Source organism: Lycium barbarum, chromosome 11 (genome assembly GCF_019175385.1).
Source record: "Lycium barbarum isolate Lr01 chromosome 11, ASM1917538v2, whole genome shotgun sequence".
Classification (NCBI taxonomy): Eukaryota; Viridiplantae; Streptophyta; class Magnoliopsida; order Solanales; family Solanaceae; genus Lycium; species Lycium barbarum.
Window position 1 is genome coordinate 112,546,212 of NC_083347.1, and position 144,179 is coordinate 112,690,390.

The 144,179-nt window shown below is 37.5% G+C and overlaps 2 protein-coding genes and 1 pseudogene across 4 annotated transcripts; all 3 read right to left on the minus strand.

Annotated features, from left to right (window-relative positions):
• Window positions 1–13,302: 13,302 nt before the first annotated feature.
• Window positions 13,303–14,024, minus strand: LOC132617715 (auxin-responsive protein SAUR50-like). The gene has a single exon (XM_060332789.1). The coding sequence runs from the start codon at window positions 13,865–13,867 to the stop codon at window positions 13,565–13,567; it is 303 nt and encodes a 100-aa protein (XP_060188772.1). The 5' UTR covers window positions 13,868–14,024; the 3' UTR covers window positions 13,303–13,564.
• Window positions 14,025–36,340: 22,316 nt separating this feature from the next.
• On the minus strand, window positions 36,341–111,812 carry LOC132616819 (uncharacterized). 3 transcript variants are annotated; one of them, XM_060331507.1, is made up of 4 exons: window positions 111,803–111,812; window positions 43,008–43,067; window positions 40,582–41,405; window positions 36,341–36,705 (listed from the first exon to the last, which is right to left on the minus strand). In XM_060331507.1, the coding sequence occupies exons 3-4, from the start codon at window positions 41,400–41,402 to the stop codon at window positions 36,528–36,530; spliced, it is 999 nt and encodes a 332-aa protein (XP_060187490.1). In that variant the 5' UTR covers window positions 41,403–41,405; window positions 43,008–43,067; window positions 111,803–111,812; the 3' UTR covers window positions 36,341–36,527. The 3 variants fall into 3 exon arrangements, with proteins under 3 accessions (XP_060187490.1, XP_060187489.1, XP_060187491.1); XM_060331506.1 differs by lacking the exon at window positions 111,803–111,812 and having other exon boundaries at window positions 43,008–43,163; XM_060331508.1 differs by lacking the exon at window positions 111,803–111,812 and having other exon boundaries at window positions 42,963–43,086.
• A 3,859-nt stretch (window positions 111,813–115,671) lies between these two features.
• On the minus strand, window positions 115,672–117,956 carry LOC132619249 (nectarin-1-like; annotated as a pseudogene).
• Between the last annotated feature and the right edge of the window lie 26,223 nt (window positions 117,957–144,179).

The window sequence follows — 144,179 nt, forward strand, 5'->3', positions numbered from 1 at the left end:
TGAACATAATCGTCGCATTGAAATTTAAGTCTACTACGTCAAACTAAAGTTTAGCATAATTGGTAAATTTTCCAAGTAATAACGAAAATCCAAATTTGATTTCCATGATTTTCATCTACTTTGTTCTATTTAATGTCAATTTGTTCTTGAGTTCTTGTGGTACAGTTTAAAAGTTGTTCAAAAAACATGTACTACGTATAAGAAAAAAAAGAAATTAGCTACGAATTTCATGGCTAATTTGTCGCTAAATAGCCAGTAGCTAAAAGGATTTATTTACAACCTACAACCTTTTTCTTCAAGAGAAATTTATATTGTTTGACAAAAGTTGCCCATCACTAATCTATATATAATATAAAGCTAGGCATAGACAAGGTGATGTGTCACCTCTCTATGGCCTAGAAAGTCATTTATCTTTTTTCTCCTTTTTTTGACATTTTCTCTAATTTAAAAATGAACAACTCTAATTATCTCTTAATTATTGTGCTAAATAAAACTGTTTATTTCTTTAAAACTTCTGGTGGCTTTTCACTATCCAGAACGTGAGCTATATTAATTGTCTTACATTGCATGTCATAAAGAAAAAGTAAATAAAGGCATAATGCCCTGCCCTCACCATAAAAAGTAAGAGCAAATGGAAGATCAGTACGCTGTCTCTCAAGTTCCCATTTAAAATTACGTGGAAGACTCTTTGTTATTATAAGCCTAAATTTGGGGAAAAGGTCATACCCACCAGTAGAAGATACTAAAATATCATTGAACAATATGAAATTGATGACAACTTTAACAACGAAAAAATGGTGGTATGGCTACGAAGGTGGCAGAAGTGATGGCAATGAAGGGAGAAGACGTGGAGATGAGTAACGCTAAATTCTCCAGCACAAACATTTGGGTATGTGCTTAGTATTATTTAAAGTAAATCATAATAAAATTTTATACATGATAAACAAATTGAAGTCTCGTAAAGTTTTTCCTATCAAAAATCTCATAGTATACTCTTTTCTTTCTTTCGGTTGAATTTGGAGTCGTGATGCCTTTATTTTTTTCGTGTGTTTTATATGCAAGAAGTTGGTGAAAAGTTGTACCGAGTAATTGGAAAGATTGATTTTTTTAAGAGATTGGTGTATTAGAAGGTGATGTTTTATACTTAGTGTGTTTTTTTGGAGGAAAATTAATTTTGTTAATGTTTAGAGCAATGATTGTAGTTGCTCTGTATGTGCCAAGTTAAGGGGAGAAAGAAGAAAGGAAGTTGAAAAATGATTAGGAAGAAAAACAAGGCAAGAAAAAGAACAACAAAAATAATAGATGAACTAGATTAAAAAATCAAATTTTGCTAGCTACACATAACAATCAGGATGAACAAAGAAATATACTTATTTTCAAATTCAATGAGGTCCAATATGTCCAATATCCTACGTGTTGGAAAACTGCATTGAAAATGAAGTTGTAGTAGCGTTTATTTTTTTTAGTTTTCACATTCCTCTTTTTTTCTTGTAACATGTTATAATTAGGAAAAAGGTATTGAAGTACTAATTTTCTATCTTTAAAGGGGAGAAATTAAATATTTACCTGCTTTTACCCACATAAAAATCAAAAAGTTAATTGTGTCAGAAACAAAATGTACCATTTATAAAAAATAAGGATGGAGTTTTAAAATTTATGTAAAAAAAAATAGAAAATATATTTCCTTCTTCAAAACCAAAAAAAAAAAAAAATATTGATAATAAATTCATAACTAAAGATCTCAAAATGATATTGTTTAAAGAATATTTGAATACGTAAAATTATACAGTTGTGAAGAGAACAGAAAGGTCAAAAAATATGTGCAAATTAAACTTTATGTCTTAATATACAAATTTTTATTTAAAAATCATTTCAAAAATTTAGTAAAGTACTTTATAATCGCGCGAAGCGCGAACAAATTTACTAGTATATATAAAAGCAGGACAAAGGCCCGCTGACGTGGCGTAACAAAATGCAGGGATTGTATTTATCCTTTTTTTACAATTTTTTGACATTTTCCAATGTAAAAAAGAATAACTTAAAAAAAAAAAAACACGGACACAAAAGTGCCGCTTTGACAACCCAAACCTTTTCAAACTCTTTCAATACCAAACCTTCCCTCATTGTTACGGTATTCTTTCCATCCCTTTTCAGTTTCCCTACTCTATTTACTCCTCTCGCTTCGTATTCTCCCTCCACTGCTGTAACGACCCGCCTGGTCGTTATTGGACCTTCTGTAGTCCGTGTATGAAAAACCAAGTTTATCGTCATAAGATTAGTCCACGGGGGAGTTTTAAGTGTAATATTTTATCGTAATTAAATTAGATCAAAGTTAAAGAGTTGTGGGCCCGGGGAGGACGTCTTCGTCTTAGCGGGTGAACGACCGCCATAGCGAGCTCGCTGTAGCGGACGAGTAATTTGCTGCAACGGTATATGCGGATCAGTACCTGCGTTTAATGACTGTATTTCGGGATTTAACCCCTTTTGTCCAAAAAACCCCTCTTCTAAGTCGTCATTAGGGTATTCCCAGAGTAAAACACTTGATGACTACAGAAAAGTAGCCCTCCAAACATTTTTCGCGTTATCTTCCTTAAAGATTTCTCTATCACGACTTCCGGCTCAAAGATGAGATGGTAGATATTCCATGAACGTTCGGGATAGCTGCTCGTCAATGAGGTAGGGTATGGTTTACTTGAGTAAGACTTTGATTTGTAAATCGTATATATGCTATAAAATTGATGGGAGAAAGCATGATTAGGTATTCGGACACGGAGTTCAGTGGGATATTGTTTAGGTTAAGATGAATGCTGATTTATGTGGGCATCGTTCCATTAAGTGAATAAATGAACCAATATGCGTAGTTGATATGCCAAAAAGGGAGGCAAAGTAGTGAATATGGTTTGTTATTGATCTAGTTAGCGTGGTGGGGTACGTGCAATTACTGAGTTGGCCATAATAGAGTGTTGTTGTACCATGGGTGGGGGCGACCTGTTGCTAAACTGTAGGTGTCCTCATTGGGCATTCATGTTGTCATTATTCTATGGACTAAGCATGCGGGAATCGTCAGTATTTACTTCTTTATTGATTCAGAGTGATTCCTTATTCATGTCATTGATGAGTCGAGTCTGAGTCTTGGTCTTGGTATGGCCGTTGTGTGATGACTTGTATTCTTATTGTATGTATCTTCGTGGAGTATTCATATTGTTAGAAGATTGATTTCTTAAGTCTTGTTATGACTCGTGACTTGTATTCTTGAGATTGATACATTTATTGTTCATGATCATTATTGATTGTCGGAACGAAAATACATTGATGAGAAGGAACATATAAATATGAAAAAGAACATTTGACAGGGGGTGAGGATGTGGCCTAGTTATGGGCTCGTGATCCGATGTCAGTTCCGGAGTGAGTGGTACATGGACACCATGGGTCCCCTGCAGGTCATGGCTATTTGGGCAAACATTAACATTTAGCATGTGTGTACGAATATGATACTAACATTGATTGCATTGTACTTGTGTGTTCATATTTTGTGACGGTGGCAAAGCTGATTCTGGTGGATGACATATAGTCATGGTTCATTCTGGTAAGTTACAATTGATTTCCTCATGATTGTGGAGATGAGACGTTTACAGGTAACCTCATAATCTGTTGATAAATAGAGGATGGTAGGTTGAGTTGACCCCATTAGCGTGGCTAAGTGTTTGGGAGTATGTTGATTTGCTATCATTGACTGCATTGCTTTACTTGTTCTTTCTTGATACTTGATAAGTGGTTTGAGTCTGGTGTCTATTGCGGGTTGTGTGTTGATTGAGTCTAATCGTTAAATTACGAGGATGTTAAAGTAAGGGGGAAAGAGGTAAGAATTAGTGGTCCCACTGAGTGTTGGTTGATAGGGAGGTTGAGGTTTGTCCTTTATAATTTGCTGGGGTTTAATTGGTCCAGGAGTCTGGCTTGAATTTAAATGTTATTGTCTGTTGGTCCTTACTTCCTAGTGTTGCATTGACATGGTAAAGGGATACGAGCATGTTTATGATTGTACCCATATGTTTATTATGTTTGATTTTATATCGTGTTATGTAAACTGATCATAGTCAGCCTATGATGCTTACTAGTACGTGTGGTGTACTGATACTACTCTTGCTACATCCTTTGGGGTGTAGATGTGTTTCAGATTTTTGATTGAAGGTTTCATTAGTTGAAGTGGCGGATATCTTTCTAAGACTTCTGTACATCTCATTCCGAAGGCGGAAGCTGTGTCTTTTAATTGTGTTATCTCTCTGTAATTTAGAAGCTCTTGTACATGTCTAGACTAGATCCTTCGGAAGGTTGAATTGTTTTAAATAAATAAAGAATGTCTTTGTAATATTCATTTTATTTACTATCGTTGGTTACATTGGCTTTCAAAACAACATTACAAAGGGGTTTGGTTGGTAAGAGTTCTCCTATCAGGTAGCAAGAAGGTAGGTGCCCGCACGATCCGTAATTTGGGTCGTGACAACTGCACTAAAATTTGATTACGGATACACATCACCACCACCCCCAAAATTCAACTCCCTGTAAATTCTCATTGGCCCCATATAAATTTCTTTCTATTCTCCATTTCTCTTCTCCTACCGCTCTGTATTCCCCAATCTTCGTCACCCTTAGGGTTTGCTAATGACTTTGAAAGACGTTCAGGGCTTTACAAACTGGAATAGCTTACGTAGAATCATCTTCATAATAAGGGTATGGAAATCCTCATTTTCCAACCACTTAATTTTTCTTTTGTTCCAGTGCATCCTCGACCACTCAACTATTCCCTTGGAAGTCTTTTCAAACTACTTTCTTCTAAATAAATTTAGATCTTTCACTCCCTTATCTTGAATATAGCGTTATTATTTGATAAAAATGAATAAATCTCAATAGGAATTTATCATTTTTTAGAATTCTTTTTATATATAGCGGGATAAAATTTTTACACCTTCGATTGTTGGAAAGATTAGTCACTTAACATTTTTTGGAATTCTCTTTTTGTTCTGCAGGATAGAATTTTTTGACCTTTCATTGTTGGAAAACCAGTTTCTGAAATTACCTTTAAATTTTGCGGGATAGCATTTTTAAACCTTCCATTGTTGGAACATGAATTTGTGCACATTTAAGGGATGATGGTAGGTATTATCAGCATCTTTGGGATTTCGTTGCAAGTTTTCACTCTGAAAATCAGGTCTTATCTTCTATGGTCCAACTGTTATATTAGTAGCTCTAATTAATTTATATGCATATGACGCAATGTTCTGCAAATATTTTTCTATTTTTTATATCTTTTATCCTTCTTACTGTCTTTTTCTCTTTACCTATTCTCTGTTTATATGATGTTATTGTTCAAAAATTTCTATTTGTTTTCTTGGAAAAAGGTTGAAATGAAAGTGTATATTTTCTGTGATGGGTGGGAAAGAAGAGTCAACAATGTTGTTAAGAACGTGAAATGCTCGTACAACGGTTATTGGAGAAATTAGTACAACAAGCCATGGATACACTTCTTGATAATGGTACCTGGGACAACCAATGAGGGCCAGTCGTAATAAATTTTACAAGTCATTTTCTGATGTAACTAAAGGAGGTGAATGGAATCCGATACATAAATTAGCTAGTTTGCTAACTTTTGGTGTCTTTTTTTTTTCCTGTCATTTAAGGCACAATGACAACCGCTACAAGTAAACTTGTGTTAGCAAATTATATGGGCCATATGATGCTAAGCAGATTAATTTAGAATCAGCTCTTTCTGATTCTCTATTATGTATAAAGAGATCAGCTACTTGCTATTTTACATTGCAAGCAGCATTTGAGTGGTTATAGGGCTTGTAATTTTTTATATATTTTTCTCCTCTTAAGGAGCTACTCTCTTCGGCTATGCTCCACTGGATTTTTTTACACTCCCCTATTTGGTGACTTAGCAAGTCAACTATTTATTTTGATACTCTTAGCTTAAAATTTCTTCTTTGCACCATAATTTATTCTCATGAATACATATGTTTTTAATGTGATACTGTTTTAGTTATGTTCGTGAAGTCATACGTTTGATCGTGTATAAAAAGGTCCAAATCAAGAGGATTTGGTTGAACAATGACACAACCCGCCCTTGCAAGAAAATATTAGATGCAAGAGAAAAGAGAAGTTTCAATTTTAAAGGTGTGTGAGATTTCTTTGGTCTACCAAATCATCTGTCGAGTGGATATAAAGATGAGGTAAAGAACATTTGTCTATCATGTCTCTTAAGTCTTATCATTTTTCAAACATGAGAGTTAATTGAAATTTTGCTGAATCTTATGGCCTTTAATAAAAAATATTACTCTGTTACATTATGTTTTCATTATATATTTTACCCGTTTTAAGTACTTTAACTGTTCAACTGCACTTTTGTATGCTGAATTTGTTGATGAGATCGTGAAAAACAATAAATTGAAAGAATACATCACGGTTGTTTAGTGAATTCAATCTATTTGTCTTTTTCTTTTGTGACCTGACATTGTATTCTTTTCCCTTTTTTGCATTTCTTCGTTAACTAGAGTACTAATACCAAGATTCCAACAATGATTCGAAGGGTCAATTTTTTTGGAAGAACATTGTGCTCGCACTTTCCCAAGACAGAGTTCATATTTTTTTTCCTCAGAGTTTTGGCATTTTTACTCAATTGTTTCATTTAAAACTGCTACATTAAAGGAAAAAAAATTAAGCGCCACTATTATAACGGCTGAGACTGAAACATTAATATTCATGAAATAATGTCCCCACAGTTAAAAGGCCTGGACTTCTGTGGTGTATGCTTCCAATGTCAGAGTAGACTTTACTTCATGGAAGTTTTCATCTATACTCCACAACCACTTTGCCCTAATATCACCGTGTTATTCCCACTATAACATTCGCTGGCACAGTAATCTCCTCCGTCATTCGCCACCGCTTGCCACCATTTTTCTTACGGCACATGCTCCCCATATTATTCAACATTTGTAGTACGTCAATTTGTGCGACTGTGAATTACATTGATGTTAACACTGATTTAAGCAATGTGCAACTGATGATGGTCTTTCAATTGCTAACATTATTTCCCATATATAAGTTTTTCATTGTAGGTTTTCTTCTACAATATGTATTGCTCAAATGTGCCTCAATACGTAAATGTTGGGGAGTGGTTTCAGTTTTCCCTATCCAAGTAAGGCTTCTTTGTCTTCCAGCCAATTTCAACTCCTATATATATATATATATATATATATATATATATATATATATATATATATATATATATTATTTTTTTTTTTTTAAATTTTCACCAATCTTGAACAAATTGATTGTCAAGTCAATCGAGACACTTTACTTAAAATTTTCATTGTCATTGTTATCATCACCAGTAAATTTGCATACTCCAATTTGTGCAGACAACACTTACAGTATTCTTCACCATGAAATTTTACCATAGCCCGTGCTACCCATAATTACTGTATCCGATAAATCATACGTGTATAGACTGAATATTCTGGTGTTCCATCTGGGTGTTGAAACTCGGATCGAATGGGCGCAAATGTGCATGACAACTAACCGGTAAGGACATGGAAAAGTGGCTATTGTTCCAACAGCATAATTGATGAAGTTATATTCAATTCAACTGAGTAAAGGGACTATCTTCAAGGCTCAAGCCATTAAGCGTAATCACAATCGCGAACAAGTAATAGCAATAAATACTTCGGCTAATATCGCAAATAAAAAACTATCTGGAGATAGCAAATGTTGTGTGGTAAAATGCAGACCTTTTCTTCAATGAAGCTTATTTTCAATTTTTTTCGTGTAGATATGTTATAATATTGTTAAAAAAAACCTTTAATCTCTTCATCATGAAATTTGGTTTGTTTGTAGTAGGTCCAGTGAAACTTTTATAGAGAGATCAAGCACATCAATGGAATATCAGTTTATGCAAAGGGACACCGTTCGAAGTTCCCCATTGAGAACTCTCAGAAGATTGACAAAATTGAAACCTGTTTAAGGATGCGTTCAAGGGGTATAATGATTTTCGAAGTGCTAAAACATCGGTATTTATAGTTGTCACGCATACAGAAGGAAGACTTTACATGATGATATTTGCAGATTGTACTTATGAAAGGAAGCCAGCGATTAGGATTGGCAATGATACCCTGATTGTATCAGTTTTGAACTACATGAAAAAGGATTGTTCTGTCACAAATATTCAGTGCAAAGCTCAAAAGAAGCTTCTATTTGAGGCCGTTTTCACGTTAACTGACAGTTCTACTGCTTCAGGATACAACAAAGACTTAATGTGGGGCGGTACGCTTTTCTACAAGTGTCACGACCCATTTTAGCCTAGGTCATGCGGGTACCTACCTTCCCCACCTCGGTAGGCGAACCCTTAGCTCAACATTCACAATAATAGAAAATAGCGGAAGAAAGTAAAATAACGTAAGTATCATGATATAATATAATGTTAACAAGTGCGGAAGTAAATGAAATCCACCCCAGTATCTGGTCTGATCATACAAGAGCATCAAAATCCGAATACTAAGTCTGAATAATAATACATAAGTAGTCTCAAATCATGTCTCTGAGTGGAAAGCAAGACATAAGTAACAGAAGAGTCTTCGAGGTCAGCAGACGCCATGCTCACCCTGGAAAACTCAAGTGGAAGCTGAAGAGTCGATCAGCCACGAGTCAGAGAAGTAGATCCGACCTGATACTCTGCATTCATAAAAGAATGCAGCAATTGCAGGTCAGTACAAACGACAGTACTGGTAGGCATCATCGGCCGACTAAGCATAGTTAACACAATTTAGAAAATAAAGCAGATAAGCAAATAAAACAATCAAGCATGAGACAATATAATTGCACTCGAAATCCATCATCACCTATGTAAGTATCTAAACCCCAATATGACAAGTCCGAGTATCCCCGATCCAATCTGATCACCACAATAGAATCGACACAATCCAATCATCACAACAGAAACATCACAATACCAACAATCACCACACTCGATCAAGTAATAATGCAATGCAGTGCAATAATGGTATGAATGCGATGCGGTGCTATGCAAATGAGGTGTACACATGTCCTCCGGACGGAAATATTGACGTCTCGGTAGCACAACCCAGCATGACTTGAGAAGTCTAAGTGCCACCCGTCCCGGATCTTTCCCCAACCGACAGACGGGACCGTGGCTAATTGCTCATAAGGGGAGTCTCACCGGCACCACCCTGGGGGACCCGCGGAGCCCATGCACTAACAACGATTCCGGGATAACATCAAAATCGGCCATGCAACAACGATGCCCGAATATAACCATCGGACATCGACTTCCTCACAGTCACTCAAAGAGTCTGTCAAATATCAGTTTCACAAATCAACGATTCCGAAATTGAACCTCGGACATCGGCCTTCTCACAATCACTCAAGTAAGAGAGTTTATTCAAATATCAGTTTCATATAAATAATGATTCCGAAATGGATCTTCGGACATCGGCCTTTTCATAATCACTCAAGTAAAGGAGTTTATCAAATACCAGTTTTGCTCAATCAACGATACCGGATCATCACTGGGTATAGGCCATGCATGAATATGAGAGAATGCGTGCAATACATATGTCAATCAACAACAATCACGTTTAGTATCACAAATACCACAACGAGGTATGCCACAACGTATCATCTCACAACACCACAATGGGTATGCCAAAATATATCAAGTCAAGTACCAACGGTGCGTACGCCAACACATATAAATAACCCAAGTACCAACAGTGAGTACTCCAACATATATTGAGCACAATTACTAACAACGGTATGTCCATTCTATTCCAATCAGGACGACAAGCAGGACTCGATATCTATCAACTACACATGGCATCAAGTTGACACAATTAATCAATCAAACACACATAACCGGGTGGCTAGTCCCAACACACATCAGGGCCCAACCTAAGGCAATATCCATCCCAACTTCATACCCGAAGGTTCATATGCTGTCTCCGACCTCATAATCCAAATATGTGATTCACTATACGAAGTCTCATCAAAAGTAAACCATAACCTACCTGGACTGCCGAACCGCAACACCAACAAGTCACTCTATTGCCTTGCCCTTCCTCTGAAGCTCAGAACCAAAGTAGTCTAAGCATAATTGAATTCCATATTAGAAATCATGAAGAATGATACTAACATTGCTATGATATCAATTAGGTCCATTTTAACCCTAGAAATTGGGGAAACGGGCCCACAAGGGCAAAACGGGAAATTCGCGGGCAAAATACCAAATTAAGTACTAGGGAATCATAGCCCAACCATTAATTGTTGATTTAACTCAAGAATTGGTCTAAATCTGATTTCAAGTAAAAACCCCCAAATTGGGTATAAACCCTAAGTCTCCAAATCCGAAATTCAATGTTAAAAGTGGAAGATATGAGGTTACTAAGCTTAGATTCATCAAGTTTTGACATTAACATCATGAGTTTATCATATATAATCCTAAGGGGAAGTCTCCCAAAACCCTCCTTCAAATTCCATTTCTAAGGGAAGGGAAAAATCTAAGATGATTGTGATTCAAGAGGAGTAAAAGATTAGACAAAGTTTTACCTCCAAGAATTTCTTCAATTAGTCTCCAAGAACAGCTTTCTCAAGCTCCAATATCGAGATATGAAATAACGAGGGTCTAAGACTCATTTAATGAATTTAACTGCCCGTCACCCGCTACAGCGGTACCGTGACCGCCCCAGCGGCCACCTGACCGCATCAGCGGTTAAGCCTAATTGGCTTGTATCGCTTCGGTGGCAGGTCTACCGCCCCAGCGGTGCTGGTGCCGCCAAAACGGGCACCAGACACCAGAAATTTGGCCCAAGTTTTCCTTTCGATCCGATTTTTCGACTAACTCCCGAGGCCATTTGCTTACATACCAGATACCTAGTCCCACTTAAAACACGCTACGAACGCGCCTGTGGCTTCGGAATTCCCAACGGAGGTATCGTTGACCCAATCAACCACCGATGCCTTAATTCCCATTTCCCATCCTAAGTCCCGAAACGCATCTGAATGCATTGGGAACCGAACCAAATACCCATACAGGTTCTAAACAACCATCCGGACCCCTCGGAATCAACGGAATTCCAGAAAAAGTCCGTTTGCCCAAAAGTCAACTTCGGGTCAACCATTTTTCACTTTAAGCCTATATTTTCACCAAAGTTGCCCGAATTCGGTCTAGGCACCCCGAGAAGCATATCAGCGGTCCCCTCGGGTCAAAAGCGAGCTAATCAATGCTCGGAAACGAGCGAAAACGCCGAAAGAATTATAACGATCAAACGGGTCGTTACAACAAGCTAGTACCCTATTGCGACAGTTAATTGTGGACAATTTCATGGCAATAGAAAAACTCATTATATCGGGGATAGCTAAGAAAAACTCAGGGCCGATGTTTTTGCTGGATTGATGTATTTAGCTTTCTTTAGTATTGTAACTGTTCAAGTATAACTTCTTTGTTGAACCATTGATGATTTTTTAAAAAGATTTTGGAGGAATACATCATGATTGTTTAGTGTATGCAACTTATTTTGTCTTCTTTTTCTTTGCAAATATTGCCTCTGTATTTTGCTTCTCTTCTCCTTTTTTGTGTCGCGTCTAATGCGAGGATTTCAATGACCTTGGAAGGGTGAAGATTATTGGAAACATTGTGTTTGGCAATTTCCAATCAATAATATCATTTGCTTAAAGTTTTAGTCAATTTTATTTGTGTTGTTTATTAGGGATTCAACTTATTTAAACTATTTATTGATATTAACAGTGATGATTTTAGGGAACCTTTACACCCTGAAGCTCTTGAGAACTTGCACAGTGACGTGATGAGATTGAATATTCTATACCTTTCTGTGTAAACAAAAAGTGAAAACAGATGATTGATTATTCGGAAAAGGGTCAAAATTACCCCTGAATTTTGAAAAATAATTTATTTATACCCTTCGTTATACTTTAGGGCCAATTATACCCTTACAGTTATACTATGGGGTCAATTATACCCTTATGGCTAACGGCTGCCACGTGGCATCATCCCAACCCTTCAAAATTATTTTACCCTCAAATAATTTTTTACCCACTAAAATAACTCAACAATTTTTTTTCCAGCAAAAATTATACGAAATTATTTTTATTTTTTTCTGGAAAAAGTATCCGTATTATTTTTGATGGAAAAAAAAATCGGGTCGGGTTAAGTTATTTTAGTGGGTAAAAAAATTATTTGAGGGTAAAATAATTTTGAAGGGTTAGGATGACGCCACGTGGCAGCCGTTAGCCATAAGGGTATAATTGACCCCATAGTATAACTGTAAGGGTATAATTGACCCTAAAATATAACGAAGGGTATAAATAAACTATTTTTCAAAGTTCAGGAGTAATTTTGACCCTTTTCCGTTGATTATTTTAGGAAAAAAATCATTAATTAGAGGTTCTTGAGATAGGTGACAATGTCAAATATTTAACGGAAAAGGGCCAAAATTACCCCTGAACTTTGAAAAATAGTTCATCCATACCCTTCGTTATACTTTAGGGCCAATTATACCCTTACAGTTATACTATGGGGTCAATTATACCCTTATGTCTAACGGCTGCCACGTGGCATCATCTCAGCCCTTCAAAATTATTTTATCCTCAAATAATTTTTTACCCACTAAAATAACTCAAAACGACCCGAATTTTTTTTTTCCAGGAAAAATAATACGGAATTATTTTTATATTTTTTCTGGAAAAATAATTTCGTATTATTTTTCCTGGAAAAAAAATCGGGTCGTTTTGAGTTATTTTAGTGGGTAAAAAATTATTTGAGGATAAAATAATTTTGAAGGGCTGAGATGATGCCACGTGGCAGCCGTTAGACATAAGGGTATAATTGACCCCATAGTATAACTGTAAGGGTATAATTGGCCCTAAAGTATAACGAAGGGTATGGATGAACTATTTTTCAAAGTTCAGGGGTAATTTTGGCCCTTTTCCGAATATTTAATTCATGTTGGAATATTCTGAATATTTTAAATTTACACAAGAACCTATCTTTCCATTATTTTCAATATTAAGATATCAGAAAAGGATTATTAGTAAGTTTTGCAATTATTCATGATCGCGCGAAGTGCGGCAACTTTTATATATATATATATATATATATATATATATATATATATATATATATATATATATATATATATATAAAGGAAAACAAGGTGCAGACGCATAGAAAAAAAACTATGGATATTCTCTTTTTGCTCATTAATAGTAACACCAACATATTGAAACGGGTGCATATTTAACACCACTGATCAAAATATTCAGTAACATGTGATTGTACAAACTCAACCCCACAAAAGTGTTAGAAGGGATTTCTTTATAATAAGTTAAAAAAATTGAACTATATTCACTTGATGGCCATCATCATCTTCAATAGTGTCTCGCTGATTTAAAGGGCAGCCCGATGCATCAAGCTCCAGTGTGATCCAAAGAATAATCGGATCTTTTTTACTCAATTTTGCCTTGCATTTATCTTATCAATCTAGAACAAGGAGATTAAAGAGCAGAAATCCTCTTCATCACAAGGGATAGTAAGTCCCATATCATGGTTGAATCCAAATTCTTCCTCAGCCCTTTGAAGTAAACTTTGAAATTCAGGATGTGTCAACCAAGAAATTGGAATTATGTATCTACTCCTATTTTCACCAACATATACCACAAAGTGGCCTTTCGGTACATCATGAGGAAGGCCATTCTCATTCTTTCCAAAACTTGAACACCTTTTCAAGATTTGTTTTAGGGCTGCACTTTGAGTAATGTGTTTGCTTGATTTCTTTAGAGCCATTTTTGGTTCTTGATGTGTGGAGAAGGGAAAATTAAAGGATCACTTGAAGTTTGAAATTTGAGTTGTGGGGAATTAGAATTGGGGAACGGAGAGTATTTATGGGGAGAATGGAAAAACAAAGGCACATGGAGTGTGTGTGAAAAGAGGAACTAAATAGGTAGTGAATGTTGTTTTGGGATTAGTCTTGTAACAAGGGCTTGAGTCTCTTTTGTTCTTTCTTCCATTGGTCCTATGCCCTAATGTCATCCCACCTAAAAACACTAGAATAGGACCACTCACCTCCCTAGTTACCACATATAATGCAGCCATCATCATCATCATCATCATCATCATCATTATTATTATTATTATTATTATTATTATTATTATTATTAAAAGGCAGTTCGGTGCACTTAAGCTCTCTCGCATGCGAGGTTCAGTTTAGAGTCAAATTACATTGAGTCTTGCATGCAAATTTTTTAAACATTTTTGAAGAAAGTTATTTCCACGATTTCAACTCATGATCTTACACGAAGGGTAATTGTTATAGTTGCACCAAGACTTCCGTCAACAAAGGTTTCTAATATGAGTTTAGTTAAGTTATGTACTTAATTAGTGTAAAGAATACTTTAATTATTAAGTCATTCAAAAGATATCTACATGCAAACTTTCTTAAAATGTGTGATTTATAATTTTAAAAACAAAACAGATTACCTGCTACAACAGATAAAGGTGATCTGATGGTATAAAAAATTCTTGCACTAACGAGGTATATATAACTTAAACTCTTACGAGATAGATAGAAATGGGGGATATGAAGAAGTATTTTGCAGGCAAGTATATTTTGTACCTTCATAAGTAATTATGGTTTAGTTAATTTCTTAGAAACACCTTGAAACGAAAAAAAAAGTATATAAAGGGAAAATGTACAATTAACACCAACAAAAAAATCTAACCGAAGAATTAGAAGAAAATACAACAGAAAATTATTTAAATAATTTTAAATAATGGCCACTTTGAGATGACTAAAGACAACTTGAAGTAGGTCCGGTAGAATGAGGAACATAACTATTGAAAAGTACCACTTTTGGTGATTCAAGTTCGTTAGATTTTATGATGTTGATTACCTTTTGAAATGGAACCTTCTTCGGTTTACTAATTTTACCACTTTTGTTTTTATACTCCTAATAAGGATACTAAAACCTTACCTTAATTTTAAAACCACTTGGTGTTCAAATTCCACTGGCCGACTAATTAATGATACATTGGATAGTAGTATATATAAAAGGGAACTTGTGATATAACAAGTTATAGTTATTAATTCAATTGAAATTGCCATTAGTTTATTTCTCTATTTTAGACACTAGGCAGTAGCTAATTAGCTATTCCATTTTTGAAGTAGCTAATTAGGTAATTTCTTTTAGGCACTAGGCAGTAGCTATAATTAGCGATTCCATTTTTAGTAGCTAATTACTTAATTTTTAGACGGCACTAGTCAGTAACTAATATTTCTTGCCCTGCAGAGAACTTTTTGCTATCTACTTTTTAATTTTTAAATTCAAACACTTGCTTATGCATATTGGCGTGCAAGGTTTATTTTGTTCTTTTTAATTTAAAAATTACGCTTCACTCCAATGAAGCAAGTTCGTTTAAAGCAGTACTGTACATTGCATGAAGCGTGACTTAAATAATTTCAAAATAGAGTATAACTTCCTAGGAAAAGCAGAACTGAGGAAGATATTTTTGTTGAAAATAAAAAGAATTATTAAGAGGTTTGTGCTCTTTAATTTAACATCTTAAGTTAAACACTTTAATTTGATATCAGAATCGGTATTCATGAGTTCGAATCTCACTGCCACCATTACCAAAGGAAAAAATTGTAGGAATTGTCGTTCATATGGGTTGGTCTTTAAGTTTTGCCCTTTAACAATCAAATTTATGCCTAGTGAAAATAAGTTCTTTAAGACCACAACATAACTTGTGGGGAATATGATGATGCGAAAATATAAAATTATATCCCGCGAAAAATTATTTGTTATGAGGGGCAAAAATTAAATACAACACAAAATAATGGCACAAGTGCCAATGACATTTACCAAAGAGAGTTTATATGCGGGCAATTCACACAAATTGCCCCTATCTTGGGGTGGTTCGGAGTGGACAAATCTTTCGTGCCGCCCCCCCCCCCCCCCCCCCCCCCCAAAACCCCCCCTATTCTCTCTCTATAAAAAAGCCCGCGGGAAGCACGAAGAGCTAAGCCACTAATGTCGTGGCGAAGGGCACTCCTGCAAGAAAGGGGATGCGCTAAGGCAACGGCTTTTGCGCAGCTCCTACGTACGTTTTTCTTGACTTGACCTAGGAAAACAATCCTAAGGGAAGCTTCTCGCTAGTGCTTTGCCCCCACCACTGAACATTGCATTGCTATGGTCAATAAACAGCCAACAAGTGGTTTCGAATGTGATACGATTTGAATTGGGATAAACATCGAATCAACAACAAAACGCTAAAAATTAAGATAGATAGAAATCAAGGGATGAGAATTGAAGAAAGGGGATGAGAAAAGAGGGATAGAAGCTAGACCCTCTTGATGATGAATCTATGGACAAACCTAGATATATCAAACCTAGACCCTTCCAATTGGATTCAATCAAGGAACCTAAGCTATTTGAATTCCAATCAAGAGTCACAGACTTGAAAACCCCAAATAAGCAACTCTCATATGAAAATCAATGGAAAATGGTTCATAGCCAACAAAGGAATCCATCTATGATGAACTATAACTATCACTAACCCTATAGCTACCAAATTAAACAAACTCTCATATCCAAATAGTATTCTCAATACATCATCATTCATAAACTAAGTAATGAAATAAACTAAGTGGAGTATTTGTACTACTAGGCTAAAGAAGACTAGACTAACTATTACAAAAATACCCTTAATGAAGTAAGGGCCATGATTGATAGTTTTCTTTAGGGATAATGACTTGAATTGCGAAAATAACCTCTTGTATAGCTAGCCACCATCGTGTCCCACCATCTTATCTTCGCTCCACACGACCAAGCAATTATCCTTACGTCATATGCTCGATTTGGCTCATGTGTGCTCCTCGGGATCGTATTAGAATGACCTTGAGGAGGCCCCTGCGTAGCACCTTTCTCGCTCGAAGGATCTATGCTTTAATTTTTTCCCCTCAAATCGCTGGTCTTTAATTTTTACCCTTCAACACTTAAAGTAACAAAAAAAAAGTGGCCGAAAATACTTGTGACATCAAAAAGATTTTTTTTTTTTTTTAAAAGTAATTCGGATCTATGACTAATTATTTTGCCTTGTCAGACAAAGTTATATGGAAACTATGCCTCGTTCGGCATAAGTTCTGGAAACTATGTTAGACAAGGTAGGACTTATATCGGACTAGGCAAAGTTTCAATAAACATTAACCGAGATAATTAGTTACTACACAACTTATGCTGGATAACTTCATTTCTATAGAACTATGTCGGACACGGCATAGTTTCTATGTAACTTTGCCCGACACGGCATAGTTTTTATAAAACATTGCCTTGCGAAATTTTTTCCCACTCTGCTGGGGATCGAACCCATTTGTAGACCAGCGAATAAGGGTACTTTGACCCACAAATTTTCATTAAATGAGAAGCAAGGGAAAAAATTAAAGACTAGCGATTTGAGGGCAAAAATTAAAGACCAATCCGTATGAAGGGAAATCCGCACAAAAATTGTTTATACGTGTCTTCTCATGCAAAAAATAAGGCTCGTATATGAAGGGTTTTGTTGAAAACAAAATTAAGTAAATAAAAATGTATTCCTCTAACCGCTTAAACTTTTAAATAAAATGATCATACACTTTAAGAATCTTTTGGCAAGTTACACAGTTGGCCAGTCGGCAAAAAATAATTACATTTGCTAGTCAAATGTCCAAAATATATACACTATTATGTATAAAAAATGTGTACTTTATGTATATTATACACCAAAATATACATTTGTTGGCTATTATTTTGATGGGCGGCTATTTATGTCAATTTCTCTAAAAATTAGGTATCTTTAGAAAAATACCTCCATAGCTACAGTTGTGTTTTCATACTCCATATAACTAGGAAATAGGCTTGTAGTGATAGAGTTGTTCACTCACTCTCTTAGTTTGTTGGCCTGTTCACAATGCCAGTACTAATAGATTACTTGTTTCTTTAAAGAAGGAAAAAACTACTCCCTCCGTTCTAATTTATGTGATGTAGTTTGGCTGAGTATGAAATTTAAGAAATATAAGAAATTTATTTAAATCTTGTTGGCTAAAACAAGTTAAAGATATTTGTGTGATTGTAAATCATCTCGTGAAGCGTAAAAGGTAAAGTTTAAAGTTAAATTGTTGCTAAATAAAGAAATAAGTCATTCTTTTTAGACCAACTAAAAAGAAAAGTGTGTCATATAAATTGAGACAGAAGGAGTATGAACGTATGTATCTTCTCTTTTTACTGTAGGATGTAGGGAAGAGGATAGGCCGGTTGCATTACAATTTCAAAAGAACAAAAAGTCTAAAAATATTCAATTTTGTGTTGATTCTTAATTAGTTGAGCATTAAATCTCTATTTGCGTTTAATTAAGCATAGCAGCATATGTTTCACTATTTTACCAAACCATGGGACGCAGTCATACTTGAATATATATAAAAAAAGAAACATATAAATTGACAAAACTGGAAAATAAAATAAGTCCATTAAAAAGTATTGCAATGTTTATGAGTCATGACTATTGCAAATTTGCAACCCCTTGTATTGAAGCTGCAGAATTTAACAAAGAAGCTGCAGAATTTAACAAAGAAAATTAAGGAATTAGGTTTTGGTTTCACTGGAGGTAGTGGCGGAGCTAGAGGTGCGGAAGGAGTTCATCAGAACTCCCTTCATCAAAAAATAATATTATATGTATAAAGTCAAAAAATTGTCATATGGCTTTTAAAAAAATAAGCCTACTAAAAAATCGGTAGACTTATTATTGAAAGGCACATAATATTTCTTTTAATTAAAAAATAAGCTAAATGATTTTTTACAAAAAAATCGTCAGTGAAGAGGGTATATTCGCACCATTTATGTCATAGCAGGGGTACATATGAACAACCTTTTTAAAGAAAGATACATCTGTCTAAATCGCAAAACTGAAAGGTATATTTACATCTTTACTCTATATAATAAATGATAAACCCTTGATGACAAAATTAAAATTTTGTCTCCACTACTAACTGAAGGTCATATTAGACAACCTGACACGTTGCATAGTCACAAAGTCACCACAGTACAGCAAAGGATATGAATTATCAATCGTCATCACCAACGTAACATAAACGAATATAAAGTCTTAAAGACAGAAACGCTTCATTAAACTCAATCCCATACAGCACCACAAGTCAAAGGTTCTCCATTTTCAACTATTTGAAGAGTTAGATTTTGTAACTTAATTTGTAAAACCGGTAAGTGATATCTTTTCTTCTATTCTCTATGTACCTCTTTATGATAAAAATTTATTACATCACATTAATAGATGCATGATACGTGTTTTCTAATAGATTTTTATCATTTAATCATGATTAATTAATGTAAATTCATGTCCTATTAAACATTTAATTACGATATATATGCTGACATACATGGTACGGTATAAACGTCTAATGAAGGTAAGTAATTACCCTCCTTTATTCCCTTTTATCTGTCTAGTTTACATTTGCAGTACTCACCTTAAGAAAGCATGATTTAAGTACTTAGTTATTAGGTTATTCTTATTAATAGTACTTGGAAAGTCTAAGTTACTAGTTGAGTCTAATTTACTCCAACTAGTTTGAAAAAATAAACTTAATGATAAGGGAGAAATAGGCGAAAACTAATTAAATCTATCTTAGTGTTGCTATTGGAAACTGCTATTGGGTCAGTCGGTCAGGTCCATCAATAGAGGTGCTAATTAGCTTATACGGTCTTTTAATTTGTCCGGGGCAATTTGCAGGATTGCCCTTCGCCGGAGGTGGTCTTTAATTTTTACCCCTCAAAATGGTGGTCTTTAAAATTTGCCCTTCAGGCAGAATTTCTGCCCATGTAAATTGTGCCTGAAGGCTCAAATTCTGCCTTTACATGGGCAGATTTGTAAAAATTCTACCTTGCATAGCGAAATTTTGACTTGAGATTTTTTTTTTTAACTGAGCTAGGGTTCGAACTCATAACCTCATAGTGTTAGGCGAAGGGCAATACTTAAAGACCACCATTTTGAAGGGCAAAAATTTAAAGACCACTCCAAAGGAAGGGCAATCAGCGCAAAAAAAAAAAAAAAAGATTCCTCCTCCTAAATATTGCTTTTGACGTATAAGTACTCACTATGAGTATTGGAAAAGAAACTTTTCCTACTATAATACGACTAGGGCTCGCAAAGGAAATATTCTTTGCATCTTCGTATAGGATATACAGCTGTAAAAATTAAGGACTTATTAAGTTTTGGGATAGTTCCTACGACCAGTAATTCAGGTTATGATTAGTTATGACTTTTAACTTTTAGCATATAAGTTATTTTTAAAATATCAATCCAAACACCCTCTAAAAGTCTCCACTTCATTGCAAAAAGGAACAAGTAAAAGAGAAAATTATTTTTAGTATACTAAATAATTAAAGGGAACTGGGGGAGTATACTTTTTCAAACTATTTCTACATGAGTTTTGCATAGTATAACTTGTTCAAATTTGGATAAACAAAAGTGTCACATAAATTTGAGTAGAGGGAACAATACTTTTTCATATTTAGAAATATTTTAATTTTAATTTTGTGCTTTTAAATTATTCTTAAATGAAATTATTTATAGCTATACCAAAATGGGGGATCTTAGCTAGTAGCTCAGTTGGTTGGCTATCTGAAATTTCACCTTGTTGGTGAGAGTTTGATTTCTAATCTTGTAATCCCCTCCCCATGGGGAATCTTAATTAGTAGCTCAGTTGGCTACATGCATTTTTAACTTGTTGGTGAGGTTTCGAATTTCCACCTTGTAATCCCCTCTGATCCCCATTTTCCCTTCACCTATCCCTTATGTAATTGAAAAAATAGCTATATAAATAACTATGACTTGTTTTAAATCACAAATTTTAAATTTTTTATTTCTTAAATCCAATATAAATCAAAATGCATCACAAAATAGGACAAATAAATAATTGATTGCCTAGTGAAATTGGAACATTAATGTCAGTACTTATTTGTACAATTTTGTGTAGCATTATGCACATGGTTCTCATCAAACTTTTTGAAGAAGACACCTGTCGATACGAAGGCCATACAACTATTTGAGTTCAATTTAATTTGGATTGGTTCCATCTTTTTGGCACTAAAAGCAGAAAAAACAACATAGAATAGAATACTTGACAATTGAGTTCTAGTTAACTAATATTTTCTCTCGTTCAATTTATGTGATATATATTTTTCTTAGTTTGGTTCAAATAAATATTATTTTTTTATAAGTAAAAATAATTTAATTTTAAATTTTTTATTTTATTTTAGAATTTTAATGAGATTATTTATACTCAAACATTTAAAATTTGTTTTAGACTATAAAATTTGAAAGTCTTTTTTAAAATTAAAAATAAAATAATATATATATATATATACCCAATTAAATAATATCACATTCTGTCTCAATTTATATAATACAGTTCTGATTCCAAGAGTTAAACTTCTTTAATTTGCTGTAAATTTGAACATACAATCTTTAAGTTTTTTAAAAATAATTTGCATAATATAAAAAACTACTACTATAAGTTACAATAATCAACGATTTAAAATATTTAAATGGAAGATTGAGTAAATCGCTATCAAAGATTTTTTTATTTGACTCTGAATCGAGACTGAGAGAGTGATAAATTAGACCGGAAGGAGCACTAACTAATACGTTTGATTCTTATCGAGCTCTTCTTCCTCCCCTCCTTGAGCCTCTTCATCTCCCAAAGTAAAAATAGAAAGAAAAAACACAAATTTTCTTACAAAGAGTTCGAAAACTTTATAATTTTTAATTAAATGTCATGGTTGTTATCTTATCCACGTGGCTGTTCTAACTGTTGTATAAGATTTATCCTGGCTTTTAGTGTCTGCTAGCTGATAATACAACTGCTTTAAACCATCATCGATCATAGATACCATTATTAAATGCGATACCAAAAGATAATCAGATTCAGAATTTAAATTTTTAGATTTTTATAATTGAATCCATCACATTTTTTGAATATATTTATGCTCCTTTGTTAAGAATTATTGGATTCAAGTGAATATAATAATTATACTCTCCATCCGCCACGAACAAAAGATTGTACAAGGTTAGATACCAATACCAGAATGATTTAAATACGTCGTCTTCTATCTTAAATACGTTCGGGATGTTGTTTGTGCCTGTTATATTCCCTCTGTCAATTTATTTGAAGATATTTGATTAGGTACAGAGTTTAACAATTAAAGAAAGACTTTTGAAATCAGTGATCTAAAACAAGCCACATATATATGTGTTGCTATAAATTGTCTCATTAAAATGGAAAGTTTAAAGCTAAATTGTTAGTACTAAATATAAAAATGTATAGTTTTTTTTTATTTGGGACGGACTAAACTGAAATAATATCACATAAATTGGGAGAGGGAGTAATAGTTAATCAATCAATCAGCAATAATCTGTCAGCTTGTCTTCTCATTTTCCTTCGTGAACAAAAGATCATTTTGAAAACCTTATACATATGTTCTTTTGTTTCAATAATGTGAAATTGAAATGTCTCAGCATAGGAAACCTTGCATGTGACCCTGATTAACCTTATTAATTCCCAACAACATAAGCACAAAAGCTGACAAAAGTACAAGTTTCTTAATTAGCCAAAAAAGACATGCATTTTGAAATTAAAAACAATTAAGCACCACAAGAATTCAGTCTTGTGCTTTCATGACAGGTTATGAGAACGACTTTCCCATGTTCCATGGCCCATAAAATTGCCGCCTCCTTTGTTAATTAATTAATTTATCCGCGCAATGATATTTTATTTTAAAAAAATAATTATTCGAGATAGAAAAAGATCAAACTTTGATGTAGTCAAAACAAAACAAAATAAAATAAATATATAATATAAAACATAATTTGACAAATGAATATATAAAGAAAAATACATTAAAAAGATAAATAGAAAAGTATATATCTAAATAAAAGCGTCCCGCTTTTGCTAATTTTATTTTATTATTATACAACATAATTCTTCGTTTACCTTATTTTAGAAATTTCAAAAGTCTTTAAATATACTACTACTAATAAACGTTATTTATAATAATTATAATAATTAAAATTATTCATTTTTATTAATTATTAATAAATTTAAATTGCATGAACTTAGATCAATATATTTTGCATTACCTTATTTTAAGTAGTCCAAAGTCTCTATATATACCTACTTGATTTTTCACCTTTCGCTGTAATAGTTACTCAAAATATATCTACTTAACTTTTCCTTTTCCACTGTAATAGTTTTTCTAAATATTTTTCTCTTCCACTGCAATAGTTATTTCTTATAGGTATATTATTTACTGTTAATAATGAGTATAAATATTCCTATTATTTGTGATTAATATTCTTTTTGTATTTACCTTATTTTAAAAAAACCCAGGAGTCTAGATATAACTATTGAACTTTTCCTCTTCCACTATAGCTAGTAGTTTTTTTATCCGTTGGCATAAAACGTTTTATCATTCTTCTATAATTGTTCATTTGTTACTTATTTTATGTTTTTTAAAGCACAATAGATTTTTTTTTTTTCTGCAAGTAAGGAGAACGAAAATTCTATACCACCAAAAATTGATTTGTAGAACAACAATTTTGTATCACCATTTTCTTTTCCACAAAAGTTGCATGTAGAGAAGCAATTTTAAGTCTTAGTATTCAACTAAAACAACTTTTAAATCTTAAATTATACGCAGTTCATCTATTATAAATAATTTTTGATATCTCTAAATTGTTTATCTTTTCTCTTTCACTGTGATAGTTATTTATGGTAGGAATATTATTTACTATTAATAATTATAAATAGTCCTATTTATTTGTGAACAATATATTATTTTTTTTACCATATTTTAAAAAACCCAAGAGTAAATATAACTATTGAACTTTTCCTCGTCCACTATAGCTAGTAGTTTTTAATCATTTTTTATTTTTTTTTATTTTTCGTCTATAGTTGTTTTTTTGTGACTTATTTTATGTTTTTTGAAGCACAATACATAATAATTTTTTTTTTTTTAACTTTTCTGCCAGTAAGGAGAACAGCAATCCTATACCACCAAAAATTGTTTTGCAGAACAACAATCATCTATCACCATTTTCTTTTCCACAAAAGCCACATGTAGAGAAGCAATTTTAAATCTTAGTATTCAACTGAAGTAACTTTTAAATCTTAAATTATTCGTAGTTCATCTACTGCAAATATTTCTCATATCTCTAAATGGTTAAATGGTGTTTGTCTAAATAGGCAAAATTTTTACTACAAAATCTCTACAAGAATTCTTGACGGTATCGAGTTGGAACAACCTGTTCTTCCTGAATATCCCGATTTAAGGCTAAAGAATTTCCTGCCGCTACCATATAGTATTCATCTCCTCCTGGTGATAAATAAAGCATCCGTACCCCGGTTGACCTCTCAGAAATTTCATAAAAAGGGCTTTCTAGAGATCCCCACTGACTCGAAGAGCTTTACTTGGAGAAATAGAAGGAACATGTATCACACATGTAAAATCTGAGAAAGTCCCACATGAATATTCTACCATAACGGGCATTCAAGAATCGGTACATGAAATATTAATGAATTTGAAAGATATTTTACTACCTCAATAAATGCCCTAGAGCATTCAATAAATCTTCTCTTCCTCTATCTACCCCAGCCTCGGTTCGGTCGGTCATGGGGCTTCCCTCTGCCAAGAATTGAGAGAAGATATTTCGCTTTTACTCAGTACACAGTCATATTAGTCAAAATAGAACTAGACAGTCAAGGTGCGCTTAAAAAGGCCCGCCTATTTCATATATATGAGACCTTTGTGGATTTTCGAGTGCCACACCGCGAAGTACCTCCCCTCACTCAAGACGCATCTTTCTCAATCGACATGCTCCATCGACATGATTGAGAAGTTTCTTGACCGACATGATAAGAATGGCGAGGTCTTCTCTATACACCGGAGCCTTTACTTTATACTTTAATTTAATATTTAATCAACTAATTAATGTTATTGGGAACTTGTATAGTTCACACGCTTTGGCTCTACCCATGAATTATCCAGTAATAGGTCTTTCACAATCAGATCTACTTATACAGTAACGGGCTGGTCTGCTTTGTTAAATATTCATTATGTATACGTAATTAATAATCCCAGAGGGAATTCGGATCTTGAGTGAACCTCAAAGCCATGCCAGCCTGGAGTTAATTCTTTCTATGGACAGCTCTACGTGGTGGAAGATCTTCCTGATCTGTCTCTAAACTAATCACATCTCTACTAACCATGAATTGGAGTAGGGCGGTTCCGAGACAGGCAAATACCCTCTCCTTTTTTTTTCTATAATGTAAACCAAAAAGTCTATATAAGTAAAATACTGGTAAATTAATAATATAAAAAGAAAAAAGAAAGGAGCAATAACACCTTCTTGATAGAACAAGAAAATGATTATTGCTCCTTTCTTTTCAAAACACATTTCATCGACATAGTCAGAAGGAATATTGTAAACGTAGAAATGAAAGACGAATGCGTTGGAGGTTGGTTGAAGATGATGTTACGCGGCGTTCAGAACCAGTCTTGAAGTGAATGAATTAGAAAGCAAAAATGACTCATTTTAGAAGTTCACCGTAGCTTGCCTTATAAAAACCTTCGGACTGCTATTGATAAGAAAGATTTGACACTGGACTTTAAAGGAATCAAAAAAAGGAAAGACTGGTAGAGCTCATCTTTTCTAAAGCGACATTCTCCCGTATATTATACGTAAGGGGGTGGGGGTAAGGTAAAGGGTTTCTGATACATCTGGAAAAATAGAAACCAAGACTAGGAATTTTTAACAAACAGGATCAAGAATCTATAATGTCCTGAAGTTCTTTGTAACGTTGTAAAGTTTGCTTAACTCTCTGGTAGGAATTCCTCAGGGCGTATTACGATTTTTCACCGAGGTAGTCGGTCCTAAAGGGAGAACCTTGTTGCTTACTTGCTATATCCCCGCGTCCTTGCATGGCTCGGCTCGTTCTTCGAGCCCTTCTGAATCAGATAGATTCATATCTGAAAGAGGTTGACAATAAGTTCTTTCAAAATTGACTATTTACCCCTCTGTTAGAGGTGTTCCAGAAATGTCTGCGATCGAGGCTCCTCCATTTGCTGGGATGGGAAGTATAGATAGAAAGGTAGAAAAAGAGGCGTCGGCTCTGTGATGGTGATTTTCTAATCTCGCAGAACAGAATGTGATACGATAAGATAGAATGCAATAGAAACAAAGACAGGGAACGGGTTACCTACTCTTAACGGGCAAAACGAGCCCCTTTATTCTGAATTAAAGAATTTAGTCACAAGCTTACTCCTATTTTTTTTTTTTATAAAGTTTTTGTAAAAACGAAGAATTAAATTCGATTTTATCTCCTATTTACTACGGTGACGAAGAATCAAATTATCACGAGAGGTAATGAGAAGAATTCTAGAATGGATTGCTACCTATGCCTAGATCACGGATAAATGGAAATTTTATTCTTTTTCTCTTGATTCTTTTCCGATCGAGATGTATAGATCCTGTTCATGGATTAATGAAAATGTGCAAAATTTGATATCCGAGAAATTAGAATGGTGCATGCATGAACCTCTAGCTTCAAGTTGAATCATCTCAAATAATAAAAATAGTTTGTAGTTTAAATGTTAAATACGTACTTTATTGGAACCCCGTTTGACTTAAGTGAATCAACTGAAGTCTGAAATCTCCGACAATCCTTTGCCATCCATCAAATGTGCTTCTGCAACATTTATTTCAAACTTTTCATGATATGAATTGAAAAAAAAAAACACTAAATTAAATCAACTATCCCGCGTGAGATTTGACATAGTTCAAGTTGAATTTCATGTAAGAAAAAGTGTCTTACTTAAGAATAAGTGATTTGTAACCAAATAAGATTCTAATTGATATGAACTTATACAAGTCTATATAGTGAAAATCCATAAGATATCCTAAATTTTCATAGCTGACATATCCTCTCCATATCATATGTCACCTGCTTCTCTCAAGAAAAATTGCAACAACACCAATTTTTTCTTTTTTTTGTCTAAATGCCTGACAAGGATTTGAAGTAAATTAGTTTGGACAGATTTATATGTAAACATTATATAGCTGCCTAAATGCCTTTTAAGTTCTCCATTATCATACATAATAATTTGCTTGATAATTAAGGTGAATTAGATTGTGATAAAAGTGGAAGAAATGTTACATGCTCACAATAAACGTTCCTTCATTATTGATTTCTTAAAGATGAACTAAATGGGGGAACGTCGCATATTATTTGTCTTTGGAAGAAAAAAACTTAAGCACATTTAACATAATTAATAGAGTTAAATGAGTGACTTTTGAGTTTTTTTACATAGAATATAAATGAGAAAAATAGGAAAAAGGAGAAAAAATATAAATAGGTTTCTTGGCCATACAGAGATGCCGGCCACATCACCTTGTCTATGTCTAGCTTTATAATATATATAGATAGATTCCTCTATATACCAAAGCATTAAATTCTCCAACAGCTATGTCATGATATATAAAAGCTATATATATATATATATATATATATATATATATATATATATATATATATATATATAAATATCGACACTGAAAAAAATTACTCTATTAGTGAATTATAATATGTGATAGCAAACAACGACGAAGTCAGGATGTCATACTATAAAGAAAGTATGTAAATACGCGAAAAAGTCAAAAGGATCCAATATATAAAAAGAAGGCAGTCTAGCATATGAGAATCCCGCATTGAAGCAGGATCCGGAGAAGGGTCGCATGAAGAATTTACATTCAATATATAGTATATACACATAAAAGAAAATTACCTACTACGTTGTGTAATTTTCCAGCAAAGGAGTGTCCCCTTGAGTAGTGTGGCTCTGCCACTGATAGCACATTAATCAGTTACCAAGTTCATCTTATTACCAATTAACGTTAATCAAGAAATTAACCTGAAAAAACCTGATTGTATATATATTGTTTACGTTGTCAATACATAAAACTTAATTATAAACTCATACACTTAGATATATAACATAAAGAACATAAATTAATTAATTAAGGCTATCTTAAAAGTGTAAAGGTCAATAGGAGTGATTAATGGAGTGGGTGCTCTTCATGTTCTATGAATGAGAATGGATAACACAAGGTCCCAAGGACCCGCAGCATTAATATGGAACACAAAAATGGCATTTTCTTAGAGCGGATTTTTTTAATAAGCACGTGAACGTACAAAGATACTGAATTCAAAATTTAATTGGGTCAAGAGATGCGGCAATACCATTACATTCATTATAGTTTGGTGAAAATGTAGACGCAAAGTTAATATAGAAGTAAAGTATTCCCTCCATCCTACCCGTAATTTATGTGGTACCATTTGACTTGAGACTTCACATAGGTATTCTTAGGCTTGTTTGCATGGTTTGATATGGGTCCGAGGGAATCGGGTGCCTTTCGGTACCCTTGCACCAACTGAAAATAGTGTAGATTTTTGTTGGTGCAGCCTTCAGCTCGATCAGATAGGCTACACCGTGGTTGCAAAGTTCATGCCAAAGGCAGCACAATTGCATTCAAGGTGATGCGATCGCATAGAGGAAATCCCCCCGTTAACTGTGGTCAAACTTTCAACGCGATCGCGGTGGATTAATTCTGCCAGCGTCGCAATAGAGTTACAGTGTCGCAATCGCGCAAGGCGACATTGTGGCAGTATATATACCAGATTGTACAACAACCATTTTTGGTAATTTTTGTAGATTAGAATCCGAGCTAGGGCTCCGAAAAGGTGGAGATTTGAGTCCATAATTGAGTTAATGATTCCCCACGTTGATCTTAACATTATGCTTAATCTCTACACAATTTTGACCGCTACATCTCTAGATTCAAGGCTAAAATTGGAATTTTAGACTCCATAAAAGAGGAGGGGGGGGGGGGGGGGGGGGGGGGATGAGGATTTGAGCTGGCAATTTGACATTAAAGTAGGATTTTGATTATACACTAGTGAATTTAGCCGCGCATCGCGCGGTTGTAAAACCTCCTTAAATCTATAATACTATTAAATTTCAGTTATCTAAATATTAAAATAACCACAAAGTATAGTTTCCGAAACTTAAAAGTAAGTTATCATTGGTTTGTCTTTCATAAGATAAACTTTAAAAAAGTGTTAAATCAATATGTATTTTGAATGCGAAAAACAATGGCCACTAAATTACATGTTCATTCACATTTCAAGGGAATGAAAAGTGCAAAGACCAGAACCCCATGATTACTCATATGATTTCGTGATGTCAATCGTCGATCCCTTTATGATTTGCCTCAAAAGTACCAATCAGTTCTGTTGTTTTGCCTCTCATTAGTTTGTACATTATTCTATTTTCAATATAGTTTATAATGATGGTTAACTTTCACGGTTCTCAAACTATAAGTTGATATCGAGCAGAATATACATTCAGCTACACTGTAATAGAAGTCCAGATACTAAAAGTAAGAAAGATTTATTATGAGAAATACCACGTCAATACTTCCATCTTTTTAAGTTTCCATTGTACTGAAACAAACTCTTGTGGAACTGCAGGGTAAGGTTGCGAACAATAGACCCTTTTGTGGTCCGGCCCTTTCCCGATCTGGCGCATGGCGTAGGCTTACTGCACTGAGCAGATCCATATATATATATATATATATATATATATATAGTCAGATAAAAATAATAAGAAGATGAAAAAGTTAAATAGAGGGGTAATATAGTGTGAGATTCTGATTACTGTGGATGATCTTAATAGTCTAATTGTTGGTTACCTGGACTTTCACCTTATTGGTGAGGAGTTGATTCTCTTAAAATTCCCTCACTTATTTTCCCTTCGTCTCTCCCCTATATTTACATAAAATAAAAAAAGATTTTCATCTTTGTCAACAAAAAAAAAAAAAAAAAAAGATAAGATGTAAATTAGAACATAGAATCAAGGAATAACTACATATAGTTTTCGTTTGCTAAATAAAATATTAAAGAACCTAAATGAGTAGAGCAATCAAGTAAAGCTAATGCAAAACGGATTTTATTGGTTTCTCAGAACAAATCTAATCAATAAATTATGCATTGTAAAAGAAATTAAAATAAATTCATACAGTAGAATAAAATTATGAATTTAGAGACTGTTCAAAATTACCTTAGACGAAATGCATTCAACATTGAGGTAGATGCTACAAAGCGTACCAAGCTGCTTGATGGAAATGGCATAGCACGAAATCGCCAAAATTTCAAATATTGAGTAAAAAATTATGGGACGTAAGAGTGTAAACTTTTCAAAAAAAACATTGACAAACTTCTGCCCGTAAAGTAAAGGTTCCATTTGAATTTTCTGCGAAAATAACACTAAAATAAGGTCAAAGATATATTCACTAACACATGAATCTTATAAAACAAATTGTTACTGTGTGAAAAGTAAAACAGAAAAAGGGTACAATGGACCTCATCATGCTGGAGAATTTCCCAATGCATGTTGAAGCTATAATGGATGATCATAAATCACGATTCACATATGAATAGCTCGGTAATATGAGAGAAAGGTTGGTTCTTGTTCTTTTATCTCCTATCTTTAGCATATTAATACACATTAATAAAAAATTAATTAAAGGGAAGCAAGAAGAACCATAACATTTTTTTTATCTCCTACCCTTTGCACATTACTATACACACTAATAAAAAATTAATTAAACATAGTACCCTTTGCACATTACTATACAAACTAATAAAAAGTTAATTAAACATAGTGTTTAGGGAATTTAATAGAGAGTATAATCTTTGATTCGCTCTCGCGTCCATTACAAAGACTAAAGACAATAATTTCCATTTCCAAATTATGAATACCACATCAATACATATTAAATTCACAAACAATAAAGTGGGAAATTTAAGAAGAGTAATTAAAAGGAGTTAATAAAAAAGAAAAAGGCACTATTGAAATACTTGAAAGCTGATGGTGGCTTTTCAATTCCCCACTAATATATACATTATTTAATAATTAATACAATAACTTATACATAATGAATTAATATGGTTGTTATAAAATTTAATGAAACTTAATACTCAAAAATATAATGGAGAAAAGGGCCTCACAACTTCTTTCATATTATAGTTATCGTTTTCTTTATAGATGAATGTTTAGCTTTCTTTTACGGATAAATGAGCATTTAATTGCAATAACTACTCTTTTTATGCTTGTATTGAATTAGGGGTTTTCTCCAATGAATATATTAGATTTTTTAATAAAACAAAATGAGGTAAAAGCTCAAAAAAATTGACAAAAAAGATAAATAGCAATAATGATCATAGAGAGGTGTCACATCACCTTTTTTATGTCTAGTTTTATATTATATAGATAGATTTAATTGGATTTCTTAACTAATGGGTAACGCTATCATGTAATTTGTTTTGAATATTGACCCTTTAGTGACTTGAGAGTTCACTTTTTGGTCAATCAAGAGTTGACTTTGACATCTTGGACGTCCTCAAATTGTGAGATCAATTTCCCTGGACTTAAATAACCTCTTGAGAGAAATTACTACATGGTAATGAAAAAGAGCGTAGGTTTATCAGCTTTTGAGCGGTTCAACCACTTCTTTTCAAATAGAAAAAGGCTCCTTTTATTCTCCGAGGGAAAAATCTGTACATCTCAAAATAGGATACATAAAAAAAACTTGGTTCTTGAATTTAACTTTGTTTTCAAGAGATTCAAAACGCATCTAGGAGCAAGATTTTTATTTTTTGCACTGTCATTTCTACTCCACTACTCAACAGGTACACAATCATTGTTTTTATATTGAATTGTTGGAAAGGGGTCATATTTGCTCCTCTACTATTGAAAAAGGTTTAATATTGTCATCTCTTAGACTACCGGTCCATATGAGCCCTTAATCAGTGCCAGAATCAAGATTTTCACTAAAAGGGTTCAAAATATATATATTACTACTATATATAAGAGCAAACTTAGGAACTTTTGTAATCCTCACAAGAATTTCCAATTTTTTTTAACCTTTTTAATTAATTACTTTTGGGTCCTAATCTTATTTACTTAAGTCAATTTTTTTATTTTTTTGTTTTTAAAGTCTACTTTTCAAAAGCTATCGAACCTCCTACCTCATTTTTCATGTTCTTTGATTTTCTGTTTGGTGCTCGATATCCGCATTTGAGCTCAATTAATCCAGATAATTCGCACTGTATCGCGCCCATTCGGGGTGTGCGCTCCCTCCAAAGATTTTTTCCATATTCATGTTCGAACCCCTAATTCCTAATTAAGAGAGGAACAACTCCATCTGCTGCACAAGTTAAATTATGTATTTGTCTTAAAAGTTCATTAACTATGTATAGATTATTTATTTAGAACTAAATAACTTCAGAAAATTAGGATACATAACTTATAAATGTCAAATTCTGGCTCCGCATTTGATTTGAAGTAAATAATTTCATTAAAATGGAAGTTAACATATTAAAGGAGTGGAATGAAAGTTTTGCTTTCATATATTGAAAATATACTTATATGAAATTTAATTATTACTAACGTAATTACCCACTTGTGGGACTACAATGGGTATATGGTTGTTGTTGTACACTTGTACTAACACAAATTATATTTCTGTAATTAAAATATCTACTTTTATATCTTGAGTTTGGGCCCGGGTTTAGCACGGGCCTCACATAACTAGTATAATATTAATATATATATATATATATAACCATGTATAAACAGTGTAATTTTTCACCGAAGGAGATTCGGATGAACCCCCTTAACCCTACCTAGCTCTACCCCTGCCCTAAAGGGGTCGTTTGGTAGGAGGGATAGGATGGAATGGATTATTAATCCAATGGGATTGGAATTAATCCTATGTTTGGTTGGTGGGATAACTTTTTTTTATATCCCCTCCAATCCCATGTAGATGGGATAAAAGGTGAGATTAGGCAGGATTAGTAATCCCACATAAAAGGTGGGATTAGTAATCCCATCTTATCCCACTCAATCCCATCTACATGGGATAACTTATCCTCCTACCAAACGAAGTATTAATGTTATACTATCGGTTTATATATACTCTTAATGTTATAAAAGTGACTCAAATTTACCCTTCCTCTGTTAACCCCATCCATTTAAGCCGAAATGACATGTCAACACACTACACTAGCCCTTCTTCTTCCATCACTACCGAAAATCACCAAAACCTTCTCCAATAAGCATATGCTACACTCTCTATAATATAGGAACCTCTAAAATCCCTCCGAGATTGCAGGCAATTTTAGATAATGGACAGGAAACAACTAGAGCACAGCTAATGAGACGAAATATTTGAACAGACCAAATTAATTAGAAATGAGTAGATGGCCATTATTGCAAAACAATAATGTGAACTAAAAGGACAAGTCACAAACTGGAACATGGACATATATCATGCAATTAGCATGTCATAGCGTAAAGCCTCTTTACACCGAATACAACAATGTAACACATGGCAATTCAAATCTAAGCATGCGAATTTAGTAGCGTTTGCTCGAATTCTATGTATTTGTCGAAAGATTTACTCCCTTTGTCTCAATTTATGTAACAGTGTCTGACTAGACAAAAAGTTTAAGAATGAAAGAAAGGTTTATAAAATTTGTGGTTTCATATAAATCAGAGATTTTGAAGCTAAATTGTTAGTATTAAATATGGAAATATACAACAAAAAAAACTCCCTTTGTCCCAACTTATGTGTCATAGTTTGGATTTGAGAGTCAAACTTTTTTAATTTTAACCATAAATTCGGACTTTGAATTTTGAAGTTTAGTGAAATGAAATTTACATATTTGGAAACTACATAAAAAACTATAAGTCACAATAATTAACAATTTAAAATATTTTAAAGGCATGTGAAAAATCGCAGTAAAAAAAACCCTCATATGATTCTCGAAATCCCAAAGCCACCACATAAATTTGGAGGGTCGGACTAAGTATAAATAATTTAATTTCAAACCTAGCTTGTAAATCAAAAAAGTTATAGTGAAATCCTGAAATAAAATCCATAAAATCAAATCCTGAACATATTTGACTGTGCAGAACATACATTTTTGCCTTGTCCTGAAAATAGGGATCAAAGGGATGAAAAGGGCTCTAGTATATGCAGGTCATATATGGAGGAGATTAATTTTGACAGTGATGTGAACATAAAAAAGGAGATGAATGTACGTACTTTTTTCCAAATTAAGATGAGCTAGCTTTTGTTCATGTACAAGAAAACATCACATGTTCTTTTTATTCGATAGACATTTATGATGTATCTACGTACTCGAATCAACATTCCACGTTTAGTTAATGTCTGCTTTGATTCATCCATCAGGTTCACCAACCTCCTCAGCTAAGCTATATGAGCTTGCACCAATCAAAAAGACCATTCCCACATACATCATGCAACTAATGTTACAAGCCTAAAAAAGTAAAGCATCTCGCATTCACGCAACGTTAACTACATCTTGGAGTTACCAACCGAAATAGGGGTGTCCGAACGCAGCATGTCAGTTTCGATAACCGATTGAATTCAGGGTTTCTTTAAAACAATTGAACTTTTTTTTTTCTTTTTTCAAAAAACGGTCGACTCAGTTGGTTTTGTAGTCGGTATGTCGGTATGGTTTGGTAAATACATGTGTCTGATAGTGGCTTGAGAAGGGCCGCATTCGAAGGATGTGTAATATAGACTAGGGGCGGACCTAGAGTATGATTACGAATTCGGCCGAACTTAGTAACTTTGGTTCAAACCATGTATTTGTCTTAAGAAATTCATTGAACAAGGAAAAATTATTAATATGGAATACATTAACTTAAGACGAATAAAATCGTGAACCCATAAGCTTCAAATTCTGACTTCGTCTTTGACGTAAGCCCTAATGCGAGTATCAATGATTGATCCACGACTCGAACTTATGACATATCATTAAATCACACGAGAACAACTTTAACATTGCTGAAGACTCCCTTCAACTAATGCTACAAGCCTACAAGCGTGAAAATTGAATAGAGAAAGCTTAGAGAGGTTGTAGCTGACACGAAACCCAAACAAAAGAACAAGAGGCAATCACAGCAAGAAGGATGTGAACTGTGACAGCTAGCCTTAAGTTGGGTCAGCTTGGCATTTCGATTACTTCACCAGGTATATATTGCATTCCACCGGTATAAGTTAGAAGTCATCTAGGATTCGGTTATTTTATCAAGTATATAGTACATTCCACCAGTATAAGTTAGAAGTCAATCCAGGATTCGATTATTTTACCAGGTATATATTACATTCCACCATTAAGTTAGAAGTCGATCCAAGATTCAATTATTTTACCAGGTATATATTACATTCCACCAGTATAAGTTAGAAGACAATCTAGGATTTAAGCATAACGAGTTCAACTATTTAATCAATAATAAATTTAAATTAATATTTTATCAAAATTTTAGTGATTTTTATATACATCCTAATTAATTACACCAAAAACACAAAAGCCATAAACATGATTATGTCAATTTCTGTACAGCATCTATTTCAAAGCACTTTGCGAACAGTATTCCATATTTTTCTCCAAATTTGCACATCCTCCACATATACAAAAAATATATATATATTAAAAAGTATGCATATAATAAGACCACACTCACTTTGAACTCTAGATCCTAGATTTTCCTCTTACACAAAGACTCACTCGACAGAGGTTTTGGTTCAACAAGAACGACTTGGTGCTCAGGTGATCACACATGATATAAAATAATAGATCTGTATGGTATTCACTAATCAGCCACGTAAAAGATAGTCCTATCATCAACACAAGTTATTCCAGCAAGAGCTCTTACTATAACAGGACTAGGACAGAGACCCGTAATGACCAAGTAATTGAGTAACTTGTTTCCTTTCAATCATTAATCACCCAGTCTCATTATCTTTAAAAAGTATAGTAGGCAATCCGATAGATCCTTGGTAGCGTTGACAAACGAGGAGCCGGTTAAAAGAAAGCAAGTCCTTCAATTTTTCTTATATTATATAACAATATAAAACAAAAAGATTAACCGTGCCATCAAAGTCAAAGTTTCATACCCTCTTCCGTGACAGTTATGTCCTCTTCTGGGAACGAGAAGGATACTTACTCCTTAGATAGCAGCAGACTCTTATGAACTAAAAGCAAAGTTCTATAAAATGCAGAGGTAAAAGACAATGCACCAAAAATGGTGCAGCATAGTTTCCATTAAATTCAAGAACAAAGTTCATCCGGTTAGTTGATTTACTTCACCTAATGAGCAAATACAACACAACTATAGGTGCAAAGTTCCTCTTAAGGAAGAATTCATTGAACAGAAGATCTCATGGAATTTAACTCTTTTACGACAACTTTCTAAATACTAGAAGAAGCACTAAGGGCCATAACCTTGCATTGTTCATTCATGGCCAAGAGTTGTGCCTCTTTCTTGTCAAGGAGAGTTGTCAACTTCACATTCTCTTCCATAAGCTTTTGGACTTGAGCCTCTTTCTGCATTTTCTCACTCTCCAATTGGGTTGTCTTTGCAGCTAACCTGGTTCACATAAAACAAAACTGAGTACAAAAAATCGCAGATATGGGACTTTACCATACGTTATAATTACTATAGTGCACTCTTTCATGCGAACAACATATAAGACAAACCAGTGGTGAAGCCAGAAAGTTCGAGGGTGTTCAAGATTTAATATATATTTATAAGAAGTAATTTCTGACCTATATACACAGTATCATTCTCTATATACACAACATAGTTTTCTGGCAACGGGTGATCAGTGTATAATTTTCCAATGAAGAGTGTTCAACTGACCACCCTTCAGTCTATGTAGCTACGCCACAGAGACGAGCTCTTACAATTGTAAATTATTGCAAGGACCACAACCCCATAATATTCCGGAGAAGAGAATCCAAGTATTAGCCACTAGATGTGCTCAGACATCTTTTCTCGTGCATTCAATTAGTATAAGATACAATGATTTTAAGAGAAGCCCACGAAACACAGAACAGAAAGTAATTCCTCCTTCCCCCCCTCTCACCACGGGAGAAAGACAATCCTCGTGAGAAAAGAAACAACAAAACTCTCAAGAACTCTATGTCTCCTAGTAAACTTTGCAAGTTCTCAATTGTGGCCACTAAAGTAGTGATGGGTGTAGATTTATAAGATGGGTGCTTTAAATGGGAAAGAAAAAAGAAAATTATGTCATACAGATTTATAAACCAGAACATCATTTGGCAACTTATGAGAGTCGAGATTGGTGTTGGAATTATCAGAGCAATTACTTTACTGAAGGATTTCCACCAAATCTGTCTTGAAAGGTGGAGTCTGGCAAGAAGTTTGCAATGTTATTAATAGTTGTGCAAGGGACGAGACTCCTGGGCCGGGTGGGTTTTCTATAGCATTCTACCAAAAATGTTGGTTAATCATCAAGGAAGACATAATGGAGGCTTTATTTCACTTTTACCATACTGAGCAATTAGAGAAGAGCTTCTTCAATGCTTCTTTTATTGCTCTTATTCCTACAAAAGCAGGAGCAGAAGAGTTGAAGGACTTCGGACTAATTGAGCTTCTTCAATGCTTCTTTTATTTACTTTCTAGTGTTTGGTAAATAAGCAAAAAAAATATCATCCCAAGAGCATTTATATGTAATCTAGCAAAACACAATGGGGATGGGATGAGGTGGGAAGTGGGGGTTCGGGGGTGGAAAAGGGTGGGATGGTCAAGGGTTGGGGGTTGGGTGGGTGGGGAGGAGACAACGAAAACATTTTGCAGAATGCTTAGAGAAGGCATATGATCATGTTAATTGGGAGTTCCTACTTAATCTTTTAAAGACTTTGGGATTGGGTAATAAGTGAATGGATCCAAGTGTGTATTTCAACTGTGAGATTTTCTGTGATTATCAATGGAAACCCAGAAGGCTTTTTCTGGGCTTATAGAGGATTAAATCAATGGGATCCCCTATCCCCCTTCCTTTTTATCCTTGTTATGGAGTGTCTCAGTAACAGTAAGCAGAACAAAGAAGATGGATCCACAGTTACAGTGCAGATAATAGGTGCCAAACAGACACTTTTATTACCCACATTACGTATGTGGATAATACCTTCGTTCTATGTGAGACAGGGGCTCCATTCCTGAGGCTGATCCTGCTGAGTTTTGAAGGAGTGTCAGTTCTTCATATTAATCTTGCTAAGAGTCACTTGATCCCAATTACAGAATTTACAGGAGTTGGCATTGGGTGTAACACTGGAAGCTTGCCAACAGTATATCTGGGACTTTAGGTGCCAAATTCAAAGCTTCAATAATATGGCAGAACATTCTATAAAACTGTGATAAAGACTTGCTAATTGGAAAAGACAATACTTATCTTTCTGAGGCAGGTTGATGCTCATTAATAGTGTTTTGGACTCACTTCCTACACATACAGGGTATGTTCGGTATGAAGGAAAATGTTTTCTCGGAAAATGTTTTCCAGGAAAATAAGTTGGTTTCTTACTAATTTTCTCGTGTTCGGTAAGTAAGCAAAAAATTTATCCTAAAAGCATTTGTATATAGACAAATACTACGGATGGTAGGGATGGGGGCTATGGGGTGGGTGTGCAGATGAGGTGTGTTGGAGGGTGGGAGGACACAGTCAATGTGGATTGTGGAATGCCACTTGTGGAACTTGTTTTCCCTACTTTTACGAGGAAAGTCATATTCCTCATTTGTAAAGAAATTGTTTTCCAAAAATTTTGACCAACCGAACATGGAAAAGTTAGAAACCATTTCTGAATAATATTTTCCTCCATAACAAACACACCCACAATGTCTCTTTTTCCAATGCCTGTCAAGGTGGAAAAGAAACTAGATCCTATAAGAAGTGAGTTTGTCTGAAGGAGAAAAAAGCATTCCACCTTGTTAATTGGAGGATCGTCAAGTTGAACAAGAAGCAAGGGGAAATGAGAGTGACAAATCTTAAACACCAGAATAAGAGCTTACTGTTCAAATAGTTATGGAGATTCCATCAAAATGAAGGAGCGTTTATGGAAAGTGCTGGTTACTAAAAAGTAAGGAAGAAAGCATAACTGGAGTACAAAACTAACCAACTCAGCACATGGGGTCAGTGTTTACAAACATATAAGAAGTTTGTGGGATGACTTTGGTAGAAACATAAACATTCATTCTAGCATATGGTTGGGTGATTTGGAAGGAAAGGAATCAACTATGTTTTGAAAGCAAATATGAAAATATAGACACATTGATATATAAATGTATTCATTGTCAAGAAAAATATAAATGTAAATATTTATTGGCTTTTTGGTGTAGTGTAGACTAGAAGATGTTAATACAGCAGATAAGATGTTAGACTTTCTCAGCTTCATACAGTGATGTAAAGGAACTGATAGTGTGTATTTTGACACAAACTTTGAGATTCACTGCTTCTGTTTATAAAATCTTACCATTCTCAAAAAAAAAAAAAAAAAAAATTACTTTCATTAGTTGGATCAAGAAGAGCTTTTACAAACCTTTGCATTGCACTTTAAAAAAGGGATGATTCCTCATTCTTAATCCAAGTACTCCATTTCATTTTATAATGTTTTTTTACATATAGACATGAAACCAAGCCTCATACAACCTAGTGCCCGGTACATGGTATGAATCATATGACTGCCATTCAAGGACACAGGAAATTAATTATAACCCACTCCACCAGATAACACTCTGGTGTCGTGGAGAAACATGACTGGAAAAAATGGTTAGACATAAATTCAAAGTCTTGAAGTGTATTGGTAAATTGTTCAGAAAACATATGTTCCAGCAAAAGTGTCTAATGTTGGGTGCATATTTAGATTCTAACCCTATTGATTCAGAAACGTGTGCTATATGATATTGAAAGGTATGAACTCTTGTTAAGCTGCATCGCAAGTATTAAGATACATGACATAACAATATACACTGATCGCAAGTAGGACTGACAAACGGGCTGGTCAGATCGGATATGGGCGAACAAAAACAGATAAATATCCAACCTGCCCATATTTAACACAAATAAAAAATGGGTAAACCGATGGATAATATGGGTTTGGTTTCAAGAAGAATCAGGTGAGAACACAAGCTAAAAGCCAAAATAAGTTTAGACTCCTAGAAAGCAAGAACTGATGAAAAATAACAAGCAGACAAATGGGTATTTTAGATATCCATTTTTAAGTGGATGATATGGATTTTTTTTCTTTTTCATGGATAATATCCATATTTGATCCATTTTTTTAATGGTAAGTTATCCAACCCATATCTAATGAATCGGATTGGATGGTTAGTTGTTTTCTTTAACCATTTTGCCAGCCCTAAACGCGAGTACCCAGAGAACATAAATAAACAGATCTACCATCATTTTATGAAACAGAAAATCTTCTCGAGCGAAAGGGTTATACTAACCGTTCAAAAAGCCTTTCAATTGTTTGGAATTGCTTTTCCGATGACAGAAGAGTTTCTCTGACACTGATGAGACTACTAACATAGGTTTTCAGAGATTCAAAATCCCTCTTAACACAACAAAGCTCCTGCTCATTTTCTGCAGCTCGCTGCCTCTGTCTAGAAGTTTCTTCGACCAAATCTTCAACTCTCTGTCGCATCTCATTCAAAATACAATTTGTACCCAAAGCAAACCTTTCCATCTCTTCTAACTTAACAGACATGTTTTCAATCTGAACTGCCTTTCTTTGAATCTCTTCCTGACCGATTGTTACCTTCTCCTTCTCTAAAGCAGTTTCAGATTCCGCCATTATAATCCTCTTGACAAGATTTTCCATAACATCTGTAACCATTTGTACACTTCTGAGTAATTCACTCGTATAAGATCCATCTCGTTCATCATCGGGGACATCATCAAAAGACGAGAGATCTATGTCCCTTGACCAACTGGAAAATGGTACACCATTTTTATCAATAAGTCCGACTCCATATAGTTCTTTTATACCGCACGAGGTAAATGCCAAATCAGGAACGGCCATGACTTTTGCTTTAGCTTTCAAATACGTCATTAATGTTGCAGCGGTTCTGACTCTACGCGAAAGAACATCTAATTCTCTCTTTGTATCTTCTTCTGACCCAGTAATAGAAGCTTTTACATCTAATAGTTTTGCTTGCAAGGCATCTACTTGGGACTCGCTTTTCTCCATCTCTTGCTTCCAATTAACATGGGTTTGGCTAAGTTGGTACTTCAAATCTGAAAGATCAATATCTTCCTCCACTGCCATTACCTGTTGAAAAAAATTCGAATTAGGAACTTAGGGTTCATTTGGTTGCTGGTTAGGGAGGAGTTATCCATGTATTAAAACTAGCATAACTTTATACGTTGTTTGGTTACAACAATGGGGGAAAATAGTCTCCATATAGAATCTAGCACAAGTTAGACAATGTTTGGTTGGTTTTCCCTCCTTACCACATAAAACATAACATTGCTAATATAATCTTTGGTTCATGTTTTTCTTTTCCGCATAACTAATAAATGCGTAAGTTATGAGGGAATCTATGTATTGTCTCATGCAGGGTGGAAGATGGAATAACTAAACCCTACATGACTAATCCCTGCATACTTTATCTCTGTATTACTTGTACTGGCACAACTCAACCAGCAACCAAATGACCCCTTAGTTTATTAAGATCTAACAATACTAGGAAGTAGCAACAAGTACAGCACAGTTGAACTAAGTAATCTTACTAAAGACTAAGGTGTTGATTGGCTATGTTGGAAAGAAAAAGAATTAAAATCAAATAAATAAGCCAGTAATTTTGACTAAAATATGTATAATCTTTCTCATCCACTCCCTTCCTCTCTTTTTTATTCCTTCTAACCAATCAACTCGTAACTTCAACCACTATGACATAGTTATTCAGATAATGCATCATCAATACATGAACAAGTTCTTTACTGGCAACGCACTTCAAATTTAGTCAGAAACTTACGTAAGACAATGTGTAAATTTGCTGTAAGATGAAAAAAAAAAATGTACATATTCTCCCTAGAGAAAACAGAATACTTGCACAACTTTTATCAGTGTTTCTTTGACATCAAATTTCAGAATTCATATAAGATACATATTTATACTGCAATTCCAGATCAACTCTTACCAAAAGACACTACGAAATCATACGGATTCATTGCCAAATTGCCAGTAGCATACCCAAAAGAAGGAACTAAAAATATCTTCTATTTTTTTTAGATAAATCAAAAGAATTCATTTATACTACACCAAAAATGGAATGAACCTCAGAAAGTACAAAATGTTTCTTTTAGCAGTGAGTTCAGACAATACTAAAGACAGCATTTTTCATTTCAATTTGGCTTCTTTAATGAATCCACTAGAACCCAACATAGAATCTTTATAGTTTATCCCACCACAAAAATATGTAAAGCCACCAAGAGAAGTTAAAACAAAAAAACTAAAAAAAACTTCTACCTAATATAACAAATACAAATTTAACATAAAAATCATACCAAGATCATGAACAAAGAACAAACATTGATACTAAACCTTTCCTACTATTACCCAAGTAAGCTATATAAGTCTTCTATATTCTTTCCCCTTTATCTAGACCCATTTCATTCTCTAATACTCAATAATCTTTTTTTTTTTTTTAAGAAAGATTATAATTTTCTAATACCCATTTCATTATTTCCACTCTAATACTCAATAATTAATCTTTAAAAAAACATAGAACCAAAAAAGACACGAGATCAAGATGATTTAGCCATAGAATTAAATTGGTAACAAAGAAAACAATTTAGCAGGTAGATCAGAGCAAAAAGTACATACATTTCTGTTTAGGAAAAATTCCAAAAGTATATAAAAAGAGGGCACCTTGTAAATTAAAAATTGAAGCTTTTGATGAAGAAGAGAAAATTGGCAGGTGATGACGATGTTCCAACACACACGCGTTGTTTGGAAGAGAATTTGGTAAAGACAGATTCTATGTTTTTTGTTTGTCTGTCTTTTTCGTTTTAAGTTTACGGGGAATTATATTTATTTCCCCTAAACTTTCATAAATTACAGATTGGATAATCACGTACTTCCATTTGGGCTTGTGCCATCTTTATTGAGGTTTTCTATAATTACTCGAGGAGAATAATTGCCATGAGAATTTTTCATTTTTTTTTTTGGGAAAATTATTTGAAAATTAATGTTTGGTCATAAAAATTTCAAATACAACTTAACTAAAACTGTCGTAAATATTAATATATAAGTTAATTGTGAATGTCCATAACTCGTAGGTTTACTTCCACCATTAAATATAGTAACACCACACATCCACTAACTCCTTATTCATCTCCCACTACCCCATAATCTTCCCCACCTTCTCAAGGGTAAATGTCATGTTTATGACACAGAGTCTCTAACTAATTAAGTTCAATTTTCGTTTGTGATAGGAAGATATGTTAATGGTGCTTGCATGCTGATAATTCTCTTAAAAGTTAAATACGATGCCTAGCAGGTCGGGACATGCCTTTCGGGAAGGCTTAATACGTATGGTAATTGGTAACACAAATACATAAACATTCAATTTTTATATTAACATGATTGTACGGTGAGAACCTGATTCTCTCCGATTCAGCGAAGGTCTGTTTTGTTGTAAGTCCGTGAAGTCGAACCGAAGGTCCGTTTTGTTGTAAGTCCGTGAAGTCGAACCGAAAGTTCGTTTTGTTGTAAGTCTGTGAAGTCGAACCGATGGTAAGACCGAGCTAATGAGTCCGTAAGATAGAACCCGAAGAATGTTCGATGGGATAAACCCAAATCAGCGGAAAGTTATCTTCACCTGATTTATCGCCGGAGATCGCGCCACCAACGGATGTGTCCGACTATATCGCAGCTGTTTATATCCACGTGAGGGTTCGTGCCTCCTAATCCGAGTAGGACTCTAGTACTATTTAAACGCATGTATCAACCCCATTAGAGGGCATCACAATCTCTACAATACATTCTAGTGGCTAATAGAACTTCTTCTTTGTTAAAGCCTTTGTCCCAATATTTCAATCATTTCGTTCCGTTCCAAGTCTGTTACACACCGACAAAATTTGCGTTACCAAGACTATAGACGGCTTAGTATGAGCTCAAGGGAGAGCAAAGTTATACAAGGAGTAGGGATGAAGATTATATGATCTGAGTATAAAAATATAAGAATATATATATATATATATATATATATATATATATATATATCACATTTGGAGACCGTATAGAATAAATCAGTTAACACGTTACTTGATGAATAGTCCTCGTAACCGTAAGTTAAGGTGGGGCCCAAATGTCGGGGTTTTATAAAGGACATATGAAAAGTGATATGAGTAGTACATGGGAAATTGAGCAAGTCTTAAGAAGGACCCTTAAGCCAAATGTGTGCATAAGCCCTCCAAAAGGATGATTTAAAGATATGTTTCCAGATGATCTGACTTGGAGGGGCCAAAGCGCTATTATAAGTTTGGAATTTGGAAACACACCACAAATTAAAGTTGTATATAATTGAAAGAGCTTTCCAACCATAGGTCGTGGGCCCTCACACAATATCGGGATCAAAAGTTATGACCATTTTAATATAAAGACTCCAAGCTGCCAAATGGCTTCCGCGAGTCCCACTTGAGATGGTCGGTGGAACCGACTTATTAGGGGTATAAATACCCCCATTAACTCTATTTTTTCAGCATTCTTACATTCTCAATAGTCCTAAAAACTTCCTAACACAACCCCCAAACATTTATAGCCCATTAAATCAAGAATTTAACAAGATTACACCAAACTAGTCCATGAAAGGTGATTGTTCTTGCTTCTTCTTGATGTTTTGGTAAGTTTGGTCTTGAAGAAAGTTGGTGTGACTGAATTTATTCAAGTATAAGGTATGTTCTTCATCCTATCTCTTATGTTGAGTTGATTTGAAGGTTTAGCAAGTCTTAAAAGTGAAAATAGTTATGGAGGAAAGGTTATAAAGTGTCGTGTTGTAGTTGTTGTGTTTATAGACTGTTTTGAGCATGTTGTGGCCGTGTGGCTGGGCTGATTTACATGTATAGAGATTGTATCTAATATTGTTGGTGTGTTGATGAGATTATGCTCCTTGATTGGGAAGAAAGGAAATGTATATTGTTTTTGTATGTTGAAAAACATTGTGTGGGATGTTTTATGGAATATATTGGTATTGATAATATCGTTGTTGATGTTGGTATTGTTATTGTTATTGTTGGTTGCTGTATTGTGATTTTGGACTAGACATATAAACAGGGGAGATGCTGCCCGAATTTTGGCAGATTCTAAAGAAGTTTAGTTTAAGGACTTGAGATAAGCATATGACGATAAGTCTAACGGTAGTATAATTTCTCGAGTGTAAATTTGCAAGTTCGGGAGAATAAGCATTAATTCGTAGGAGATCAATCAGGTATGTTAAGGCTCGTCCCTTTCTTTCAAAGGCATGATTCTTATGTTATGATCTCGTACATGTTTCCATAACCACCTTGTTTCCAATAGCTAGAAGTTTATGACTCTTAAAGCTTCTTATGATGTTAAAGATGAGAATGTTTTTGTAAGGATTACGATGATGATGATTTTATGTTTAAAAGTTTCAAGTTATGATTTCAATGATGATATGAAGATGTTGAGTTACTTCATGATTTTCTCGATTCTATTCATTATTGTTGATCTCACCTTATGAATTGTTCCTTCGAGGTGAGATATAGCGATAATGTCTGTTCCATAATATGAATCGGAGGTTACCGACCTTATTTCACTCCGATAAAGTTGTAGCTTTCATATTAGCTTTCTTGCATACTATTTACAGTATGTATATGAACATGGTATATATGGATCGAGCCGTACGTTCCTCGGCACTAACTTATATGGATCGGGCCATCCGTTCCTCGGCACTAACTTATATGGATCGGGTCGTACGTTCCTCGGCACTAACTTATATGGATCGGGCCGTACGTTCCTCGGCACTAACTTATATGGATCGGGCCGTATGTTCCTCGGCACTAACATATGATGATTATGGATCGGGTTGTACGTTCCACAGCACTAACATTTATGGATCGGGTTGCACGTTCCGCAACACTAATTCTTATGTTATATGTGTATATATGTATATAGGTGCTTGTGTGCATATGATTTTAAGATGTACAGGTTATCCCTCCTATTCCATATTATCTTTCACATCTTTATATGTTGTTATTCATGGCTTACATACTCAGTACATTATTCGTACTGACCCCCTTTCTTCGGGGGCTGCATTTCATGCCACACAGGTGTATACAGATGAGTAGAAGACATTGGCGATAGGATGTTCCCAGGCTATCAGCTGGATTGGTGAGCTCCATCTCAGTTCGGAGTGTTGCCGAGTCAGAGTACTTATGTTATGGTATCTCGTGTATGTTAGAGACTTTTCCAGACAGTGTCCTGTGGATAGTGCATTAAGATGTCGATAGTTCTGTAAAGCGACCATATAGGTCGATGTGTTTTTATGCTTTATTTTTAAAGATTTTATTGTGACTAAAGGTTTTTTTAATTAACGATAAGGGAGAAGTCCCTGATTTGACGAAAGAGTTTTATTGAAAAGTTTTTTTTTTACTTGACGGAAGCTTCATTTCGTAGATTAAAGGTTCACAAAAAGTTGTGACTCCTAGATGGAATAGTAGTATGGCACTCAGCCAAGTAGGGCCTTTGGTGTCAGTCGCGGCCCTCCGATTTGGGTCGTGACAAAGTCTTAATTATCCGCACAACAAACCGAGGAAGGAATTCCCCGATCGGACCTAAGGAGCATAGTCCGAAGAAAGATCTTCTTCCACCGATTTTATCATACCGAACTCAGGCTCTATTCCATTTGCCTTTTCTCTTTGTTAATTCTTTACTCGGATTCATTTACTTTTTGCATTCGTTATTAAGTTTAAGTCACGTATCCTTTAAACCGCGTACAAATTCAATTGTTGCTCTTTTAGGGGTAAACAATGATCGTGTTAGGTTTGTTTCAAATTCTTATTATTGATAAGCTCTCTTGGATTTAGAGAAAAGATCACTATGATTTAGTGAAGTTTCTGTCCCTGTTGGTGCCTCCTTACCCCTTTTCCCCAATTGTCAAAACCATTCGGTGTCTCCAATACAAAACGAAATTTGCGACGACCTCGCATCTAGGAGAAAATTCGAGGTTATCAAAATACAACTTCAATGTCGACCCCTCGACCCTGGTAGCAGCAATTGGAAAGATAAAAGATGTGACACAGCCAAAGCCTCTCCGAGCCGATCCCTCCCAGCGGGACCCGAAGTTAGCATGTGACTACCACGGTACCCACGGGCACCGGACCGACGATTGCAGAGGTTTACGGGATGAAGTGTCCCGGTTGCTCAAAAACGGACACCTAAGAGAATTTTTGAGTGAACGGGGCAAGGAAAACTACAAAAACAGAGAAGCCGACAGAAAAGCTGAGAAGGAAGAACCCCAACATGTGATCAACATGATCATTGACGGCGTCGAGATACCACGAAGACCTATCCTAAAGAGAACAAGATTCCCTATCACGAGGGAAAAAAGGAGTGGGGACTATATACCGGACGAATTCATTTCGTTCAATGACGAGGAAGTCGAAGGCATCACTCAGCCTCACAACGATGCCCTGGTAATCTCTGTACTTATTTATAAAACTCATATTAAGCGTATCTTAATTGATCCAGGTAGCTCGGTGAATATCATCTGATGGAAGGTCGTCAAATAGCTCGACATGTTGGATCAAATTATATCGACAGCCAGGATCTTGAACGACTTTAATATGGCCTGTGAAACCACAAGGGGAGAAATCACACTGCACGTGAGTACAGCCAGGGTTGTGCAACATACCAAGTTCTATGTCATTAACGGGGAAATGAAATACAACGCTCTATTTGGGAGGCAGTGGATACACATGATGAAGGCAATACCATCATCATTGCACCAGATGCTGAAGTTTTCAACCCTCGATGGGATAAAGGTCATACGGGGGGAACATCCCGCCGCCAAAGAAATGTTCGCAGTCGAGGAAGCCGCACCAAATGGGCCAAAGGAAGATACAGATGGCCGCGCCAATGCCCTGGGTACGAGTGAAGGGACCAAATAGCAATCACAGAACTAGGTGGCAGAGGAAGATGATGACTTCGGTATTCCAAGATCCTTCGTTTTGCCGGATGAATCCGATGCAACAAGGTCCACGGTAGAAGAACTGGAGCAAGTTGTCCTCTTCGTCCACCTCCTGGATAGGAAGGTATACCTGGGCACGGGTCTTACCCCGGAGCTCAGGAATGATTTAATTGAATTTCTTAAAGATAACTCAGATTGTTTTGCATGGTCCCATTTAGACATGAAAGGAATCCCACCGGAGGTAACGACTCATCGTTTGAGCTTGGATCCGAGCTTCCGCCCGGTCAAACAGAAACGAGCCTTGGAGAAAACCCTCGTGCAGTAAAATATCGGTCTGCGATCAACAACAAGTTAAAAATGAGGGCAAAATTAAAACGCAGGGCATGAAGAGAATGACCAGTGCTTACCCGGTTACTGGCATGCATGCGTTCGTTTAAAAGGCATAGCCAAGGCACCTCGTCTATCTTTTCGCGATCTTCCTGGGAGACTATGGGACGAAGGTAGCTGGCCACACCAACCGGGCGTGAAAGAAAGTGCGTGTCCTCCGGCACAGAGACAACAGTAGACCTAGTCCTCCTCAGGTCAATGCTCGGAACTGGGAGCGTGCCTACAAGATAGGGTCAAGAACCCGATTCAGTAACATTCATAGGTCGTCGCCTGCTTTCGGGAATTGGCAGGTTAAAACCCGAAGGGTCAGCCCTAACGGCTTTGACCGGGGAAGCCTCACCCAGCATCCGTTCAAATTCCTCCCTGTGTGGGGAAGAGGTCCCGAGTAAATCAGCAATGTTAACGGTAGGTCCCCTCTGGACAGATCATCATCGACCGTAATAACGTCGTCGGAAATCCTTATCGGGCTCCGGGAGGCATGTTCAAATGCAACCTCGGCCAATTGCAGAAGGGTTGCAGGCGGTAGCCCCGTGCCGGTCGTGGTGGGACTAACCGGTAGTATAAGTGAAGCAGGTTGGTGCCTTCGGATGGCGAACATGAAGTCTTCTTTTGATTCGTCTCTCAAGGTCCGTGACGAATCACCTCGAGCTGTGGTGGTTTTCTTCTTTTTTGCCTTGGAAGAAGAGGTCTTGAACGATCTGCCCCTTTTTCTACTCGGAGCTACCTCAGCTAGTAGCTGTCCGGACTCGGCCGGGTCAAATAGCGAACCTCCTCTCGGATAGAGGGGCGGAGAATCCCTTAGCCGGGCCATGTTCCGTTTCACTGCAAATATAGAAATGTTAAAAAAAGGGGAGAAAAACGAGGGTAAGGGACCAAACAAAACTCACCCCCTTGACTTTTTGTCACCCATCTGCCCTTCGACAGTTCGGCCCAACATCGCAATATGTGGGGGTACTGGGCCATGAGGTTCTCAAGCCAGACCACGAGGTCATCAATGACCCGAGGGATCCACTTTCTGGTTGCAGGGCAAAATCTCCATGTAAAAAAAATAAAATAAAATAAAAAAAGAGTAAAGCATTCGGATGGCTTACGTCGTTTGTTCCACCTTTCGGGGATGGGACGATGGCTCGGCGGAATAATTTCTTCAGTCTTCTCAAGGACGTAGCGCACTAACCACCCCCAATCCTTATCATCCACACTAGAAAGTATGGGGTACTTGGCACGCTTCAGCAATTTCACAATTCCCCCGCGAAAGAAACGAGGAGAGTAGAGTCGGATCAAATGATCAAGCGTAAACAGAGTATTGACTTCGTTAGCTAAGAACTGAATGCATGTAACGACACGCCAAACATTCAGCCCAATTTGTCCGAGGCACAGTTGCTATGTTCGGCACATATCTAGAATGACCTCGTCAATGGGCGGGTCAAGATTGTATGTGAAGGGAAAGGTGTATACACTCAAATACCCTTCTTTGTACGAGGTCACATCTTCATCAGGGCTCGGGATCACGATATCCGTAGGTCCATACTGCCACTCGCCGGCAGCTGTAGGAGACGGATTTACGTTCTAACCATAGTCAGCCCGAACTTGTGGTATAAGAGCCTCGGTGATGGCCGATGGATAACACCGAACATTGTATCCTCGGTCCGCGTTGTCTCCTTTTGGTGGCTTTTCTGGAGCAAAGTCGGAATCAAAATTAAATGCCCCTGGCATTGCATTTTGTCCCCGAGGTTCATAGGGGACTACTTCGGCCTCGGCATCAGCAGCAGTGTCGGAGGCAGCAGGGGAATCGGACGGAGTATTCTCTCATGATGATTGCCTAGAACTGGACGCCATGTCTTGTTTCTTAAAACAAACGGATAAACGAACACACAAGAATGGGGTGAAGATCAAAAGACAACTTTAGAAGTTTTTTCAAGAGAAGGCAAAGAAACAAAGCTTGTTCTTGGGTGTTTGAAGAAAATATGGAGTAAAATCGTTAGAGGGATTCTGTTAGTGTGCAAGAAAGGAAGAAAAGGAAAAAATGAAAAGAAGGAAGACATATATATAAGATAGAAGCGAAACGCTTCCCTTTCGGTGCCTTTTGCCCGACCGGTCGCGAGTTGACACGTGTCAAAATGTGACCAATCGGGAACCGACACGTCTTTCATGTCAGTGAAATAACGTGATGCGACGCTTGGTTTTCCTGCGCATTCCCGATGGATCACATTCAACTCTAGCCTCTCCAGGAGAAATTAAGTTCGGTAATATAAATCGAGTTCAAGTTCAGTAACGGAAATTGAACTTACCATTCATGAAAACGGGTCCATTAAACATCCGAGTATAAAATTTTACATCGGTCTGAAGCCAGAAAGGAAAATTGAGCAAAGCTACTCCGGCCTTTTAGACCGTACATAACTAAACAAACCTACTCCGGTCTAAACGACCGTACATAACTACAACTATCAGCCAAAAGGATTGAACAAAACAAAATCTAAAAACCCTGAGCCCTATGCTTCATCAATCATAGGTTCACTACTCCCCGATAAAGCTGCTTTCAGTCGGTCATTCTTCGCTCGAAGACTGGCGATCTCCTCGAGAAAATTCTCAGGGGTTCGAGTTGGGGGAATATTAGCCGGGGGTGCAGCCTCATCATTGTCGTCATCAATCTCCACTATTGGTGCCGAACCATTTCAAAAAATCCAGCGAGATCTTACCCTGGCACCAATTCCCGAACTGCCAGCCAATGCCTCCGTTATGACCCTTCTCTTCGGTACCTTCGCCGACCTGGTTGTTCTTCCTTCGGCTACATCCTCGGTCTTTGTTTGAGTAGCCCTTGCCTTCGAAGCTTTCACAGGAAGCCCTAACACGAGAAATAAGATAATGAGAACGTGTGTACAAAATAGAATACATATTACGGATCAGAATTTACCATGATTCTTGAACCTTCACTCAATCGGGCCTAAATCTCTCCAGGACCGGCCTACGTGCTCGGTAGCGCCCAACACGGAGGCCAACCACTTGAATATCTCGAGTAGGAGCTCGGGTTCAATGGAAATTTGTCCGGGATTCCATTCTTCCGGTAAAGGAACGGTGTTAGCACGTTGTAGTTGGGTCGTTCTCATAACGACAAATTGATGCAGCCAACCCCGGTCATAGTCATCCTCAGGGTCAATTAGGCTCCGAGGGCCCGGTGGGACCAGGTGTATAATGCCCCTACGAATGACCCGGGGTATATAAATATGGATTAAATGGTCCAGAGTGAATGGACTCCGGCCATACCAGCCAAAAACTCAATGCAATAAATGAGCCACCACACTTGAGGAGAAATTTGCCCTACACAAATCTGATAACGTCGGCACATATCATTTATCACTCGAGGAATGGGGAGCGTAAATCCGATGGCGAATGGGTAAGTGTACACGAGCGAATAACCTGGGATGTGATGATCAATCCGTACTCCCTGCCCGACAGGCAAAATCTCCACATCGCTGCCCAAGTCACATTCTCGTCGAACCCTGGGGATTATATCTTCGGTAACCAAGGATGCAAACTTCTTCACATGGTCATAGTGATGACCCACCTTACAATTATCCTTAAAATTGAACCGAGCCGGAGAGATTTCGGCCGCTTGAAGTTTGAGATCGGTTATGGCGTAAGGTTCGGGAGTAGGTTCAGTAGGAGATGTGGGAGATATAGGAGAGTGAACAGCGTCGGTTAACAACAATGAAGGAGAAGACATCTTAAAACAAAGCCAGGCCAAGGTGTATAAAGTGTGAAGAAGTGATGCTATGAATGGCTTTATATAAGGAAGAGGTTGAAGTTAAAGAGACTTCTAGCATCTTCTAGAAACTTTTAGTAAACTGTAGATATGGAAGACCATAGGAGTTGTGGAATGCACGTTACTAAAACATAGAACGACACAACATTTACTATGTTCGGGCTCGTGACTGGTGGTTTTCTGATCGCGGGCCGTTACCCAATCATATGCAGTTACTTGATCGTAATGGGGTTTTAATACTGGAATAGAAGGGTCTCTTCGATCCGTTTCCCGATTCCATTCTTGGCTCCAGAAAACGGAGGGACTATCTGTGTACGGTGAGAGCTTGATTCTCTCCGATTCAGCGAAGGTCCGTTTTGTTGTAAGTCCGTGAAGTCGAACCGAAGGTCCGTTTTGTTGTAAGTCCGTGAGTTTCTACCCAAAGGTCCATTTTGTTGTAAGTCCGTTACGTTGAACTGAGCTAATGAGTCCGTAAGATAGAACCCCAAGAATGTTCGATAGGATAAACCCAAATCAACGGGAAGCTATCTTCACCTGATTTATCGCCGGAGATCGCGCCACCAACGAACGTGTCCGACTATATCGCAGTTGTTTTTATCCACGTGAGGGTTCGTGCCTCCTAGTCCGAGTAGGACTCTAGTACTATTTAAACGTATGTATCAGCCCCATTAGAGGGCATCACAATCTCTGCAATACATTCTAGTGGCTAATAGAACTTCTTCTTCGTGAAAGCCTTTGTCCCAGTATTTCATTCATTTCGTTCCGTTCCATGTCTTAATTATCCGCACAACCGACCAAGGAAGGAATTCCCCGATCGGACCTAAGGAGCATAGTCCGAAAAAGGATCTTCGTCCACCGATTTTATCATACCGAACTCAGGCTCTATGCCGTTTGCCTTTTTGCTTCATTAATTCTTTACTCGCATTCATTTACTATTTGCATTCGTTATTAAGTTTAAGTCACGTATCCTTTAAACCGCGTACAAATTCAATCGTTGCTCTTTTAGGGGTAAACAATGATCATGTCAGGTTTGTTTCAAATTCATATTATTGATAAGCTCTCTTGCATTTAGAGAAAAGATCACTATGATTTAGTGAAGTTTTTTTCCCTGTTAGTGCCTCCCTACCCCTTCTCCCCGATTTTCCAAACCATTTAGTCAGGGGCGGAGCCAGTAAAGGCCGAGGGGTTTCATTCTCTTTTGGCAGAAAATTACACTGTATATTAAAGGTGAAATTATTTTTTACGTATACATATTAGATATTGACCCCCCCCCCCTTGCTTCTTTGTTTGTCTACTTTTTTATATTTTTGAGCCCCCCTTATTTAAAACCCTAACTCGGCCACTGCATTCAGTGTCTCCATTTCAAATGTGTACGGTGATTTTAGCCTTCTGCTCTTCCTTGGTTTAATGCCATAACTTGGTGTTAAGGCTTTGACGGTTTGTTTTTGCTCTTCCAGGAAAGTTTACTTAATTTTGTTTATAAAAGAAAATTAATGGCTTGTTACCTTTGCAGATTCCTTGATTTATGAAAAGTTATTTGGCACGCGGTTGTTGTGCGACCCAATTTGATAAAATCTTGTAAATCCTTCATCAAAAGAAAGGAATACAATTTCAAAGTGATGTTGAGGTGGGCCTATGAATATATAAAGACAATGGGCTTATAATGAAATTTTATGAAGCATGTATATATGATTATAGTCCATTCTTTGAAAAGAATGTGACTTGTGATAAGTATGCGAATTGCCCTTCTTTTGGGGTGGTCTTTAAATTTTGCTCCTCATATTTGTAATCTTTAAATTTTTCCCTTCGGCTAAAACTAATGGGTTCCAGGTTCGAACCCCCGCTCAGTCAAATATTTTAAAAAATTCGCAAGACAGAGTTTGAATTTCGCTATGCCCCCACCGGCATATTTTTTTTTTTTTACTTTTCACGGTAAACTTTTAGTTATGCCTTAACTAAAAGTATATCCCATAAGACATAACTAAAAATATGCCCCATAAAGCGAAACTTTTCCTTAAGGAATAACTAAAGTTATGCCAGACCTGGCATAACTATAAGTTTCGCCTTATAAGGCAAAGTTTATATCTTAAGGAAAAGTTCCGCCCTAGGGGCATACTTTTAGTTATGCCTTAACTAAAAGTCTGCCCCATAAGGGATAACTAAAAGTATGCCCCATAAGGCGGAGCTTTTCCTTAAGGCATAACTAAAAGTTTGTCTTATACGGCAAAGTCTATGTCTTAAGGAAAAGTTATGCCTTATGGGGCATACTTTTAGTTATGCCTTAACTAAAAGCCTACCCCATAAGGCATAACTAGGAAAAGACTTTTAGTTAAGGCTTAACTAAAAGTCTGCTCATAAGTATGCCGGACCTGGTATACACTTGTTAAGGAATAATCAAAGTTATGTCGGACCCGACATACTTATGCCAAGTCTGCCCATAAGGCATGAGTATGCCGGGTCCGACATAACTTTCGTTATTCCTTAACAAGTGTATGCCGGGTCCGGCATACACGCGACCCAAACCTTGCTTTAGTTTTTTTTTTAAAAAAAATTTATGCTTCAGCAGGGGTTCGAACCCAGAACCTCATGATTTCTGCCCGAAGCTCAGGATTGTAACGCGAAGGGCAAAAATTAAAGACCAACAATATGGGGAGCAAAATTTAAAGACCACAAATATGAGGGGCAAAATTTAAAGACCACCCCAAAAGAAGGGCAATCCGCGCAAAAATATGATAAGTATCGTGAATGCTCGCCCATCTTTAAAGTAAAATTTGTAACATTATGGATAAATACCACAACTCACTTCTACGGAAATAATTATTTTGGTATAAATGGTCATTGGTCACGTATTTTTAGTACGTCACAAATATTGTGGTGTGTCTTATCATGAATTACCAAATGGTAAAAGTAAGAAGAGTCTTGCTTATAAGGTTTTGGTCATGACCATAACGACAGATTCTATGTTTTTTGCTTGTCTGTCTTTTTCGTTTCTAACTTTTAGGGGAATTATATTTGTTTCCCCTAAACCTTCATATATTACAGATTGGATAATCACTCACTTCCATTTGGGTAGTTGCATATTTTATTCTCGGAAAAACTGTGTTTTTAGTCCCTGAATTATAGCAATATTCTGGTTTTGGTCCCTGTGTTAGATGACTAAGCACATTAAACCTATAATTAACCTAATTGTATGATTTTAGTGCTTTAAACTAATGGAAGTTAGAAACTTAACAGTGTTATTATTTCAAAAAGGAATATTAAATAAAGAAAAAACTGGAGCATGAGGAGAGTAATATGAATTAACTTGCTACTTGAAATTCTCCAGAAATGATGAAAAGTTGAAGAATAGAATCCAGTTTTCCTCCACCTGTGCATTAATGAATTAATATTGAAAATTTCAAAGAAGTAGAAGCCTGTTTTTAATATTTGAAGAAGGAAAATCTAAAGAAAATTACAATTTTTAATTAGGATAATAGTAGCTTTCAATTCCATTCGTCATGATTAAACTGAAGAACAAAGAGGGGCTTTTATTGCTCCATATCTGGCTCCACTTTGCATGAGATAATGAAAACATAAGTGTAATTTCATCAAATATCTTCTTTTTCCCCTTTTAACTATTGAAACAATATTTAAATTTGATGCAATATGCCCAACTGGCTGCAATGGTACGAGATAGCAAGCCTTGAAAGTTATATTCATGAGATCCAAGTCTCAAAATAAAAAAAATTCTACAGATTCCATGTTTATAACACCTTTTCATATAGTCCTATAAATAGAGTCATTGAGAATGATGTTGTACACATTTGAACATACTTGGATGAATAATAAAGCTCTCTTTTCGTCTCTCTTTATCTCTTTATTGTTTTTGCTTTCATATTTTGATATATTGTACTAACTCTTTTAGGTTGATTTCACAACAAAAACTTTGTTTTCACTTTTTTTTTCTAACAATACTAAAGATAGCATTTTTAGTCTACCCAAACTTTGGTTTGACTCCTGATGAGTTATTGCATTTCATAGTTTTGATAATTTGACAAACCGGCAAAGGAACAGGTTCTCCATCAGGTCCCCTGGAAGCACTGTATGACACTTAACAGTTGTAAAGCTGCTGCACGATTTGACAGAACTGCCGCGGCACAGTTGTATGTGTGTCCATAGTCACATGCTTCTCACATGCTCCCTCTATTGGTCTCATATTTATAAAACATGTTGAGCATTATTCAATCCAACACTTGAAAACCTAAAAAGATTAGACTTATAGAAGTGCAGCCGTCATAGTTCTCCTTGGGGCTTTCAAGAACAAGCTGTCACGCCCCGAACCTGGGCCTGGACGTAACATGGCACCCGGTGCCTAACTGCATGTGACCGAGCGAACCAACTGGCAGACAGAATCAACATGTGATACCAAAACATAACTAATTTATAAAATAAAACTAACACATGCTGATTAACTAAACGTCTGACTGAACATATCTAAAAGTAGCCAACATGGCTAAACCAAAACAACTGAACGACTGGGTATAACTGTCTACAAGGCTAACATAACAAATATCTCACTGTCTGAACTGTGTCTATGAAGCCTCTAATGAATACAAAAAGGTAATTGTCTAGAAAGCTATGAGAAGTGCATGACTGATATCGCCTCGAAGGAAACTGAGACTAACCACAGTAGTTGATACGAACATTCCTAAGTATATGGATCGTCAACCTGTATGTCGTTACCTGCATCGCGAGATGCAGGCCCCCAAGCAATAAAAAGGGACATCAACACATTTGAATTGTACTGGTATGTAAAGCAACTGAAGCAATAAAATACTGAAACTCAAAATGAAACTGATAACTGTAACTGTAATAGCAAGGAAGTAGAGATATGAATACTCCCTGCTCTGTATCTGAATCGTCTGTATTATCTGTGTTTGTATATGTGGGGGGCCTCGACCCAATAATAAATGCACGCTATGGCCTCGGCCTAGTAGTGCGTCAGTCAATGGCCTTGGCCATGTATATGTATACACAAGACTGTGCTGTGCCCTCGGGCAAAATCACATATGTATAATTATGGTTAATTAATAAGGACTGAGACCATAACAACAATGAACAATGCTGAACTGAAATAGACATGCTGGACTGAATTGAAAACACTGACTGTTTCTGAGCATACTGAATTTCTAGACTGAGACTCATGTGGTAACAATACATAAGTCTATAAAAATTACGTGCTGAGTTCATGATATTCAAAATGATAACCATGAACGAATTCTGTAACTGTAACCCTAGAAGCTAACAGTTCTATATCATATTATGAAACTAGGGCTAAATATATTCTGAGTCAAATTACTGACAAGTATGAAGAAAGAGGCGTAGGGAGAATCATGAACATTCCCTAACGTAGATAGTTAGCCTCACATACCTTAATTCCAGCCTTTGAGCATAATACAATGTTCGTCAACCCTTTCAACTTTGATCTATATCAATACAAGTCAAAGGGATTCTATATTAGCAATAATATTCATGCTTTGGTCATCTAAGCATTTTATCAAACACTTAGTGGGCATAAAGCTCCACAATCTTCATTAATGGTGTTTCTTCACCTAATTCCCATTCTATTACTTCTAGGTGATTCTACAATCTCAATTAGGTGTAATTAACATCATTCTCCATCACCCATATCATTATAAACATCTCAAGTCAACAATCCAAAACCCTACTATAGTTCGTGTAATTCTCTTTACTAAACCCATTTACTATTCTCCCAAGAACTCATCAATTCACTATTATGAATGATTATAGTGTAGAAGCATTACCTTTTTGATGTTCAATCCTCTTGAATACAAGGTCTAAGGTTTCCACGCCCAACAATAACGTTCCACTCACAACTCTATTGATTAGAAGGGTTTACTCAAGTTAGAAAGAGATTAGGGACTTGAATTCAAACTAGAATCATGATAAAACTTACCTTGGAGGGTTCTTGAGGCTCGAGACTTGTTCCCTCTGACTTTAGGGTGATTTTTCGTGACTAGGGGTGTTAGGGAAATAAACCCCAAGCTTAAATATAACTTTAAACGCGAAATCCCGACTTTTGACCCGAAACCCGACCTGTTACGCGATGGGTCCAGTACGCGCGTGCATCGCCCGACATTCTGTAGGTCGATACTCAAAGTTGTGCGATCGTCCCATGATGCAGGGCCATCACACGCGCCCTGAAAAGCGACGTGTGTCGGTTCTATGTAGTGTTCGGTAAAATGATTAGAACTACTTGTACAGAGCTGTGTTTGGGCTCCACAATATACCATTGGAAATATATTTAAAAGAGCTACAACTTTCATGTTTTAAGTGTTCTCAAATTCCCAACGGATTTTCACAAAATTTTACTGGAAGGCAGACGTATCGAAAACTTAGCCGATTTTATAGAATTTTAAGTGCCTTACTATTAGTCATATTGAGACGATCTTATCTCCTTGCTCCAATATCTGATTGTCCTGGTCCTTTTATCGTTAGAAAGGTATTTCTACGTACTACAACTTTCGTTAAGGGTACTTTCCCAAATTCCCAACTAATCAAGGAGTTATGGCTGCCCGAAGTAGGCCTATCAACCATTTTCGCAAAACGTTCAAACCTTTAGTTTTTCCACTAAAGCTCTAATGATACGGGGTGTTACATTATCTCCCCCTCTGGATAGTTCGTCCTCGAATGACGAATTCTGATAAAGAGTGACTGTCGAGACATGTGCACACTAACTGACATGAGCACATGAAAACTGAACTGAAAAGGGTCTGAACTGAATTATCTGTTGAACTGAACAATTACTAAGCTGACAGTCTAACAGGCTGAATACTGATAATGTAGAAACTGTAGAAGGAAAGATCTGAGAGGGGAAGGTATAGTACCTTCATCGGTTTCTGCTGATTCTTCAAGGAGATAGGGATAACTGGACTTCATGTCTTCTTCGGTTTCCCATGTAGCCTCTTCAACTTTCTAACTTCGCTACAAAAACATTACTGAGGCTACCTTCTCAGTCGTCAACTTGCGAACATGGTGATCAAATATTTTCACCGGGACTTCTTCATAAGTCAAATTATCATTGACCGTTATGCTATCAGTCGGGACAATCAATGACGGGTCTCCCACACACTTTTTCAACATTGACACATGAAACACTAGATGCACAATAATCAAGTCTTGTGGCAACTCAAGCTCATAAGCCAATTGACCAACCTTTCGTTGGATTCTGTATGGTCCAATATGGCGGGACTATGCTTCCCCTTCTTACTAAATCTCATGCCACTCTTCATAGGTGAGAGCTTAAGAAATACCCAGTCATTAACTTAAAACTCTAAATCTCTCTGTCTCACATTTGTGTAAGACTTCTGGCAATTCTGAGTTTCAAACGCTCCTAAATCAACTTGACCTTTTTCATAGCCTGATAGACCAAATCTGGTCCTAACAACTGTACTTCCCCAACTTTAAACTAACCAATCGGTGATCTGCACCTTCGCTCAAAAAGGGTTTTAAACGGTGGCATCCCAATACTAGCATGGTAATTATTTTTTGTAAGTAAACTCAATAAGAGGCAGGTGGTCATCCCAATTACCATTAAAATCAAGGACACATGGTTACTGAACTGAATGAATGCATGATTACTGAATTGCTGAGATACTGAACTGAATGTCTACTGAATTAACTGAATACTAAGCTGACTAAATACTGGATTAACTGAATACGGAACTAGCACACTAACTGAATATTGAGCTGACTGAATACTGGATTAACTGAATATAAAACTAGCACGCTAACTGGATACTGGACTGGCATGAATACATGAGTACTGGACTAACATCTGAGTACTAAGATGACATGAATATTATAACCTGAGATCTAAATAGTGTATCTGTCTGATCATCGGTCTGCGGTTGAAAAGTTGTGCTGAGGTTAACCCTCGTACCCAATCATTTCTGAAATGATCTCTAGAAGTTTTCTGTGAACTGGGCACCATGATCTGAAATGATGGAAGCTGGGTCCCATGAAGTCGAACGATTTCTCGAATAACAACTTGGCATAGTCTGGTGCTGAATCTATCGTCTTAACAGGCAAGCAGTGTGGCGACTTCGTAAGTTTGTCCATAATCACCCAAATCAGGTCGTGCCTCCTAACTGAATGAGGTAGACCTGTTATAAAGTCCATATTTATCATCTCGCACTTCCAAACAGGAATATCTATATTCTGAGACAAGCCGTAGGGCCTCTAGTGTTCGGCTTTCACTTGCAAAAAATTTGGGCCACTTAGCCACAAACCCTGCCACATTCTGGAATTGTGATCCTCTGACATAATCCGCTCTCTGAGCCCATCTACATCTGGAATGTATAATTTTACCTCTGTATCTATGGTACCACCATCTCCCCCTTGTTCAAAAGCTGACGCTTTATGTTCGTGAATCCCCTCTTTCATCTGCAACAATTAGGAATCACCAAACTGCTTCCCTCTAACTTCAATGACTAAGCAGGAATGCCATGTTCTGGGCAATAACTCCACCCACTTCGGAGTCTGAAAGTCAAATTTCTAGCTTGGATAAGGGGTGAACTTCTTTCACCATAGGTCTCTAGTCTGCTTAAATCATGAGCTGTACTTCCCATACTTGATTTTTTTCTGAGATACTTCCTAAAATACTTATAGTACTGTTGTGCGCTAAGTCTTTGACTAGCACCTTAAAGATTAGAGTCTCGTGCAATGGCACTACCCTTGTGACACATAACTGGGAATGATCTTATAGCTTTTCTGTGATCGCCTAATCGATAATAATTGAACTTGACACGATTCGTTAGACGATCATTCTACTCATTTCGGATTTCCTCTAAGTTGAAGCATATTCCTTATGGAGACTATCTCATTATGCCAACCTAACTGAACTAAGGTTGTTCATATCTCATACTAACCCTTCGGGTCTTCAATTATCTCACTGGACTTACTGGCGATTTATGCATCTCCCCTCTTAGACCAAGGCTAACATCTTATACTTACTAATTCTTCTCTTTTGATGGGATCCAATTAACATTCCTTATCTTCTGTAATTCCTTTGTACTCTACAACACTGACGACTTTTTTTTTTCCCGACTCACTTCTGAGCAATTTCTCATTGGAAAAACTAAATTACTTACATGAACGGGTTGCTACTGTATTCATAACTGGCATACTCTATCTTAACGACTTAACTCTGCTCACACTGTAAATCTTAGGACAACTCCTTTTTGATAACTCTTAAAGGTTATTCTTCTGTAGTTTTCTCTCTTACGGCTTAGCTGATTTTTTCTTCCACTAATCACTCTACTCCGAGCTTAACTTAAGCCCTTGGTTTCTAACACACATTCAGATGTATCTGAATAGTCACCCATTTAAGATGTTCATCTGAATAAGGAAATCAAATCTTACTTCTAATAGTTCTGCTGAAATTGCTAATGCATTATATCTACTCAAAACTTACTTACTATTTTTCTGTTAATCACATGCTAGCTTCATATTTTCTTATTCTGCTCTGAATAACCTATGTTATTTCTAACTCTCCCTCATCATCTGACGTTATTCTATGGTTGTATACTATATTTTCTGAACTATGGATCACACTTAACAAACTTTCATCTATCTTATACAAAAGATTGGAACAGCTAAACCCAGACTTTCCATACACTTCAAAATTGTATCAGACTATACACATCTGGGATAAACACTTACTCACATAGCTTAAGCGAGAACTGTCACATCTTCTTATCTCACAATAATAATTACTTCTTATAGTAACCTACAACCATCGTACTCTCTAACTATGATCTGACTAACTTAAACAAACTAAAATCATTCCCGAAAATTTAATATCGTCTGCTCATGGTTATTATTTCATACATACCTCTTTTCTTAACAGGCATAGTTCGTACAAAAATTTCATCTGTGGCGATAACTGGGGATGCCTCTTTATCCTGACGACCTGCTGAAGCTTCCAAGCAGTCTTCACTGAGAACTGAAATACCAGGCTTAGCTGTATTACAACTTGACTGGGCTTGAGAATTAAGAGAAGCCACCGAAACACATATCAAGGCCCCAAACGATACACCCCTTGGTGTCTCCTATAACACTTGTTGCACATAAGATTCTGAAAACTTCTATGGCTCACACTGGTATGCCACTGAGAGGCTGGTGCTCTTAAACTCTGTTTCTAGCTGAACTGACCTTTTTGATCATATCTAGACCTCGAGACTAGTGTACTAGCTGCAAATGGAGTGGGTCTTGATAGCTTCCGGTAGGAAACTGTCTGCCCCCATCTCCCTGAGTTCTTCCATGATTTACGTTTCCTGCAGACTTAGCTCCTTTTCTAATTTCTCTGATATTCTCTCCCTGTTGTATCCTATTCTCCTTTCTCAAGAACATCATTATTATTCAACTTCCCATTCATTATACAACACCCTTTCTCGGGCAACTTACACTTTATTCATCTTTCAATAACACCTCAAGTCTCATTTGTTACCAGCAAGTACTTCACAATTGTACCTCCATGGATAATCAACCTTAGTTGGGCCTTGAATTAGTTGTTCATCTCCTGCGCATTCGAAACGTACGTAATTCGATTGGAAGAGAAGTTACTTATTGCTCTAAGCTTCATGGCACAATCTAGAGTAGAAAGAAATGAGACAAATCCTAAATGTCTTGGTGGTCAACTGTTTATATGTGTGGGGCCCTCACACATATAAAAGAGACCCCATTGGACACGGCTTCATAGACTCCCTAAGACACTTGAACCTAGGGCTCTGATACCAAGCTTTGTCACGCCCCGAACCTGGGCCTGAACGTAACACGGCACCCTGTGCCTGACTGCATATGACCGAGCGAACCAACTGGCTGGCTAAATCAACATGTGATACCAAAACATAACTAATTTATAAAATAAAACTAACACATGCTGATTAACTAAACGTCTGACTGAAATATCATAATGCGGAAATACTTAGACAATCTGAACATATCTGAAAGTAGCCAATATGGCTAAACCAAAACAACTGAACGACTGGGTATAACTGTCTACAAGGCTAACATAACAAATATCTCACTGTCTGAACTGTGTCTATGAAGCCTCTAATGAATACAAAAAGGTAATTGTCTAGAAAGCTGTGAGAACTGCATGACTGATATCGCCCCGAAGGAAACTGGGGCTCACCACAGTAGCTGATACGAACACTCCTAAGTAGCTGGATCGTCAACCTGTATGTCGTTACTTGCATTGCGAGATGCAGGCCCCCAAGCAATAAAAAGGGACATCAGCACATTTGAATTGTACTGGCATGTAAAGCAACTGAAGCAATAAAATACTGAAACTGAAACTGATAACTGTAACTGTAATAGCAAGGAAGTAGAGATATGAATACTCCCTGCTCTGTATCTGAATCGTCTGTATTATCTGTGTTTGTATATGTGGGGCCTCGACCTAATAATAAATGCACGCTATGGCCTCGGCCTAGTAGTGCGTCAGTCAATGGCCTCGGCCATGTATACGTATACACAAGACTGTGCTGTGCCCTCAGGCAAAATCACATATGTATAATTATGGTTAATTAATAAGGACTGGAACCATAACAACAATGAACAATGCTGAGTTGAAATAGACATGCTGGACTGAATTGAAAACACTGACTGTTTCTGAGCATACTGAATTTCTAGACTGAGACTCATGTGGTAACAATACATAAGTCTATAAAGATTACGTGCTGAGTTCATGATATTCAAATTGATAACCATGAACGAATTCCTTAACTGCAACCCTAGAAGATAAAAGTTTTATATCATATCATGAAACTAGGGCTAAACTATATTCTGAGTCAAATTACTGACAAGTATGAAGAATGAGGCGTAGGGAGAATCATGAACATTCCCTAACGTAGATAGTTAGCCTCGCATACCTTAATTCCATCCTTTAAGCGTAATACAATGTTCGTCAACCCTTTCAACTTTGATCTATATCAATACAAGTCAAAGGGATTCTATATTAGCAATAATAGTCATGCTTTGGTCATCTAAGCATTTTATCAAACACTTAGTGGGCATAAAGCTCCACAATCTCCATTTATGGTGTTTCTTCACCTAATTCCCATTCTATTACTTCTAGGTGATTCTACAATCTCAATTAGGTGTAATTAACATCATTCTCCATCAACCGTATCATTATAAAAATCTCAAGTCAACAATCCAAAACCCTACTATAGTTCGTGTAATTCTCTTTACTAAACCCATTTACTATTCTCCCAAGAACTCATCAATTCACTATTATGAATTATTAGAGTGTAGAAGCATTACCTTTTTGATGTTCAATCCTCTTGAATACAAGGTCTAAGGTTTCCACGCCCAACAATAACGTTCCACTCACAACTCTATTGATTAGAAGAGTTTACTCAAGTTAGAAAGAGATTAGGGACTTGAATTCAACCTAGAATCATGATAAAACTTACCTTGGAGGGTTCTTGAGGCTTGGTACTTGTTCCCTCTGACTTTAGGGTGATTTTTCGTGACTAGGGGTGTTAGGGAAATAATCCCCAAGCTTAAATATAACTTTAAACGCGAAATCCCGACTTTTGACCTGAAACCCGACCTGTTACGCGATGGGTCCACGACGCACGTACATCGCGCGACATTCTGCAGGTCGATACTCAGAGTTGTGTGATCGGCCCGCGATGCGGGGCCATCGCACGCGCCCTGAAAAGCAACGTGTGTCGGTTCTATGCAGTGTTCGGTAAAATGGTCATAACTTCTTGTACAGAGCTCTGTTTAGGATCCACAATATACCGTTGGAAATCTATTTAAAAGAGCTACAACTTTCATGTTTTAAGTTTTCTCAAATTCCTAACGGATGTTCACGAAATTTGACTGGAAGGCAAACGTATCGAAACTTAGCCAATTTTATAGAATTTTAAGTGCCTTACTATTAGGCATATTGAGACGATCATTTCTCTTTGCTCCAATCTATTATTGGCCTGGTCCTTTTATCGTTAGAAAGGTATTTCTATGTACTGCAACTTTCATTAAGGATACTTTCCCAAATTCCCAACTAATCAAGTAGTTATGGCTGCCCGAAGTAGGCCTATCAACCATTTTCGCAAAACGTTCAAACCTTCAGTTTTTCCACTAAAGCTCTAATGATACGGGGTGTTACACAAGCTAAGACAGATTACAAGGACCAGATCTCAACAACGGAAGATGTTTTGAGTCCTAGAATTGTCTAGTCTTTATGATCTCTACATTGTAAACCTACACTTCCTTAAGAAAAGTTTCGTCAGTATTTTATCTTTATCAAGCTTTTGTTGTAAACACTTGGCTAGAGTTAGTCATAGTGGTGTGAGGATTCAGCTAGAGTTAGCTAAATTAGTTTGGTGTTTGACTAGAGTTAGTCAACGAAGGTGCTTGCAATAGACTTATTGTAAGGGGAGGGATCAATGGTATAATTGCTAGGTTGCAAAAGCTTGTAATATGAAATATTGCTTATTTTAGTGAAGTTCAAAATTTTACTGGGGTAGGTCGTGGTTTTTAATCCTTTGAGCAAGGAGTTTTCCACGTAAATATCTTGCCTTATTTACTTTCCATCATTATCTGTGAAAACAACTTAGGGACCAGGTCCCTTAGACTGTGTTGGTGAATTTCAGGTGGTGAACCAAAAAGGGTGGACTCATAGGTTCTAACAATTGGTATCAGAGCGGGTGCTTTCTAAAAAGGTAACACCTAGAAAGGATCTCACGCTATGTCTGATCCACCAAACCGTGAAAAAGAAGAATATATCAATAGGCCACCAAGATATTATGAACGTTGGAAGGCAAGATTGTCAAAGATTGATATGCTTACTACTGAATACGAGTTCTTCAAACTGAAGGATGGTAAGTCAAGTTTTGACATGTATGCTAGATTTTCCTCAATCATGATGAGCTTCGCTCTCTGGATAAAGAATATGAAGAAGAATCCCTTAACCGCAAAATACTGTGGGCACTGCCAGCTTCATGGGAGGAGAAAGTATGTTCCATCGTTGAATTTGAAGATCTAGCAAAAATAACTCTTGATGAACTTATATAAGATCTCAAGGCGTATGAGCTAGAAAGGAAAGTTGCCAAAAATGAGGACAAAAATAATCCGGGAAACCAGGAGTCCGAATTAACTTTTATTGCTGAGAAATTTTCAAAAACAAGATGCTGCAGTAGAAATGCTCAAGAAGGAAAGGAAAAGAACCAGGTCCCGGTCGAGGAGTTCATGTCAAAAATTACTACTGACATCATGGTAGAAGAGGCTCTGGCTAGTTGGGACGATACCTCAGACGATGAAAATGATACTGAGGAATCTTCACCTTCTAATTTCAGTTCAGGCGCCCACCTTTTAATACGGGTATTTTATTTTCAGCCTAGGCACCCACCTTCTAATGTGGGTATTTAAATTTCAGTTAGCCCACCTCCGAATGCGGGTATTTTAATTTCGGTTAGGTGCCCACCTTCTAATGCGAGTATTTTAATTTCAGTCAAGCTCCTACCTTCTAATGCGAGTAGTTTAATTTCAGTTAGGAGCCCTCCTTCTAATGCGGGTATTTCATTTTCAGTCCAGGCCCCACTTTCTAATGCGGGTATTTAATTTCAGTCAGGCACCCACCTTCTAATGTGGGTATTTTAATTTAAGTTCAGGCACCCACCTTCTAATGCGGGTATTTTACTTTCAGTCAGGCACCCACCTTCAAATACAGGTATTTATTTTTATTTTTTACAGGCGTCTACCTTCAAATGCGGGTATTCCATTTCAAAGCTCTGGCACACAAACAAGAGTATGCATCAGGATCTCGGCACATAACAAAAAAAAATCATTTTCATTTCAAGGCTCCGGTACACAAACCGGAGTATGCATCAAGGTCCTCACACACAATCTAGGACCCCTCTACATTCAAAGCTTCGGCACACACCCCGAAGTTTTCATCAGGATCCTGGCACACAACTCTGTAGTCCATTTAAATCCATGGCTCTGAGTTCGGTCGCTCCTATATCAATAAATCATTTTTCTCCCCAACAAGTTTTTTTCGGACTACAATCAGTCTGACTCCCATCTCAGGGATATGTAGGTAGCTCGAATTTGAGCACGACCGTCCTTCGTCCTACACTTGCTAGGACCACCCTAACAACACTAAGGAAAATTTTTTATCTGACGATCAAAATTTGCCACAACATCCGTTAGTTATCACCTTTCGAACTACATTGACCTGATTCTCGTGATGGACGAGATATGTAGGAAGCTCTATGCAGAGTTCGGTCACATCGGGGCGAGAATCATTCTTTCCCCAGCAGGTATACAACCTTGCAACCCCAGCGTCTCGTAGCTCAACATTGGGACAATTGTGGAAGCGATGACGTGGATACATAAACGTTTTTTGGCCCTGAACAATCCTTCCCTTTTTGTCATCTTTCTTCATCACAAACTCGCCGACGGACGGAGAGTATTGTCAAAGCTCTACCAATGTCTGGCTTCTTTCTTCATACATATCCTTTCAGTAATTCTTTGCCAAGCCAAAATAGGCTACACGTCAACGTCTTTGCCCGAAAACTGTTTCATCATCTCCGGTCGAAGAGGGACAAGCTGTTGACACCTAATTTTGGCTCGCCATGCTTAAAATTAATGTTTCGGGGGACCTTGATTCGTTAAAGAGCACGAAATAGCATTTTTACACAGTTTTACATTTTTCGATAATTTATCGGTAAGTATCCTTATTTTAGGAATTTCATCAATTTATTGTCATTTTTAAGAATCATTATTTTGCACATGTATAGTGTAATACTACCATTTTGTGCAATTAATAATTGTTTCTTTATTTTATAGCAGTACATTTTTGTATCTTATACATTAATATTTTTATTTTATACTTACATTATTATTTATACATATATTAGTTAACTATATTTTAGTACAGTCCGTCAGTACAGAGAAAATCAGAGCAATTAATTCTTAAACGCAAAACAAGAATTCGATCAAGTCAAGGTCTTGTCACTTTTTAAAAAGGTGACATTTGAAGTGATGAGTTGGGTTCTTCATCCATTGGTTAATAGATTTTTATACATTGGTTAAAAGGGTGAAATCCCCATTAGGCAATAACCTAAAGACCAAATGTGGCATTAAGGGAACAATGTGGTGTAGTCCTTTATTTTTTGGACAAAACAATGGGTCATTTTGTATTTATAAATAGAGGAGACGAGTCTTCATATTTTTTCACCACTTCACACTACCTCACATATATTTTTTCTTCTCTCTACACTCTTTACATTGTCTCTTCATAGAAAAACTAGCAAGGCTAGCATCTTCCTCCTCTCTTTATATTTTTTTTGTCTTTTCTTTTTTCATACATTGTCTTTATATTTTTATACATTGTCTTCAAATTTATTATATGCATTGTCATTATATTTTTTACATACATTGTCTTTATATTTATTCATGCATTTGTGTTTACATTTATTCATGCATTTGTCTTTACATTTATTCATACATTTATCTTTACATTTACTCTTGCATTTGTCTTTATATTTAGTCAGGCATTTGTCTCTACACTTATTCATGTATTGTCTTTACATTTATTCATGAATTTTTGTTTATATTTATTCATACATTGTCTCTACATTTTCTTCATATATTTTCTCTACATTTTTCATACATCTTTTTTCCACTTTAACCACACTTTTTCCTTTACATCATTTTACATCTCTATATTCTTTTGTATATTTTTATACCATACATTAGATACATATACATATATATGTACATACTTACTTTACCTAACCACTAAGTGAAGAAGAAAGAAACTTTTCATAAAAAGAGGGTGCACTTTATTGACCAAAAAGTAAAGCGATAAACTTTTCATTGAAGCAAATGCACTTTATTATCTATATATTTTTCATACATTATCTTTATATCTTTTGTTATATTGTCTCTACAATTTTATTTATTTTTATACATGTATACATTTTCAAGCATTTTTCTTTTACATTTTTTGTATCATCACACTACATGCCTATTTTTTTTCTCTACATTTTGTTCTTTACATTTTCTCTACATCATATTTACATTTACATATATTTTCATTTTTATATTCATTTATTTCTTTTATATACATCATTTACATGTACACTTTTACATTACATACACTACATCCTAAGGTCAAATCAAGTTTCACCCTCACTTTTATCAAATCACCCTTTTAAGGCTTTATGTCAAATCGTCTTTTTAAAACTTTATGTCTAATCACTTTTGAAAGACTTTATCTTAAATCACCTTTTTAAGACTTTGTGTCATGTTCCTTACTTCTTGACCTTTCAAATTATTTTAACCAATACGTTTTTCTTTCATCTTATATTTTATTACAAATATTACATTTTTGGTCGATGAAGAAATTTCCTTCTGATTTCCAAGGTCTCCCCTCTACAAATGACGGATTTTTATTTTAAGTTTATTTATTATTTCTTTAATTCATTCGATAGTTATTTATTCTCTTACTAACAACTTTACGAAGTGTTTATACAGGTACCGGGAGATACATCTTGAAGACGATGCTCAGAAGGAACTCGAATCACTGTTTATATTTACTTTCCGCGTTCTTTAGAATTGTACATAACATAAACTCGTACTATAGTGGCAACATTATTTTTTGAATGTCCGGCGGAGATATTTATTTACTTGTCATCTTGCATGCTTAATTTAAAGCTTGTCATTCGCTTTAGGCAAGACTTAGGCCGTAAACACATCTTTATAATAGGATTAATTAATACACATTTTAGCTAAGTTAAATCCACATTTTTGACGCTAGGTAAATATTAGGTTATCCATTTATAAATATTTTATTCTTTAATGACATTATATCTTTTCGCTCATTTTTTATACATAATTCCTTATACTTCCTTTTTACCAATACTTTTACAATTAGTTTGTTCCTTATTCTTTTCATAGGATATTCATTAAACAAACACTCTTTTAAGAAACGGTAGAAATAAGTCAAATCGACTTCACTGTTTCTAAATTCTTTTGTTATATAAGCTCTTTACACCAATGAAATATTCTTTTTACTTTCTTTATGTGCCAATATACCTAGTTATACAATTTTTTATACATTTTATGTTTGATATACACTCTTTTATATTTGAAATACATTCTTTTATATGCATAAACACGTATTCTTCATATACTCGATATGCCTATTTTACATACTCTTGTATATTTTATACATCTTTTATATAGTTGAATACATTCTTTACACCAACTGATATACCTTTTGTGCCAATAGATATACACTTATTTTACTAACAAATACACTACCATACAAACGAGGTATGTTTTCTTTACACTCCTTTGTACATTCATATCGATATACATTCTTTATAAATTCTTGATACTTAATATACATACATTTCTTATACACTTAGCATATTATCACCTAGTGTAGCTTTCCATGAAATCACAACATTTTGAAAACAGGTATTAATGATGATAAACAGATAAATAATCCCCCCTTTAATGTTTAGTTAAACTAAGTTTAAGGACTGTCTTCGGACAGGCTCTGAGGGATGCTTAATAGCTTCCCCTCGGGATAAATAAAATCCTTATCTAGAATCTCATAGGTTTCGTGGAATAAATTGAGTAAACAGACAAAATACATATAGGTTTCCTGATTTTTCGTTAAAAATAAGGCGGCGACTCTAACCTTTTTTAAACCAATTAGATGAACCGGAAAGTTGCAAACTGTCTTGGACCCGTTCAAAATAGGGCGTAACAGTTAATATCTCTTACAAATGTAATAATTGATGCATATCATAGTTTTGAAAATGAGAAAAACTCTTTAGATGAGAAAGTTGTTAACTTAGAGCAAGCAAGAGATGGTATGGCAGTCACTATAATGGATCTAAGGAAACAAGTTGAGGAATTGTCTAGAGATAACGCCTTGCTAAACAACCAAATGAAAAAAATGGATAAACATGCCTTGGAGAAAACAAGAGAGGGAGGACAGAAAGACTCACCTTGAGATTGAATGGAGACTTGAAGAGACCAGGTTGAGTCTCACTGATGAAGTAGATAAGAATAAACTACTTCAAAAGGAGCTAAAACAAGTCAAACTGAACTTGAAGAATCACTCCTTTGGATTTTGCCTTTGGATAAAACCTCTGTTTCCTGCAAAAGTGATGATAGAAAACAGAGCTTTAGTGATAAAATGATCACGATTCCTGCCATATGCAAGGTGAATGCTCCTCTATGACTCAAAACTGGTGGTTCAGACATTATGATCATGCAGCTCATTGCAAGGGCTTGAGTAAAGCAAAAGTTCAGTCTGTTCAGAAAAACAGAGAGGATGTTGATAACAGACCAAGAAAATCGGGACCTGATCCTCATAAAAAGAAGAGTGTGTTACCATCATGGGCGAACAGACATCTAGTTCACCCATTCTATCAGTACTTGGGACCCAAGTTGGTTTGGGTTCCTAAGTCCAACAAGTGATCATGTGTAAAGGCTGAAGTGAGAGACGGACAGTCAATAGTGGTACATGGTGACTACTCTGAGTGTATGGTTGAAAGAATAAATATTTTTGTTCTCTCACTCAAAGCATTAAAATATGGGAGTATGTCAAGTAGTAACATAAAGAGATGATATACTCTTTGTGTGAGCAAAATTGGGAAAACACTCTCCCATGATTTTGAATGCGTGTACCAAGTTGAAGATCTGAACTACAAGTGCACTAAGCGATATCTCATGCTAAGTGCCAAGTGGATACTTAAGTTTTCTCAGTAATGTTGATGGAGGATAGTATTCTCTGTATGTTATGTGTTAGATGGGTGCTTGATCTGAATTCTTCTTTAGAAGACCTTCTGTGAGCTGTCAAATGGAAAAGAAGCCCAAGCTTAGTACAAACACTTCAGTCTCAATTCATGAGATGGACTTGAAAAAGGATCGATACTAAAGGGAAACTAATCAAAAAAGCAGAGAAGGACAGAATGAAAAGTCAAAATGATGATTCAAGCTGAGGATAAAAAGTGAAGAGAGTTTAGCAAAGTGCTCAGAAGATGTAAAAGAACCCATTTCCTTCAGCATGTGCAGCGGACCTCCTTTGAAGTCTGAAGAAGATAGCATTAGAAATGATATGGAAAGAGAAAAGAGAAAGGTATCCATCTTGTGGACAGAAAATCTCTGAAGAAGAAATGACAAACAAGAATCTTCCTCTGGTCTAACCAACAGTAGCCATCAAAAGATACCTCGATCAGTCAACCCTTGTGAAATCAAGAACCTGCTCAAAATGTCAAGATAAAAGGGCGTTAAGATCACTCGTCAAGTGAATCTCTTAACAATCAGCACCCACAAATTCTTGTACTAAGTGTCAAGATGGATGGAAAAACTCAACTAAATTCCAGGGGCTCTCTTTGGAAATAGTTAACAAGGAACAACAGCGTTTCAAGGAAATAAAGAACTTGGTCCCTACTCCTTTCCAGTCAAATAGCATCAGTCTGTCAGATATGCTGAATTCTTTTGAACTGAATTCCTTATGAATTTGAGGAGCACACATGGAATGTGATATCCTGAGTGAATATAAAATGACATCTTACATAAGGGTCTGCATCATATATTAGTTTGATCACTTCGTCATCAAGGCCTTAAGTTGGGTGCATATCAATAAAAATCTTTTGGAGTCAGTGTTATTCAAAATTATCTAACGGTTCCTTGTGATTGGTTATTATAATAGATAAGGTACGATGCGTGAAGTGTTTTTTGGAGATATCTAACTCACTACTATACCATTACAGGTATGCTCAGAGGGCAATCTCAGGACAACTAAATATTGGAGACATAACGCTCATCAGAATTTGTGCCTAAGCTGTTGTCAAAAGTGTTAAGGGACCAGATCCCTTTGACTCAGGTTAGTAGTCTTTTCAAGTGCCATGTCACTATTAGTTCCCGCCTTTTCTAAAATAAGCCAAATGTTTCATCTTCTCAGAACCGACCCGTTTCTTCTCTTTAACCAATAAAAACCAAGCTTCTTCTTCTCTCTAAGTCAACAAAAAATTAATTACTACTCTCTCCTCTCTCCTCTTACAAGTTCAAATTCTTCAAATCCCCTTTCCGTTTCTGCTCATTCTCTTCCTCCTCAACACAATTTTAACCATGTTTGACCTAAAATCTCACCTTCCACCTCCACTAAAGCTAACCCCTCATCCTTCTCTATCGAACCACCCATTTCATCTGATCCAAAGTCAATCCCTACTTTCACAAAATCTCAAAACTTATCCGACCAAAACCCTATCTCATCTTCCCCTATAACAGATGTTCCTGGTCCCTCTACTACTGACCAGTGCTTAACTCATGAAAAATACTCCTCCATCACCATGATCCCAAAACCTTCAGAAAATCCCGACTCCCAAGTTTATGTTGTATGTTTGTGTTATAGATTGACTGCTGAGCTCGTTTGAATATTAATTCACTGGCACTCTCTCTGTTTTGTGCTTATGCTTCTTTTCTGTATTACTTTGATTGCATCTGTTACTGTTCCTCTGAGTCTGCCCTTGTGGCCTGAGTTAATATCTTTGAACTTCTTTACACTTGTGCTTGATGTCTCTTTTCGATGATGCCAAAAAGGGGAAAAAGTTGTTTGTAATTTATGTTGCGTGTTGCGTATTACGGGAAGAGTTGTGTGTTGTCAGCCTTGTGTCTATGATGAATATGGAAGAATGATGCTGAGGGACATGTCCTTAGGGGGAATTCCTGGATACAAGCTGGTTGAATATTGCACATTTACTATGGAAAAAAAACTTGGTCCTCAGGGGGAATATCCGTACAAGTTTGTCATCATCAAAAAGGGGGAAATTGACGAGTTATAACATTTCATAGTTTTGATAATTTGACAAATGGGGAAAGGACTAGGTTCTCCATCAGGTCCCCTGGGAGCACTGCACGACACTTAACAGCTGTAAAGCTGCTGCATGGTATGGCAGAACTGCAGCAGCATAGCTGTATGTGTGCCCATGGTCACATGCTTCTCACATTCTCTCTCTATTGGTCTCATATTTATACAACATGTTGAGCATTATTCAATCCAACACTTGAAAACCTAAAAATATTAGACTTATACAAGTGCAGCCGCCACAGTTCTCCTTGGGGCTTTCAAGAACAAGCTAAGACAGATTTCAAGGACGAGATTTCAACAACGGAAGATGTTTTGAATCCTGGCATTGTCTAGTCTTATGATCTCTACATTGTAAACCTACACTTCCTTAAGAAGAGTTTCGTAGGTATTTTGTCTTTATCAAGCTTTTGTTGTAAATACTTGGCTAGAATTAGTCATAGTGGTGTGAGGATTCAGCTAGAGTTAGCTGAATTAGTTTGGTGTTTGACTAGAATTAGTCAAAGAAGGTGCTTGCAATAGAGTTATTGTAAGGGGAGGGATTAGTGGTCTAATTCCTATATTGCAAAAGCTTGTAATATGAAATATTGCTTAGTTTAGTGAAGTTGAAAATTTTACTGGGGTAGGTCGTGGTTTTTAATCCCTTGAGCAAGGAGTTTTCCACGTAAATATCTTGCCCTTATTTACTTTCCATCATTATCTGTGAAAACAGCTAGGGACCAGGTCCCTTAGACTGTGTTGGTGAATTTTCAGGTTGTGAACCAAAAAGGGTGGACTCATAGGTTCCAACAACTCCTTTAAAGAATCCAACAGAACCCCAAGATAGAATATTTATAGTTTATTCTTCCCTCAAATATGTAAAGCCACCAAGAGAGAAAAAAACCCAATTTTTCCCAAGAGATAAAATACAATTTTAACATAAAAATCATACTAAGATCATGAACAAAGAGCAAAATTGATATTAAACCCTTCCTACTATTATCCAGCAAATTCCCAACAGCAGTAGCGCTGCAACAAAAATAATTACTGTTTCAATTCCTTTATCTAGACCCATTTCATTCTCTAATACTCAATATTTTTTTTGTTTTTTTAGAAAGATTACAAATTTCTAATACCCATTTTATTATTTCCCTTCTAATACTCAATAATCAATCTTTAAAAAAGCATAGAACCAAAATAGACACGAGATCAAGATGATTTACCCGGTCAATAAGAGCAAAAAGTACATACACTTTTGTTAGGTAAAACTCCAAAGCAGTGTATTAAAAGGCGGGGACGTGAGGCGGGGAGTTTTACTTAGTACGAGGGGAGGCGTCAGCCCCATGGATACTTAAATTTTTAATTTATAATATAGTAAAATAGTATAATGACACAAAAATTATAATATATATATAAATAGTTTTAAAAAATTAATAACATGATTGAAGAAACTCATAGAAAGCAAAACTTCTAACATTATTTTACAAGTATAAATAATTGCAATGATTTAAAAGTTATTATGAGATACAAACCATTTTTAACCCCTTAACTTTCAAACAATAAAAGAATCATAATTTCTAAAGCATACCACTATCATATATACCATGCAATTTACTTCCCTAAAAGAAAATAATCAATAAGCTTCATCAAATTATAATTAAAATGTCACTCCTTCATGAATAAAAATAAAATTACTTTCAAATAGCAAAATAATATACTATGATAATTTTGAGACATGATAAAAATGTGAAGAGTTGTAACGACCCGCTTGGTCATTATAGTCTTTTCGGCACTTTTGACCCTTCCCCGAGCTTGGTTGTAGCGGTTGCCGAGATTTGTGCCGGAGCCGTGAGGTACGTGGACTTCGCAGGTCCCCTATGGGTTTTGCTACCGAGACGTTGATATTTTCGTCCGGAGTACATGTGTACACAACATTGCATTGCATATACATTTCATACATTATTGCATTGCATTACACTTGGCTTCTGTTGTGATATTCTTATGATGTTCTTGTGATATACGGATTCGGACTGAGTATTTGAGACTTGACACAATTGGGTTTAGATGCTATAACCTAGTGATGACGTATACTTGATTTTTGGCTTGTGTTTGACTTATACCTTGATTGATTACCTGTTTATCTTACTTTATTGACTTGATATGTATTAGCTAAACTTAGTCGGCCTATGATACCTACCAGTACTCGTTGTTTGTACTGACTTGCACTTGTTGCATTCTTTTATGAATGCAGAGTTCCAGGTAGGATCGACCTCTGCTTCTCGTGGCTAATTGTGGTGCGAGAGTTGCTGTTGAGAGTCTTACAGGGCGAGCATGGGGATGTCCGCCGCCTTGGATTCTTCCCTTATTTTATGTCTTACTTGATATTCCTAGACATATTCAGACTTTTGATGTATTTTTTATATTTCCAGACTCATAGATGTTAGTTAGTTGCTCTTGTATGATTAGACAGATTTCTGGGGCGGTTGATATATTTCCGCACTATTCTATTTATTATTATGTCAGACTTACGTATTTCTATCTCTTCTGCTTATTTATTTATTTATTTATTTATTTATTTATTTATTATTTCATGTATTTAAGATTGTTGGGATAAGAGTTCGGCTACCGAGGTGGGAAAGGTAGGTGTTCGCGCGACTTAGCTAGTTTGGGTCGTGACAAGACTAATGGCAAGTGAAGATCTAAAATTCTGCTATATATTTTTAAAAGAAATATTAAGTGATGTTCACCCTCGCAGTGTTCTGAAATAGTAAATATGCATTACTACGGTTCGTTATTTGAGTTATTCTCAATCGTCTTATTTCTATAGATGAAGCAAACTAATAAGCATCATTCATTTAAAAAAGAATTAAGAATTATGAGGGTCAATAATGTTAACTGGGCAATTTGACACATAATTTGTGTAAGAGCTCTTAGGCGAGCCCTGAGCGTTAGACGTGTTTAGGACGTACAGTCGGGCGCTTAGGGCGTAAGCCTCACAGAATTAAGCCCCACACATAAGCGCCGAGGCGTTTTGCCTATGCTCTGCCCCAGGGCGAGTCTCGAAGCGAGTCCTGAAACTGCCTTTTAAAACACTGTTCCAGAGCTATAGAGAAAAGAGGCACCTTGCAAATTTAATGGGAAAAAAAGTGGGAGCTTTTGATATTAAACCCTTCATAAATGTTACCCAGCAAACTCCCCACAATAGTACTACAACAAAAATAATTGTTGACACCCAATTTTGTCCCGCCTCTCTTCCAAAATATCTGTTTACGCTTCTAATATTTTTGGCAACTCTAAAAAATAATTATTTATATTTTACTATAATTATTAGCTTTCATTAATACCGGCGTTTCATTATTCTATTGGAGTCACTAGCTGTTATTATTTTTGTTACTTATCCTTATCATCATTATTATTATTATTATTATTATTATTATTATTATTATTATTATTATTATTATTATTATTACTATTACTATTATTTTTATTTTTTGTTGTTATTATTATTATTATTATTACCAGTATTATCATAATTTGCATTATAATCATTTCATCATTTTTACGACCTTATGCATACGCATCGCATTTATTTTGCGCAGTTAGATAATAGCGTTTATTTACTGATATTATCGCACAACTATTACGACGTCATATTATTTTATTTTTTATCCGAGCACTGATAAATACATACTTTATATTATATAATATTTTTGGCACACGTTAATATCTGATTAATTGAAAAGGGCCTTCTTATTTGGAACCCAAATCCGAACCCAATTAATTCACAAACGTTCGGACCAACCCATTTAACAATCATCCCATACCCGTTTGAACTACACCCGACCCGGCCCAATCCTCTTATTTTCATCAACCTAACCCTAAAGAAAACATCAGATGCGTCGCTTCCCTCCCTCTCTCTTCTCTCTCTCTCTGTCTCTCTCTTTGACTGACGCAAATAGCAAATCCACAGTCGCCTTTCACCTTCCCTAGGCCATGCATGGCCGGATTCGGGAATGAAATTAATGCTTGGTACCCCCCCTCCCCCATCCGGATTCGACCGTTGAAAGAGGTCAATTCTTGTTTTCTTCTTCTTTCTTTCTGTTTGCGATCTGAAAGGTTTTAATGGATTTCGTCTGTTTGTGAAGCAAAGTCTTTCTTTATCAGTTCTTTTTTTATTTTCGGGTACAAAAGGTTTATGAATGTTGTCTTCTTCTTCTGGGATTCTGATCGACGACAGAACCCAACGTTTGATTTGAAAAAGGGTCAACTTAAATCCCGCCCAATTTTTCGTTTTAGACCCCCCAGAAAACCCTAGTTGATGGATATAAATAATCCTGAGGGGAGTCATTAAAAGGAAGTTTTTTAGCCGCCTCAACCCCCCCCCCCCCCCCCCCCCAAAAAAAAGAGTTTTTCAGCCACCCAAATTCCCTAAAAAATATATTAGTTCTCAGTAGTCGCAATATTTCTGAATATCGAGTCAAAAAATCTAAATTATTTTTTGTTTTTGCCTTTGGTACTTGTTTGATTCGAGTGTATACAAATTCGGGATTCGAGGTGTTTCGAGATGGATCGAAGATCCGAGGCCTCATTTCGCTGCACTCGAAGAAGGTAAATTCCCTTTCTTTAAGTTGTTTCTTTCTAGTAATTATTTGAATGCTTTAAACTGCTTATGCGAATTTGTTTGCTTAGTTGCGTTTTAGTTTTTTGTTTGCAGTTGTTTTAGTCGTATTAAGCATGTTTAGCCCCGTTTAGTTCAGTTCTGTGATTGTGTTAGCTTTACATGCAAGTTTAGATTCACCTGGTGCTTTAAGTTTACATTAGTTGGCTGGTATGTCATTGGATTAATCATGTGTTGGTTTAGATTAGGTGACTTGTTAATCGTGTTTGTGTGCATTAGCCTTTTTCTATGATTAGTCATTTGATTAGGATCCAATAAGGACCGTTATCATGCCTATTATGTTTGCTTCCATGTACTGTTTAGAAGAGTGATGTTAATTCTTGCTTGTCCTCTAAAATCTGGGTTTGTTGGTTCACTGCTATGACATCTAATGAGTTTTATGTTCAGTTATGATCTAGAAGTCTATCAATCATGCTAATATGGTTAAAAATTTGTTATGATTGGTCAGCCTATTAATTGTTTATGTCAAGTCTGAATTAATGGTTGTTGGATTTGATCAGTATGGTTAAATATACATTAGATAATGCATAAACTTTCCTGTTTGACGCCATTTCAGCTCTTTGTCTTTTTTTTAAACTAGTGTGTAAATTGATTTTTGAGTATCTGAGACGTGTCCGTATCTGCTCAAGTTAAGTTTAAAGTCATTTGTGATCTATGTGTTTGATATACTAGAATAGTTTTCCCTGTGATGTGTTGCTCGAGTCAAGAATTGTTCTTAAAATGTGTTATTGGCGGTAAAATGGAATTCTTATGTCTGCTGGATTTGAAATAGTCTCCATTGAAGCTAGGAATGACATTTACTTGACTTAATAGAGGAACCAGACCACCCTTAATTAATTTCGGTTCAAATATGAGGCCTATGCCATTTGGTTTGTTGTTGTAGTATCACAAGTCTTAGAATGAGTTTTTTTAAGGGGATTAAAAGGATTTTCGATTTGACTTCAGCATGTGTGAACCTGTAAGTTTTGAGTTATCATATTTTTATCCGATCCTTATCATGTTCCAGTTGTGAGATGTGCTCCATTTCCCTTTATTCATGAAAACTCCACTCATTTTTTTTTTTGCCTAAAACAATTTTTTTCCTATATCGATCTAAACCTATTTTAATTTATTACATTCTGACTTTGTCCTCTCTGTTGAATCTGTTGAAATTCTGAGATTTGATGTTCCAAGTGTCCATTGACACTTCGTGTTTCAATCGTTTGTTTAGAGCTGTAAGTTTCTGATTTGTGGTTGTTGATAACACATTTGAATGCCTAAGTCTAATTTGAGTGGTCTGATGTATGGACTTATTTACAAAGTGGTTCAGATGTATGATCATCAGTTGGTGTGCTAACTTATATTAACTGATCCAAACATAAAACCTCAGTTCTGGGAGCATGTTACGTCGCCTGCATCTGTTAATTGTTTCTTCATATGCTCTTGCATTGTAAATATACCATGTTTGACTATGTATAATTTTATGTATATTATTGGTATACATGACTGAAGCACGTTAGTGGGGAGGTTAGATTGGTCATTATGGATCAAGCTTGAACCCTCCCTGGTGTTAGCCATGCCTGAGATTCATGAAATCCCTTGGAACTTGTGCAACATCGGGAAGACGGGGGCGAAAGCTTTCCAATATTAACCTTCTACACATCCTCATGAATGTGTATACATGAGGTATACTTAGATATACATAGTATATACACAACCAGCTGATCTATTTTGAGTTTACATTTTATATGCTTGACCTTATTCCTTGATTGTCTACTAATCCTTTACCTTTTCATTTTATGCATGACCATCGCATACGAGTCCGAGGGACTCGTTCTTCTTCTGCATTCGGTGTTGGGCAAAAGCCCAACGTAATCTTCTCGAGTCGTCCCCCATCAATCCTTATTCCGAGCAAATATAAAAAAAAATTGGGCCGAGGCCCATATAGCTGAAACAGAATTTGCAGCAGTTGCCCAAATGGGATAGATCCATTTTGCAGCATTGTTAAAAATTTCTGGGCCAAAGCGCAGCGCTAGAAACAGATTTTTTGCGGCAATGGCTCAATTGGGCCAGATCATTTGATTACGTTTCTGTTTTATCTTTGATGTGTATTTGATTTGGTAGTGCATGTCTAACATTTTATTTTGCTCTTTTTAGTTTAGGTGAATCCTAATGAATTAGTGGGGGTTCGTTTTTTTAGAATAATGGGTATTTAATTTAAGAAAAAACAATAATTAATTCTACCGGTTTCGTTCTCTTCTCTTTTTATTTCTAAAAATTGTTTATAATAACTATAATATTTACTTTTATTAAAACAATTGATTTTCAAGGGCGTGAAGCCGTGAACACATATTTCGAATTAAGACCATGTTTTAACAACTCAAGTATATTTTATAAATAACTCTTCAAGTTTGAATCAATTACGCATATTTTTAGCTAAGCATAGTTAATAAAAAAATAACAAAAAAAGATAAAGAAAATTCACCTTAGCCATTTTTGTACTTTGTTTATACTCCTAAATCACAAAAGTCAATTAATACCTCGCCACTTGAGATATCTCAAATATTTATTAAAATGCTGTACAAACCCAAATTTTCTTCTACTTATATGCAAATTATTATATTTTATGCAAATCTTATTTTAAATAGCATTATTATTTAAAGCCTTAGCAACCTTTATAAATTTTATTTTTAAATGGCATTTGATGTCTCCTTTTATGCAAATTATTATATTTTCTACAAGTCTTATTCTAAATAGTATTTTTATTTAAAGCGTTAGCAATATTTATAAGTATTATTTTAAATAGCATTACTATATTTTCCTTTAAAACCTTAGCAACATTTACAAACCATTTTTTAATACTATATTTGCATTTTTAGCCTTAATTAATTAACTTAAGTGTTATATCCCGTATTTTTATACATTGGGACATTTTAAGCTAAACGCGACAAGTTAAAGACAAGACTATTTTAAGGTACGAAGTAGAGACTTTAACTTCCGATTTCTTTTCAAGTCACAAGTTGCCCATAAATTTTATTTGGTATAGAAATATTAATGGAAAGTTGGGATTAAATTAACCATGATTAGATTATTAAGTGGGATTAAAAACTAAATCAGTCCATTAAAATAGCCTAAGTGGCCGTGTGGGCCCCACCCATGAGTTGACCAAATATTATTGGCTAAAAGCTTGGGTGGGACACATGTCCAACTTGTGGACTGCATATATAAGTGAAAATGCTGATTCATGGTTCAACTAGCTAACCATTTCACCTTCACAAGTTGAGAGAAATCAAGAGATAGAGAGAGAACCTCTCGGCCATGGCTGGCCGAGAATGAACTCCAAGGTTTGATAAAAAAAAAAAAATTTCTCCATGAATTCAACTCCTTACCAAGTGCATAAGAACGTGTAGTAGTTGTTGGAAAGAAACAAGGAGGTGTGGCATGGCAATAGTGTTAAAATTCGGCCAAGGTTGAAGAGTAAATTGTAAGGTAAGAATGATCATTTTTCATGTATTGTATGATGATTTGAATGTAGAGTTTGTGCATGTTGTTGTTGTGGTTGAAGTTGAGATGAGCTGTGAGCTTAGGTGAAGCCATGCTTGGTTTTATTTTGCATATATTGTAGATGAGTTGAATGTGTATCAACCTATGAAAAGGAACAAAGATTGTAAGAAGTTTTTGTTTTGGTTATGTTGAAGCCGTGTAGGGGCTGGTTTAGAGGGATTAATGGACTGTTTTATGTGATGCTTTAATTGTTGTTGTTATGGACATTGTGGTGCATTGTATGCCTTATGAATATGTGAGTTGAGGTGTAAAAGAAATGATTTATGTTGAAGTAGAAAAACAGTCCAAACCGTGGGCTGTTTTAATGAAAGGGGTAGATTAGTGTATTTTGAATGTTGATTGTTGTTATGGACGTTTAGTGAAGAAGGAGTTAATGATTCAAGTTGAAATTGAAATGGTTTGTGGGCTGTTGTAAGAATTAAAATGATGCTAAAACAGTTCTAATAATCATATAAGTAATGTTGTGTTGTTGTCGTTGTAATTGAAGTTGGAAAATTTCGAATTGAAAATGGTAATGTTGTGTGGGCTGTTTGGCCGTGAATAGGGGACTGTTTTAAATAATCCCGGGTTGGTACTTGAAAGTATGACTAACAATATTAGCTTGGAATACTAGTTGGGTTGAAAGCGAACGAAACGTCGTCAAAATGTTAGAAAGGGATTATTATCGTTAAAATACACGTATTGAATTCCCCCGTGGACTAATCGTAACTCTTGATATCTTGATATAGGATAAGGTACTATTGGGCAGCGAGTACGAGTTATAATACGACTAAACGCTAAAGGTATGTAAAGCCTAATCCTTCCTTCTTTTGGCATATCCTAGACGTAAGTAAGAAATGATATGGGCCTTGGGGTAAACTCTACTCTCTAGTTCCAAGCATGACTTATGATTCTATTCATTCCTTAATGTTATTGTCACGAGCCTACTATATGATTGACTAACAAATGACGTATGTAAATTCCTACTCTTAAAGACTTGCATAATTAGAGTTATACTTGACTTACAAAAGCCATATCATGTTAGATTGATACATGTACATGAATCCTGAAACGTTCCTTGCTATGGTTTGTAATAAGATTTAGAAAGAATTGAATATGATTATTATCCTGACACTTGAAAGCTGATTAGTTACTTATCTATTGAGTCTCCAAAGATGATTTGCATGTATGTGGTTGCTTATTATTCTGCTCGTGCTTACCGTTACATCCTTCACTGAGTCCCGGGCCAGGACACGTTTTCGTGCGCATATTTACTATATTACTCACCGAGTCCCTCACTAGAGGGTCGGGACACGTTATATATATACATGATGATATGATGACATGATGATATGGGGATGGCGGCCAGGATGACATATGATCATTATTTCACCGAGTCCCTCACTAGAGGGCCGGGACACGTATATGTACATATTTATAATGCTATGATTTTAATTACCGAGCCCCTCACTAGAGGGCCGGGACACGTTATATATGTTATGTACAAAATGATTATTCAGCTTTGACTACTAAACTCTATATTGATATTGGTATGAGGTTGATAAATATGAATTATGTTCAAAGGTAAGTTTTATGGATTTCTGTTTGTTGCATTAGATCCTACACTCCTTGTCTCAGTATGATTCTATTTACTATATTCCACGCTTTACATGCTCAGTACATATTCCGTACTGACCCTCTTTCTTCGGGGGGCTGCGTTCATGCCCGCAGGTACAGACGCTCGTTTTGGAGATCCGCCAGCCTAGGATATATATCCAGCTACTTTGGGAAGCTCCTTTGTTCCGGAGCCTGGCTTGTGGTATAAATCCCTTTTGTTGTATATATAGGTGTTTGTTCGTGGTACGGCGTGGCCCTGTCCCATCATATGATTTGTCATTACTCTTAGAGGTCTGTGGACATTTGTGTGGGTCTGTATATAGTTGTTGTTTCGTCGTATGGATATGACTTATGTTTGGGGCGTACCCATTCGTAGTGGCAGCCTTGTCGGCTTGCGTATATATATATATATGTTTGGGATGTTGCGTGTAGTGGCAGCCTTGTCGGCTTGCGTAGATATATATATATATGTTTGTTGTTGGAAATTGTAACTCCTCAGGAGACAGGTGGCTATGACATGCATATATGTGACAGCTTAAAAATAACGTCTTGCTTTCTTATACAAATAAGTTCTTGATATGCTAGCTGTAAATGGTTATATTTAACAGGTGATATGAGTGTCCAACTCGGGCACTAGTCACGACCTACGGGGTTGGGTCGTGACAAAAGTGGTATCAGAGCGGTTCATCCTCGGAGTGTCTACGGACCGTGTCTAGTAGAGTCTTGTTTATCGGTGTGTTGTGCACCACATCTATAAAGAGGAAGCTACAAGACATTTAGGATATTATCCTTCCTTCTGTCTTAGATCGTGCGATAGAGCCTGAACCTAGGAAAGATTATTTCTGACCTCTTTTCCCTGTAGGTAGGTGTAGATTTGCGAGAGATGAAGAGGCCAGCTTCAAATAGCGGGGGTGCTAAGAAGGCCCCTAGGGTAAGTTCGGGACCCCAGGCTCCAGGACCGGGTAGGAGGATCCTCAGTTATTCTATCGAGACTGACCCCTCGGAGGACCCAGCGACAATTCCTCCAGAGTTTTTGATATCCAGGGAGGCGGTCCCTGAACCCATACCAGTTGCTCCTATGGCAGGGCACCACGTCATACCGGCCACCCCGGTAAGTGTTACAGATTATTCCAGCCCCCTGTCCTGGTCATCAGTAAACCAGGAGTTGCCCGATTATCTACATTTCCCGGATTCAGATGAAGAAGACGATGAAGGTCAGATGAGTAGATGGCGGATAGACGATGACGAAGAGCACACTTCACTTTCTAGATCACCGGATCATACTTGAGACTGATCGACTACAGGTATATGAGACCTTATCGAAATTTCCTATGTATGTGCAATTGTTATAGATTGTTACCTAATAGCGGCAAGCGGAAATCAAAAGCATCAGTAACTATAAGCAGAAAATATGTTAGACATAGTATGAATGCTGCAGGTATGTTTGAAACCTGCAGTTAAGGATGGAAAGGAAAATATACAGGAAAGAGTAACAGGTACAGTTTGGGTTGGATACACGAGGAAAGCTCGTCATTTTCATCTTGTGACTGATATAGGAAGCCCTATGCGGCTACGATACGATATAATATATATGAGTGTATGTTGGCCTGTGAGGCGTTGTTGGTATTCCTGCGTGCAGGTTTTGGGATAGTAAGAAATACAGAGGAAACTCTGCCAAAACTTTTTGAGAAATAACAAGGAACTGACGTATAAGTTCGTAATATTTTTGGAAAGTCGCGCCAACAGTAACGATAAGGTTTGACTAAGTCGCAAGTGCGTCTGACTTTGAGAGATAAAGATTAACCGATGAATTGATGGTAATAGTAATTATAAGGTCGGTATCAGTATGGTAAAAATAAATGCTAGGATAATTTGGAAGGGTTTGTGATACTAAGGGATGATTTAGAAGGGGCCGACAAAATCTTAATAAAATGTTATATTGAGGTATCGACGGAACTGATAAGCAGGGGTAAATTACGATGAGTTTATAGTTAAAAGAAGAAATAGTATGATTGAGACAAGAGTGCAGGGGAGGAAGAATTATGACAAACACGAATGTATTGATAAGACAGCTTGTGAGATATTATGGGTAAGATTGACCAAAGGTTAAGTACGCCTATTCCACAGGGTGTAATTAAACCATAGTAAGAGTCGTGAATAAGGCCAAGAAGTGTTACACTATAGGATTGATTACGGACAAAATATTACGTGAATATAACAAGTGCTATGATAAGAATGAGTAAAGCCTAGTGAGGAGGCGACTAAAGAATATGATGTGATTTATGTGACTAAGGTATAAAGGCAAATATGATATGGAACGACAGAATATAGGATGAATGAGGAAGATTTATGAAGTTCTATAGGAAAAGCCCGGAATAAAGAGTATGTGGTGACTGAAATGAAAGCGAGCACATGAAAAGAAGGATGGGTCGCTGCGGATGTGTATTGATTATAGGGATCTGAATAAAGTGACAATAAAGAACAGGTATCCTCTCCCCAGGATCGATGATTTATTTGACCAGCTGCAGGGCGCTAGGTGTTTTTCGAAGATAGGCCTGCGGTCAGGTTATCATCAGGTGCGGGTAAGAGAGGCGGATATTCCTAAGACTGCATTCAGGACCCGATACGGGCACTATGAGTTTAGGGTGATGTCTTTTGGGCTGACCAATGCTCCAACAGTGTTCATGGATTTAATGAACCGAGTATTCAAGCCGTTTCTTGATCTGTTTGTGATTGTATTTATTGATGATATTCTGGTTTATTCGCAATCAGAAGGGGAACATGCAGATCATTTGCGGACGGTACTTAGGGTCCTCCAGCACCAGAAATTATATGCTAAATTCTCTAAATGTGAATTCTGGTTGACTTCAGTAGCATTTCTGGGGCATATTGTTGGTGCTGACGGTATTCTGGTAGGCTCACAGAAGATTGAGGCCGCAAAGACTTGGCCCAGACCTACGACACCTACTGAGGTACGTAATTTTCTGGGACTAGAAGGATATTACAGGAGATTCGTAGAAAAGTTTGCTTCAATTTCAGCGCCTTTAACAAGGCTGACACAGAAGGCAACTAAATTCCAGTGGACTGATGCTTGTGAACGGAGCTTCCAGTTGCTGAAGGACAAGTTGACTACAGCTCCAGTCCTAACTCTTCCAGAGGGGCTAGATGGCTATGTTATTGATTGTGATGCCTCCGGTGTTGGGTTAGGCTGCGTATGGATGCGGCATGGCAGAGTTGTAGCCTATGCCACTCGGCAACTCAGGAAGCACGAAAGAAATTATCCTACCCATGATCTGGAGTTGGCAGCGGTGATTCATGCTTTGAAGATATGGAGACATTATCTATATGGCGTACATGTTGATATTTATACAGATCATAAGAGTCTCCAGTATATCTTTAAGCAGAAGGAGCTGAATTTGCGGCAAAGGAGATGGCTAGAGTTGCTAAAAGATTATGATGTTGATATTCTATATCACCCAGGAAAGTCCAATGTGGTAGCAGACGCACTCAGCCGTAAATCTATGGGTAGTTTGGCAGCTGTACCCCCAGGGCAGAAAGAGATAGTCCATGAGGTTTGTCTGTTAGCTAGTCTGGGAGTTCGTTTGACTGATTCTGATAGTGGTAGCATTTTTGTGCGAGGTGTTGCTGAGTCATCTATTGTGGAAGAGGTAAAGAGATGCCAATATGAGGATCCTATTCTTGTACATTATAAAGATACAGCACTTCAGAAGGACGAGACCCCATTCAAGATTTCATCTGACGGGGTACTACGATACAGAGGCAGATTATGTGTACCTGAGGTTGCAGGATTACGGCAACAGGTTATGGGGGAGGCACACTATGCTCGTTATTCTGTTCATCCAGGGTCAACAAAGATGTACCATGACCTCAGATGCATGTATTGGTGGGATGGCATGAAGAAAGATATAGCAGAATTTGTTGCCCAGTGTCTGAATTGTCAGCAGGTTAAGGTTGAGCACCAGAAGCCTGGGGGACTATTGCAGGAGATGGAGATTCCGACTTGGAAATGGGAGGTAATCAATATGGACTTCGTCACAGGTCTACCTCGCACTCCACAGACATATGATTCTGTGTGGGTCATCGTTGATAGATTGACGAAATCAGGCCACTTCTTTCCAGTCAGGACTACATATTCAGCTGAAGATTATGCCAGGTTGTATCTTAAGGAGATAGTGAGACTTCATGGAGTTCCCACAGCTATCATCTCTGATAGAGGAGCCCAGTTTACAGCTAACTTCTGGAGATCCTTCCAGGAGGGACTGGGGACACAAGTGAGTCTCAACACAGCGTTTCATCCTTAGACTGACGGACAGGCCGAGCGAACCATCCAGACATTACAAGACATGTTACGGGCATGTATTATTGATTTTAGAGGTAGTTGGGATGATCACCTGCCACTTATTGAGTTTGCTTATAATAACAGCTACCATTCTAGTATCCAGATGGCACCGTACGAGGCTTTATATGGCAGAAAGTGCAGATCACCTATAGGCTGGTTTGACGTTGGTGAGACTAAGTTGATAGGCCCAGATATGGTTCAGCAGGCTGTCGATAAGGTGAAGCTTATTCAGGAGAGATTACTGGCAGCCCAGTGCCGGCAGAAGTCATATGCAGACAATCGACGTCGACACTTGGAATTTCAGGTTGGCGACTGGGTGTTCTTGAAGGTGTCACCCATGAAGGGTGTTATGAGATTCGGCAGGAAAAGGAAGTTGAGACCGAGATACATTGGACCTTATCAGATTGTTCGCAGAATAGGCCAGGTTGCCTACGAATTAGACCTACCATCTGATCTAGAAGTAGTAAACCCAGTGTTTCATGTGTCTATGCTTCGCAAATGCATTGGTGACCCTTCCAGGGTATTTCCTGCAGATGAGATCCAGGTAACAGAAAAGTTATCCTACGAAGAGTAGCGTATAGCTATACTTGATCGACAGATCAGGAGATTGCGAACCAAAGACGTGGCTTCGATTAAAGTGTTGTGGCGGGACAATAACAGAGAGGAGATGACTTGGGAAGCTGAAGAGGAGATGAAGAAGAAATATCCTCACTTGTTTCCGACACCTACAGGTAACCTAAAACCCCTTGCTTGGTTGTGTTAATTGTCTGATCAATCTGTATGTTGGTAAATAAAGAAAACCTTTCCCAAGACTTTTATAAAACCCGACGGGATTAATTTAACATTCGAGGACGAATGTTCTAAAGGGGGGAAGGATGTTATATCCCGTATTTTTATACATTGAGACATTTTAAGCTAAACGCGACAAGTTAAAGACAAGACTATTTTAAGGTACGAAGTAGAGACTTTAACTTCCGATTTCGTTTCAAGTCACAAGTTGCCCATAAATTTTATTTGGTATAGAAATATTAATGGAAATTTGGGATTAAATTAACCATGATTAGATTATTAAGTGGGATTAAAAACTAAATCAGTCCATTAAAATAGCCTAAGTGGCCGTGTGGGCCCCACCCATGAGTTGGCCAAATATTATTGGCTAAAAGCTTGGGTGGGACACATGTCCAACTTGTGGACTGCATATATAAGTGAAAATGCTGATTCATGGTTCAACTAGCTAACCATTTCACCTTCACAAGTTGAGAGAAATCAAGAGATAGAGAGAGAAGCTCTCGGCCATGGCTGGCCGAGAATGAACTCCAAGGTTTGATAAAAAAAAAATAAATTCTCCATGAATTCAACTCCTTACCAAGTGCATAAGAACGTGTAGTAGTTGTTGGAAAGAAACAAGGAGGTGTGGCATGGCAATAGTGTTAAAATTCGGCCAAGGTTGAAGAGTAAATTGTAAGGTAAGAATGATCATTTTTCATGTATTGTATGATGATTTGAATGTAGAGTTTGTGCATGTTGTTGTTGGATTGTTGTTGTGGTTGAAGTTGAGATGAGCCGTGAGCTTAGGTGAAGCCATGCTTGGTTTTATTTTGCATATATTGTAGATGAGTTGAATGTGTATCAACCTATGAAAAGGAACAAAGATTGTAAGAAGTTTTTGTTTTGGTTATGTTGAAGCCGTGTAGGGGCTGGTTTAGAGGGATTAATGGACTGTTTTATGTGATGCTTTAATTGTTGTTGTTATGGACATTGTGGTGCATTGTATGCCTTATGAATATGTGAGTTGAGGTGTAAAAGAAATGATTTATGTTGAAGTAGAAAAACAGTCCAAACCGTGGGCTGTTTTAATGAAAGGGGTAGATTAGTGTATTTTGAATGTTGATTGTTGTTATGGACGTTTAGTGAAGAAGGAGTTAATGATTCAAGTTGAAATTGAAATGGTTTGTGGGCTGTTGTAAGAATTAAAATGATGCTAAAACAGTTCTAATAATCATATAAGTAATGTTGTGTTGTTGTCGTTGTAATTGAAGTTGGAAAATTTCGAATTGAAAATGGTAATGTTGTGTGGGCTGTTTGGCCGTGAATAGGGGACTGTTTTAAATAATCCCGGGTTGGTACTTGAAAGTATGACTAACAATATTATCTTGGAATACTAGTTGGGTTGAATGCGAACGAAACGTCGTCAAAATGTTAGAAAGGGATTATTATCGTTAAAATACACGTATTGAATTCCCTCGTGGACTAATCGTAACTCTTGATATCTTGATATAGGATAAGGTACTATTGGGCAGCGAGTACGAGTTATAATATGACTAAACGCTAAAGGTATGTAAAGCCTAATCCTTCCTTCTTTTGGCATGTCCTAGACGTAAGTAAGAAATGATATGAGCCTTGGGGTAAACTCTACTCTCTAGTTCCAAGCATGACTTATGATTCTATTCATTCCTTAATGTTATTGTCAAGAGCCTACTATATGATTGACTAACAAATGACGTATGGAAATTCCTACTCTTAAAGACTTGCATAATTAGAGTCATACTTGACTTTCAAAAGCCATATCATGTTAGATTGATACATGTACATGAATCCTGAAACGTTCCTTGCTATGGTTTGTAATAAGATTTAGAAAGAACTGAATATGATTATTATCCTGACACTTGAAAGCTGATTAGTTACTTATCTATTGAGTCTGCAAAGATGATTTGCATGTATGTGGTTGCTTATTATTCTGCTCGTGCTTACCGTTACATCCTTCACTGAGTCCCGGGCCAGGACACGTTTTCGTGCGCATATTTACTATATTACTCACCGAGTCCCTCACTAGAGGGCCGGGACACGTTATATATATACATGATGATATGATGACATGATGACATGATGATATGGGGATGGCGGCCAGGATGGCATATGATCATTATTTCACTGAGTCCCTCACTAGAGGGCCGGGACACGTACCCATTCGTAGTGGCAGCCTTGTCGGCTTGCGTATATATATATATAATGTTTGGGATGTTGCGTGTAGTGGCAGCCTTGTCGGCTTGCGTAGATATACATATGTTTGTTGTTGGAAATTGTAACTCCTCAGGAGACAGGTGGCTATGACATGCATATATGTGACGGCTTAAAAATAACGTCTTGCCTTCTTATACAAATAAGTTCTTGATATGCTAGCATTAAATGGTTATAGTTAACAGGTGATATGAGTATCTAACTCGGGCACTAGTCACGGCCTACGGGGTTGGGTCGTGACACTAAGTTTGGACGGTAAACCATAATTACTGGATTCTAAAGGATGCCTAACCCCTTCCCTTTAGGATAATCTAGAACCCTTACCTAGAATCACGCTAATTAAGCAGACCATTAACAGATGTTTAGTTAGGCTTTACCTTAGTTAATAAATTAGGTGTCCTAATTCACATTAAATTAATTAGGTGGCGACTCCTTAAAATAAAACAAATAGGAATCACCAATATGTTGTACTCTAATTTAACCCGTTTAAATGGGGTATAACAGCTTGGCGACTCCGCTGGGGACTTAGGTTCTAAACCATAACAACTTAGGTTAATTAATTGGATGTTTTGTTTGTTTTTCTCTATTTTGCCTTATATGCTTTTAAATGTTTTTATTATTGTTTTATTCCTTATTTGCCTTTGCTATGTAATATGTACGTTTTTCTTTTATTAAATTGGCATTCCGCTCATACTTCCTCCACTCCTGGAAAATTCACACAAATATACACACTTAAAGCTATTTCGCGGTTCGCGGCCGTGCACTACTAAATTACCCGTGTAGTTGGATCGATCTTGTGGATTTAGTCGATCGGCGGTGCAGTCGACAGCCACGGACTTTCCACTCCAAGCTGTCCACTTGGGGGAGCCTTGTGTCGTAGGAAACCAACTCATAGTCAGCCTAAGATAGAGCTAAACCAAAACCCTCTTTAAGGACACGCATCACGCAAACCTAGGAGGCTTAATACCCAAGGTGTATTAAGTCCATTAGCCAACCTCGTCCAAATGTCCGAGCGGGTCTATGACCTTAAGTGACGGTTATCACGATATGTGCATTGATTTAAGGGATAAATATATGTGTTATGTGGACCATGTGCTATTTAGGTAGAACTAACCATTTGTGAACGCAGGTAGCCATGAGTCAACACAACATTTACCCGAGGTTTAGCATGGTTTTGAGCGTCCATCCCCAACTAAAGGCATGGTGGATTGATTTGGGGGATTACGGACAGCGGGTGGTACGTGGAGCGCTACGGCACTTACCGTCTTTAATGGACATCCAACCGTGTAGAGACATCATCGAGGCAGCAACTGTGTTTTGGGATGAGAAAAGGGTCGTGCTCAGATTTGGCAGCGTTGAAATGACTCCATTGTTAGAAGAAATAGGAGGCTATGTAGAAAATGCAGCTTTGTTACATAAGAAGAAAAAATGGCAAAACTGTGGCATGATTATTCCAAAGGAACCTTTACCAAAACAGTTTGTTGACAGCTTTAGGTTCAGGAAGGGTAAAGGCGTAGAATGTTTACAAAGGTCTACGATACCATTTGAGTACTTGTATCATAGATTTGGTTATCAACAAAGTTTCTCCAATCATCAAGACGAATTTTTCTCATATGATTCTTGGAAACAAAAATGGTGCTTCGCTTTCGCGGTGTGCTTTTTGGGAACTATGGTGTTCCCTAAGGGAACAACAAGAGATATTCACACCCGTCTCATTACTGTAACTGAAGCTCTATTTGGTGGCATTGACGGGAAATACTACACTGTGGTCCCTATGGTTGTGGCAGATATCTACCGAGCGTTAGGGTGTTGCAAGCACGGTTACAAGAATTTTGAGGGATGCAACTTGCTTCTACAGATTTGGCTGATGGAACATCTTCAAAAGGTTGATAGAGGTCTAGCATTTCGAAAGCCGACGGGTGAAAATCACATTCTAGGACATGTTCCGGGCGCTATTTTGACTAATAGATCATTTAAAAGCCAAATTGTGTAGAAAGGTGGGTAAGACTTCTTATCCGTTTGAACGATGATTCAATTCAGTGGATGTTCAGTTGGTTTCCATCCGAGGGTTTGGTGTTTCGTTCGAAGATCGTGCCATTTTTAGTTTTGATGGGACTTCGGGGCTTGCAACCTTACGCCCCACTGAGAGTTTTAAGGCAATCTGGAAGAAAGCAAAACATACCTTTAGTGGCAGACATGGGTCATTATCGAGCCGACTACAAGGAGAGAAAAATTCCTTTTGCAAAAGAAGTTATAAGCATGTGGAAATCGAGGGAAACCATGAAAGCAGATTCAATCGAGCCAAATAGATACCAAGCTGGATGTGAGGATAGCTATTTGGAGTGGCTGACCGCTAACTTGGAAGGATCAATCAAACCTGGCGTTAGCCTGAGGGGACGAATTAAGGATGGAGAAGCCGAAGCACATATCTTACTTCGGCAACTGCGTAAGAAAAGTCTTGTCTCTGAAGCCGAGCACCGTGCACAACTTGAGGAAAAGGAGAAGGAAGCAGAAAAGTGGAAGCAGCAGGCACTTAGTTACGAACAAAGCATGCAAGAATTAGATACAGTTCTGGCTGAGCAAGGAGACACCTGCATCAAAGAAGGCATCAAAACGGGAGGAGTTCTAGCTATGTCATACCTTGTCCAGAATTGCCGAAAGATCGGTCAATCAATCCAAGCAACCAAGAGGCTCAAAAGCGACGAAGGGCCTTCCTCATTTAATTAGCTTATGAAAATCAAGTAGTAGTTGTAATAATTTCTTTTGTATCAGGATTTCAATTTTCAAACATTGTATGTTTTGGAGGGTCTTTAATTAATAGCACGTTGGGATGACATATAATTGCATATTTTATCCTTCAAATCCGCGTTAGGCCTACCTCTGGCACAAAAGAGGCCCCTTGCATAATAGGTCGCGCTATGTTTGCTATATTACTATGTGATATGTTTGCTATGCAGTTTGTGCTGTCTTTCAACATTATTTGTCCAATGTTCGCATTACCTTATTTAAAGCAGTAAGCATCCGCACTATACTAATGCAGTTTTCTTCATTCTTGAAGGTTTTATTTTATTTTTGATTATCCCCCCAAAGGTTGATTCGTGTTGACTGAGAACTGGCAGACCACCCGTACTTCACAAGATCAAAAGCACGAGCATCCAACGATATGAATGATTCAGGGGCATCCGAACAGACTGGCTTGGGACTTGTCACTGTTCCAAGAGACGAACCCGAGGCTTCGGGAGGAGGGAATGACGTACTCATCGCCCAACTGGTATAGCAAATAGCCAATATGCAAAGTGAAATCGAGCGACTACGAAATCTCACCAACCTATCCATTACCCTCAACACGCCCCATCATGAACAAAGAACAAGTGCAACAATCCCACCATCCTTTTCGCCTGTTGACTCGCCTGCTCCTCAGCCTTCTCCCTCAAACCCCTCACTTCACACAGCCAGTCCATGCACTACCAATTCACCCCCCATCCTACAACAAACTAGCCTGCAACAAACCATCTCACAACAATCAAACCCACAACAAGCCATCCCAGCACAAATTAACTCACAACAAACCATCCCGCCACAAACCACCCCGCAACAAACCAATATACCGCAAACCATCTAGTAACAAAATGACCCACAACAAGCCAACCCCCAACAAATTAACTTCCAACAAGACAATCCACCACCTTTCACCACTCCCTATATTCCTCAGCTTGCAGTTATCCAAACTACCCCACTTACCCAAAACTACCAAGCAACTCAACACATACCATTGGCACACACCACTAACCATAACACGCAGTATGTGCAATCGGTATATGTAGCAGAAGCTCAACCTTTCACTACCCAGTTGCAGGTCGTGCATCATCCAGAGGTTGACCCTTATGAGGAGATGGAAAGGGAAGCCAGGGAGAGAGCAGACGAGAATGTAGCAAAAGATCTTCGCAGTCTGAGAGAAGCAGTCAGAAACATCCAAACCAACAAAGGATGTGAAGGACTGGAGTACGAGGATCTGTGTATTCATCCTGACATCGAGTTGCCCACTGGATATAAAGTACCAAAATTTGATATGTTCGATGGAAAAGGAAATCCTCGGGCTCATTTGAGGTCGTACTGCGACAAGCTTGTTGGAGTAGGGAAAGATCAAGATATCAGGATGAAACTATTTATAAGGAGTTTGACAGGAGAAGCACTTGATTGGTATACATGCCAAGACCCGCAGAAATGGCACAGTTGGGGAGAAATGGCCCAAGAATTCATGGATAGGTTCAGGTTCAACACTGAGACTGTCCCAGACCGATTCTACTTGATGAAGTTAGAAAGAAAGTCGGCAGAAACTTTCAGAGAGTATGCTATGCGCTGGAGAGCGGAAGCCGCATTTAAAATCCAGCCCCCAATGGCGGAGAGTGAGATGACAACGCTTTTTGTACAGTCTTTAAAAGATGCCACATACTATGAAAGACTGTTAAGCGTCATCGGACAAAAGTTTTCCGAGGTCATCAGAATGGGAGATTTCATAGAGGAAGGTATCAAAATAGGAAGAGTCACAAATCTTGCAGCCTTGCAAGCCACAAGTAAGGCAATTCAATCAGATTAAGCTAAGAAGAAAAGTGACGGAGTGTCCGCGGTCATGACCATCCAGGTACGAAGACCGAACCAAATGCTAACCTACCAATACCCTTCATCTCAGCCTTCATACTACAGCCAATACACCCAAGCCCCTTAGCTTTATTACCAACCTCCACCCACTCTCTTACCTGTTTACCATACCCAACCAGCACATCACTCACCTCGAGCACCCGCCCATCAAAGCCCATCACAATACCAGCCAACCTACTCACCTCAACCCCAATACCAATCACCAAACCATCCACAAAATACACCCCGACCTCGCCCAAATTTCGAAAGAAAGCTAGCCAAAACTTACACACCGTTAGCCGAACACTTAGCCCAACTGTATGAGAGACTGAGAACCGCAGGGATACTACAACCAATTCAAGGAAGAGTTCCTAATCCCCTTCCTGGATGGTATGACTCAGGAGTTACTGGACATGATACTGAGAACTGCCTTACTCTCAAGGACAAAATCGAAGCATTAATCAAAGAAGGGGTCATCCAGCTCAAAGGAGCTCCCCCAAATATAAACAACAATCCGCTGCCCAATTATGGCGATGCAAATGTGCACATGATTACCATTGACGAAGATTGCAATTTGGAAGGGACTATCGTGCCGGTTAAGAAAGAGGAGAGGGTTGAATCATCAGCCTTTGTTGCTCCAATGATCACGGTCCAAATGAGGGCCCTATTTGAAGTGGAAGTGCTCACTCCAAGGCCTAGAATCACGACCTTAGTTGCTCAGGCACCCTCCTGCAACACCAAAGCAGTTCCCTGGAATTATCAGTCTGTTAAAAGGGATAAAGAGAAAGTAAAATTGGTTGTGGAAACTGTTGCGGTTGGAATGACTAGATCTGGGCGGTGTTATGCCCCCGAGGAGGTAGCACGAGGATCACCAAGCAAAGAAAATGGCTAAAAGAAGGTTGTGACTGAGACTGAAGTGGAAGAATTCTGGAGAAAAATGCCAACAAAATAATATTCTGTTGTAGAACAACTAAAGAAAACACCAGCCCAGATTTCTTTATTGGCATTGTTGATGAGTTCTGAAGCTCATAGGAACGCTTTAGCAAAGGTGCTGAGTGAAGCTTATGTTCCGGCTGAGACTTCCAGCGAGAAGTTTTCAGCCATGGTTGGAGAAGTCCTTGAAGCCCACAGAGTTTCATTTCATAATGATGATTTGCCACCCGAAGGTTTGGGACACAACAAGGCACTGAACATCACCGTCAAATGCAGAGACAAGTTTATTTCTAAAGTGTTGATTGATAGGGGTTCAGCTGTGAATATATGTCCTGTCACTACTCTCCGAGCCTTAGGGATTGATGTCGAGAAACATCGCGACAGTCAGGTGAGAGTTAAAGGTTTTGATGGAGCCCATAGAGGTGTCGTAGGAGAGATTGACTTAGCCTTGGAAATCGGACCTGTAGAGTTCACGGTAGAATTCCAAGTAATGAATATATCTGCTAGCTACAATCTGCTAATAGGAAGGCCATGGATCCACATGGCTAGTGCAGTTCCCTCTACCCTGCATCAAAGTTTGAAGTTTGTCTGGAACCATCAAGAAATTGTAATCCATGGAGAAGGCAGCAATTCAATCTATCTCGAAAGCTCAATTCCGGTTATCGAGAGTGTAGAAAGGTTGGATGGATTCGTATTCCATATCAAGGAAACTTTGTGTGCTGCTCAAGCAGAAAGGGTAAAATTGCCACAGGTGCTTATGATGGTGGCATGGGAAATGTTGAAAAATGGTTTCCAACCTGGTCGAGGTCTTGGGTTGAACTTGAATGGCATCGTGGAACCGATTCAGTTACCCGGGCAGAAGGATACTTTCGGTCTTGGATACGAGCCCACTCTTAAAGAAATGGCACTGGCTAGTCTCAAAAGAAGAAGTGACATTCCCTTGCCAAAGCCTGTTGCTCTCCTGAATCAGTCATTTCGCAAAGCATCTGTCACCCAAGCATCAGAAGAAGAACCTGAAGACAGCCTCGTGGAAGTTTTCAAGAATTTATTCATTGCCGAGGAGGAAGCTGAATGCAACGTGGTTCTGAATGAATGCTCTGAAACCCCGACTATCTGGGATGCTGAACTTGGAGATATTTTGAACAATTGGACTTGTACCCCGCCCTCGGTTCTCCGGGAGTCTTGGTAGACAATTTGTATTAAGTATTTGATGAACAACACGATTCAAAATTGAGGCCTGAATCGTGTTTATGCTTTTGTTATTTTTGCCTCCAAACTTTTGAAAGTTTAAATTCCAAATCTGAACTATGCTTTTATATTTCTTATTTCATCTTTATTTAATTAACTTTTCTTTATTTTTCAGCTATCAAACTAGTAATTCTGTTAATACTGTGAATGTGACACGTAATGAAACAAGCGAGCCCCTAGTAAATGCCGAACCAGAATCTGAAGAATACGAAGAGGGCATGCGACCTGAAGAGTTAACTAAGGATTTTGAACATTTTGAGAATAAACCGAAACCAAATTTGGATGAAACAGAAACCATAAATTTGGGAAATTCAGAAATCGTGATGGAAATAAGAATCAGTGTCCACTTGACCCCGTCACAAAGGGAAGAATTGATCAACCTTTTGAGATAATATATAGATGTGTTCGCTTGGTCTTACGATGATATGCCGAGTCTAAGCACAGACATTGTTTCGCATAAGTTGCCTATCGATCCATCTTGTCCTCCGGTGAAACAAAAGAAGAGAAACATTAAACCGGATTTGAGTTTAAAATCAAGGAAGAAATCTCCAAGCAATTTGATGCAAAGGTCATTAGAGCTGCAAGGTACCCCACTTGGCTAGCCAATATCGTGCCCGTACCAAAGAAGGATGGCAAAGTCAGAGTGTGCGTGGATTATCGGGATCTCAACAGGGCTAGTCCGAAAGATGATTTTCCCCTCCCGAACATTCACATACTTATTGATAACTGCGCGAAGCATGAGTTGCAGTCATTCATTGATTGCTACGCAGGATATCACCAGATTCTGATGGATGAAGAAAATGCTGAGAAAACGGCATTCATCACACCTTGGGGAGTATACTATTATCGGGTGATGCCTTTTGGGCTTAAGAACGCAGGTGCCACCTACATGAGATCCATGACTACCGTTTTTCATGACATGATCCACAGGGAGATTGAAGTCTATGTAGATGATATCATCATCAAGTCACGAAAGAGTTCAGATCACTTGACGGATTTGAAGAAGTTCTTTGACAGGCTGAGGCAATACAATTTGAAGTTAAATCCTGCAAAGTGTGCATTTGGTGTTCCTGCTGGGAAGTTGTTGGGTTTTATTGTGAGCAGAAGGGGTATAGAATTGGATCCTTCGAAGATAAAGGCCATATAAGAGTTGCCTGCCCCAAAGAGTCGAACGGACGTGATGAGTTTCCTCGATCGCCTCAACTACATTAGTCGGTTCATAGCACAATCGACAGTGATATGTGAGCCAATAATCAAGTTGTTGAGGAAAGATGCTGCTACCAAATGGACAGAAGATTTCCAAAAAGCTTTCGATAGAATCAAAGAATATTTGTCTAATCCGCCTGTTCTGGTGCCTCCAGAAGCTGAAAGACCTTTGTTATTGTATTTATCCGTGTCGGCAAATGCATTTGGATATGTGTTGGGACAACATGATGAAACAGGGAAGAAGGAGCAAGCAATATACTATTTGAGCAAGAAGTTCACGCCTTACGAGGAGCGATATACTTTATTAGAGCGCACCTGCTGTGCCCTGACTTGGGTTGCACAAAAGTTGAGACATTATCTGTCTGCATATACTACTTATCTCATCTCAATGATGGATCCACTCAAATATATCTTTCAGAAGCCTATGCCTACTGGGAAGTTAGCCAAATGGCAAATTTTGCTAAGCGAGTTTGATATTGTATATGTTACCCAAAAGGCTGTCAAAGGGCAGGCAATAGCCGATCATCTGGCTAAAAATCCTATAGATGAAGAATATGTGCCTCTTAAGACTTATTTCCCTGATGAAGAAGTGTTGTTTGTCGGAGAAGATATCGCAGAAGAATATCCCGGAAGGAGAATGTTCTTCGATGGGGCTGCGAACTCCAAAGGAGTCGGCGTTGGAGCAGTTTTAATTTCAGAGTCGGGCCAGTATTATCCAGTTTCAGCAAAGCTCAGGTTTCCGCGCACCAATAATATGGCAGAATATGAAGCTTGTATTCTTGGACTCAGAATGGCCGCTGATATGAACATACAAGAACTTTTGGTTATAGGTGATTCTGACTTATTGGTTCATCAAGTGCAAGGTGAATGGACCACTAAGAACGTGAAGATACTTCAATACCTGCATTGCGTGCAAGATTTGTGTAAAAGGTTTATCAAGGTGGAATTCAAACATGTCCCAATGACTCAAAATGAGTTCGCTGATGCTTTGGCAACCTTGTCCTCTATGATTCAGCACCCGAACAAAAATTACATAGATCCTATAAAGGTGAATGTGCACGATCAGCAAGCTTATTGTTTCTATGTAGATGAAGAACCTGATGGAGAACCTTGGTATTATGATATTAAGAAGTATCTCAAGGCAGAAGACTATCCAGAAGGCATAACCAGTGTTCAGAAGAAAACACTTCGAAGGTTAGCAAGTCATTTTTTCCTAAGTGGAGAAATCCTTTATAGGAGGACTCCAGATTTGGGGCTGCTAAGGTGTGTTGATGCCAAAGAAGCGGTCAAGTTGATTGAAGAAGTACATGGCGGTACATGTGGGCCTCATATTAATGGTTTTACTCTGGCTAAGAAAATTCTGCGAGTTGGCTATTTCTGGATGACCATGGAATCAGATTGCATCTGTTTTGTGCAAAAGTGTCATCGATGTCAGATTCATGGCGATTTGATTCGAGTCCCGCCAAATGAGTTAAATGTGACGAGTTCTCCGTGGCTATTCGCGGCTTGGGGCATGGATGTCATTGGCCCTATTGAGCCTGCCGCATCAAATGGGCACAGGTTCATTTTGGTAGCCATCGACTACTTCACAAAATGGGTAGAAGCATCTTCGCACAAGTCGGTGACGAAGAAGGTGGTGGCAGATTTTGTTCGCAACAACATCATTTGTCGATTCGGAGTTCCGGAGTCGGTTATAATAGATAATGGAGCTAATCTTAACAGTGATCTGATGCGGGAGATTTGCGAAACATTTAAGATTACTCACCGCAATTTCACTCCTTATCGACCTCAAATGAATGAAGTAGTTGAAGCAGCCAAGAAAAACATCAAGAGAATATTGCGGAAGATGGTTGATAATTACAGGCATTGGCACGAAAAATTGCCATTGGCCCTTCTCGGTTATCGTACCACCGTAAGGACTTCAACTGGGGCAACGCCTTATCTTTTGGTCTACGGGATAGAGGCTGTGTTACCCGCAGAGGAAGAGATACTATCTTTGAGAATCATCCAAGAAGCTGAGTTGAGTGATGCTAAGTGGATACAAAATCGATATGAGCAATTGATGCTCATTGATGAAAAGAGGATGCATGCAGTTTGTCATGGGCAACTTTATCAGAACAGAATGGCCAAAGCTTTCAACAAGAAAGTAAGATCGAGACAATTCAAACCGGGGTAATTGGTATTGAAGCGCATATTCCCACGTCAAAATGAAGCTAAGGGAAAATTTGCACCTAACTGGCAAGGGCCTTACATGGTTCATCGAGTACTGACTGGAGGAGCATTAATTTTAGCAGAAATGGATGGCGAAGTTTGGCCGAAAGCTATCAATGCAAATGTTGTCAAGAGATACTACGTCTAGGAGCTTTTTATTTATTTCGCATGTAATATTTTGTAATGCCTTTCTATGTAATGAAGCTACGTTCCCTCGGCGGGATACGTAAGAAACCTATATCAGGTTTGGTCTTTTAAAATAGAAATTTCCCAAATCTGCATTTGTTTGTAACATGAACTACGCCTGACCTGATTCCCGCGGTAGGATACGTAGGAGGCCTATATGGGCCTCGGTCACATTATTAGAAGACTTCAATTTTATTTTGCTTATAATTTGAACTACGCTTGACCTGATTCCCTTAGTGGGATACGTAGGCAGCCTATATAAGGCTCGGTCTCGTCATGTAAAAGTTCCACATCCTCCTATGCCAGAAACTGGGACAAATTTTAAGGGCATCGTCGCAAGCGACATCGAGAGACACGAAAGAGTATGTGAGTCAACAGAGTCATCAGGCAAAACGAAGACTTTGGAAAGGACGCTCGCTTTGTTTCACAATGTGTCATAGTCCCAAGTGCAGCAGAAATTATTTATCACTATATACATATTTTATGCATACTTCTTTTGAAGTAATATGACTTTTAATCAGATAGTTTTATTAGTTAGCCAAGACTTAGAAATGGGCGGAGGTTACAAGTCCAGACAAAGTTGGAAGCATGAAGCGTCAAGAGCCAGACTTTCAAAGACAACGTGAATCAACCCCCCCCCCCCCTCCCCCCAAAACTTACAAATTTTCTTTGGATGCAGATTTCCAAATTGCGGAAGCTGAAGTATGTAATGTTTACAGCCTTGCAAGGATTGCGCGTCGAACGATTTGAACTTTCTTATGACAATTATGCCTCTCGAGTATCAATAATTTTCGAGATTTGCAATAAATTAACGCTTGCGTCTTGCAAACGATTTTTCAAACATATCGATGCACAAATATTTCCTATTGCTTTCAAATGCCTCGCATAAATGCTTTCATATACACTGCGCATGCATTATTACTTTCAAATGCCTTGTGAATGCTCGCAAACTCACCGCACATGCATTGCATTATTACTTTCGAATGCCTTGCGAATGCTCGCAAACGCACCGCACATGCATTGCGTTATTACTTTCAAATGCCTTGCGAATGCTCACAAACGCACCGCGCATGCATTGCATTATTACTTTCAAATGCCTTGCGAATGCTCGCAAACGCACCGCACATGCATTGCTTTATTACTTTCAAACGCCCTGCGAATGCTCACAGACGCACCACACATGCATTGCTTTATTACTTTCAAATGCCCTGCGAACGCTCAATGACGCACCGCACATGCATTGCATTATTACTTTCAAATGCCATGCGAATGCTCGCAAACGCACTGCACATGCATTGCATTATTACTTTCAGATGCCCTGCAAGCGCACTGCATCAATGCTCGCAAACGCACTGCACATATATTGCATTATTACTTTCAAATTCCCTGCAAACGCACCGCATCATGCCGGCTTAGAAAGCCTCATTTCTCATAAATCATTCGGCTTAAATAACCCATATTCATATCCGGTTTGAGGCCTCATTTTAATTTATCATCGCCAAAAGGCATCATTCTCATGAATCATCGGCCTAGAACCTCATTTGCATTAGCCTCAGCAAAGGCTATCATTTATTTAAATCATCGTAGCTTTTATGGGCTTATTTTACATCGCTTTACTTTCGGTATTTATTTTCACTGACTATTTTACCTAGCTTAAGTTTCGCAGGAGCTTTAGCGCAACGTGGAAATATTTCTTCGGCAGCGAACTGGGGCAATGCGTTGGGAAGGATAAGCAGACTTCCTGACAAGGGTCAAGGATCTACCTCGAACACTCGTCTCCAACCCCAAACATTCCGCTTGCATTCCAACACGTTCATATTTCAGAATTCTCGAGTTCGATCATAATACCCAGTGTCATCATAATTCGACACTGGGACAATATTTTGCAAAGATTCGCGCCAATCGGGATTCGTCACTCATAGGTGTCGTAGTTATCCCAGAACTACACACGGCCTGACTCTCGTGCAGCCTGAGATATGTAGGCAACTCGGAGACCGGAGTTCGGCCATAATCCTCTCAAATTTTTCTTTACCCTTAGTCTTCCAAAATCCTTTAGCCGGGACAAAATAGGCTACTGAGTCAACGTCTTTGCCGGGGTAAGTTCTAGATGATAAAAGTAAACACAAGAATTATTCAACAAACACTCACCACACATGGCATATGAACTAGTCAAGATGGATCAATTTCACTTCCTAAGCAAGAACAACTAGTGCAATATCTCATAATCCAAAGTAAACACAACTAGTAGGTAAAGAGTCACCAAATGAGCAAAAAAGTTGTCACAAAGATCATTCTTTCCTATGCACCTTGCTTTTTAACTTTCACAAAACAATTTGGAGGGGTATTCGCATTTCAATTTCACATGCAAGAGACTAACTCTATTAGTACCAAACAAGCCAAGAGTTTTCACATTTTTTTCCTCAAAGGAGCACCTACACCTAAACTACAAGACTAATGAAAGAGCTAAAAAAGAAAATAAAATAATAAAAGTGACTAATCCACAACATGCCAAAAGAACGAAATTTTTAGAAATTTGAGCAAGTTCCATTTGTAACGTTTATTCACAGCCACACAAACAGTCACAAAACAAACTCGGCAAGGGCACACAATATACATATATAAGACAAAAGCCCGGCAAGGGCACAATTTATGCAAAACTAAAATATAATGTGCTACCACATGCCACCCCCAACTACAAACATTGCAGTATCCTCACTGCACATAATCAAAACAAAACACAAAATAGTTTGAGGGAAATTAAAAAAAAATCTTTTTTTTATTGTCACGACCTGCGACAGTACCTGCGACTCGCAGGCATGACCTGCGATTCGCAGGTTATGTCACCAGATTTTTTTTTTCCTTTTTTTTTCCTGTCACCACTTGCGACCCGACCTGCGACTCGCAGGTCATACCTGCGATTCACAGGTTATGACAGCTGAAAAATAAAATTAGCAGCTTTTACTAGTTTGGAGGCTGTCCGAAAATCCAACATGCTCAAAACAACTCCAAAATTTTTGAAACTTTGCAGATTAGTCAAAAACCATAAACTAAACTATTCTAAAAAATAAAATTTCAAAAATGATTTAAAATTTTTAAAACGATGGGTTGCCTCCCACCAAGCGCTTAATTTAACGTCGCGGCACGATGATTGCCAACTTTACCGCTTTTCTCGCCATTTGGAGCTTATGAATTGGCCACCCAACTTGGACTCAAGTTTGTGACCACGAGCGGTGGGGGGTGGTAAGTAGATGAACAAGCCAAATGTTAATTTCTTCATTTTTCACTTCTTGGCTTTTAAATGAGGAATGTCATTTTTCCTTCTTACTCTTTCGAATTGCAAGATGTAAGGCACTTGTCTTTCTTCTTCCCCATCCAACATGGATGTATGTGGCTCAATTCCCATATCACCATACAAATCCAATGTTAAAAAATGCTTGGAGTGAGACTTCAACCTCCCAATTTGCAAATTTTTTCGGATTTTGACATTCTCATTTTCCCCCAAACTAGAGTCAACTTCCATCATTTTTCTTAAGACAACGGTTGACTCTAATTTCTTTTCTTCTTTGGCATCTCTAATGAAAATGGATTCGGTTGGAGGATATTCAATTCTTGATTCCTCCTTTTCATGATTGGTCTCCAACATGGGCATTCTCTCCTCATATTGAGCATTTGAGAATTCTTCTTGATTTTGTTCAAATGCCCATGGAAGATTTTTGTATTCATTCATCAAGCCATTTTGGAGAATAGTTTCCAAGTACTCCTCCATGGCTTTTTGCTTTTCATTTCCTCCTTCAAGTAGGCATTCCATCATGAGCTTGAACTCTCCATTTTATCCATTCTCAAATTCTTCCACTTCCATTTCCCTATCATTGTCACAACAAAAAGTAGAATTGTCATAGTGGGGGTTCGGGGAAGGGAAGGACACATAAGCACAATTAGCCCAATGGCCATTTTGACCACCACATCTATCACATATGCTCCACTCATGGGTTCGAGATTGTGCGCACAATCCTCCTCCGGGAGACTTTAAACAATTTTGCCAAGAGTGGGATCCTCCACAATAAGGACAAGGGTCATCAAAGTATGAACAACTTCCATCCGACCCATTTTCATGGAATGATGCCATTTTTTTATTTGTTTTTATTTTAAAAAAATAAAATCAACCAAAGAAAACAACTACATAAATATTCACAAGATTGGACAAAAGCAAGTAAGCTTAAATCCCAAACTAACCCAAATATGCCAAATTGCTCCCCGGCAACGGCGCCATTTTTTATAACGTCCAAATCCACTCCTCAAAGAGAAAGTGTACACGGTCGTATGCAATATAATTTACCCAACTATGAGTCGGGGTCGATCCCACAGGGAACAATATGCTAGGCGATTAAGAAAGTAAGGAACTTTCACCAACTAAGCTAAAGCCAAACGATAGATAATATTTTGGTTTTTGAGAAAATTATAACTAATGCGGAAATGTAAACTAACCTAGAAAGCAAGTAAAATGATCAATGGCCACAAGCATGGATAATAGGAGATTACACTCAAGTAACGATCCAATGTATTTTACAATTTTACAACTAAGAGCGGGTTTATGTTAATAGATAATGGTTTCTACAATCTCATTGAAAGTCTTCCAACAAAATCAATGAATTTCACTCTAAGCTTTTCCAAGCCTTAGAGTGTGATATCAAGCACAACCAATTGAATCTCAAGTAACTTTTCTATTCCTAGCTCAAGTTATTAGATGAGTTTAATGACCCAAATTCTTGTTAATTAATCTTTCCCAACCTAGATTTCCTCTTCTGAGCTCAATCTAAGTAAATGGGCGAGTCCTAGGGTTAGCTAATCCCTTTGGAAACATTCAAGAACGAGATTAATTAAATCAACAAAGACCCACTTCAATAGCAATAAAAATCATTCAATACATAAGCATAACAAGAGTTTCAAACCAAACTTTAATCAAGAATATTTTCATAAACAAGATTCAAGTAATGGAAATAAATACTACACACTTAGATATACAATACAAAGCAAGGAATTGAATAAATGAATTAAAGGTTTAAGAAATACTCAACCAAATCTTCAAATCTTCAACCCCAAAGTGTGGTGTAGAAACCTAGTCTCCAAACTTGATGAAAAACTTCCAAAGATGTCTATTACAAACCCTAAAAGAGTATTTATATCATTCCAAAAATGGGAACAAAATCTGGACAACAATACCCTCGTGCACAACATGCTAATCGCATGTTGTGTCGCAGGTGCAACATGCTAGTCGCATGTTATGCCAAAACCGTAGCATGTTGTGCCAATTTCTCTGTCACCATGTGCTGCACCAAGTGCTACTCGCGGGTTGTGTCGCAAGTTCAACATGCTAATCGCAGGTTGTGCCAAAACCATAGCAGGTTGTGCCAATTTCGCTGTCACCAAGTGCTACTCGCGGGTTCAACATGCTGCAGCATGTGTTATTAGCAGATGCTGTCAGAAAGTGTATATTGTTCTATTTTTGCTCTATTTTGGTCCGTTATGCTCTCCGGGCATCTAATCCTACAAAACAACATAAATACACAAAAAAGTAACAACAAAAGTGCTTAAAGAGTTACAAAAGCTTAAGGAATTAGCATCAAATATACCGTAATTTCACGACTCATCAACAATCGCCTTTCACCTTCCCCAGGCCATGCATGGCCGGATTCGGGAATGAAATTAATGCTTGGTACCCCCCCCCCCCCCAATCCGGATTCGACCGTTGAAGAGGTCAATTCTTGTTTTCTTCTTCTTTCTTTCTCTTTGCGATCTGAAAGGTTTTAATGGATTTCGTCTGTTTGTGAAGCAAAATCTTTCTTTATCAGTTCTTTTTTTATTTTCGGGTACAAAATGTTTATGAATGTTGTCTTCTTCTTTTGGGATTCTGATCGACGACATAACCCAACGTTTGATTTAAAAAGGGTCAACTTAAATCCCGCCCAATTTTTCGTTTTAGACCCCCTAGAAAACCCTAGTTGATGGATATAAATAATCTTGAGGGGAGTTATTAAAAGGAAGTTTTTTAGCCGCCTCAATCCCCCCCCCCCTCCCAAAAAAAGAGTTTTTCAGCCACCCAAATTCCCTAAAAAATATATTAGTTCTCAGTAGTCGCAATATTTCTGAATATCGAGTCAAAAAATCTAAATTATTTTTTGTTTTTGCCTTTGGTACTTGTTTGATTCGAGTGTATACAAATTCGGGATTCGAGGTGTTTCGAGATAGATCGAAGATCCGAGGCCTCATTTCGCTGCACTCGAAGAAGGTAAATTCCCTTTCTTTAAGTTGTTTCTTTCTAGTAATTATTTGAATGCTTCAAACTGCTTATGCGAATTTGTTTGCTTAGTTTTGTTTTAGTTTTTTGTTTGCAGTTGTTTTAGTCGTATTAAGCATGTTTAGCCCCGTTTAGTTCAGTTCTGTGATTGTGTTAGCTTTACATGCAAGTTTAGATTCACCTGGTGCTTTAAGTTTACATTAGTTGGCTGGTATGTCATTGGATTAATCATGTGTTGGTTTAGATTAGGTACCTGTTAATCGTGTTTGTGTGCATTAGCCTTTTTCTATGATTAGTTAGTCTAAATCTTATTTGATTAGGATCCAATAAGGACCGTTATCATGGCTATTATGTTTGCTTCCATGTACTGTTTAGAAGAGTGATGTTAATCCTTGCTTGTCCTCTAAAATCTGGGTTTGTTGGTTCACTGCTATGACATCTAATGAGTTTTATGTTCAGTTATGATCCAGAAGTCTATCAATCATGCTAATATGGTTAAAAATTTGTTATGATTGGTCAGCCTATTAATTGTTTATGTCAAATATGGATTAATGGGTGTTGGATTTGATCAGTATGGTTAAATATACATTAGATAATGCATAAACTTTCCTGTTTGACGCCATTTCAGCTTTTTGTCTTTTTTTTTAAACTAGTGTGTAAATTGATTTTTGAGTATCTGAGACGCGTCCGTATCTGCTCAAGTTAAGTTTAAAGTCATTTGTGATCTATGTGTTTGATATACTAGAATAGTTTTCCCTGTGATGTGTTGCTCGAGTCAAGAATTGTTCTTAAAATGTGTTATTGGTGGTAAAATGGAATTCTTATGTCAGTTGGATTTGAAATAGTCTCCATTGAAGCTAGGAATGACATTTACTTGACTTAATAGAGGAACCAGACCATCTGTATGCATCCTTAATGAATTTCGTTTCAAATATGAGGCCTATGCCATTTGGTTTGTTGTTGTAGTATCACAAGTCTTAGAATGAGTTTTTTTTAAGGGGATTAAAAGGATTTTCGATTTGACTTCAGCATGTGTGAACCTGTAAGTTTTGAGTTATCATATTTTTATCCGATCCTTATCATGTTCCAGTTGTGAGATGTGCTTCCATGTCCCTTTATTCATGAAAACTCCACTCATTTTTTTTTTGTGCCTAAAACAGTTTTTTTCCTATATCGATCTAAACCTATTTTAATTTATTACATTCTGATTTTGTCCTCTCTGTTGAATTTGTTGAAATTCTGAGATTTGATGTTCCAAGTGTCCATTGACACTTCGTGTTTCAATCGTTTGTTTAGAGCTGTAAGTTTCTGATTTGTGGCTGTTGATAACACATTTGAATGCCTAAGTCTAATTTGAGTGGTCTGATGTATGGACTTATTTACGAAGTGGTTCAGATGTATGATCATCAGTTGGTGTGCTAACTTATATTAACTGATCCAGACATAAAACCTCAGTTCTTTGAGCATGTTACGTCGCCTGCATCTGTTAATTGTTTCTTTATATGCTCTTGCATTGTAAATATACCATGTTTGACTATGCATATTTTTATGTATATTACTGGTATACTTGACTAAAGCACGTTAGTGGGGAGGTTAGATTGGTCATTATGGATCAAGCTTGAAACCTCCCCGGTGTTAGCCATGCTTGGGATTCATGAAATCCCTTGGAACTTATGCAACATCGGGAAGACGAGGGCGAAAGCTTTCCAATATTAACCTTCTACACATCCTCATGAATATGTATACATGAGGTATACTTAGATATACATAGTATATACACAACCTGCTGATCTATTTTGAGTTTACATTTTATATGCTTGACCTTATTCCTTGATTGTATACTAATCATTTTCCTTTTCATTTTATGCATGACCATCGCATACGAGTCCGAGGGACTCGTTCTTCTTCCGCATTCGGTGTTGGGCTAAAAGCCCAACGTAATCTTCGCGAGTCGTCCCCCATCAGTCCTTATTCCGAGCAAATATAAAAAAAAATTGGGCCGAGGCCCATATAGCTGAAACAGAATTTGCAGCAGTTGCCCAAATGGGCCAGATCCATTTTGCAGCAGTGTTAAAATTTTCTGGGCCAAAGCCCAGCGCTAGAAAGAGATTTTTTGCGGCAATGGCTCAACTGGGCCAGATCAGTTGATTACGTTTCTGTTTTATCTTTGATATGTATTTGATTTGGTAGTGCATGTCTAACATTTTATTTTGCTCTTTTTAGTTTAGGTGAATCCTAATGAATTAGTGGGGGTTAGTTTTTTAGAATAATGGGTATTTAATTTAAGGAAAACCAATAATTAATTCTACCGGCTTCGTTCTCTTCTCTTTTTATTTCTAAAAATTGTGTATAATACCTATAATATTTACTTTTATTAAAACAATTGATTTTCAAGGGCGTGAAGCCGTGAACACATATTTCGAATTAAGACCATGTTTTAACAACTCAAGTATATTTTATAAATAACTCTTCAAGTTTGAATCAATTACGCATATTTTTAGCTAAGCATAGTTAATAAAAAAAATACCAAAAAAGATAAAGAAAATTCACCTTAGCCATTTTTGTACTTTGTTTATACTCCTAAATCGCAAAAATCAATTAATACCTCGCCACTTGAGATATCTCAAATATTTATTAAAATGTTGTACAAACCCACATTTTCTTCTACTTATATGCAAATTATTATATTTTATGCAAATCTTATTTTAAATAGCATTATTATTTAAAGCCTTAGCAACCTTTATAAATTTTATTTTTAAATGGCATTTGAAGTCTCCTTTTATGCAAATTATTATATTTTCTACAAGTCTTATTCTAAATAGTATTTTTATTTAAAGCCTTAGCAATATTTATAAGTATTATTTTAAATAGCATTATTGTATTTTCCTTTAAAACCTTAGCAACATTTACAAACCATTTTTTTAATACTATATTTGCATTTTTAGCCTTAATTAATTAACCTAAGTTTGGTCGGTAAACCATAATTAATGGATTCTAAAGGATGCCTAACCCCTTCCCTTTAGGATAATCTAGAACCCTTACCTAGAATCACGCTAATTAAGCAGACCATTAACAGATGTTTAGTTAGGTTTTACCTTAGTTAATAAATTAGGTGTCCTAATTCACCATTAAATTAATTAGGTGGCGACTCCTTAAAATAAAATCAATAGGAATCACCAATATGTTGTACTCTAATTTAACCCGTTTAAATGGGGTATAACAATAATTACTGTTTCAATTATATATTATTTCCCCTTTATCGTATTTCATTCTCTAATACTCAATAATTGTCTTCTTTTTCTGAGAGAGATTATAATTTTCTAATACCTATTTCATTTTTCCCCTCTAATACTCAATAATCTATCTTAGAACAAAAAAAGACACGAGACCAAGATGATTTAGCCATAGAATTAAATTTCTAAGGAAGAAAAAATTAGCAGGTAAATCAAAGCAAAAGTACATACATTTTTGTTAGGAAAAAATTCAAATAGGCACCTTGTAAATTTAATTGAAAAACAAAAATGGTGAAGAAGAGAAAATTGGCAAGTGATGATGATGATGACGACGATGTTCCAACACGCGTTGTTTGGAAGAGAATTTAGGAGGTGATGATGACGATGTTCTAACACGCGCTGTTTGGAAGATGGGTATTGTAAGGAATTTGGTAAAGACAGATTCTATGTTTTTTGTTTGTCAGTCTTTTTCGTTTCTAAGTTTTAGGGGAAATTATATTTGTTTCCCCTAAACTTTCATAAATTATATACTAGAAAATTTATTCGCGCTTCACGCGGTCATTAAAGTAAAATTAAAATATAGTTAAATAATTCTTATTAATTTTTTTTAAATAAGCTCATCAACCTTTACTCATCTATTAAATTATTGTTTCTTTGTTGGCCGATTGCAACACTATTGCTGTTTTAGTTATATTTCATGATTGATACCAAATTCAATTCAACAAATTTAATATCAAACAAATGACCCTTTTAGTTTCGACTCTCCCATCTCATATATCACAAGAATCATATATGTCAGTGATGTGGCAAATGAACGCAATTTTACTCCTACCAACTTAATTATTTTCTTAAGATGTCTAATAAAAATAAAAATAAAATTATTTAATAATTTTAGAAATTTATTTGAAAAAACTAAAATAAAATAAAAATATTCTTATTTGATCATATTCTCATTACCTTCTAGACATTTTTGAAATCTTCTTTTTTCTTTTTATTAGTTTTCTTGATTATCTACTCTCTTTTTTTCTTATATTTTTACCTATTATTTTTCATTTTAATATGTTTCTTATGTAATCCTATCTTCTTTATATTTATCTTAAAATTATTTTCCGGCTTCTCTTTACCTACTCATTTTTCATTTCTTTACCTTTGTTTATTCAATCCCTCCAAAATGTCAGTAATTATTATAATCCTTCTTTAAAAAAATAAAGTTAGTTTGCCTTTCTCCTTCTATTAATTTTACGGAAAATGCCAACAATCAAATTTTTTCTTAAATAGCTTTTTCTTATATTTATCGTGATTTACGTGCTAAATTAAATGCCGAAAATAACTTCATAATTTTTTTTGATTTATAATTGGTTGTCTTTCTTATCTCTCACATTTTTTAGTATATAAAGATCACATGATGATAAAATACATCGACAAACGTATTTCAATATTTCTAAAAGATTATTGATAAGAACTTTTGTCAATGGTCTTGCCCTTATTATTCTGTACACTTTTTCAGATCTACCTTAATTTTTTTTTATATATTTTATATTATATCATCCTTGTAAATAAAAACAGTTATAAATATAAAACATTATTATAACTTTAGAGAACTCAGAACATCAAAATTCTATCATCCTAGTTTTTCATCCAATCCATATTTGTAGAGTTTAAGTAGCCGCAATTATATACAATTTTAGATTTAATTACTCTTTCATCCAACTCTTTCTGTTTTTAAAGGATTTACGATCTAACCATATGTTGTCTTAAATTATGCATATATAGTTTGTCTAAAAGCTATAAATGAATACGTAAAAGCAATAAAATTCTCAATAACATATTTTAGAAAATGTAAGTACTATTTTAACATATTACGAACAAATGGAGAAATAGAGAAATAGAGAAAGAGTTGTAATCATACTAAGCATATCAAATCATTTTACCTCATAAAGTTAAACTATGCAAGGCCGTCTAACAATTTTCATTATAGATATCTCTCTTGTAATTTGAAAAACCCAAAAAATCTAAAAATTGACCAGCCAAAGAAAGCAAAAGATAAAGAATAAGGAGAAAACTCCAACCATAAGTCCTCATCATAGCTAGCCAAATGATCATCTTTAACGAATAGTCAAAATACAGCAAAAGATTTACTTCTTAAGCACCCCAAACGTTTATACCACAGACTTAGGACCATTCACTTCCTGAGAAACGAATATACAGGATAACAACCATGGCTCAAAATAAATTTATTTGGATAGAAATTGATGTGATTTTAAGAAATCATTAACATGTACATTAAATAATTGGGGGTTATGAATATAAAAGGTTTGAGAGTTATGGATATCACTAATATTAATTAAGAGTAGAATTTATGTAATTAAAGAGGTATGAGTTATGGAGATTATTTTTCAAAATAAAATAATTGAAAGAAATGAGAGAAAAAGTCAAAAAAAGATAAATACTTTTCTTGGCCATAGAGAGGTGACACATCACCTTGTCTGTACCTAGCTTTATATTATATATAGATAGATTGGATAATCACTCACTTCCATTTGGGCAGTTGCATATTTTATTCTCGGGAAAAATGTGTTTTTAGTCCCTGAATTATAGTAATATTCTGGTTTGGTTCCCTGTGTTACATGACTAAGCACATTAAATCTATAATTAACCTAATTGTGAGATTTTAGTCCTCTAAACTAACAGAAGTTAGAAACTTAACAGTGTTATTATTTCAAAAAGGAATATTAAATAAAGAAAAAACTGGGGGCATAAGGAGAGTAATAGAAATAATCCAGCTTTCCTCCACCTGTACATTAATGAATTAATATTAAAAATTTCAAAGAAGTAGAAGCCTGATTTTAGTATTTGAAGAAAGAAAATCTAAAGAATAAGACAATTTTTAATTAGGATATAGTAGCTTTTAATTCCACTACAAGAAAAAAGACATTTGGCAACAATTTTTTTTTATTGCTATATATTGATTATTGTTGCAAAAAAGTACTTTTGGTAATAATATTTTTTTTAATTGTTGTATAAACTTTTCCCGACGGCTATTATTGCAACAACTTGTTGCCAGAAATACTTTTTATGACAATAGTCAATACTATGACAACAAAATTAAATTGTTTGGCAACAAAAAAAGTTCATTTGCCAACAATAAAACTAAGCTGTTGCCAACTATTGAATTTTGCCAACAATATTATTTTTGTTGCCAAAGAATTATTGCAATTTCTGTACTTTCTTATAGTGTTTCATTCGTAATGATTAAACTGAAGAGCAAATAGGGACTTTTATTGCTCCATATCTGGCTCCACTTTGCAGGAGATAACGAAAACATAAGTGTAATTTCATCAAATATCTCCTTTTTCCGCTTTTAACTATTGAACCAATATTTAAATTTGATGCAAGATGCCCAACTGGCTGCAATGGTATGAGACCAGCAAGCCTTGAAAGTTATATTCATGACATCCAAGTCTTAAAATAAAAAAGTTCCACTTTGATGTCTCAGAATCGGAATAGATACATGTCAATGAAAAAGTTTAATATCCTTTATTCAGAAGCCATTATTGGGCAGAAATATGTCTCAGTGAGTTTACGACAATCGGCTCTTGCTATCTGCTACTCCCTTTTTCCAAAAAGATTGTCCTCCTTTTCTTTTTAATCTGTCCCAAAAAAATTATTCTCTTTCTATATTTAGAAACAATTTAACTTTATGAGATGATTTACAGCCACACAAATATTTAAGGCTTGTTTTGGACCACACATTTCAAAAGTCTTTTTTTTATTTCTTAAACTTTGCGTCAAGTCAAAAGAGGACAATCTTTTTGGGACGGAGAGAATATATTTTATCTTTATTTAATATTCTGTGTTTTTAACACTGTTAAGTTTTTGACTTTTGTTAGTTTAAAGGACTAAAATCACACAATTATCATAATTAAAGGTTTAATGTGTTTAGACATGTAATACAGGAACAAAAATCATAATATTGATATAACTCAGGGACTAAAAACGCATTTTTCCCTTTATTCTCACTATCTCTATTTTTTTATTTTTTTTTTATCATAAAAATTCTTTTAGCTTTTATAAAAAAAGTGGAAAGTTATTTTTATGGTAAAGTTCTGATATAGAGTGTATGCAAATCTTATCTCTGCCTCATGGATGTACGGTGGCTATTTCTGAAATTAATAAATAGGTTCTCAATATATTCCAACTTTAAATTACTAATAATAATTCTAGATACTTAAATTTCTAAACATGCAAACAAACTTTGACAATATGTGTATGATTAATCTTGCTTTTTACATAACTTGCTTAATAACTTACACGAGATAGACTACACGTAGAAAGCACGTGTTTAGAATTTTGACTTTTGTAGTCACCATTCATATAGGATACACGCACTGACACACGACAAGTGCGTCGAGATACTAGTAACAAGTAACACTAACAATCCAATCAACCAACAAATCCTTATTTATTAACAAGTAACAACCCTCTATATGTCAATGGAAGTCCACATCCCAGCTCATTTTATATTTTATTTCTTTGGCACAAAACTTTGACTTGATCTCCTGAACAACCTCAATATTTGGTGTGGAATGTCTGTGCCAAGACATCATCAGGGACATCTGGTGAAGCTTCAAATAATGTTGGTGCAATAGACTCATGAGTACCAGGCAATTGGCTGTTGTTGAAGGCCGAAATAACAGCTGCAGAGACTTTGCCATTGTTCTTTTGGAAATGGACAAGTCCTTTAGGGACAACAAACACTTCCCCCTTTCTAATGTGCTTTGAGACCAACATATTAGCAGTAGTAATGAATCCAACATCCAATTCACCTTCCAAAACAAAGATCATTTCAGTGGCTCTTGGGTGGGTGTGGGGTGGGTTAATCCCACCAGGGGCTAGGCGAGCAAGGGACACGACGAGTGTGTTAAGACCAGGAATTTTCTCAACATTAGCTGATGTAACGCTGGAACGTCCAAATGTGTTGTTGGTGTCTCCGGGCTTTGAAACGGCACATGAGGAGAAATCAGCCGCAGAGCATTTTTTCTTGCAAGGACATGCACAAATAAACAAGGAAGAATTAATGCGTGTTAGATATAGCTACAATATTGATTTCATTTTGAGTTTAAGTTATATACATTGTCAATTTAAGAAAATTTTTACACAGTGAATTATCTTTACCTGTTGTAGCAGGTAGCACATCTTATTTTTAAAATTACAAATATCACTTTTTTATGGAGGCTTACAGGCAGATATCCTTTTGGTGACCGGACAGTTACACTAACAGTGTATCTAACTTAATTAAGCTCTTTAATTTTTATCCAAATTGTCTTAGTCTGATTAGGTTTGGAGTTTTAGAGAATAAAGAAAACTTAATCTTGTGATCTTAAACTAAACATGTGTGCAATGCATCAAAATGTCATTTAAATTTTATTGTCTTAAACAAGCTTTGTAATAAGTTAGAATTAATAAGTTACCAAAGATAGAAAGAAATATTATTTTTAAACGGACAACGAAGAAAAGTAAGACACTTTTAAATTAAAAGTATGACTACAGAGCTTGTCAAGTCTCAAGTCAACTTCCCCCGAAAGTATTGCTATTGATAATAAAACAAAACAAGGTTTAGCACAATGTATATTTCTAATATTCTCCTTTTTTGATGTTGACAATTTTCGTTTATTTAGATTTAATAAACTAAGTGAATTTTGGTTAACATAGAATGTGTGCGATTTTTGTTACAATGTGTAATACTTTTCCACGTAGTTTTAGATGTCTAATTTTCAATACAAAAAATAAGACTTATCTCTATATTTAGTCAAATTAATTATTCCTAAGCAATAGTCTGCAACAAATTGGAAGCCAAGTTAAAATAGCAGATAGCTTCAATAGCTAATGGAACACCTAAAAGTATATTTCCTTTTATTTCAATTAATGTGAACCGCACAATATATTCCAAAGCAGTGAAAACTTTTAGATCTAGTGGCTTTAAACATATTTTAATATTTGTGTAGTTATAAGATTTTTGAAACTTGTGTGTTCTTAAACATTTCACAAAGTTATTTTGTGGCAATAAAAACTGCTCAGTTAGAGTAGGATAAAAAGTTCAAATTAAATTATTTTCGAATTTATAAAGGAATATTTTTTCTTAAAAGGACTAAAATTGAAATTATATAAGTTGAAACAGAGGGAATAAACATAGAAAGAGCAAAAAAACACAAAAAAAAACGATGAGTTTGTTTACAGAATAGCCCATAATTACTTGAGTGGAGATCAGCAACACAAACGCCGGCATCTAGCTCTAGGATCGTGTCCGAAGCAAATGTTTTGTCTAAGCTAATGGCTAATATTAAAGCCATAGTCACCATAATTTGAACCATCTTAATTCCAAAGACAGCCATGGTGAGTACTAGTGTTAGTTTAAAAAATGAAGGAACAAAAACTCGAGTTTGTTTTTACCTCTTTGTTGACGATGCAAGAGAGAAATGAGGGTGTCTTCCTTTATAGGGAAACTTGAAAGGCTTTGTGTGCATGAGACATGTAATAGGACATTGATATTAGAATTGACGTGAAATTAGGTGCGTAAAATGCTCCTTTTGTTCGCTTTTACCCATCTGGACTTTGCACTCACAGAAATAATAAATAAATACATATTTGATCATAATACTCATATTAATTGATGTATAGTTTCAATGGACTTGAAAATAATTTGGCGAAGGAGTAGTTAATGTTAAAGGTAAAACAGAAAAAAAATATTAATATGCTAAAGTGGACAAATAAAAATGAACTGAGGTAGTAAAATGACATACAGTATTGATATGTAGCGATAATAATTGAATATATCGCTAGCATGGCGAAGCCACAGTGCAGTTTACGGGTTCGACAAAATTCAGTAGTTTTGGCCCAGATCTTGTAATTTCTATAAACAAAATTTCACTTAATATGTGTAAATAATTTATTTAGAAACCAATAAAATGTTTTTTCTAAAATTCTGAAGTCACAAACTTAAAATCCTAATTTCCTCTGTAATTGCTAGACTTAAATTTGTAAAAATAATAGAAAAAAACTTACAAAATAAAGAAAAGCGTTGCTTCAAAAGTAGAAGTTAATAGTTCTCTTTTTTCCGGTTTGGTGGTGTTGTGGCTCTTTCAAGATTGTTGGTAAATGACAAGCCATTTTACCAGCGCAAACTACTCCCTTAGACATTTGGACAAAGCTTAAAATGCAGAACTTTACTAGCAATAGCATCATTAATTTATTTTCAATGTTTTCTTGCATCTAAAAATTAGGGTGTCTTAGAGTGTTGATTCTTTTTCTTTTTCTTTTCTTTAGGAGCTCTTATTCATTAATGAGACTCAAGCTTAGGTTTATACTTAATTAAAGTCCCACCACCCATAGAATTTGAGGGAGTCCTGTGTGTGGCTTGGTCTAACATTTAACACAATCCTATATTAGGAGTTTGGGACAACAGTTTTTGGTCAATTTAGACAAATTTTAATAAATTTATCGCTTGATTTAGTACTTATTCTTTATCAATCGCACAAACAAAGTCACCTAACTGTTCAAAAAAGTCAAATTTGGTTTTTGTATTTATATAAAAGTCTGAAACCTCTTAACGAGATATTGTCCGAGTCTTTTTTACCTTTTAAAAATATATTTCACCTTTGACAATATCGTCATTTAATTATTTTGCTAATATTTAATTTTTTTGATTCAACTAGAATTTTACTTAGTAAATACTTCCTTATTTTCTCCCCCATGAAGGGTGCGATGCGATTAGGGAAGAAGGGCAAGTTGAGCCCGAGGTTTATCGGTCACGTTGAGATTCTTTGTCATGTGGGTGAGGTGGCGTATGAGTTAGCTTTGCCACCAGAGTTGTCAGGTGTTCATCTAGTGTTCCATGTGTCCATGTTCAAGAGATACCATTCAGACGACTCTTATAGTATTCATTGGGACTCGGTATTGTTTGACCAGAATCTGTCCCTCGAAGAAGAGCCGGTAGCAATCTTGGATAGGCAAGTGAGGAAGTTGAGAGCAAAAGGGATAGCTTCAATTAAGGTGCAATAGAAGCATCATCCAGTTGAGAAGGCTACATGGGAGACTGAGGCCGATATGCGTACGAGATTTACCGACTCAGGTACCTTTCCTTCGTTTCATTCCTTCTCCGTTCGAGGACGAACGATAGTTTAATTAGTATCTGGTGTAACGACCTGTTTGGTCGTTTAGTCATTTTGATACTTTTTCCCCTGTTGACCCTTCCCCTAGTTCCGTAAAGCGTGTTTGACTCATGGGGATGGGTAGCACGGTTCCCTAGGTGATCGGGATTGATTTAGAGGAAAATTAGAGCTTAAAGTGAAAAAGCTTTGACCAATAGTTGACTTTTGGGTAAACGAACCTTTTTGGAAATTTCGTCAATTCTATGAGGTCTGGAGAGTCGTTTATAACTTCGTGGGGTGATTGGTTCGGTTCCCGAGGCACTCAGGAGAGTTTTGGTACCTTGGTTGGAAACTTGTTTTTGGGGTTTTGGGGGTTGACCGGGTCAATACGACCTTCATTGGAAATTTTGAGAGTAAGGGTGAGTTCGTGGCGCTTTTTTTTACATTGGTATGAATGCTTGGTTTGTACACAGGAGGTCTTAGATAAATGTCGGGTTTTGGGTTGAACTTGGTGAAAAATCAAATTTTTTATAGTTTCTGGTGTGCCGCTTCTGCAGTCGTTTGACCGTATCTGTGGGCCCACCTCTGGAGGCTTGGTCCGCAAATGCGAGGGGTTGCCTGTTCCTCACCAGCGAAGTCTTTTCCGCAGGCGCGGGGCCGCACATGCGGAAGTTGTCCCGCATCTGCGAGATGCTGAGTTGTTAAATGAGTCCGTATCTGCGGACATTTCTTCGCAGATACGAGGTCGCGTCTGCGGGCACGGGTTTAGTAGATGCGAAAATCGCTGTTTCTAGAACCTTAAAAATCCCCAACTCGAATCATTTTTTTTCATTCGCCAAATTGAAACCTAGAGGGAGACTTTTGGGGCGATTTTGTGGAGCTTTTGGGTGAATCTTCTTTGGGTAAGTTCCCTACTCTCTCCTTGTGATTTATTTATGCTTAAGTATGGAACCCATAGTAAATATCATGAATTAGTTTGGGGAAAATTGGGCATAAACCCTAAGATGATTTTATGAATCTTATTCAATCCAAATGAGTTTTGTTGGGAAATTTATTGATTTCTAACCATCTAATCAATGGGTAATTAGTCCCTAAGCTTGAATCTACCTTATATCTCAAGAATCTAGGTTATGGAAATTGGTGGTTTTCTCATATTGGGAATTTTCGATTAATGATAAAATTAATTCTAAATTGGGACTAGGTTGTGTTGATAATTAGTGTTTGGACTTCCTAAGCTTTGGGTTAACTTTTTCCAACTTGAAATTATCGTTTTTGCTATTGTTGGCCCGATTTTCCTTTTTAAAGATTGTTTTCTATTCGAATAATATTATGGCAATATGGTTATCGTTAGTCTCAAAATATAATGTAGAATAAAAATCTAATAGACTTTGACCGTTCGGAGGCAATTCATAAAGGAAAGAGTCAAGTTGGATAGTTCGTGGCACTTGCTCAGTACTGAGGTAGGTTATGACTTACCTGGTGGTTAGACTTCGATTAGTGAAGCATATGTAGAAGTTAGTTATTGACAGGGAGTGCATGATAGGTCTTCGAGCATGGCATGGAGGTGAAGTCCAATTAGGTTGGTTCCGTTAGCTATTATGTGGGCTTGTTACCATTTTGTTATATTTGTGATTTGTGTTTGCATTTATCTCTCTCTTGACATCTCACTTATCATCGGAAGAAGGAAGGATAATGAAAATGGCTTGAAATTGTGTTGTGTACTTCATGATAAGTAACACATAAGATTTTGGTATGATTATTGTTGATGTTGATAACATGCATGGCATACATTCTTATTTCATATGATGATATGATATGAACTGTGATTTGAAATGATGATAAGTGAGAGAATGTAGCATCCGAGGTCTTTGCTGGAGAGCATAAAAGAGATATGAGAGTTCGTGATCTGAGGTTGTTACTAGGCGGAATGTGTGCTCGTGGTCCGAGGTCATTTATTAGAGCGAGAGAGTGCTTGTTGCCTGAGGTCTTTTGCCGAGACAAGGGCTACATGGACTTCCCGCCCCCCCCCCCCCCCCCCCCCCCCCCCCCCCATGGGTCATGCCTATGAGGTATTTCTCTTAGCATGTGTGTATGGTACGGAAAGTTGGCCAGTGCATTGCATTGCATTGCACTGCATGTTCATTCACTCATTTACATTGATTGATCTTATGCCTTGACTGATCTTATACATTGACTGATCTTATACTTGAGACTGTTCATTGAGTATACTTGATTGCTTATCTAACTACCTGTTAGTTTCTTTCTTTTATATATGTAAACTAATTGTTGTCGGCCTATGATGCTTACTAGTACTAGTGTTGTACTGATACTATACTACTCTTGCTGTACTTTTTCCTTGAATGCAGAGTTCGTGGCTAGTTGTACCTCTCAGTCTCATGAGTGATTCTGAGGTCTACTTACTAGAGTTTCCAGGGTGAGCTACTGGATGGATCCATAGCCCGGAGTGTCACGACCCAACCCCGTAGGCCGCGACTAGTGCCCGACATGGACACTCGTACATACTTACTAACCAAGATTCACTTGCGTTTACATATTATGAACCTCGTGCATACAAAATCATATACATACCAGTTAAGTCGTTACTTATACTATAACATATAAATAGATCAGGTTACGTAGTGTAGAAGAAAATCAGACACAAACCAAATAAACACTACTGAACAAGCACGACCCATGACCCACATACATGTCTACAGGCCTCTAATACAGACAACAGAATCATATGACGGGACAGGGCCCCGCCGTACCCAAAATAGTCATAAATACAAAGATATGTACAACAGAAAGATCTGTACCGAAAGTGTGGGCTCCGGATCAAAGGAGCACTTCAAACAGCAGAATGTATACTCTAGGCTGGCGGGTCACCTCTATAAGCGTATGTACCTGCGGGCATGAAACGCAGCCCCCGAAGAAAGGGGGTCAGTACGGAATATGTACTAAGTATGTAAGACATGAAATATAGAAAACAGAACTATAAACGAATATCCAGTACCAGAGTAAGAACACTATCCAGAATACCAAAATGTTTACCTTCGAGACATAAATCATATATGCCACTATCGTATGTCAAAGGAGGTATAGAAGATAAGTGAGTCATCCAGAGTGCCAAAAGAACTTACTTTCAAAACACGGATCATGCAGGTCAGAATCATGTATCATATATGCATATATCAAATAACGTGCCCCGGCCCTCCATTGAGGGATGCGGTAGATGAAATCATATATGTCAATATCGTGTATCAAATATGCATGTAACGTGCCCCGGCCCTTGGTGAGGGACGCGGTGAATCATGTATCATGTATGCATATAACGTGCCCCGGCCCTCAGTGAGGGACGCGGTGAATCTTATGTCATGGATGCCAATATCATATATCATGTATGCATGTAACGTGCCCCGGCCCTCTTTTGCGGAACGCGGTGAATAAAATCATCATATGCCATCCTGGCCACCGCCCCGTCATCATATCATAAATATAACATGCCCCGGTCCGCAAGTGAGAGGGACGTGGTGAACAATGCAGAGGAGTACGCACGAGAACATATCCTGGCCCGGGCTCAGTGAAATCCAAACGGAGGCTTGCACGAACAGAATAATGCGAAACCATGTACACGTAAATCAAGACCCGAGATACAAACATACTTATCGACATCTGAAGGTCCAGAAACAAGTTTCGGGTCAATCGGAATTAGTATACGAAAGTTACGAGCGTTTGAAGTACAGAACGCTCTATAAGCGTTTCAGAAGCCATTTTTGGAAAATCAAAGCTGTGATCAGGTCAAGTACCTTTCTGACATCGTTATGGATCAAATCAAATAGAACTTTTGGAACCATACGTACGTATCAAAGTATGTCAAAGACTCGGTGGAATAATCGAACGTGCTAGCATTTAATAATCCAACTTTAGTCATATCAATATACCGACATCATATATAATACACGTATATATAACAGATTCATACATGCATACTCATAGGATATCATACAGTGTGTCACTGCGGAACGTGCAGCCCGATCCACGGATATAACGTATTAGTGCCGAAATTGTATACAAAAGTTAAAGGCATTAGTACTTACAAAATTATCTTAAGGTCATGAATTCTTATACTTAGCTTATTACTCAATTATGCAATAATCTTAACCATACTACGTATGTTCGTATTCATAAACCAATAGGGATCGTAGACAAACTCGGAACTTACTAAATAGAACATTTGAAGTACGAGGCCTTCTAATAACATTTCGTAAGCCGTATTTGGAAATTCAAGTAACAAACATATTAAGTAACTTTCCAATATCATTATGGGTCAAACCAAATTGAGACTTTAGAACCATATGTACATATCGAATTATTTATCAAAGACTTAAGTCATATCGATTTGCTTTCGAACCACGTTTGGAAATATACCAACTAAATTCTTCGAACATCATCATATATATATATACATATCAAACCATATGGAATACTTATCGAAGTCAAAGACGATGGCCATCCTAGTGGCTCTAAGAATAGAATTTTTCTTTAGAGACATACATATACGTTATTTGTTTATTACAAAGATCATGCCGAAGGAAAGAAAGGTAAGCCTTACATACCTTGCCCGCTTCCTACGCAAATCCGAATTTAAGTCTTTGGCTCCACACGATCTACAACAACATTAATGCGCACCAAACATTAGGTACAAACGCTTAAGAATTCAATTCTGACCAACACCTTATTTCTACAGAAATTTCGGCAGCATTTCCCCTGTAAATGCGCCATCCCCGAGAATTCAACTCGTCCAAAAAATACAACAACAAATCCGAGAATTTAACTCGGCCACAATATCAACAACGATACCAACAATTATTCTAACAATATCCACCATCGATTCAGAACGCATACTAGCATTAGCAATTTCGTTCTACAACTTCAACAGCGTCTTAATTGTATTCAATTCACATTTGATCACACATTCAAGTACTAATCCAAGATCATTCAACACAATTCAAAAGCATTTTAAACAACCTACAAATATTCAAATAATCCCACCAACTCCATATTCCACCCGAAACTTCTACTAATGCAACGAAACTACGACGACACATTTTTCTTCTTTCGAATTCATAAACTACAACGACAATTCGTACGTTAGCAATGTTATTCCCACAAATTCAAAAACTACATTAATGACCATGGTGGCTTCCAAATCATCTCACAATCATCACAACTTCAACTTAAATCATCAAATTCTCATTTTCACCATAGAATACATATTAACAACAACCAAATTACTACATAAGAATTGTTCTTCTCCTTCCCTACACTACACACATACACGACCACATACACACACCACACCACACGGCTTGCACACAACACACAACATTTCTATGATTTTCATTGAATTCTACTTACTACAACATATATAACCCTTCCATAACACATAAAAGAATGGAAATTCTTACCTTTTTCTTCAAATTTTCCACTTGGTACCAAAGTGTCTTTCTTGCCAAAATAATTATACCACGTTGAAGAGGGTCTTGAGCTTAGTTGGAATTCAAGAAAATTATGATTTTTGGTCCAAAAGTTGAAGGGAAATTTTTTTTTTCTTTTTCTCAAGGTGGCCGAATGGCCCTTCTTGTTCTTGCTCTCTTCTTTTATTTCTTGAAGGTTCTAATTTGTAATGACAAATTGTGACCCCTTTGTTTATTTATTTGTCTTGATTTTAATTCTCATGGGCTTGGCCCATTTTCTCATGGTCATAGCCGGCCACCCCCTTAAAATTGGGCCTTTTTTTTTCTAGTCCAATTAATTATGGGCCCTATTTTGTAATTTCCGAAACTAATTTCCAAAATTCCCAATTTTTCCCTTTGCCTTCCTCCATATTTCCGCATCAACATCTTTCAAGAACAACATATGTATTAATTAAAATCAAAATATGGCCTTATCTCTTACAAGTCACAATTATTTCGAATTTTTCGAATATGCGAAATACGGGATATAACATCCTCCCCCCCTTTAGAACATTCGTCCTCGAATGTTTAACTGACCTTAGGGGGTCTCGTGACACTTCGGGGAGGTTTCTTTCTTTCCTTCAAACTTTTCAAACGTTACAATTGCTATCTCCTTGTCTTCCATTCACTTACTTTCCTTTTTCTTTTTGCAAATATCGTTGTATCAGAACCCTCTAACCTTATTGTGGTGAAATCAGTATCAGTTTATTTCATAACACCTATAGCACACCCTTTACTTGTCTCTTGAATTTCGTTCAGCTAATGTCTTTCATATATCGCAACACTGGCTGTTGGGGCCCGCCGTCAATCGTTACAGTCATAAATGGGATGTCGTACGCATACACGTACATGTACTACCATCCTGCTCACAAAACATTTCCAAACGCTTATTCAAACTTACTCTGATTCTAGCACTATATTGCGCTTCCTTCTTCTTCACCGGCCGAGCTTGCCTTAGCCTACCCGACTTATTTAGGGTTCCTAATCGTTCGGTACATTCTATCTTCCTTTGGGTTACCCCAAATTTCCCATTTGTCTTTTATGTCTACATTTATGAAAATTTCGGTGTACTTACCAGGGGGTCACCCATCCCAAAATTGCTCTGAGCCTAGCACGCTTAACCTCGAAACTTTAATACAATTCGGTGCCTTGACGCTGGTATAATCGCGTCTACTTCCCCGCACGACCTTCATCGCATAGCCTAGGGTAGGTCGGGGTCTTAACAACTTTCAAAAGGTTCTCGTAGCGGACCCCACTCCAATCTAGAGAGGGCCGTTTACTCTTATGACTATACAATTTTCGGGTTAACTTTTTAATTATTTAACATTCACTTTCTTATCTATATGTATGACTACCTCAGATGATCTTATCAATTCGGACCTTTTCCAGTCCTGCCAATAATCAGAGGGAATTTTATAAAATAAAACAGAACCTGGATCTATCAAAGCATATACATCTCGAAAGTAGGTTAATAATATACCTGTAACCATATCTGGTGACGCCTCCTGGTCCTGTCTGCTAGCCAAGGCATATATGCGGTTTGAAGGACCGCTAGCACCGGGAGCTCCGCCACGACCTCGGTCGCGGCCTGCTGGTATCGGCACACCCTGCCCCGTAGGGCGCATGGCTACAGAAGGGGAAGATGAGCCAGTAACTGACCCAGTAAGCTGGGCTGAACCACTCCTATACGGGCACTCCCTCATAACATGGCCGTGACGCCCGCAAGTAAAACAAGCACCGGTGGCGCGACGACATTCCCCCAGATGGCGCCTGCCGTACTGAGGGCACTGAGGCATAAGTGGCCTCGTCTGACTGACCCCTCTGCTCGTCTGTGAACCCAAAACTCTAGAGCCTTGACCGGCTCCTGAATATCCGGTGCTATTAAATCTCCTGCCTGGGAACGGTGGAGGTGTGCTCTGTGCCGGCTCGGAAAGATGTCTGCTACCTTGCTGTTGAGACGGCCTACTCCGAAACTCATCAGAATACCCAGCTGATCTGGCCCTCTTGGGCTGGCCCCGGTCGTAATCTCTATCGGACTGACGCTCTCTGCGTCTATCCTCCATCCCCTGGGCATATGCCTGCACCCGGGAAATATCCATCCCGGGCTGGGATGCCACCGCCATACAGCTGTCAACCAGATAATCATCCAACCCCATCACGTACCGATGCATCCTGTCAGCCATATCAACTACGATGGTAGGTGCATATCGGGCCAGGGAGTCAAACTCTAGATTGTACTCCCGGACACTCCTGCCTGTTATATCCTGCATTTTCGAACGTCGAATTATTTGTAAGCTGAGGTGGGGTCCACACGTCAAGATTTTTTTTGGGACATGTGACAAATTATATGAATCACATATGTGAAGTTAAACACAACTCAAGAAGGACCCTTGAGCCAAATCAAAGTGGAAGCCCTCCAAAAGGACAATTTAAGGAAGCATTTTCGGATGATCTGACTTCTAGGGGCAAAAACGGTATTATAAGTTTGGAATTTGGGAAAACGCCCAGAAATAAAAGTTGTATATAATTGAATTATCTTTCCATCCATAGGTCGTGGGCCCTCATACGATATCGGGATCAAAAGTTATGACCGTTTTACTGAACGAACATCCAGTAAGAAAATTAACCCTGCGCGAACGCTCCCAAAGGGGGCGCGAACGCGCAGAAGGAATTAATTAACTCTACGCGATCGCGCCAGAAGGCAGCGCGATCGCGATGAGTATTTTTCCAGCTGCTTCTGGCAGCTTCTAAACGTTATCAAAAGGGGGAAACCCCCCTCATTTTCAGTTGAAAACACGAAGGAAACACCCCAAAAACTCTCCAAAAATCTGGAGAGTTCTCCCCAACTCCCCAAACCAAATTTTGCCCAAACCAGGTTTAAAATCCCAAATTTCAGTCCGGGTAGCGTATAATTATTGGTGCAGAATCAAATAACAGTGTGTGGTGGCCTAAATTTAGCGTGGAAAAGTGGAGATTAAGCAATATTAAGGGGAGAAAGGTATGGATCTCTTACTATTTGTGCTAATACTAGTTTATTTACGAAGAATACGCGATTAAATAATTGTATACTGAGTTAATTAGTTATGAAAGTTGGAAAACAGCGTGTGGGCTGTTTTATGAGATATTTTGGAGTTGAAAACATTATAATTGATCTTGGTATTGTTGTTGTTGTTGTTGGCTGCTGAATTAAAAATTCGGGCTAGGCATATAAGCAGGGGAGATGCTGCCCAAATTTCTGTAGACAAATAGTGAATTAAAGAATGCTAAAAGTCTTACTATTGACAATTGGTAAATGTGACCATTTGTAGATTTTGAGCGAAACGGGAATTGAATTTGGACAAGCGTAAGACGCAGCTAAGGTATGTAAAGTCTTTCCCTTCATTCTTAGGCATGTTCTAAACATAATAGGCTCGGCCGCGAGCCTTAAATACGACTCCGTTCCTCGGAATTCGATATGGAAATCTGCTCCAATTCCTTCAGTAAGATTGAAACCATGTCCTTATAAAATATCTTTAAAGTGTGCTTTTGTACGAAACCTTCCTAAACGGAGTCGGAATACTTTCGAATGATTATGGATGACCTCATAAGGTCTTTTATCAGTAATTTATGTATCTTGCCTCGAGTTGGTCCGAGGTGGGCCCACGGAGCCCCGATACCCCGTGAATGATCTAAATTGCCTCATTTCCGTCCGTTTTTCACAGGCAACATCTGAACTATCATTTTGAACATAATATGACTGTTTTTATATAAATCTCACAATATGGTTTTGATATCTGAAAATCTAGTTCTGGTTATGATCTGTCGTGCCTCCCCAAGTGACGTGTAGGCGCGTAGTTTGAAAACTATCTGAATACTTTGATTCGATCTGCCAGTTGGCCTATTTCTGTTCCGTTGAATCTGTACGACGATCTGTACGTATGTGGTTTTTCATTAATCAGTTCGTGCATGTGCTATGATTCCTTTCACCGGATCCCGGGCCGGTATGTATATCGTGCGGATGGGCCGCCGAGCCCCATATGTGAATTCTGAAGTATGATGTGTCCGGTTTCGGGGTACTGTGGTATATGTCCGTCCTCAGTTACCGAGGATATATTATGAAGTATGATGTGTCCGGGATCGGGGTGCTGTGTTATCTGTCCGCCCCCGGGTACCGTGGTTATGTTATGATGTGTGACGGAGATCGGAGAAGAATTTCTGATATCTGACGTATAGTGGTGCCAATGGCAGGAGTGGCGACCACGTTCCTGTACCCTATGTGTGATTCTGTCTGTCTGTATGATTTATGATTCTGTCTGTCCGTCTGGATTATCTGACCGACGGGTTACGCTTCTGTCTGTCCGTCTGGATTATCTGACCGACGGGTTACGCTTCTGTCTGTCCGTCCGGATTATCTGTCCGACTGGCTATGACTCTGTCTGTCCGTCCGGATTGTCTGTCCGACTGGTTATGATTCTGTCTGTCCGTCCGGATTGTCTGTCCGACTGGTTATGATTCTGTCTGTCCGTCCGGATTATCTGTCCGACTGGCTATGACTCTGTCTGTCCGTCCGGATTGTCTGTCCGACTGGTTATGATTCTGTATGTCCGTATGGATTCCGATTTTGTATGTCCGTATGGATTCCGATTCTGTATGTCTGTATGGATTCCGATTCTGTATATCCGTAGGGATTCTGATTCTGTCTGTCTGGACCATGATTCTGTCCGTCTGTCGGGACTATGACCCTGTCTGTCCGGCTTATGAGCCTGTCTAGTATATTTCTGCGCTTCCGGTCCAGATCATGATTTTGTTTCATATATTTCTGCTTTACATACTCGGTACATTTTTGTACTGACCCCCGGTTCTTCGGGGGCTGCGTTACATGCCCGCAGGTACAGACGTACTCGGTGACCCGCCGCCAGTCTAGGGCACAGGTTCTGCTATCTTGAAGACCTCCTTTTGATTCGGAGCATGTACTTCGGTATATACATCTTCTGGTATCTGTATGTTCTGTATGTATGGAAATTCTGGGTACGACGGGGCCCTGTCCCGTCATATGATTCTGTATGTATGTTAGAGGCCTGTAGATAGATGTGTGGGTTACGGGTTACATCTGTTCAGGTAGGTACGTACGATTGTATGACGTTATTCGTATGTTAGCCTTATCGGCTTATCTGTAAATTTCTGTATGTTCAAGTATATATATGTTTGCGCGCGTGCCGTATCTGTATCGGCCTACTTCTGTAACATCTGTTTGAAAAGAAAAAAAAATCTGTATGATACGAAATTCGGTTAAGTAGGTATGTACGGGTACCCAGATAGGGTACCAGTCGCGGCCCACGGGGTTGGGTCGTGACAGAAGTGGTATCAGAGCGGTTAGTCCTCGGAATGTCTACAGGCCGTGTCTAGTAGAGTCTTGTTTATCGATGTGTTGTGCACCACATCTATAAACAGGAAGCTACAGGGCATCTAGGATGTTACCCTTCTTTGAATCTTAGATCGTGCGATAGAGCCAGCTGTAGGAAATGAATTCCTTTTTTTATTAACCCTTGATTTCAGCTGGAGGACGGTATCGACGTAAGACAGCGACTGATAATATTGGAAGCTGCACAGTACACAGGTAAGTAATGGTATGAAAGACGTATACTGGGTGAGGTAATTGAAGTACGATTGAAACATAAGTTGAAGATTAAAAAGAAAAATAAACAGGAAAGTGTAGCAGGTGCCATTTGAGTTGGGCATGTGAGGTAAGCCTCGGCATCTTTATACTTTTATTTGAAATTGTTAGCCCTGTGTGGCTATGATGTGATATGATGTGATATGTATATACGTATATGTGTTGGCCCTGTGAGGCATGGTTGGTATTTCTTGTGTACAGGTTTCGGATAGTAAGAAATACAGAGGAACCTCTGCCCAAATTTTTCCAGAAATATGGAAGTAAATATATAAATTAAGTACTAAAAGGTCCCGCGATACTTGTCGGAATTTAGTTTTCTTCTGTCGGTGGTTGGAGAGCACCTTACGGTGATATTTTATCAGATTTCACCGACTATTTGGAGACGGAATTCGTGGGACGAACACTTAAATCTGTGGCCTGTCTGTAATTGTATGTATATGTGTATGAAAGTGAATATCGGAGATTCCGAAGGGCAACATGGTAATTGTATGACTTCGCCCGGGGTGGGACCCGCTACGAGAATTTTCTGAAAATTTGCTAAGACCCCGATCTGCCCTAAATTACGTGACAAAGGTCGTGAGTGCCGATCGACGAAATTATATTAGCCCTAACGCGTCAAAATGCGTGAAAGTTTCGGGGTTAAGCGTGCTCAAGCCAGAGCAATTCTGGGATGGGTGACCCCCTGGGAAGTAATGCAAAATTTTGCACAAGTGTAAGTATGATAGATATGAATGAAAATTTGGGGTAATCTAAAGGAAAAGAGAATGTGTGGAGTAATTAGTGCCCTTACAGGGGTCGCGCAGAACGAGGCGGACTAAATGGGCAAAAAGAAAAGGTGCAATACCGCTCGGGAAATTGAGCGAATTCGAATAACAGTCAGAGACGTTCGCCAGTAAGATATTTGTAAATATGTCTGTATGTGTGTATGTGTATGTGTATGATTTTCATTTGGTGCCCATATGGGTCAAGAGCCGAGTCCCGGCAACTAACGTTGTAATAGACGAAAGGTTTTACTAAACCGAATACATGAAACGAAGCGGGGGTGAGGACACAAATGTTGTCAAGGACTAGAAAAAAAAACCCCTATCTCATTATAACTCAGTCTGGTATGACGATGTCTCAAAAAAAAATGAGTATGGATAGTAGGAAAGATGAAAGATAAGAAGTGTGAATAAGCGGAATCTCTGAAAGAGTCGATAAGCGACACGTGAGACGATTTGTATGACAATTTGACGAACAAGTTTGTGAATGAGTGAACAGATTTCGACGAGATAATCCGTGGTATAATTGTCAGGGTGAACAATGAAATGTCGACAAAAGGGGAATTTTCGTAAATCACTGGAGCCTTAATAGGAGTGATCTGATTTTAATCAAAACTCTACCTGTTATACTTTTGCACCTCTGACTTTGATGAGGTTCTGCCTATTACGCCTCTGTACTTCTAGATCCGATTACGCTTCTGTCTGATATGCCTCTGTATGATTGACTCTGGATACGAATCTATCTGATGCACCTCTGTACATTTGATTCTGATTACGAATCTGTCTGGTACATCTCTGTACGTCTAACTCTGATCGTGGATCTGTCTGATATAATTCTATACGTCTGACTCCGACTACGAATCTGTCTGACATAGTGCAGTATATCTGTCTCTGATTATGGATCTGTCCGATAAGCTTTTGTGCGTCTGGCTCTAGTTATGAACCTGTTTGATGTAACGTGAAATTATGATAACGTTGTAAGGAACCGAGAAGTGTCACAAGAGGTGAAAGATGTTGATGGCAATCATAACGTTGAAAGGAATTTTGAAGGAAAGAAAGGAACCTCCCCGAAGTGTCACGAGACCCCCTAAGGTCAATCGAACATTCGAGGACGAATGTTCTAAAGGGGGGGAGAATGTTATATCCTGCATTTTCGAACGTCGAATTATTTGTAAGCTGAGGTGGGGCCCACACGTCAAGATTTTTTTTGGGACATGTGACAAATTATATGAATCACATATGTGAAGTTAAACACAACTCAAGAAGGACCCTTGGGCCAAATCAAAGTGGAAGCCCTCCAAAAGGACAATATAAGGAAGCATTTTCGGATGATCTGACTTCTAGGGGCAAAAACGGTATTATAAGTTTGGAATTTGGGAAAAAGCCCAGAAATAAAAGTTGTATATAATTGAATTATCTTTCCATCCATAGGTCGTGGGCCCTCATACGATATCGGGATCAAAAGTTATGACCGTTTTACTGAACGAACATCCAGTAAGAAAATTAACCCTGCGCGAACGCGCCCAAAGGGGGCGCGAACGCGCAGAAGGAATTAATTAACTCTACGCGATCGCGCCAGAAGGCAGCGCGATCGCGATGAGTATTTTTCCAGCTGCTTCTGGCAGCTTCTAAACTTTATCAAAAGGGGGAAACCCCCCTCATTTTCAGTTGAAAACACGAAGGAAACACCCCAAAAACTCTCCAAAAATCTGGAGAGTTCTCCCCAACTCCCCAAACCAAATTTTGCCCAAACCAGGTATAAAATCCCAAATTTCAGTCCGGGTAGCGTATAATTATTGGTGCAGAATCAAATAACAGTGTGTGGTGGCCTAAATTTAGCGTGGAAAAGTGGAGATTAAGCAATATTAAGGGGAGAAAGGTATGGATCTCTTACTATTTGTGCTAATACTAGTTTATTTACGAAGAATACGCGATTAAATAATTGAATACTGAGTTAATTAGTTATGAAAGTTGGAAAACAGCGTGTGGGCTGTTTTATGAGATATTTTGGAGTTGAAAACATTATAATTGATCTTGGTATTGTTGTTGTTGTTGTTGGCTGCTGAATTAAAAATTCGGGCTAGGCATATAAGCAGGGGAGATGCTGCCCAAATTTCTGTAGACAAATAGTGAATTAAAGAATGCTAAAATTCTTACTATTGACAATTGGTAAATGTGACCATTTGTAGATTTTGAGCGAAACGGGAATTGAATTTGGACAAGCGTAAGACGCAGCTAAGGTATGTAAAGTCTTTCCCTTCATTCTTAGGCATGTTCTAAACATAATAGGCTCGGCCGCGAGCCTTAAATACGACTCCGTTCCTCGGAATTCGATATGGAAATCTGCTCCAATTCCTTCAGTAAGATTGAAACCATGTCCTTATAAAATATCTTTAAAGTGTGCTTTTGTACGAAACCTTCCTAAACGGAGTCGGAATACTTTCGAATGATTATGGATGACCTCATAAGGTCTTTTATCAGTAATTTATGTATCTTGCCTCGAGTTGGTCCGAGGTGGGCCCACGGAGCCCCGATACCCCGTGAATGATCTAAATTGCCTCATTTCCGTCCATTTTTCACAGGCAACATCTGAACTATCATTTTGAACATAATATGACTGTTTTTATATAAATCTCACAATATGGTTTTGATATCTGAAAATCTAGTTCTGGTTATGATCTGTCGTGCCTCCCCAAGTGACGTGTAGGCGCGTAGTTTGAAAACTATCTGAATACTTTGATTCGATCTGCCAGTTGGCCTATTTCTGTTCCGTTGAATCTGTACGACGATCTGTACGTATGTGGTTTTTCATTAATCAGTTCGTGCATGTGCTATGATTCCTTTCACCGGATCCCGGGCCGGTATGTATATCGTGCGGATGGGCCGCCGAGCCCTATATGTGAATTCCGAAGTATGATGTGTCCGGTTTCGAGGTACTGTGGTATATGTCCGTCCTCGGTTACCGAGGATATATTATGAAGTATGATGTGTCCGGGATCGGGGTGCTGTGTTATCTATCCGCCCCCGGGTACCGTGGTTATGTTATGATGTGTGACGGAGATCGGAGAAGAATTTCTGATATCTGACGTATAGTGGTGCCAATGGCAGGAGTGGCGACCACGTTCCTGTACCCTATGTGTGATTCTGTCTGTCTGTATGATTTATGATTCTGTCTGTCCGTCTGGATTATCTGACCGACGGGTTACGCTTCTGTCTGTCCGTCTGGATTATCTGACCGACGGGTTACGCTTCTGTCTGTCCGTCCGGATTATCTGTCCGACTGGCTATGACTCTGTCTGTCCGTCCGGATTGTCTGTCCGACTGGTTATGATTCTGTCTGTCCGTCCGGATTGTCTGTCCGACTGGTTATGATTCTGTCTGTCCGTCCGGATTATCTGTCCGACTGGCTATGACTCTGTCTGTCCGTCCGGATTTTCTGTCCGACTGGTTATGATTCTGTATGTCCGTATGGATTCCGATTTTGTATGTCCGTATGGATTTCGATTCTGTATATCCGTATGGATTCCGATTCTGTATATCCGTAGGGATTCTGATTCTGTCTGTCTGGACCATGATTCTGTCCGTCTGTCGGGACTATGACCCTGTCTGTCCGGCTTATGAGCCTGTCTAGTATATTTCTGCGCTTCCGGTCCAGATCATGATTTTGTTTCATATATTTCTGCTTTACATACTCGGTACATTTTTGTACTGACCCCCGGTTCTTCGGGGGCTGCATTACATGCCCGCAGGTACAGACGTACTCGGTGACCCGCCGCCAGTCTAGGGCACAGGTTCTGCTATCTTGAAGAGCTCCTTTTGATTCGGAGCATGTACTTCGGTATATACATCTTCTGGTATCTGTATGTTCTGTATGTATGGAAATTCTGGGTACGGCGGGGCCTTGTCCCGTCATATGATTCTGTATGTATGTTAGAGGCCTGTAGATAGATGTGTGGGTTACGGGTTACATCTGTTCAGGTAGGTACGTACGATTGTATGACGTTATTCGTATGTTAGCCTTATCGGCTTATCTGTAAATTTCTGTATGTTCAAGTATATATATGTTTGCGCGCGTGCCGTATCTGTATCGGCCTACTTCTGTAACATCTGTTTGAAAAGAAAAAAAAATCTGTATGATACGAAATTCGGTTAAGTAGGTATGTACGGGTACCCAGATAGGGTACCAGTCGCGGCCCACGGGGTTTTGTCGTGACACTGCCCCTCTGTCTCAGCTGCAAAAATCTGTCAACCCTCGCTCGCCGCATCTCGGGAGGCAGAAAATGGCCGAGAAAGGCGGCTACAAACTCGTCCCATACAGCTGGGGGAGCATCCTCACCTCTGGACAACTCCCATGACTCGTACCAGTTAATCGCTACATCCCGCAATCTGTGTGAAGCCAGCTTGACAGACTCGGTCTCCGAAGCCCTGACAAGTCTCAGCACACGCTGCATCTGTCGAATGAAGTCCTGGGGGTCCTCCTCAGGCTTAGACCCGTAGAACTCTGGGGGGCCACAGGTCAAGAAATCGCGGACCCTCAAACTATCGCGTCTGTCCACATCGTCACCCCCTAGCCCGCGTCTGCGAGTCTGTCCTGCTACTAATGTCGTCAATAACTGCACAGCCTCTCTCATCGTCCTGTCCTCCGCCCCTGGATGAGGAGCTGGAGGCTCGGGCACTGGAGCCCCTGGAGCTACTGGTGGAGCTGCTCCAGGCTCCTCTGACGGGGGTGTAGCAGAACCCTCTGAGTGGGGTGTAATATCGGGCATAATATGAGCATGAGCCCGAGTAACTCTCTGTATCTGACTGGTCTCTCCTGCCACCGCTTTGCCCTTCTGGGCAGCCGTCGCCTTCTTCGGAGGCATCACTGAAAACATAACAGTCGGTCAGAAAGAAATCATCCTAACAGCACAGCTCTATCGCACGATCTAAGATCCAAAGAAAGGCAACACCCTAAATGTCCTGTAGCCTCCTGTTTATAGATGTGGTGCACAACACACCGATAAACAAGACTCTACTAGACACGGCCTGTAGACATTCCGAGGACAACCCGCTCTGATACCACTTTTGTCACGACCCAACCCCGTAGGCCGCGATTAGTGCTCGACATGGACACTCGTACATACTTACTAACCAAGATTCACTTGCGTTTACATATTATGAACCTCGTGCATACAAAATCATATACATACCAGTTAAGTCGTTACTTATACTATAACATATAAATAGATCAGGTTACGAAGTGTAGAAGAAAATCGGACACAAACCAAATAAACACTACTGAACAAGCACGACCCATGACCCACATACATGTCTACAGGCCTCTAATACAGACAACAGAATCATATGACGGGACAGGGCCTCGCCGTACCCAAAATAGTCATAAATACAAAGATATGTACAACAGAAAGATACATCCGAAAGTGTGGGCTCCGGATCAAAGGAACACTTCAAACAGCAGAATGTATACTCTAGGCTGGCAGGTCACCTCTATAAGCGTCTGTACCTGCGGGCATGAAACGCAGCCCCCGAAGAAAGGGGGTCAGTACGGAATATGTACTGAGTATGTAAGGCATGAAATATAGAAAACAGAACTATAAACGAATATCCAGTACTAGAGTAAGAACATTATCCAGAATACCAAAACGTTTACCTTCATGAAATAAATCATATATGCCGCTATCGTATGTCAAAGGAGGTACAGAAGATAAGTGAGTCATCCAGAGTGCCAAAAGAACTTACTTTCAAAACACGGATCATGCAGGTCAGAATCATGTATCATATATGCATATATCAAATAACGTGCCCCAGCCCTCCATTGAGGGACGCGGTAGATGAAATCATATATGTCAATATCGTGTATCAAATATGCATGTAACGTGCCCCGGCCCTTGGTGAGGGACGTGGTGAATCATGTATCATGTATGCATATAACGTGCCCCGACCCTCAGTGAGGGACGCGGTGAATCATATGTCATGGATGCCAATATCATATATCATGTATGCATGTAACGTGCCCAGGCCCTCTTTTGCGGAACGCGGTGAATAAAATCATCATATGCCATCCTGGCCACCGCCCCGTCATCATATCATAAATATAACATGCCCGGTCCGCAAATGAGAGGGACGTGGTGAACAATGCAGAGGAGTACGCACGAGAACATATCCTGGCCCGGGCTCAGGGAAATCCAAACGGAGGCTTGCACGAACAGAATAATGCGAAACCATGTACACGTAAATCAAGACCCGAGATACAAACATACTTATATACAAACATACTTATCGACATCTGAAGGTCCAGAAACAAGTTTCGGGTCAATCGGAATTAGTATACGAAAGTTACGAGCGTTTGAAGTACAAAACGCTCTATAAGCGTTTCAGAAGCTATTTTTGGAAAATCAAAGCTGTGATCAGGTCAAGTACCTTTCTGACATCGTTATGGATCAAATCAAATAGAACTTTTGGAACCATACGTACGTATCAAAGTATGTCAAAGACTTGGTGGAATAATCGAACGTGCTAGCATTTAATAATCCAACTTTAGTCATATCAATATACCGACATCATATATCATACACGTATATATAACAGATTCATACATGCATACTCATAGGATATCATACAGTGTGTCGCTGCGGAACGTGCAGCCCGATCCACGGATATAATGTATTAGTGCCGAAATTGTATACAAAAGTTAAAGGCATTAGTACTTACAAAATTATCTTAAGGTCATGAATTCTTATACTTAGCTTATTACTCAATTATGCAATAATCTTAACCATACTACGTATGTTCGTATCCATAAACCAATAGGGATCGTAGACAAACTCGGAACTTACTAAATAGAACCTTTGAAGTACGGGGCCTTCTAACAACATTTCGTAAGCCGTATTTGGAAATTCAAGTAACAAACATATTAAGTAACTTTCCAATATCATTATGGGTCAAACCAAATGGAGACTTTAGAACCATATGTACATATCGAATTATTTATCAAAGACTTAAGTCATATCGATTTGCTTTCGAACCACGTTTGGAAATATACCAACTAAATTCTTCGAACATCATCATATATATATATATATATATATATACATATCAAACCATATGGAATACTTATGGAAGTCAAAGACGATGGCCATCCTAGTGGCTCTAAGAATAGAATTTTTCTTTAGAGACATACATATACGTTATTTGTTTATTACAAAGATGATGCCGAAGGAAAGAAAGGTAAGTCTTACATACCTTGCCCGCTTCCTACGCAAATCCAAATTTAAGTCTTTGGCTCCACACGATCTACAACAACATTAATGCGCACCAAACATTAGGTACAAACGCTTAAGAATTCAATTCTGACCAACACCTTATTTCTACAGAAATTTCGGCAGCATTTCCCCTGTAAATGCGCCATCCCCGAGAATTCAACTCGGCCAAAAATACAACAACAAATCCGAGAATTTAACTCGGCCACAATATCAACAACGATACCAACAATTATTCTAACAATATCCACCATCGATTCAGAACGCATACTAGCATTAGCAATTTCGTTCTACAACTTCAACAGCGTCTTAATTATATTCAATTCACATTTGATCACACATTCAAGTACTAATCCAAGATCATTCAACACAATTCAAAAGCATTTTAAACAACCTACAAATATTCAAATAATCCCACCAACTCCATATTCCACCTGAAACTTCTACTAATGCAACGAAACTACGACGACGCATTTTTCTTCTTTCGAATTCATAAACTACAACGACAATTCGTACGTTAGCAATGTTATTCCCACAAATTCAAGAACTACATTAATGACCATGGTGGCTTCCAAATCAGCCCACAATCATCACAACTTCAACTTAAATCATCAAATTCTCATTTTCACCATAGAATACATATTAACAACAACCAAATTACTACATAAGAATTGTTCTTCTCCTTCCCTACACTACACACATACACGGCCACATACACACACCACACCACACGGCTTGCACACAACACACAACATTTCTATGATTTTCATTGAATTCTACTTACTACAACATATATAACCCTTCCACAACACATAAAAGAATGGAAATTCTTACCTTTTTCTTCAAATTTTCCACTTGGTACCAAAGTGTCTTTCTTGCCAAAATAATTATACCACGTTGAAGAGGGTCTTAAGCTTAGTAGGAATTCAAGAAAATTATGATTTTTGGTCCAAAAGTTGAAGGGCAATTTTTTTTTCTTTTTCTCAAGGTGGCCGAATGGCCCTTCTTGTTCTTGCTCTCTTCTTTTATTTCTTGAAGGTTCTAATTTGTAATGACAAATTGTGACCCCTTTGTTTATTTATTTGTCTTGATTTTAATTCTCATGGGCTTGGCCCATTTTCTCATGGTCATAGCTGGCCACCCCCTTAAAATTGGGCCTTTGTTTTTTTTTTCTAGTCCAATTAATTATGGGCCCTATTTTGTAATTTCCGAAACTAATTTCCAATTTTTCCCTTGGCCTTCCTCCATATTTCCGCATCAACATCTTTCAAGAACAACATATGTATTAATTAAAATGAAAATATGGCCTTATCTCTTACAAGTCACAATTATTTCGAATTTTTCGAATATGCGAAATACGGGATATAACACGGAGAATCCTCCTTACATGCTTGTCTTTCTTTCGCACTCTTGAGACAGTATTTCTTAATATTGAGACTTTAGTATTGCATTCAGACTTGTATTTATGTTACTGGCTCTTGTACTAGGATTCAGACTAGATCTTTGGGGTTTATGTCTTGTATTTTCGCACACTATTCAGTATTTATATATCGAGACTATCTATGTATTTGATGTTTAACTTCCGCATATTTTATTCAAAAGAGGTAGAGTAAGGGAAAGGTTCGCCCACCAGGAAGGATAGTGTGGGTGCCTACGCGATCCACGAGTTAGGTCGTGACAAAGTTTGTATCAGAGCCCTAGGTTACCGATCTTACAAGTACACGAGCAATGTCTAGTAGAGTCTTATGGATCGGTATGGTAAGCTCTGTACTTATCTGCGAGAGGCTATAGGACATTTGGGAAACTTCCAAGTCTTTCATTCCTTTCATGCTAGAATGTTCAAATTGGTATCTAGAAGGTTCAAATTGGTATTTGACTTCACTTCTATTCTGTCACAGATGGTTAGTACACGTGGGACTATTACAAAGGATGAGGTGCTCGCGCCCGCTGCTAGGGCAGAAGCACGAGGTCGAGGCTAAACGAGAGGTTGTGGCATAGACAGAGGTCGTGGTGCATCACTTGCCAAGGGAAGGTCCCCTGTAGTTGGTCAAACCCGAGCCATATCAGTATTTCCTGAGCCAAAAGTTCAGCATGAGTACGGGCCTATAAATGAAGAGGAGCTGGGACAAGCCCAGGCTCAGCCCGAGGTAATTGCTACTCATGTACTGTAGGGCGCCATTGTTTGTATATTGAGTCTTCTTGATGGTTTGACCCAGGTGGGTGGCCTTCCAGCTACTCCAAGAGGATTTCAGACTAAAGCGGGAGGACAGAATCCTGAGCACTATCAAACCCATGGGGCGTAACCTGCTGTCGCAGTGGCTCCCTGTATTGACGAGATCCTAGCACCTGCATTCGCTCCTAGACTTTATGCTGGTCCGATAATGACCGTTGAGGAGCAGGATTTTCTTGGTAGGTTCATCAAGATGAAGCCGCAGGAATTCTTTGGTACTTCTGGCGAGGATGCGTGTGAGTTTATTGTGGACAGTCTTGAGAGGCTCCACAAGCTGGGTATAGTTGATTCGCATAGGGTTTCTTATGTTTCTTTTGATTTGGGTGGGGACACAAAGATGTGGTGGAGGTCCTATGTTGACTGTTGACTAGCTGAGTCACCTCTTTTGACTTGGACCCCGTTTTATCAGGTGTTCTTGGAGAAGTATGTCCCCCGTACTTTGAGAGATAGGAGGAGATACGACTTCAATGACTTGGAGCAGAAGGGTATGTCTGTCGCAGTGTATAGGGCCAGATGTCATTCCTTGGCTCGTTATGTTATTAGTTGATCCCCACCGAGGCAGAGAGGGGGAGGAGATTATCAGAGGATATAGTGCTTCCGTTGAAGCTGGCAACTCCTCAACTTATGGCTATGGGTTCTTCGTTTCAGTTTGTGGTTAATCATGCTATAGAAGTTCATTCTACTAGGATTCGAGCTCATGGTGGGGGCAGTGACAAAAGGATCTCCTAGTTTGGCAGTTTCAGTGGTTCTACTTCGAAAAGTGGGGGCTAGTCGGGCAGGATTCGTCAGCACTATCCTGGCTGCCCCATCCATTCAACGCTTCATATATCAGTTGGTGGCCTTTCAGAGCAGAGTGGACTTAGCACTGGGCATACTTCTCGAGGTTCCTATTCTCGACCTTCAGACCGTGGTAGATATTCTAGTTCTTTAGTTTCAGTGGCGCAACCCAGGTTGGTCAGGGTTTTTTTTAGTATGGAGACCCGGGGCACTTTGCTAGAGAGTGTCCCAGACCCAGACAGAGTGGGGCCCAACAAAGTTCTAGGTTTCAAACCCCCAGGACTCCATTACCTTCAGTTAGCCGAAGTGGGTTACAGCCTAGCAGAGGCAGATATCAGTCTGGGCGAGGTGGTTATCATCTCGGTAGGGGAAGTTTACAGTCCGTGAGAGAGGGAGCTCAGTTTGGATAGGGTGGCCGGAGAGGCGCACAGTCCGATTACAGACGATTTCATTGTTATGCCTTCCCGGGAGACTAGAGGCGGAGGCTTCTGGTATAGTCATTACATGTACTATTTCAGTTCGTCCTTGGGTAGCCTTGGTATTTTTTGATCTGGGTTTTATCTTCTCATATGTGTCTACATATTTCTCTATTGGTTTAGATATGACTTGTGATATTCTTGATGTGCCCATACGTGTTTCTATTCTGGTTGGGGATTCTGTGGTAGTAGATTGAGTCTATCGGTCTTGCGTGGTTACTTTTATGGGCTATAACACATGGCAGACTTGGTGATCCTTAGTATGGTGGATTTTGATATTATTAGGCATGAACTGGTTATCTCTTTACCACGCGATTCTAGATTATCATGCCAAGACAATCATGTTAGCTATGCCAGGCATTCCGAGATTAGAGTGGAAGGGTGCTCCTAGCCCTGCCCCTAAGAAGATTATATCATTTATGCGGGCGAATAAGTTAGTGAATAAGAGATGTTTGGCAAATTTTGAGCATATTCGGGATACCAGTGTGGATACTTCTTCCCTAGAGTCAGTTCCTGTAGTTAGTGAGTTCGTGGAGGTCTTTCCCGCAGACTTTCCTGGTATACCGCCTGACCGTGATATTGACTTTTGCATCGACTTGGAGCCAGGTACTCGGCCTATTTCTATTTCACCTTATTGTATGGCTCTGACAGAGTTGAGGGTGTTGAGGAGAAATTGTAAGACTTGTTGAATAAGGGGTTCATCAGACCTAGTATTTCCCCGTCGGGTGCTCCTGTGTTGTTCATGAAGAAAATGATGGTTCTATGTGGATGTGTATCGATTATTGGCAATTGAACAAGGTTACCATTCGGAATAAGTATCTGATACCCCGCATCGATGACTTATTTGATCAGCTTCAGGGTGCGTCAATCATTTATAAGATTGAATTAAGATCGGACTACCACCAGTTAAGAATAGAACCGAAGATATTCCAAATACAACCTTCAGGACCCGCTATGGTCATTTTGAGTTCTTGGTGATGTCCTTCAGGCTTACTAATGCCCCCGCAACTTTTATCAATTTGATGAATGAGATCTTTAAGCCTTACTTGGATTCGTTCGTGATTGTGTTTATTGATGACATCTTGGTGTACTCTCATAGTAAGGAAGACCATGAGAAACATTTGAGGATAGTTCTTGGGTTGTTGAAAGAGAGAAAGTTATATTCCAAGTTTTCCAAGTGTGAGTTCTGGCTCAGTTTCTTAGCATTTCTGGGACATGTTATGTCTAAAGAGGGATTATGGTTGATCCCAAGAAGATCGAGGCAGTTAGAGATTGGGCTAGGCCTACTTCGATGACCGAGATTCAAAATTTTGTGGGCTTAGCGAGTTACTATTGTTGGTTCGTGATGGGGTTCTCATCTATTACTTTCCATTTGACCAGTTTGACTCAGTAGGATATGCCCTTCCAGTGGTCTGATGAGTGTGAGGAGAGCTTTTAAAAGCTCAAGGCTTTATTGACTTCAGCTCCGATTTGGATTTACCTGTGGAGGGTAAAGACCTTACTACTTATTGTGATGGTTATCGTATTGGCTTCGGTTGTGTGTTGATGCAAGAGGGTAAGTTGATCATCGTGTGCGCTTCGAGACAGTTGAAGGTCCATGATAACAACTACCCCACTCATGACTTAGAGTTAGTGGCTTTAGTATTTTCTTTGAAGATTTTGAGGCATTATCTGTATAGAGTCCATTGTGAGGTATTCACGGATCATCGTAATCTTCAGCATGTGTTCAGTCAGATGGATCTGAATTCGAGGCAGCGTAGATGGATGGAGTTGCTCAAGTATTACGACATGACCATTTTTTATCATCCGAGAAAGTCTAATGTGGTAGCTGATGCGTTGAGCCGAAAGGCAGTGAGTATGGATAGCTTGTAGCTTTTGATTGTGGGAG

What these genes read in the sequence shown, in the direction of transcription:
- LOC132616819 (XM_060331507.1), bottom strand. Translation starts at nt 41,402, where the DNA reads ATGGCAGTGGAGGAAGATATTGATCTTTCAGATTTGAAGTACCAACTT. An exon ending in ATTGAAAGGCTTTTTGAACG is followed by an intron (nt 36,706 to 40,581) that starts GTTAGTATAACC and finishes TATGTGAACCAG; the next exon opens with GTTAGCTGCAAAGACAACCC.
- LOC132617715 (XM_060332789.1), bottom strand. Translation starts at nt 13,867, where the DNA reads ATGGCTCTAAAGAAATCAAGCAAACACATTACTCAAAGTGCAGCCCTA.